At 33.4% G+C, this 139043-nt stretch overlaps 11 protein-coding genes across 18 annotated transcripts; 4 read left to right on the top strand and 7 right to left on the bottom strand.

Moving 5' to 3' along the window:
- Positions 1 to 39504: 39504 nt before the first annotated feature.
- On the bottom strand, positions 39505 to 47450 carry LOC114717916 (putative clathrin assembly protein At2g01600). Of its 2 annotated transcripts, none has more exons than XM_028903140.1 (15): positions 47101 to 47450; positions 46904 to 46973; positions 46709 to 46806; positions 44341 to 44479; positions 44093 to 44220; positions 43096 to 43191; positions 42841 to 42891; positions 42102 to 42167; positions 41946 to 42011; positions 41746 to 41826; positions 41568 to 41648; positions 41240 to 41413; positions 41082 to 41163; positions 40867 to 40988; positions 39505 to 40096 (listed from the first exon to the last, which is right to left on the bottom strand). In XM_028903140.1, exons 1-15 carry the CDS (start codon positions 47188 to 47190, stop codon positions 39749 to 39751), a joined length of 1692 nt encoding a protein of 563 aa, XP_028758973.1. In that variant the 5' UTR covers positions 47191 to 47450; the 3' UTR covers positions 39505 to 39748. The 2 variants fall into 2 exon arrangements, with proteins under 2 accessions (XP_028758973.1, XP_028758974.1); XM_028903141.1 differs by having other exon boundaries at positions 43096 to 43188.
- A 1959-nt stretch (positions 47451 to 49409) lies between these two features.
- On the bottom strand, positions 49410 to 51109 carry LOC114717915 (sugar transport protein 10-like). Its single transcript, XM_028903139.1, has 3 exons — positions 50654 to 51109; positions 49944 to 50567; positions 49410 to 49847 (listed from the first exon to the last, which is right to left on the bottom strand). The coding sequence occupies exons 1-3, from the start codon at positions 51107 to 51109 to the stop codon at positions 49410 to 49412; spliced, it is 1518 nt and encodes a 505-aa protein (XP_028758972.1).
- A 1648-nt stretch (positions 51110 to 52757) lies between these two features.
- On the top strand, positions 52758 to 55339 carry LOC114717919 (uncharacterized). 4 transcript variants are annotated; one of them, XM_028903145.1, is made up of 3 exons: positions 52758 to 52852; positions 54206 to 54460; positions 55111 to 55339. In XM_028903145.1, exons 2-3 carry the CDS (start codon positions 54208 to 54210, stop codon positions 55143 to 55145), a joined length of 288 nt encoding a protein of 95 aa, XP_028758978.1. In that variant the 5' UTR covers positions 52758 to 52852; positions 54206 to 54207; the 3' UTR covers positions 55146 to 55339. The 4 variants fall into 4 exon arrangements, with proteins under 4 accessions (XP_028758978.1, XP_028758980.1, XP_028758977.1 ...); XM_028903147.1 differs by having other exon boundaries at positions 54195 to 54460; XM_028903144.1 differs by having other exon boundaries at positions 52758 to 52857.
- Positions 55340 to 55906: 567 nt separating this feature from the next.
- On the bottom strand, positions 55907 to 76036 carry LOC114717872 (uncharacterized). Of its 3 annotated transcripts, XM_028903095.1 has the most exons (11): positions 76031 to 76036; positions 59795 to 60347; positions 59535 to 59672; positions 58929 to 59117; positions 57870 to 58007; positions 57612 to 57730; positions 57376 to 57508; positions 57151 to 57280; positions 56963 to 57054; positions 56735 to 56869; positions 55907 to 56579 (listed from the first exon to the last, which is right to left on the bottom strand). In XM_028903095.1, the coding sequence occupies exons 2-11, from the start codon at positions 60305 to 60307 to the stop codon at positions 56346 to 56348; spliced, it is 1821 nt and encodes a 606-aa protein (XP_028758928.1). In that variant the 5' UTR covers positions 60308 to 60347; positions 76031 to 76036; the 3' UTR covers positions 55907 to 56345. The 3 variants fall into 3 exon arrangements, with proteins under 3 accessions (XP_028758928.1, XP_028758927.1, XP_028758929.1); XM_028903094.1 differs by lacking the exon at positions 76031 to 76036 and having other exon boundaries at positions 59795 to 60400; XM_028903096.1 differs by lacking the exon at positions 76031 to 76036 and having other exon boundaries at positions 56963 to 57042; positions 59795 to 60400.
- Positions 62617 to 67004, bottom strand: LOC114717874 (uncharacterized). 2 transcript variants are annotated; one of them, XM_028903098.1, is made up of 4 exons: positions 66780 to 67004; positions 66544 to 66689; positions 66022 to 66092; positions 62617 to 62933 (listed from the first exon to the last, which is right to left on the bottom strand). In XM_028903098.1, the coding sequence occupies exons 2-4, from the start codon at positions 66626 to 66628 to the stop codon at positions 62919 to 62921; spliced, it is 171 nt and encodes a 56-aa protein (XP_028758931.1). In that variant the 5' UTR covers positions 66629 to 66689; positions 66780 to 67004; the 3' UTR covers positions 62617 to 62918. The 2 variants fall into 2 exon arrangements, with proteins under 2 accessions (XP_028758931.1, XP_028758932.1); XM_028903099.1 differs by lacking the exon at positions 66780 to 67004 and having other exon boundaries at positions 66544 to 66724.
- LOC114717914 (beta-galactosidase 7-like) lies at positions 71150 to 73624 on the bottom strand. The gene has a single exon (XM_028903138.1). The coding sequence runs from the start codon at positions 73622 to 73624 to the stop codon at positions 71150 to 71152; it is 2475 nt and encodes an 824-aa protein (XP_028758971.1).
- A 568-nt stretch (positions 76037 to 76604) lies between the features above and the next one.
- LOC114717873 (protein C2-DOMAIN ABA-RELATED 10-like) lies at positions 76605 to 77957 on the top strand. The gene is made up of 3 exons (XM_028903097.1): positions 76605 to 76718; positions 76881 to 76976; positions 77646 to 77957. Exons 1-3 carry the CDS (start codon positions 76605 to 76607, stop codon positions 77955 to 77957), a joined length of 522 nt encoding a protein of 173 aa, XP_028758930.1.
- A 1237-nt stretch (positions 77958 to 79194) lies between these two features.
- Positions 79195 to 82806, top strand: LOC114717876 (phosphomannomutase/phosphoglucomutase). Its single transcript, XM_028903100.1, has 7 exons — positions 79195 to 79804; positions 80480 to 80735; positions 80892 to 81416; positions 81499 to 81698; positions 81773 to 81885; positions 82138 to 82278; positions 82398 to 82806. Exons 1-7 carry the CDS (start codon positions 79244 to 79246, stop codon positions 82477 to 82479), a joined length of 1878 nt encoding a protein of 625 aa, XP_028758933.1. The 5' UTR covers positions 79195 to 79243; the 3' UTR covers positions 82480 to 82806.
- Positions 82807 to 83518: 712 nt separating this feature from the next.
- LOC114717913 (sugar transport protein 10-like) lies at positions 83519 to 85280 on the bottom strand. Its single transcript, XM_028903137.1, has 3 exons — positions 84819 to 85280; positions 84104 to 84727; positions 83519 to 83977 (listed from the first exon to the last, which is right to left on the bottom strand). The coding sequence occupies exons 1-3, from the start codon at positions 85278 to 85280 to the stop codon at positions 83519 to 83521; spliced, it is 1545 nt and encodes a 514-aa protein (XP_028758970.1).
- A 2539-nt stretch (positions 85281 to 87819) lies between these two features.
- Positions 87820 to 89584, bottom strand: LOC114717912 (sugar transport protein 4-like). Its single transcript, XM_028903136.1, has 3 exons — positions 89123 to 89584; positions 88394 to 89017; positions 87820 to 88281 (listed from the first exon to the last, which is right to left on the bottom strand). Exons 1-3 carry the CDS (start codon positions 89582 to 89584, stop codon positions 87820 to 87822), a joined length of 1548 nt encoding a protein of 515 aa, XP_028758969.1.
- Positions 89585 to 135312: 45728 nt separating this feature from the next.
- On the top strand, positions 135313 to 136203 carry LOC114717911 (uncharacterized). Its single transcript, XM_028903135.1, has 2 exons — positions 135313 to 135484; positions 135677 to 136203. The coding sequence occupies exons 1-2, from the start codon at positions 135313 to 135315 to the stop codon at positions 136201 to 136203; spliced, it is 699 nt and encodes a 232-aa protein (XP_028758968.1).
- The last annotated feature ends 2840 nt before the right edge of the window (positions 136204 to 139043 follow it).

Raw genomic sequence — 139043 nt, 5'->3', positions numbered from 1 at the left:
TTGTATTAACTCTAAATTAAATATAATATCCTAAAAATTCTGAACACCATACTGTCGTACGTAAGACGTGTATGAATATGAATAATGCTCATATTCCATAATACAAGCAAGAAACTCACAAATTCTACGTACTTGATTGAATTTTTTACAACGGAAACCAGTCATATCCTTTTTTCACAAAACACAAGCAAATTAAACTTCAATGATTAAATACTTCACAGTTACGTAATATATACACAGTCCTAAAAGGAAAAAAAGCAGCATTGCATATTAGAACAAGAATAACGGATTGTCATTTTGTGGATTCACAGGAAACGCCCTATAAGCCGCACCAGCAAAGATATTGATTGGCTGGGTTCATCAACTGCTGAGGCCGATCAAGTGTGTGAGCGCCAAATGCATTCCCCTTGAGGTTGAGCTATGGCGGCCATTTGGACGGTCCTCCGCGGTGGACGGATGTAGCTTGATGGGCAAATGGATTTGCTTGCTGTTGAACCCGTGGCGGCCGGCGATGGACGGATAATGTTTGCTTGACGGAGCAATGGATTAGCTTGCTGTTGAACCATGGTGGCCGGCGATGGAGGGATAATGTTGCTTGCTGGAGCAAATGAATTCCCTTGCTGCTGAACCCTGGTGGCCGGCAATGGGCCGATAACGTTGCTTGCTGGAGCAAATGGATTTGCTTGCTGTTGAGCCATGGCGGCCGGAGGTGGACGGATAATGTTGTTTGACAGAGCAAATGGATTCTCTTGCTGTTTGAGCCACGGCTGCCGGCGGTTGCTGGACGGATAATGTTGTTTGATGGTGCAAGTAAGTGTTGAACTTGAAATGGATTCGGCGGAACAGGTGCCCCATACAGTACCCGCTGATGATTCGCAGATCCAATGGCGTGAAGTTGTTATGAGCGAGCGTGTCCAATGATCCACCACCCTAACATTCTGCACACCAAAACATAGTCAAGCTTTTGAACCTAAAGGAATGTTTAATCCAACAAATTCTCTAATATTATCAAGTAAAAATCACAATAATGTTAGTTGAAAACTGGTGTGCTACGGATTAAACTTGATGCAAGTTATAAGAAAAATCTGAATTATTTGAGCTTATAATTGTAAACTTAAAAGTTTAGACCAACTTAAAGTTGATATAATAATGGCCTCCAAATTAAAGGACACATGCAAGCATGAAAGACTTACCAATTGCCTATCATTGACAGAAGAAATAATATTGTTCCTCGGAGTGTTGAGCAGGGCAAGTTCCCTTTGACCAGCAGTTAAGTTAAAATCTGATGAAGCAGTTTTTCCTATACGCCCAAAACACATCCGTTACTTATTATACTGCACATGCAATATAGTAAACTATGCACGAAGCAGAACTTTGAGGAGAAAACAAAACAAGGTTTATTAGTTAATTCTCTAACACTTGTCATATAATATTTCAAATTATCAAACAAGGAATACTATCTACTCTAATATAAACTGGTCGATCAAGATATAGATGTTTGCGCAAAAGATTCTTACCTCCAGTTTTGCTGCCACAGCTATTCTTACAGTTTTTGCATCGGCATAAATCAGAACAACCAGCTTTGGCCTTCATTTGAAAAGAAAAAAAATATTAATAGAAAGTAATTTTGAATTTGGTATTGGATTTTTCAATAACATTTTTTTAAGTGAAAGATTCAACAAATTTGATGTAACAAAAATTTGATCAAAAGCTGAATATGCAAAATCACCTTATGGCATGGGCAGTACCCATTTGAACATTCTGACTTTATGCAGTTACAACCTATTCTTAATTTTCCATGATCGACCCTTTTGTCCTATAAAGAGCACATTGATGAAATTATGACGAGTCCTCAAAAAGAATTGATGGAGTAATGTGTAATAATCTCCTGGTAATATATATGAAAATGAATACTCACAAATGCTGAGGGATTTTTGCATAGGATGTTGTTCTTTTTCTCCCTGAGAATTGTCATTTCATACTCCAATTTGTTAAAACAATCCTGGCAGGTACAGTCTTGGCCACACAATTTTCCAGAAGCAAAGCATTCGCAATAACTGTAAAGACAACAAAAAAATCACATAGATTATAATAGACAATAATATTCCCATAATTATAATATATAATTGAAAAAATTTCGTGAAAAAAAAAAAGCTTATAAGAAGCCTTACCGCTGTAGACATTGGCTGTTCTTACAGCTGCATGGCTCGCTTGATGTCTTCTGCCTTTAGTTTGAAAAACAAATAAACAGTTGGTCATCCAAGAAATGAGTAAAATTAATGATTTAATAAATTCTAGATTATTCCTTTTTGATCTTTCCCTAAAGAATCAAATTTAATAATTTATTCTTCAAATGTTTTTTCATTTCAAACTATCCTTCACGGTAAAAATAATATTATTAGAGCAAATCAAATAAATGTTCATTGAGTTTTTTTTTTTAAAACAGGAATCACATAAATTTCACTTAATTAAACTGAACGGAAATAAGAGAATTTACTATGCTTAGAAATAGACCAGATGGAATAGTTATTAATTAAGAGAATGAATAAAAGAAACAAACCTCTTATTTTGGGGATACGGTAATTGGATGAAATGGTAATTATCATGATGTGGCCAAAACACTGCAGAGCAGTTGTGGTACTTGGGTAATCTTCAACTGGGCCCTGAAATTGAAATAAATTGTAACATATTAGCAATAATTTCATACCAATTAAAATATATGAAAATAGTTTTATCTTAAAAATTTCGAACACAGTACGTCAATTACGTTGACGTGATGACGTTGAATTGAATCTGATGCAGGTTTTGTTGAAGGCACATCTCCGCCAGTGCGCTCATTCATTGCAAACAAAACTTCAATAAATCTTCAACTGGGTCCTGAAATATTGAAATTAATTATAAATATATTAGCATTTCATCTCTCTATATGTATATATACTGCTACTACTCAACAAGCTAAGCATATTATTATTCATAATTGATATTAGGATAAAATTTTATTTTTATCATAATAATAATTTATTTTCTGAAAATGTCATACTTATTTTTTTAAAAAAACTTGTTGTGAATTAATGTTTAAAATTAAATATAATGATATGTGGGTTCACCTAGAAATTATGGAAAATTAAATAATTTTTGAGATTGATTCCTTTTGACGGAAAGATTAACTAAAATAATAACGATTTTTTCTTAACGGTTTTGAACACAGTCAATTATCGATCCAAAAGAAAGACACACAGTTAATTATGTTGGCACTACAATAAAAACAAACTTGTGATTACCGATGGAATTATTTGAGATGATGATGTTGAATTGAATCTGACAGAGTAGGGTTTGTTGAAGGCTCATCTCTGCCAGTAGAGCCACTCACATGAACTCCAAGAGATTGCAAGTCGGTAGGGGGTAATAATGATGGGACCCCTTCATTATCCATTCCAACAAAATTTCTTCAGTAGAATCTTCAACTGCCTCCTGAAATTAAAATTAATTATTATAATTAAATATGTTAACATGTGGTTGACCAAATAATGAAGAAAAGAATATACAACAACAACAAGCCTGGTCTCATTAAGTGAAATCGGCTATACGAATCACAAGACGCTATCGTGGTTCAATAAAATAAAAAAGTGTATGGAATTATTTCGTACAAAATCACAATAAACAAAATATTATATATGCAGCAACAACAATAAACCTGGTTGATCTCATCAGGCAGAGTCAGCTATATAGATTTAATGACATTATTGATTTATTTTGACATAAAATTTTAACCAAAATAGCATGAAAATAAGTCTATCTCAAAGATGGCAAGATAAATAATAATTTAGTTACCAGTGTAGCATGTTGATGTTGAAACGAATGAGATGTGGGGTTTGTTGTGGGCTGAGCTTCAGCGCCATTAAAGACACTTAGATGAAGATCCGCAGATTGAAAAACACTAAAATCAATTAAATCAGTAAAATCATCCATTATTGGTGATGTTGATGCTGCTGGGACACCTTCATCCATAGAACGCAAAACTTCTCTCCTGGAATCTTCAACCTCCTCCTAAAATGAAAATAAATTGTTATATATTAGCACTTCATCAAGAATTTATTTGGATCTTCACTGGGTCCTGAAATAATATGTTAGCATGTGGTTGACCAGATAATGAAGAAACTAATATACAACAACAACAAGCATGATCTCATTGAGTGAAGTCGGCTATACAGATCGCAAAACACACTATTGTGGTTTAATAAAATAAAAAAGCATATGGAATTATTTCGTGCAAAAATCACAATGAACAAAATATTATATATGCAAACACAATAATAAACCTAGTTGATGTCATCACTTAGAGTCGACTATATAGATTTAAGACGTCATTGATTTATTTTGACATAAAGTTTTAACCAAAATAGTATGAAAATAAGTCTATCTCAAAGATGGCAAGATCAATAATAATTAATTACCGGAGTGGCATGTTGATGTTGAGACGAATGAGATGTAGGGTTTGTTGTGGGCTGAGCTTCATCGCCATTAAAGACACTCAGATGAAGATCCGCAGACTGAAAATCACTAAAATCAATTAAATCAATCAGATCATCCATTATTGGTGATGTTGATGCTGCTGGCACACGATCATCCATAGAAGGCAAAACTTCTCTCTTGGAATCTTCAACTTCCTCCTAAAGTGAAAATAAATTGTTATATATTAGCACTTCACCGAGAATTTATAAATATATATATGTATATACAACCCACCCCAACGGCCACGCGTTTTAGTAAAATTTTCTTAGAATAAATATGATAGATATATGACTTGCTGACAAAGAAAAAAAAATACATGACTTAATTTTTTTGGTTGAAAATCTTTTATTTCTCCTCATGATTATTCAGAATTTATATTATGTTGTTATAAAAAATAGAGAATTTATATTATCTTTATATAACTTTTTAATGCGTTGAAAATTGAAACAATCAGATTATTGTATTAAACTAGAAAACATCAATAATATATAATTAAATTAGATTAGAGATTAATTTTATAAAAGAATACAGTTTTATCGATCTTTTTAAAGATTGCAAGAATTAATTACGTTGACCGGCGGAGACTTGCGACGTTGACTTGAATCCGATGATGCAGAACTTGCCGAACAGTCACTTGGATAATCTTTGAGTCCTAGAGATTCAAAATCAAAGCTTGGCGAAGGTGGCAAATTCATCTTTCGTCATAAAGAAAGTTTCAATGTAACGTCCATTGGTTCCTGAAATATTCAAAATATATATATAATATATATATATATTAAACCCGTGTGTACACAAACATATTAACGTCAAACTGAAATTCAGAATTTTATCCAAATATGACGGATGGCATTACTACAGAAACAGCTAGCCGTTGACTTCAAAAAGATATATTAATATTTCATTTATAATATTGCCATGTAACTATATTACAAGAAGAATTACAAAATGAATATAAACTAAGAGGTATATGTACTTACGTCATCTAAAATATTGCTGGAGGGATTTTCAGAACTCATTGTGGATCGTGTGCGCATGTGATATTGCTCTCTGGTTCGTATCAGCTGGGTTTTGATCAAAACGATGGATGATAGGGTTTGGTCAAAAAAACACAAAGGATGTGTGAAGAAATATATAAATAAGTTCGATTTTGGTCAAAATGAGGGATGATATTTAGGGTTTGGGTTGGAAAAAGGAGAGAGGATAATTTAATGATAGAAGAGAGCTTTATTGTTGAGAAGACTGTTATATCAAATCTGATATACCCGGGAAAGTGAATCTGATACACTGTGTATTAAGTGGACCATAATTCAAATGAAATAATCCTTTAGTCTTTATCTAAGACTTGCTTAACTAACTTAATTAAATTAAAAAATTAAATAAGTTAGTTAATCATAAGTAATATGACATCATTTTTCTAGAATGCACTTATTATATTTTTGGGATTTACACGCAAAGTTTACATAAATTTCAATTGTTTAACATAGTAATGGGATATTGCGCATTCTTCTCATTAATAATAATAATAATAATAATAATAATATATAATAATAATAATAATAATAATAATAATAATAGTCCATCTTTTCAAAATTGAATCACGTCTCAAAATCAATTGACATTAATTATGGAATTTTATTTTAAATACTTGTTAATTTTTCTCTAATATGCAAAAAATGTAAGAGAAAACATAAAATCAATAATAAATCAGATTATTCACATGATCAAAATATTGTAATTTATTATTATTGGATGACTATTTTTTAATATACACAAGTTTCAACTTGAGAGAATATGTGATGTTCAAAACATCAAACTCCTTCGGTTCTTAATATAAGACATAATTAACTAATTTGATTAGATTAAAGAAGTTAGGGAAGTTAGTTAATTATAACATGCTTTTTCTAAAACACCATAATCATCTTCCTTAATATCCTCCCTTTCTCTTTTACTTGATTATGGTTGAAAGAGTATGGATAGGACTAATTTAGAAAAAATTGATAAATATGAGAAATATGTCTTATATTTAGGATCAAAATTAACTTAACAATTATGTTCTATATTAAGGACTGGAGAATTAATATATCATTACATTAAAAGATGCGCAAGTGATTTTGTTTCATAAGACTGAATTAAAATGAGATGTAGAATTCGTTCCTTGGTTTCAATTATGCGAATGGATTAGAATATTTTGCATTCTTTTCACTATAGAATTATTTATTAATTTTTTTTGGTGATAGATAATTATTTATTTATTTTGACAAAAAGAATAATAACCCCGATCAAGATCAGATTTTATTTAAAACAATTATTATTTTCTATATTCAATAAAATATTTTTCCAACACGTACAAATAAAATAAATATTTCATTATGGTTTGCATTCATAGTAGTATTTTTTTCTCTCTCCCTGTTTTTATCAATTATCATTTTATTTTATGTTTAGCTGAATTATCATTTCCATACTGATTTTTCTTTTGATCATTAGCTTCTAGTTAAAATGAATTTATCAACGAGGGGCCGCAGTGCGTATGTCAATTGTTGGATAGATTTTGTTTGTGGTGTGTGTGGGTGTGGTGTTTGGGTCTATAAAAGATGGATGGCAACATTTGTTGACCATTTTCTCGAACAAGATATTAATTAACACTGCGTATAACTCCCATCTGATCCAAGTGATCGATAACTCCCATCAAATTTCAAATACTCATTGTTTTTAAAAATATAAATGATTAAATAATCACATAATTTGTTCATTTTTTAAAGCCTAAATATATATAAACCCAATAATTTCTTTGTCTCAGTAATTTTAAATTTACTTCTTTGACTGTCGTCTTATCAAAACTTCCTAGCATAATATTATATAAATATATTCTTCCAATCCAGTCATTTGAAAAGGAAAATAGTGAGATTAAAATATTTATATTCACTTTGCCAAATTCTCTAATCACACCAAGTCATATGCATTATTTTTTAATGTGAGTTTTTAATTAAATATTAATATTTTAAAAATAGAATAATGACCTTATGTGATTGAAAAATTCTCATAATAGATATAAAAAACCTAATGTAAGTACTGTCCATCAGAAAATTCTCCTCTGGGATGTGGTGGAAATGATTTCCTTACTTTTTGAGTCCTTTCAACCTCCTCCTTAGACAGACCTGATGCATAAAATTACTATACGTTTGATCCCAATAACTCCTATCCAAAAATAAAAATGTTTAAACAATAACATATTCGTTCATTTTCAAAGCCTTAAACATATAATTAAAAGATTATGCATCACATAAATCCAATACTTTCTTTGCCTAACAAAAATATCAAACGCGTTTTTATCTTCATCTATTTATGACTCTATAAATAAATTGCTTTGGCCAAAAATAACCCTAAATAAATTAAATATCCTGGACAAAAAGCTTACCAGCAAATCTCCTATTTCGAAATTGTTTTGAGGCAGAGGAGGAGGAGGAGGAGGTGGTGGTGCAGGTTCAGAAACCGGACAAAAACTGGCACTGATGGCTCCTGTTCTTCAACAGGTAATTCATCGTCTTCCACAGCTGAAGCTTCTTCTGGTCTGTATGTCAACTGAAGCCGTTGATAAAGAACAAGATATCAGTTGTCCCCAAAAAAAAAAAAAGGAAGAAAAGAAGATTTATAATTTTCAAGCAATGGTTTCAGGAAACTATGCACTGATGGCAACAATCCATGCGTCCATGATAATTACATTCCTTAAAATTAATTATGCGCTAACCATTGGTTCATTTGGAACTGTAACCACTCGTGTTGCCTCCCTAATATACTCTTCCATGGTTGCAGGAAAGGATTGTGGAGGCTGCAAAAGGCCAGCGTTGGAAACACATTGGGAATGATAATAAGGTTAAGCAGAGAGAGCATGTCAAATCAAACGTGAAACCACTGCAGATACGAAGTACCTCTCTTAAGACAGGAAACTGAAAATTTCGAGCAAGTTCTAATCCTTTGCAGACTTCATAGAAATCCGAGAGACTGGAAGCCTATAACAACTTAGCACGTTTGTTAGAAAGACGTGTATGGATATGAATTATGCTCATATTCATGGATACAAGCAGAAACTCACAAATTCTATATACTATCAAACTTGAGTCAAATTTTTACACGGAAACCAGTCTATCCATTATTAACAAAAGCAAGCAAATTAAACTTCAATGATTAAATATTTCACGTTACGTAATGGATTGCATTTTGTGGATTGACATGAAACGCCCCCTAAGCCGCGCTAGCAAAGATATTGATTGGCGGGGTTCATCAACCTCTGAGGCTGATAAAGTGCGTGAGCACCAAATGCATTCCCCTCCGGTTGAGCTGTGGCGGCCATTGGGACGGTCCTCCGTGGTGTACGGATGTAGCTTGATGGAGCAAATGGATTTGCTTGCTGCTGAACCGTGGCGGCCGGCGATGGACGGATAATGTTGGTTGACGGAGCAAATGGATTCGCTTGCTGTTGAACCATGGCGGCCGGCGATGGAGGGATAATGTTGCTTGCTGGAGCAAATGAATTCCCTTGCTGCTGAACACCCGCTGGCCGGCAACGGGCCGAAAACGTTGCTTGCTGGAGCAAATGGATTTGCTTGCTGTTGAGCCATGGCGGCCGGCGGGGGCGGTGGACGGATAATGTTGTTTGACAGAGCAAATGGATTCTCTTGCTGTTGAGCCACGGCGGCGGGCGGTGCTGGACGGATAATGTTGTTTGATGGTGCAAATAGGTGTTGTACTTGAAACGGATTCGGCGGGCAGGTGCTCCATGCAGTAGCCGCTGATGATTCGCAGATCTAAACGGCATTAAGTTGTTATGAGCGAGCGTGTCCAATAATCCACCACCCTAACATTCATGCACACCAAAACATAGTCAAGCTGTTGAACCTAAAGGGAATGTATTAATCCAACAAATTCTCTAATATTATCAAGTAAAAATAGAATTATTAATTGAGCTTAATTATATGTAAACCATCAAGTAATACGCTACTTAAAGTTTAGACCTATGATGATATAATGTCAGTTGAAAGCTGGTGTGCTATGATGATGGCGGAAATTAAAACAATGTGCAGAATGATTTTCAATTAGCTAATTATCTGGCTTGGATGTGCTCTGGTTAATCATATGGAAGGAGAGGATCAATGCCAAGGTTTTTGAGCATAGAGAGAACCTAATGTAAGCTAAGGAAAGAAGTTGCAGCAGCAGGCGGTGTTAAGAGAATTGTGGAAAGCTAATATACAGCTGGTCAGTTGAGAAAGAGGATACTGATAATATTGGCATGTACAAGGGATGGAATGTTGAAGATAAACTGTGATGGATCCTATGATTAAGGAGAATGGGAATTAGCGGGAAGGGAAAAGCAGCTTTCTTTGCTGAAGGAAGCCAACATTCCAACATTCTAAATGGTGTTGGAAGAAGAAGAGAGCGGATTGTGCAGATGCAAATTTTTTGTCCTTTTACTTGATGCAAGTTATAAGAAGAATCTGAATTATTTGAGCTTATAAATGTAAACTTAAAGTTTAGGCCAAATTAAAGTTGATATAACAATATGGCCTCCAAATTGGAGGACACATGCACGAAAGACTTACCAATTGCCTGTTATTGACAGAAGAAATAATATTGTTCCTTGGAGTGTTGAGAAGGGTCAGCTCCCTTTGAGCAGCAGTACTGAAATTAAAACCTGATGATGCAGTTTTTCCTATACCCGCAAAAACACATCCATTACTTATTAGTTGACCTTGAAACTTGCCTACTGTCAATTCTCTAACACTTCTCATATAATCTATTTCAAATTATCAAACAAGGATAAGATAAACTGGTCAAGATATAGATGTTTGCTCCAAAGTTCTTACCTCCGGTTTTGCTGCCACAGCTATTCTTACAGTTTTTGCATCGGCAAAATCAGAACAACCAACTTTGGCCTTCATTTGAAAAGACAAAAAATATTAATAGAAAGTAATTGTGAATTTGGTATTGAAGTTTTCAATAACATTTTTGCAAGTTAAAGATTCAATAAATTTGATGTAACAATAGTCTGATCAAAAGCTCAATATGCTAAATTACCTTATGGCAAGGGCAGTACCCATTTGAACATTCTGACTTTATGCAGTTGCAGCCTTCCTTAATTTTCCATGATCGACCCTTTTCTCCTATAAAGAGCACATCAATGAAATTATAACGAGTCCACAAAAAGAATTGATGGAGTAATGTGTAATAATCTGATCTGTAAGTAATATATATGAAAATGAATACTCACAAATGCTGAGGGATTTTTGCATAGGATGTTGTTCTTTTTCTCTTTGAGAATTGTCATTTCATGCCAATTTGTTATAACAATCTTGGCAGTACAGTCTTGGCCACACAATTTCCAGAAGCAAAACATTCGCAATAACTGTAAAGACAAACCAAAAAAGAAAAATCACACAGATTAATAATAAACAAGTAATATATACCATACTTATAATATATAATTGAAAGTTTTGGCCAAAAAAAAACATGCTTATAAAGAAGGCTTACCGCTGTAGACATTGGCTGTTCTTACAGTTGCATGGCTCGCTTGATGTCTTCTGCTTTAGTTTGAAAACAAACAATCAGTTGTTCATCCAAGAAATGAGTAAAATTAATGATTTGATAAATTCCAGATTATTCCTTCTTTTGATCTTGCCCTAAAAGAATAAATTTAATAATTTATCCTTCAAATCTTTTTTTCATTTCAAACAAGATGAAAATAATCTTATTAGAGCAAATCAAATAAATGTTCCTTGAGGTTTTTTTTTTTTTTACAACCGGAATCACATAAATTTCGCTTAATTAAACTGGAGAATTTGCTGTGCTTAGGAATGAACCATGGAATAGTTGTTAATTAAGAGAATGAATAAAAGAAACAAACCTCTTATTTTGGGGATACGGTAATTGGATGAAATGGTAATTATCATGATGGTGGCCAAAACACTGAAGAGCAGTTGTGGTACTTGGGTGATCTTCAACTGGGCCCTGAAATTGAAATAAATTGCAACATATTAGCATTAATTTCATACTAATTAAAATAATATGAAAATAGTTTTATCTCAAAAATTTCGAACACAGTACGTCAATTACGTTGACCTGATGATGTTGAATTGAATCTGATGCAGGGTTTGATGAAGGCACATCTCCGCCAGTGAAGGTCGTTCATTGCAAACAAAACTTCTTCAATAGAATCTTCAACTGGGTCCTGAAATATTGAAATTAATTATAAATATATTAGCATTTCATCTCCCTATATGTATATATGCTACTACTACCCAACAAGCTAAGCATGTCATTATTCATAATTGATATTAGGATAAAATTTTATTTTTATCATAATAATAATTTATTTTCTGAAAATGTTATACTTTTTTTTAAAAAACTTTTTGTGAAATTAATTTTAAATATTTAAATATAATGTTCACATAGAAATTATGGAAAATTAAATAAGGTTTGAGATTGATTCATTTTGACGGAAAGATTAACTAAAATAATATGAAAACGGTTTTATCTTAATGCTTTCGAACACAGTCAATTATCGGTGCAAAAAGAAAGAACACAGTTAAATTATGGTGTCCCACCACACAAAAAAAAAAAAATCCCTGTGATTACCGATGGAATTGAGTTGAGATGATGATGTTGAATTGAATCTAATGGAGTAGGGTTTGTTGAAGGCTCATCTCTGCCAGTAGAGCCACTCACACAAAACTCCAAGAGATTGTAAGTCGGCGGCAGGGGTTAATAATGATGGGACCCCTTCATTATCCATTCCAAACAAAACTTCTTCAGTAGAATCTTCAACTGCCTCCTGAAATTAAAATTAATTATTATAAATATGCTAGCATGTGGTTGACCAGATAATGAAGAAAAGAATATACAACAACAACAAGCTTGATCTCATTAAGTAAAGTCGGCTATAAGGATTACAAGACACACTATTATGGTTCAATAAAATAAAAAAGTGTATGGAATTATTTCGTGCAAAAATCACAATGAACAAAAATTATTATATATGCAACACCAACAACAAACCTAGTTGATCTCATCAGTTGGAGTCGACTATATAGATTTAAGATGTCATTGATTTATTTTGACATAAAATTTTAACCAAAATAGTATGAAAATAAGTCTATCTCAAAGATGGCAAGATAAATAATAATTTAATTACCAGAGTGGCATGTTGATGTTGACACGAATGAGATGCGGGGTTTGTTGTGGGCTGAGCTTCATCGCCATTAAAGACACTCAGATGAAGATCCGCAGATTGAAAATCACTAAAATCAATTAAATCAGTCAGATCATCCATTATTGGTGATGTTGATGCTGCTGGCACACGATCATCCATAGAAGGCAAAACTTCTCTCTTGGAATCTTCAACCTCCTCCTAAAGTGAAAATAAATTGTTATATATTAGCACTTCATCAGGAATTTATAAATATATTATATATATGTGTGTGTGTTGTGTAAATATACAACCCACCCCACGGCCACGCGTTTTAGTAAAATTTTTCCTAGAATAAATATGATAGATATATGACTTGCTGACAAAGAAAAAAATATATGACTTAATTTTTTTGGTTGAAATCTTTTATTTCTCCTTATGATTGTTCAGAATTCATATTATATTGTTATAAAAAAATAGAGAATTTATATTATCTTTATATAACTTTTTAATGCGTTGAAAAATTGAAACAATCAGATTATTGTATTAAACTAGAAAACATCAATAATGTATAATTAAATTAGATTAGAGATTAATTTTAAAAAATATAGTTTTATTATCGATCTTTTAAAGATCGCAAGAATTAATTACGTTGACCGGCGGAGGCTTGCGGCGTTGACTTGAATCTGATGATGCAGAACTTACCGAACAGTCACTTGGATAATCTTTGAGTCCCAGAGATTCAAAATCAAAACTTGGTGAAGGTGGCAATTCATCTCTCGTCATAAAGAAAGTTTCAATGTAATGTCCGATTGGTTCCTGAAATATTCAAAAAAAATATATTACACACGTTTAATGTGTGTGTGCACAAAGATATCACAGAGATACCTAGCCGTTGACTTCAAAAAGATATAGTAATATTTCATTTATAATATTGCCATGTAACTATATTACAAAAAGAATTACAAAATGAATATAAACTAAGATGTATATGTACTTACTTCTTCTTAAAATATTGCTGGCAAGATTTTCAGAACTCATTATGGATCCTGAGCTTGTGTGATATTGCTCTCCGCTTCGTATAAGTTGGGTTTTGGTCAAAATGGTGGATGATTGGGTTTGGTCACAAAAACACGAAAGGATGTGTGATGAAGAGAAATATATAAATAAGTTCGATTTTGGTCAAAATGAGGGACGATATATAGGGTTTGGGTGGGAAAAAAGAGAGAGGATATAATTTAATGATAGAAGAGAGTTTTATTGATGAGAGGACCGTTATATCGAATCTGATACACTTGGAAAAGTGAATCTAGTATAACGTGTGTATTAAGTCAAATGAAATAATCCTTTAGTCTTTATCTAAGACTTGCTTAACTAACTTAGTTAAATTAAAAAATTAAATAAGTTAGTTAATCATAAGTAATATGACATCATGTTTCTAGAATACACTATTATATTTTTGGGATTTACACACAAAGTTTACATAAATTTCAATTGTTTAACATAGTAACGGAATATTGCGCATTCTTCTCATTAATAATAATAATAATCCATCTTTTTAAAATTGAATCACGTCTCAAAATCAATTGACATTAATTATGGAATTTTATTTTAAATACTTGTAAATTTTCTCTAATATGCAAAAAATGTAATAGAAACATAAAATCAATAATAAATCATATTATTCACATGATAAAAATATTGTAATTTATTATTATTGGATGACTATTTTTTAAGATACACAGTTTCAACTTGAGAGAATATCTGATGTTCAAAACATCAAACTCCTTCAGTCCTTAATATAAGACACATTTAACTAATTTGATTAGATTAAGGAAATTAGGGAAGTTACTTAATTATGACATGCTCTTCCTAAACACCATAATCATCTTCCTTAATATCCTCACTCCCTCTTTTACTTAATTATGGTTGAAGAGTATACATAGGACTAATTTAGAAAAATTGATAAATATAGAAATATGTCTTATATTTATGACCAAAATTAACTTAACAATTAGGTTCTATGTCAAGGACCAGAGGAGTAATATGTCATTACATTAAAAGATGCGCAAGTGATTTTGTTTCATAACACTGAATTAAAATGAGATGTAGAATTCGTTCCTTGGTTTCAACATGAATTATACGAATGGATTAGAATATTTTGCATTCCTTTCACTTCCTAGCATAATATTATACAAATATATTCTTCCAATTCAGTCATTTTGAAAAGGAAAATAGTTAGATTAAAATATTTATATTCACTTTGCCAAATTCTCTAATCACACAAAGTCATCTACATTATTTTTTAATGTGAATTTTTAATTAAATATTAATATTTTAAAAATAGAATAATGACCTTATGTGATTGAAAAATTCTCATAAAAAACCTAATGTAAGTACTGTCTATCAGAAAATTCTCCTCTGGGATGTGATGGAAATGATTTCCTTACTTTTTGTGTCCTTTCAACCTCCTCCTTAGACAGACCTGATGCATAAAATTACTATACGTTTGATCCCAATAACTCCTATCCAATTTCAGTAACTCAAATGGTTCAAAATAAAAATGTTTAAACAATAACATATTCGTTCATTTTCAAAGCCTTAAATATATAATTAAAAGATTATGCATCACATAAATCCAATACTTTCTTTGCCTAACTAAAATATCAAACGCGTTTTTATCTTCATCTATTTATGACTCTATAAATAAATTGCTTTGGCCAAAAATAACCCTAAATAAATTAAATATCCTGGAAAAAAAACTCAACATACGAGCTGATGTACAACGCGTATGAAATATGAATGATCATGCGGCAACTTGAAAGCTGAGATATGCAAGGATACAAGCAGAACCCACTATTCTATATACCATCAAACAATTATTACATTCTCAATGTTGACTGAAATTTTTACAAGGCAACCAACCAGGCATATCCATTCCAAAAATCATCAATCCAGCAACAAAGAAGTAAAACCCATGCGTCATTTTACTCACTGCTGAATTCACCAAAACCAACTTCACTGATTAAATGCTTTACACCTCCAGGGAAAAGAAAAAGAAAGCAGTGTTACGTTTTTATAACAAGCCTGTGCTTCCAAATGGATTGTTATTTTGTGGGTGTGAAACAGGATTCACAGGAAACGCCCTGTAACCCGCATCGCCGAAGGGATTGGCTGGATTCATCAACACATGTTGCTGCCGAGGCTGATAAGGCGAGTAAGGACCAAATGGATTTGCTTGTGGTTGAGCCATGGCTGCCATTTGGACCGCGGGAGGTGGAGGGATGTTGCTTGATGGGGCAAATGGATCTTGCACTTCAAATGGATTCAAATGGATTCAGGGCAGGTGTTCCGTACACTGCCTGCTGATTTGCAGATCTATATGCCACTTCGTCGTATAAGCTGTTAAGAGTGAGCGTGTCCAATCCACCAGCCTAACATTCATGGACAGCCAAAAGTAGTAAAACTTCTGAACCTAGGGAATGTATAATGATTGCCAAAAATAAGAAACGTGCACTCCTAATATATGTATGCGAGGAAAATGCAAGCCTATCAAAAATAATATGCTCCTGCAGCAAGAGAGAATACAGACCTCAAGTCTGTTCTCTTGAGAAGCAACACTTACAATCGCAATAATAACCATGTCCGAATGCATAATACATTCTGACTTCGACACATTATTTCATACTATTGAAACGACATCATTTTGACCCCTTCCTACAACCACCACAAGACCACATGCTCATACAAATTGAATAATTTCTCAAATTGTAATTTTCATTGACACAATTTTAAAATAATGACACGATGATATTATGTGAAGTTGATTATCCACGCTAATTTATTTTACCAAAAAAAAAAAAGGATAACATGGTCATAAAATTGTATACTTGAGATATTGAGAGTCATAATGTAAATTAATTTCACGAAATGGTAGAGACATACAAACTTTCTTTCCCTTTTACTTACTGCAATTTATAAGCAGAATCTGAATTTCAGCTCATATGCAAACCAATCCTACTTAAAATTTAGACCCATGTCCTACACAGGACACATGAAAGACACACCAATTGCCTCTCATTGACTTAAGAAATATTGTTACTTGGATTGGTGACAAGGGCAAGCTCCCACCCGGTTGGATCAAAATCTTTTGTTTGAGCAGCACCCGAGTCAAAAGTTGATGCAGTTCCCATACGCACAAAAGACATCCATTACCTGTTGAACAAGCTATAAACAAGACCACGAAGCAGAATTTTGAGGAGCAAACAAAAGGCCAAAATATTACCAGTTTCAATGGGAACTATAGCTAGGGCTAGCGCATTTCTTTCCTCTATTGATGAAGCATCAGGTGTTGCACCATTCAACCCCTGCACCAGGACATAAATGAAAAAAACTATACAATTCATAACCATATATAACCTCTTATTTTGGGGATACGGTAATTGGATGAACTGGTAATTATCATGATGGTGGCCAAAACACTGGAGCAGTTCTGGTACCTGGGTGATCTTCAACTGGGCCCTGAAATTGAAATAAATTGCAACATATTAGCATTAATTTCATACTAATTAAAATAATATGAAAATAGTTTTATCTCAAAAATTTCGACCACAGTACGTCAATTAAGTTGACCTGATGATGTTGAATTGAATCTGATGCAGGGTTTGTTGAAGGCACATCTCCGCCGGTGATCTCATTCATTGCAAACAAAACTTCTTCAATAGAATCTTCAACTGGCTACTGAAATATTGAAATTAATTATAAATATATTAGCATTTCATCTCCCTATATGTATTTATACTGCTACTAATCAACAAGCTAAGCATGTCATTATTCATAATTGATATTGGGATAAAATTTTATTTTTATCATAATAATAATAATTTATTTTCTGAAAATGTTGTACTTTTTTTTAAAAAACTTTTTGTGAAATTAATTTTTAAATATTGAAATATAATGATATGTGGTTCACCTAGAAATTATGGAAAATTAAATAAGGTTCGAGATTGATTCATTTTGACGGAAAGATTAACTAAAATAATATGAAAGCGGTTTTATCTTAATGCTTTCGAACACAGTCAATTATCGGTGCAAAAAGAAAGAACACAGTTAAATTATGGTGTCACCACACAAAAAAAAAAAAAATCCCTGTGATTACCAATGGAATTGAGTTGAGATGATAATGTTGAATTGAATCTAATGGAGTAGGGTTTGTTGAAGGCTCATCTCTGCCAGTAGAGCCGCTCACATAAACTCCAAGGGATTGTAAGTCGGCAGGGGGTAATAATGATGGGACCCCTTCATTATCCATTCCAAACAAAACTTCTTCAGTAGAATCTTCAACTGCCTCCCGAAATTAAAATTAATTATTATAAATATGCTAGCATGTGGTTGACCAGATAATGAAGAAAAGAATATACAACAACAACAAGCCTGATCTCATTAAGTAAAGTCGGCTATACGGATTACAAGACACACTATTGTGGTTCAATAAAATAAAAAAGTGTATGGAATTATTTCACGCAAAAATCACAATGAACAAAATATTATATATGCAAACACAACAACAAACCTAGTTGATCTTATCAGTTGGAGTCGACTATATAGATTTAAGAAGTCGTTGATTTATTTTGACATAAAATTTTACCCAAAATAGTATGAAAATAAGTCTATCTCAAAGATGGCAAGATAAATAATAATTTAATTACCAGAGTGGCATGTTGATGTTGAAACGAATGAGATGCGGGGTTTGTTGTGGGCTAAGCTTCATCGCCATTAAAGCCCACTCAGATGAAGATCCGCAGATTGAAAATCACTAAAATCAATTAAATCAGTCAGATCATCCATTATTGGTGATGTTGATGCTGCTGGCACACGATCATCAATAGAAGGCAAAACTTCTCTCTTGGAATCTTCAACCTCCTCCTAAAGTGAAAATAATTTGTTATATGTTAGCACTTCATCAAGAATTTATAAATAAATAAATATATATATATATATATATATGTAAATATACAACCCACCCCACGGCCACGCGTTTTAGTAAAATTTTTCTTAGAATAAATATGATAGATATATGACTTGCTGACAAAGGAAAAAAAATATATGATTTAATTTTTTTGGTTGAAAATCTTTTATTTCTCCTTATGATTATTCAGAATTCATATTATGTTGTTATAAAAAATAGAGAATTTATATTATCTTTATATAACTTTTTAATGCGTTGAAAAATTGAAACAATCAGATTATTGTATTAAACTAGAAAACATCAATAATATATAATTAAATTAGATTAGAGATTAATTTTATAAAAAATATAGTTTTATCGATCTGTTTAAAGACTGCAAGAATTAATTACGTTGACCAGCGGAGGCTTGCGACGTTGACTTGAATCCGATGATATTGCTCTCCGCTTCATATAAGTTGGGTTTTGGTCAAAATGGCGGATGATTGGGTTTGGTCACAAAAACACGAAAGGATGCGTGATGAAGAGAAATATATAAATAAGTTCGATTTTGGTAAAAAATGAGGGATGATATATCGGGCTTGGGTTGGAAAAAAGAGAGAGGATATAATTTAATGATAGAAGAGAGTTTTATTGATGAGAGGACCGTTATATCGAATCTGATACACTTCGAAAAGTGAATTAAAAAAATTAATTCAGTTAGTTAATCATAAGTAATATGACATCATTTTCCTATAATGACACTTATTTTATTTTGGGATTTACAGCAAAGTTTACATAATGATCTTTTATGTGTTTGATGGTAGTTTATATAATTTTCAACTCATAAATTTCAATTGTTTAACACAATATTGGAATATTGTGCATTAATAATAATAATAATAATAATAATAATAATAATAATAATAATAATAATAATCCATCTTTTTAAAATTGAAACACGTCTCAAAATCAATTGACATTAATTATGAAATTTTATTTTAAATACTTGTTAATTTTCTCTAATATACACAAAATGTAATAGAAAATATAAAACCAATAATAAATCATATTATTCACGTGATAAAAATATTGAATTAGAATATTTTGCATTTTTTCCACTGTAGATAATTATTTATTTTTTGACAAAAAGAATAACAACCCTGATCAAGATCAGATTTTATTTAAAGCAATTATTATTTTCTATATTTAATAAAATATTTTTCCAACGCGTACAAATAAAATAAATATTTCATTAATTACGGTTTGCATTCATAGTAGTATCTCTCTCTCTCTCTCTCTCTCTCTCTCTCTCTCTCTCTCTGTTTTTATCAATTATCATTTTATTTTATTTTTAGCTGAATTATCATTTCCATACTAATTTTTCTTTTGATCATTAGCTTCTAGTTAGAATGAGATACGTCCCCGTGTCTTATAGTCATGATATGCAGAAATTTTGTATTTATTATGATTTTTCAAATAAAAATACCGTGAAACTGTGCTACAAAGATAGACTTAATCCCTTGCCGAATTTGTCAACGAGGAGCCGCAGTGTGTGTCAATTGTTGGATAGATTATATAAATAAATATATATATATATATGTATATATAAAAGGATGGATGGCAGCATTTGTTGACCATTTTCTTGAACAAGATGTTAATTAACACATAATTTGATCCAAGTGATCGATAACTCCCATCAAATTTCAAATACTTATTGATTTTTTAAAGAAAAATGATTAAATAATCACATAATTTGTCCATTTTTTTAAAAACCTAAATATATATAAATCCAATAATTTCTTTGCCTCACTAATGTTAAATTTACTTCTTTATGTTTTGACTGTTGTCTTGTCAAAACTTCTTAGCATAATATTATATAAATATATTCTCCCAATTCAGTCATTTTGAAAAGGAAAATAGTTAGATTAAAATATTTATATTCACTATGCCAAATTTTCTAATCACACAAGGTCATGCGTATTATTTTTTAATGTGAATTTATAATTAAATATTAGTATTTTAAAAATAGAATAATCATCTTATGTGATTGTTATATTATAACATTTATATTCAATATGCGAAATAACTCCTATCCAATTTCAGTAAATCAAATGGTTCAAAAATAAAAATGTTTAAACAATAACATATTCGTTCTTTTTCGAAGCCTTAAATATACAATTAAAAGATTATGGTATTAAACTAGAAAACATCAATAATACTACCTCCGGTCCTTAATATAAGACCTCATTTGATTTTTATTTTGATCTTAAATATAAGACCCCAATCCATTTTATCTCTCATATTTATACTTTTTTTTTCAAGGTAATCCTTCTAATAAGAGTAATTCCAGCCAATACACTTAATTAGTAAGGATATTTTAGGAAAGACCACCTATCTATTACAAATAACTAACTTAACTTATTTTCTTAATCTCTTCAAATTAGTCAACTATATTTTATAATTAGGACCGGAGGTAGTATATAATTAAATTAGATTAGATATTAATTTTATAAAAAATATAGTTTTATCAATCTTTTTAAAGTTCACAAGAGTTAATTACGTTGACCGGCGGAGGCTTGCAACGTTGACTTGAATCTCATGATGCAGAACTTGCCGAACAGTCACTTGGATAATCTGAGTCCCAGAGATTCAAAATCAAAACTTGGTGAAGGTGGCGATTCATCTCTCGTCATAAAGAAAGTTTCAATGTAACGTCCGATTGGTTCCTGAAATATTCAATATATATATATATATATGTATATTACACGCGTGGATACACAAACATGTCAATACTGGAATTCAGAAAGCTACAGAGACAACTAGTAGTTGACTTCAAAAAGAAATATTAACATCTTATTTATAATATTGCCATGTAACTACATTACAAAAAGAACTATAAAATGAACATAAACAAAGATGTGCATGTACTTACTTCTTCTAACATATTGCTGGCAGGATTTTCAGAACTCATTTTAGATCGTGTGCGCATTTGATATTGCTCTCTGGTTCGTATGAGTTGGGTTTTGGTCAAAATGATGGATGATAGGGTTTGGCCAAAAAAACACAAAAGGATGCGTGAAGAAGTGAAATATATAAATAAGTTCGATTTTGGTAAAAAATGAGGGATGATATAACGGGCTTGGGTTGGAAAAAAGAGGGAGGATAATTCAATGATAGAAGAGAGTTTTATTGATGAGAGGACTGTTATATTGAATATGATATACCAGGGAAAGTGAATCTGATACACTGTGTATTAAGTGGACCATAAGTCAAATGAAATAATCCTTTAGTCTTTATCTAAGACTTGCTTAACTAATTGAATTAAATTAGTAAAAAAATTAATTTAGTTAATCATAAGTAATATGATGTCATTTTTCTAAAATACACTTATTACATTTTTGGGATTTACACGCACAGTTTACATAATGATCTTTTATGTGTTTGATGATGGTTTATATATTTTCAACTTATAAATTTCACATTTTGGTCTCTTAAGTTTGTATGAATTTTGCTTTTAGTCTTTTAAGTTTCAAATTATAAGTTTTGGTCACTCGGCAAAATGATCTGTGTTTTTATTAAATTATGAGACTAATGTTTTAAACGAAAAGAAACTTGAGGGATTAATACCTATAATTTGAAATCTAAAGAATCATATCCAAAAGGGTAAGAAAAATTTGAGGGACTAAAAATTGTATTAACCCTAAATTAAATATAATATTCTAAAAATTCTGAACACATGAGCTGATGTACGTAAGACGTGTATGAATATGAATAATGCTCATATTCATGGATACAAGCAGAAACTCACAAATTCTATGTACTTGATTGAAATTTTTACACGGAAACCAGTCATATCCATTTTTCACAAAAACAAGCAAATTAAACTTCAATGATTAAATACCTCACAGTTACGTAAATATATACACAGTCCTAAAAGGAAAAAGAAAGCAGCATTACATATTAGAACAAGAATTAACGGATTGTCATTTTGTGGATTCACAGGAAACGCCCTGTAAGCCGCACCAGCAAAGATATTGATTGGCTGGGTTCATCAACTGCTGAGGCTGATAAAGTGTGTGAGCGCCAAATGCATTCCCTTCCGGTTGAGCTATGGCGGCCATTTGGACAGTCCTCCGCGGTGGACGGATGTAGCTTGATGGAGCAAATGGATTTACTTGCTGTTGAACTGTGGCGGCCGGCGATGGACGGATAATGTTGCTTGCTGGAGCAAATGGATTTGCTTGCTGTTGAGCCATGGCTGCCGGCGGTGGACGGATAATGTTGTTTGATGGTGCAAATTGATTCTCTTGCTGTTGAACCACGGCGGCCGGCGATGGAGGGATAATGTTGCTTGCTGGAGCAAATGAATTCCCTTGCTGCTGAACCCTGGTAGCCGGCAATGGGCCGATAACGTTGCTTGCTGGAGCAAATGGATTTGCTTGCTGTTGAGCCATGGCGGCCGGCGGTGGACGGATAATGTTGTTTGACGGAGCAAATGGATTCTCTTACCAATTGCCTGTCATTGACAGAAGAAATAATATTGTTCCTTGCAGTGTTGCGAAGGGCAAGGTCCCTTTGAGCAGCAGTTAAGTTAAAATCTGATGATGCAGTTTTTCCTATACGCGCAAAACACATGTATAATGCACGAAGCAGAATTTTGAGGAGAAACCAAACAAGGTTTATTAGTTGAAATTGAAACTTGCCCACTGTCAATTCTCTAACACTTCTCATATAATCTATTTCAAATTATCAAACAAGGAACAATATCTACTCTTCTAAGATAAACTGATCAAGATGTAGATGTTTGCACAAAAGATTCTTACCTCCAGTTTTGCTGCCACAGCTATTCTTACAGTTTTTGCATCGGCATAAATCAGAACAACCAACTTTGGCCTTCATTTGCAAAGAGAAAAAAAATATTAATAGAAAGTAATTTCGAATTTTTCAATAATATTTTTGTAAGTAAAATATTCAATAAATTTATGTAACAAAAGTTTGATCAAAAGCTGAATATGCAAAATTACCTTATGGCATGGGCAGTACCCATTTGAACATTCTGACTTTATGCAGTTACAACCTATTCTTAATTTTCAGTGATCGACCCTTTTCTCCTATAAAGAGCACATTAATGAAATTATAACGAGTCCACAAAAAGAATTTATCGAGTAATGTGTAATAATCTGATCTGTTAGTAATATATATGAAAATGAATACTCACAAATGCTGAGGGATTTTTGCATAGGATGTTGTTCTTTTTCTCCCTGAGAATTGTCATTTCATACTCCAATTTGTTAAAACAATCTTGGCAGGCACAGTCTTGGCCACACAATTTTCCAGAAGCAAAGCATTCGCAATAACTGTAAAGACAAAAAAAAATGACATAGATTAATAATAGACAAGTAATATTCCCATAATTATAACATATAATTCGACAGTTTTGGCCAAAAAAATGCTTATAAAAAAGACTTACCGCTGTAGACATTGGCTGTTCTTACAGTTGCAGGGCTCGCTTGATGTCTTCTGCCTTTAGTTAGAAAAACAAATAAACAGTTGGTCATCGAAGAAATGAGTAAAATTAATGATTTAATAAATTCTATGTTATTCCTTCTTTTTGATCTTTCCCTGAAAGAATAAATTTAATAATTTATTCTTCAAATCTTTTTTTCATTTCAACCAATCCTCCACGGTAAAAATAATATTATTACAGCAAATCAAATAAATGTTCCTTGTTCACTTAATTAAACTGAACGGAAATAAGAGAATTTACTATGCTTAGAAATAGACCATATGATATAGTTATTAATTAAAACAATGAATAAAAGAAACAAACCTCTTATTTTGGGGATACGGTAATTGGATGAAATGGTAATTATCATGATGGTGGCCAAAACACTGAAGAGCAGTTCTGGTACTTGGGTGATCTTCGACTGGGCCCTGAAATTGAAATAAGTTGTAACATATTAGCATTAATTTCATACTAATTAAAATAATATGAAAATACTTTTATCTTAAAGATTTCGAAAACAGTACGTCAATTACGTTGACGTGATGATGTTGAATTGAATCTGATGTAGGGTTTGTTGAAGGCACATCTCCGCCAGTAAGGTCGTTCATTGCAAACAAAACTCCTTCAATAGAATCTTCAACCGGGCCCTGAAACTTTGAAATTAATTATAAATATATTTGCATTTCATCCATATATATATATTGCTACTAGTCAACAAGCTAAGCATATCATTATTCATAATTGATATTAGGATAAAATTTTATTTTTATCATAATAATAATAATTTATTTTCTGAAAATGTTATACTTATTTTTTTAAAAAAAACTTTTGGTGAAATTAATTTTTAAATATTTAAATATAATGATATGTGGTTCACCTAGAAATTATGGAAAATTAAATAAGTTTTGAGATTGATTCATTTTGACGGAAAGATTAACTAAAATAATATGAAAATGGTTTTATCTTAATGGTTTCAAACACAGTCAATTATCGGTCCAAAAGGGAAGAACACACAGTTAATTAAATAACAATCCTTGTGATTACCGATGGAATTAAGTTGAGATGATGATGTTGAATTGAATCCAATGTAGTAGGGTTTGTTGAAGGCTCATCCCTGCCAGTAGAGCCACTCGCAAAAACTTCAAGAGGTTGGAAGTCACTAGGGGGTAATAATGCTGGGACCCCTTCATTATCCATTCCAAACAAAACTTCTTCAGTAGAATCTTCAATTACCTCCTGAAATTAAAATTAATTATTATAAATGTGCTAGCATGTGGTTGACCAGATAATGAAGAAAAGAATATACAACAACAACAAGCCTGATCTCATTAAATAAAGTCGGCTATACGGATCACAAGACACGCTATTGTGGTTCAATAAAAAAAGTGTATGGAATTATTTCACGCAAAAATCACAATGAACAAAATATTATATATGCAAACACAACAACAAACCTAGTCGATCTCATCAGTTGGAGTCGACTATATAGATTGAAGACGTCATTGATTTATTTTGACATAAAATTTTAACCAAAATAGTATGAAAATAAGTCTATCTCAAAGATGGCAAGATAAATAATAATTTAATTACCAGAGTGGCATGTAGATGTGATGTGGGGTTTGTTGTGGGCCGAGCTTCATCGCCATTAAAGACACTCAGATGAAGATCCGTAGATTGAAAATCACTAAAATCAATTAAATCAGTCAGATCATCCATTATTGGTGATGTTGATGCTGCTGGCACACGATCATCCATAGAAGGCAAAACTTCTCTCTTGGAATCTTCAACCTCCTCCTAAAGTGAAAATAAATTGTTATATATTAGCACTTCATCAAGAATTTATAAATAAATAAATATACATATATATGTAAATATACAACCCACCCCAACGGCCACGCGTTTTAGTAAAATTTTTCTTAGAATAAATATGATAGATATATGACTTGCTGACAAAGAAAAAAAATACATGACTTAATTTTTTTGGTTGAAAATCTTTTATTTCTCCTCATGATTATTCAGAATTTATATTATGTTGTTATAAAAAATAGAGAATTTATATTATCTTTATATAACTTTTTAATGCGTTGAAAATTGAAACAATCAGATTATTGTATTAAACTAGAAAACATCAATAATATATAATTAAATTAGATTAGAGATTAATTTTATAAAAGAATACAGTTTTATCGATCTTTTTAAAGATTGCAAGAATTAATTACGTTGACCGGCGGAGGCTTGGGACGTTGACTTGAATCCGATGATGCAGAACTTGCCGAACAGTCACTTGGATAATCTTTGAGTCCTAGAGATTCAAAATCAAAGCTTGGCGAAGGTGGCAATTCATCTTTCGTCATAAAGAAAGTTTCAATGTAACGTCCAATTGGTTCCTGAAATATTCAAAATATATATATATATATATATATATATTAAACCCGTGTGTACACAAACATATTAACGTCAAACTGAAATTCAGAATTTTATCCAAATATGACGGATGGCATTACTACAGAAACAGCTAGCCGTTGACTTCAAAAAGATATATTAATATTTCATTTATAATATTGCCATGTAACTATATTACAAGAAGAATTACAAAATGAATATAAACTAAGAGGTATATGTACTTACGTCATCTAAAATATTGCTGGAGGGATTTTCAGAACTCATTGTGGATCGTGTGCGCATGTGATATTGCTCTCTGGTTCGTATCAGCTGGGTTTTGATCAAAACGATGGATGATAGGGTTTGGTCAAAAAAACACAAAAGGATGTGTGAAGAAATATATAAATAAGTTCGATTTTGGTCAAAATGAGGGATGATATTTAGGGTTTGGGTTGGAAAAAGGAGAGAGGATAATTTAATGATAGAAGAGAGCTTTATTGTTGAGAAGACTGTTATATCAAATCTGATATACCAGGGAAAGTGAATCTGATACACTGTGTATTAAGTGGACCATAATTCAAATGAAATAATCCTTTAGTCTTTATCTAAGACTTGCTTAACTAACTTAATTAAATTAAAAAAATTAAATAAGTTAGTTAATCATAAGTAATATGACATCATTTTTCTAGAATGCACTTATTATATTTTTGGGATTTACACGCAAAGTTTACATAAATTTCAATTGTTTAACATAGTAATGGGATATTGCGCATTCTTCTCATTAATAATAATAATAATAATAATAATAATAATAATAATAGTCCATCTTTTCAAAATTGAATCACGTCTCAAAACCAATTGACATTAATTATGGAATTTTATTTTAAATACTTGTTAATTTTTCTCTAATATGCAAAAAATGTAATAGAAAACATAAATCAATAATAAATCATATTATTCAAATGATAAAAATATTGTAATTTATTATTATTGGATGACTATTTTTTAAGATACACAAGTTTCAACTTGAGAGAATATCTGATGTTCAAAACATCAACTCCTTCGTCCTTAATATAAGACAAATTTAACTAATTTGATTAGATTAAGGAAGTTAGAAAAGTTAGTTAATTATGACATGCTCTTCCTAAAACACCATAATCGTCTTCCTTAATATCCTCACTTCCTCTTTTACTTAATTATGGTTGAGAGAGTATACATAGGACTAATTTAGAAAAAATTGATAAATATGAGAAATATGTCTTATATTTAGGACCAAAATTAACTTAACAATTAGGTTCTATGTCAAGGACTGGAGGAGTAATATATCATTACATTAAAAGATGCGCAAGTGATTTTGTTTCATAACACTGTAAATTAAAATGAAATGTAGAATTCGTTCCTTAGTTTCAACATGAATTATACGAATGAATTAGAATATTTTGCATTTTTTCCCACTATAGATAATTATTTATTTTTTGACAAAAAGAATAACAGCCCTGATCAAGATCAGAGTTTATTTAAAACAATTATTATTTTCTATATTCAATAAAATATTTTTCCAACGCGTACAAATAAAATAAATATTTCATTAATCATGGTTTGCATTCATAGTAGTATCTCTCTCTCTCTCTGTGTTTTTGTCAATTATCATTTTATTTTATTTGTAGCTGGATTATCATTTCCATACTAATTTTTCTTTTGATCATTAGCTTCTAGTTAAAATGAGATACGTCCCCGTATCTTATAGTCATGATATGCAGAAATTTTGTATTTATTATGATTTTTCAAATAAAAATACCATGAAACTGTGCTATAATGATAGACTTAATCCCTTGGCGAATTTGTCAACGAGGAGCCGCAGTGTGTGGGTCAATTGTTGGATAGATTATATAAATAAATATATATGTATATATAAAAGGATGGATGGCAACATTCGTTGACCATTTTCTTGAACAAGATATTAATTAACACAGGTCCAATATCTATCAGCTGTGGTTCCAAATAAAGATAAATGGGAGGTCCAGTTTGATCCAAGTGATCGATAATTCCCATCAAATTTCAAATACTTATTGATTTTTAAAAGAAAATGATTAAACAATCACATAATTTGTACATTTTTTTAAAAACCTAAATATATATAAATCCAATAATTTCTTTGCCTCACTAATTTTAAATTTACTTCTTTATGTTTTGACTGTTGTCTTATCAAAACTTCCTAGCATAATATTATGTAAATATATTCTCCCAATTCAGTCATTTTGGAAAGGAAAATAGTTAGATTAAAATATTTATATTCACTATGCCAAATTCTCTAATCACACAAGGTCATGCGTATTATTTTTTAATGTGAATTTATAATTAAATGTTAGTATTTTAAAAATAGAATAATCATCTTATGTGATTGTTAGATTATAACATTTATATTTAATATGCCAAATAACTCCTATCCAATTTCAGTAAATCAAATGGTTCAAAAATAAAAATGTTTAAACAATAACATATCCGTTCTTTTTCAAAGCCTTAAATATATAATTAAAAGATTATGGTATTAAAATAGAAAACATCAATAATACTATCTCCGGTCCTTAATAAAAGACCTCGTTTGATTTTTATTTTAATATTAAATATAAGACCCCAATCCATTTTATCTCTCATATTTATATATATTTTTTAAGGTAATCCTTCTAATAAGAGTAATTTCAGCCAATACACTTGATTAGCAAGGATATTTTAGGAAAGACCATATATTTGTTATAAATAACTAACTTAACTTATTTTTTTAATCTCTTCAAATTAGTCAACTAGCTTTTATAATTAGGACCGGAGGTAGTATATAATTAAATTAGATTAGATATTAATTTTATAAAAAATATAGTTTTATCAACCTTTTTAAAGTCCGCAAGAGTTAATTACGTTGACCGGCGGAGGCTTGCAACGTTGACTTGAATCTCATGATGCAGAACTTGCCGAACAGTCACTTGGATAATCTGGGTCCCAGAGATTCAAAATCAAAACTTGGTGAAGGTGGCAATTCATCTTTCGTCATAAAGAAAGTTTCAATGTAACGTCCGATTGGTTCCTGAAATATTCAAAAAATATATATATTTATATTTATATTAGACGCGTGGGTACACAAACATGTCAATGCTGGAATTCAGAAAGCTACAGAGACAACTAGTAGTTGACTTCAAAAAGAAATATTAACATCTCATTTATAATATTGCCATGTAACTACATTACAAAAGAACTATAAAATGAATATAAACAAAGATGTGCACGTCCTTACTTCTAGCATATTGCCGGCAGGATTTTCAGAACTCATTGTTGATGGGTTGGGTTTTGGTCAAAATGATGGATGATAGGGTTTGGCCAAAAAAACACAAAAGGATGCGTGAAGAAGTGAAATATATAAATAAGTTCGATTTTGGTCAAGAATGAGGGATGATATATAGGGCTTGGGTTGGAAAAAAGAGGGAGGCACTACAAAAAATTGACTTTCAGCGGCGACAAAAGCCACTGCCGAAAGTTTTTTTGCGCCGACAAGTCGCCACTGAAAAGTCGTTGCCGTAGCAGCCGTGGCTGAAAACTTTCAATGGCGACTAAAAAGGTCGCCGCTAAAAGATACTTTCAGCGGCGACTTTTAGAAGTTTCAGCGGCGACTAGTGTCGCCGCCGAAAACACTTTCAGTGGCGACATTTGTCGCCGCTGAAAGTAATGCCTAAGAAGAATTCACTTTACCAATGCCACGTCATCGCCGTTGGTGCCACGTCATCGTCTCCGGCCGCCACGTCATCACCGTCGACCTCCACGTCATCGCCATCGGCGACCACATCATCACCGCCGACTGCCACATCATCACTAGCCACCTCCACGTCATTGCCACATCACTCCTCCTCGCCACGTCATCGTCCAAATATTTTCACCTTAAATGTGTCTTCTTCCAGGTTCGAACTCGTGACCGCCTCCTTTCGTGTCCAACCTTCTTGCCGCTGAGCCAGATTGAATTTGTTTATTAATATTGTAAAATAAAATATATATTATTATATTATACTTTCAGCGGCGACAAAAAAAGTCGCCGCTGAAGGTCCACTTTCGGCTGCGACTAAAAAAGTCGCCGCTGAAAGTACACTTTTGGCGGCGACAAGAAAGGTCGCCGCTGAAAGTCTTGGTTTTAATGGCGAACTTTCAGTGGTGACTAAAAAGGTCGCCACTGAAGGTCCACTTTCGGCGGCGACAAAAAAAGTCGCCGCTGAAGGCCCACTTTCGGCGGCGACTAAAAAAGTCGCCGCTGAAAGTACACTTTCGGCGCGCGACAAAAAAGTCGCCGCTGAAGGTCCACTTTCAGCGGCGACACTTTTGTCGCCGCTGAAAGTCTTGGTTTCAATGGCGAACTTTCAGCGGCGACTTTTTTTGTCGCCGCCGAAAGTCGTCGCCTAAAGTCTGTTTTTTTGTAGTGAGGATAATTCAATGATAGAAGAGAGTTTTATTGATGAGAGGACTGTTATATTGAATATGATATACTTGGGAGTGAATATGATACGCCGTGTATAAAGTGAACATAAGTCAAATGAAATAATCCTTTGGTCTTTGTCTGAGACTTACTTAACTAATTTAATTAAATTAAAGTAGAAAAAAAATTAATTAAGTTAGTTAATCATAAGTAATATGACACCATTTTTCTAAAATACACTTATTACATTTTTGGGATTTACATGCAAAGTTTACATAATGATCTTTTATGTGTTTGATGATGGTTTATATATTTTAAACTTATAAATTTCATTTTTCGTCTCTTAAGTTTGCATGAATTTCGCTTTTAGTCTTTTAAGTTTCAAATTATAAGTTTTGATCACTTGGCAAAATGATCTATGTTTTTATTAAATTATGAGACTAATGTTTTGGACAGAAGGAAACTTGAGGGACTAATACCTATAATTTGAAACTTAAAGCATCATATCCAAAATGATAGGAAAAATTTGAGGGACTAAAAATTGTATTAACTCTAAATTAAATATAATATCCTAAAAATTCTGAACACATGAGCTGTCGTACGTAAGACGTGTATGAATATGAATAATGCTCATATTCATCGATACAAGCAGAAACTCACAAATTCTATGTACTTGATTGAAATTTTTACACGGAAACCAGTCATATCCATTTTTCACAAAAACAAGCAAATTAAACTTCAATGATTAAATACTTCACAGTTACGTAAATATATACACAGTCCTAAAAGGAAAAAGAAAGCAGCATTGCATATTAGAACAAGAATTAACGGATTGTCATTTTGTGGATTCACAGGAAACGCCCTCTAAGCCGCACCAGCAAAGATATTGATTGGCTGGGTTCATCAACTGCTGAGGCCGATCAAGTGTGTGAGCGCCAAATGCATTCCCTTGAGGTTGAGCTATGGCGGCCATTTGGACGGTCCTCCGCGGTGGACGGATGTAGCTTGATGGGGCAAATGGATTTGCTTGCTGTTGAACCGTGGCGGCCGGCGATGGACGGATAATGTTGCTTGACGGAGCAAATGGATTAGCTTGCTGTTGAACCATGGTGGCCGGCGATGGAGGGATAATGTTGCTTGCTGGAGCAAATGAATTCCCTTGCTGCTGAACCCTGGTGGCCGGCAATGGGCCGATAACGTTGCTTGCTGGAGCAAATGGATTTGCTTGCTGTTGAGCCATGGCGGCCGGAGGTGGACGGATAATGTTGTTTGACAGAGCAAATGGATTCTCTTGCTGTTGAGCCACGGCTGCCGGCGGTGCTGGACGGATAATGTTGTTTGATGGTGCAAGTAAGTGTTGAACTTGAAATGGATTCGGCGGAACAGGTGCTCCATACAGTACCCGCTGATGATTCGCTGATCCAAATGGCGTGAAGTTGTTATGAGCGAGCGTGTCCAATGATCCACCACCCTAACATTCATGCACACCAAAACATAGTCAAGCTTTTGAACCTAAAGGGAATGTATTAATCCAACAAATTCTCTAATATTATCAAGTAAAAATCACAATAATGTTAGTTGAAAACTGGTGTGCTACGGATTAAACTTGATGCAAGTTATAAGAAAAATCTGAATTATTTGAGCTTATAATTGTAAACTTAAAAGTTTAGACCAACTTAAAGTTGATATAATAATGGCCTCCAAATTAAAGGACACATGCAAGCATGAAAGACTTACCAATTGCCTATCATTGACAGAAGAAATAATATTGTTCCTCGGAGTGTTGAGCAGGGCAAGTTCCCTTTGACCAGCAGTTAAGTTAAAATCTGATGAAGCAGTTTTTCCTATACGCCCAAAACACATCCGTTACTTATTATACTGCACATGCAATATAGTAAACTATGCACGAAGCAGAACTTTGAGGAGAAACCAAAACAAGGTTTATTAGTTAATTCTCTAACACTTGTCATATAATCTATTTCAAATTATCAAACAAGGAATACTATCTACTCTAAGATAAACTGGTCGATCAAGATATAGATGTTTGCGCAAAAGATTCTTACCTCCAGTTTTGCTGCCACAGCTATTCTTACAGTTTTTGCATCGGCATAAATCAGAACAACCAGCTTTGGCCTTCATTTGAAAAGAAAAAAAATATTAATAGAAAGTAATTTTGAATTTGGTATTGGATTTTTCAATAACATTTTTTTAAGTGAAAGATTCAACAAATTTGATGTAACAAAAATTTGATCAAAAGCTGAATATGCAAAATCACCTTATGGCATGGGCAGTACCCATTTGAACATTCTGACTTTATGCAGTTACAACCTATTCTTAATTTTCCATGATCGACCCTTTTGTCCTATAAAGAGCACATTGATGAAATTATGACGAGTCCTCAAAAAGAATTGATGGAGTAATGTGTAATAATCTCCTGGTAATATATATGAAAATGAATACTCACAAATGCTGAGGGATTTTTGCATAGGATGTTGTTCTTTTTCTCCCTGAGAATTGTCATTTCATACTCCAATTTGTTAAAACAATCCTGGCAGGTACAGTCTTGGCCACACAATTTTCCAGAAGCAAAGCATTCGCAATAACTGTAAAGACAACAAAAAATCACATAGATTAATAATAGACAAGTAATATTCCCATAATTATAATATATAATTGAAAAAATTTCGTGAAAAAAAAAAAGCTTATAAAGAAGCCTTACCGCTGTAGACATTGGCTGTTCTTACAGCTGCATGGCTCGCTTGATGTCTTCTGCCTTTAGTTTGAAAAACAAATAAACAGTTGGTCATCCAAGAAATGAGTAAAATTAATGATTTAATAAATTCTAGATTATTCCTTTTTGATCTTTCCCTAAAAGAATCAAATTTAATAATTTATTCTTCAAATGTTTTTTCATTTCAAACTATCCTTCACGGTAAAAATAATATTATTAGAGCAAATCAAATAAATGTTCATTGAGTTTTTTTTTTTAAAACAGGAATCACATAAATTTCACTTAATTAAACTGAACGGAAATAAGAGAATTTACTATGCTTAGAAATAGACCAGATGGAATAGTTATTAATTAAGAGAATGAATAAAAGAAACAAACCTCTTATTTTGGGGATACGGTAATTGGATGAAATGGTAATTATCATGATTGTGGCCAAAACACTGCAGAGCAGTTGTGGTACTTGGGTAATCTTCAACTGGGCCCTGAAATTGAAATAAATTGTAACATATTAGCAATAATTTCATACCAATTAAAATAATATGAAAATAGTTTTATCTTAAAAATTTCGAACACAGTACGTCAATTACGTTGACGTGATGACGTTGAATTGAATCTGATGCAGGTTTTGTTGAAGGCACATCTCCGCCAGTGCGCTCATTCATTGCAAACAAAACTTCAATAGAATCTTCAACTGGGTCCTGAAATATTGAAATTAATTATAAATATATTAGCATTTCATCTCTCTATATGTATATATACTGCTACTACTCAACAAGCTAAGCATATTATTATTCATAATTGATATTAGGATAAAATTTTATTTTTATCATAATAATAATTTATTTTCTGAAAATGTCATACTTATTTTTTTAAAAAAAACTTGTTGTGAAATTAATGTTTAAATATTTAAATATAATGATATGTGGTTCACCTAGAAATTATGGAAAATTAAATAATTTTTGAGATTGATTCCTTTTGACGGAAAGATTAACTAAAATAATAACGATTTTTTCTTAACGGTTTTGAACACAGTCAATTATCGATCCAAAAAGAAAGAACACACAGTTAATTATGTTGGCACTACATAAAAAACAAACTTGTGATTACCGATGGAATTATGTTGAGATGATGATGTTGAATTGAATCTGACAGAGTAGGGTTTGTTGAAGGCTCATCTCTGCCAGTAGAGCCACTCACATGAACTCCAAGAGATTGTAAGTCGGTAGGGGGTAATAATGATGGGACCCCTTCATTATCCATTCCAAACAAAATTTCTTCAGTAGAATCTTCAACTGCCTCCTGAAATTAAAATTAATTATTATAAATTAAATATGTTAACATGTGGTTGACCAAATAATGAAGAAAAGAATATACAACAACAACAAGCCTGGTCTCATTAAGTGAAATCGGCTATACGAATCACAAGACGCTATCGTGGTTCAATAAAATAAAAAAGTGTATGGAATTATTTCGTGCAAAAATCACAATAAACAAAATATTATATATGCAGCAACAACAATAAACCTGGTTGATCTCATCAGGCAGAGTCAGCTATATAGATTTAATGACATTATTGATTTATTTTGACATAAAATTTTAACCAAAATAGCATGAAAATAAGTCTATCTCAAAGATGGCAAGATAAATAATAATTTAGTTACCAGTGTAGCATGTTGATGTTGAAACGAATGAGATGTGGGGTTTGTTGTGGGCTGAGCTTCAGCGCCATTAAAGACACTTAGATGAAGATCCGCAGATTGAAAAACACTAAAATCAATTAAATCAGTAAAATCATCCATTATTGGTGATGTTGATGCTGCTGGGACACCTTCATCCATAGAACGCAAAACTTCTCTCCTGGAATCTTCAACCTCCTCCTAAAATGAAAATAAATTGTTATATATTAGCACTTCATCAAGAATTTATTTGGATCTTCAACTGGGTCCTGAAATAATATGTTAGCATGTGGTTGACCAGATAATGAAGAAACTAATATACAACAACAACAAGCATGATCTCATTGAGTGAAGTCGGCTATACAGATCGCAAAACACACTATTGTGGTTTAATAAAATAAAAAAGCATATGGAATTATTTCGTGCAAAAATCACAATGAACAAAATATTATATATGCAAACACAATAATAAACCTAGTTGATGTCATCACTTAGAGTCGACTATATAGATTTAAGACGTCATTGATTTATTTTGACATAAAGTTTTAACCAAAATAGTATGAAAATAAGTCTATCTCAAAGATGGCAAGATCAATAATAATTAATTACCGGAGTGGCATGTTGATGTTGAGACGAATGAGATGTAGGGTTTGTTGTGGGCTGAGCTTCATCGCCATTAAAGACACTCAGATGAAGATCCGCAGACTGAAAATCACTAAAATCAATTAAATCAATCAGATCATCCATTATTGGTGATGTTGATGCTGCTGGCACACGATCATCCATAGAAGGCAAAACTTCTCTCTTGGAATCTTCAACTTCCTCCTAAAGTGAAAATAAATTGTTATATATTAGCACTTCACCGAGAATTTATAAATATATATATGTAAATATACAACCCACCCCAACGGCCACGCGTTTTAGTAAAATTTTTCTTAGAATAAATATGATAGATATATGACTTGCTGACAAAGAAAAAAAAATACATGACTTAATTTTTTTGGTTGAAAATCTTTTATTTCTCCTCATGATTATTCAGAATTTATATTATGTTGTTATAAAAAATAGAGAATTTATATTATCTTTATATAACTTTTTAATGCGTTGAAAATTGAAACAATCAGATTATTGTATTAAACTAGAAAACATCAATAATATATAATTAAATTAGATTAGAGATTAATTTTATAAAAGAATACAGTTTTATCGATCTTTTTAAAGATTGCAAGAATTAATTACGTTGACCGGCGGAGACTTGCGACGTTGACTTGAATCCGATGATGCAGAACTTGCCGAACAGTCACTTGGATAATCTTTGAGTCCTAGAGATTCAAAATCAAAGCTTGGCGAAGGTGGCAATTCATCTTTCGTCATAAAGAAAGTTTCAATGTAACGTCCAATTGGTTCCTGAAATATTCAAAATATATATATATATATATATATATATTAAACCCGTGTGTACACAAACATATTAACGTCAAACTGAAATTCAGAATTTTATCCAAATATGACGGATGGCATTACTACAGAAACAGCTAGCCGTTGACTTCAAAAAGATATATTAATATTTCATTTATAATATTGCCATGTAACTATATTACAAGAAGAATTACAAAATGAATATAAACTAAGAGGTATATGTACTTACGTCATCTAAAATATTGCTGGAGGGATTTTCAGAACTCATTGTGGATCGTGTGCGCATGTGATATTGCTCTCTGGTTCGTATCAGCTGGGTTTTGATCAAAACGATGGATGATAGGGTTTGGTCAAAAAAACACAAAAGGATGTGTGAAGAAATATATAAATAAGTTCGATTTTGGTCAAAATGAGGGATGATATTTAGGGTTTGGGTTGGAAAAAGGAGAGAGGATAATTTAATGATAGAAGAGAGCTTTATTGTTGAGAAGACTGTTATATCAAATCTGATATACCCGGGAAAGTGAATCTGATACACTGTGTATTAAGTGGACCATAATTCAAATGAAATAATCCTTTAGTCTTTATCTAAGACTTGCTTAACTAACTTAATTAAATTAAAAAAATTAAATAAGTTAGTTAATCATAAGTAATATGACATCATTTTTCTAGAATGCACTTATTATATTTTTGGGATTTACACGCAAAGTTTACATAAATTTCAATTGTTTAACATAGTAATGGGATATTGCGCATTCTTCTCATTAATAATAATAATAATAATAATAATAATAATAATAATAATAATAATAATAATAATAGTCCATCTTTTCAAAATTGAATCACGTCTCAAAATCAATTGACATTAATTATGGAATTTTATTTTAAATACTTGTTAATTTTTCTCTAATATGCAAAAAATGTAAGAGAAAACATAAAATCAATAATAAATCAGATTATTCACATGATCAAAATATTGTAATTTATTATTATTGGATGACTATTTTTTAATATACACAAGTTTCAACTTGAGAGAATATGTGATGTTCAAAACATCAAACTCCTTCGGTTCTTAATATAAGACATAATTAACTAATTTGATTAGATTAAAGAAGTTAGGGAAGTTAGTTAATTATAACATGCTTTTTCTAAAACACCATAATCATCTTCCTTAATATCCTCCCTTTCTCTTTTACTTGATTATGGTTGAAAGAGTATGGATAGGACTAATTTAGAAAAAATTGATAAATATGAGAAATATGTCTTATATTTAGGATCAAAATTAACTTAACAATTATGTTCTATATTAAGGACTGGAGAATTAATATATCATTACATTAAAAGATGCGCAAGTGATTTTGTTTCATAAGACTGAATTAAAATGAGATGTAGAATTCGTTCCTTGGTTTCAATTATGCGAATGGATTAGAATATTTTGCATTCTTTTCACTATAGAATATTATTTATTTAATTTTTTTGGTGATAGATAATTATTTATTTATTTGACAAAAAGAATAATAACCCCGATCAAGATCAGATTTTATTTAAAACAATTATTATTTTCTATATTCAATAAAATATTTTTCCAACACGTACAAATAAAATAAATATTTCATTATGGTTTGCATTCATAGTAGTATTTTTTTCTCTCTCCCTGTTTTTATCAATTATCATTTTATTTTATGTTTAGCTGAATTATCATTTCCATACTGATTTTTCTTTTGATCATTAGCTTCTAGTTAAAATGAATTTATCAACGAGGGGCCGCAGTGCGTATGTCAATTGTTGGATAGATTTTGTTTGTGTGTGTGTGTGGGTGTGTGTTTGGGTCTATAAAAGGATGGATGGCAACATTTGTTGACCATTTTCTCGAACAAGATATTAATTAACACTGCGATAACTCCCATCTGATCCAAGTGATCGATAACTCCCATCAAATTTCAAATACTCATTGTTTTTAAAATATAAATGATTAAATAATCACATAATTTGTTCATTTTTTAAAGCCTAAATATATATAAACCCAATAATTTCTTTGTCTCAGTAATTTTAAATTTACTTCTTTGACTGTCGTCTTATCAAAACTTCCTAGCATAATATCATAAATATATTCTTCCAATTCAGTCATTTTGAAAAGGAAAATAGTGAGATTAAAATATTTTCATTCACTTTGCCGAATCTAATCACACAAAGTCATCTACATTATTTTTTAATGTCAATTTTTAATTAAATATTAATATTTTAAAAAGAGAATAATGACCTTATGTGATTGAAAAATTCTCATGATAGATATAAAAAAACCTAATGTAAGTACTGTCCATCAGAAAATTCTCCTCTGGGATGTGATGGAAATGATTTCCTTACTTTTTGAGTCCTTTCAACCTCCTCCTTAGACAGACCTGATGCATAAAATTACTATACGTTTGATCCCAATAACTCCTATCCAATTTCAGTAACTCAAATGGTTCAAAAATAAAAATGTTTAAACAATAACATATTCGTTCATTTTCAAAGCCTTAAATATATAATTAAAAGATTATGCATCACATAAATCCAATACCTTCTTTATGACTCTATAAATAAATTGCTTTGGCCAAAAATAACCCTAAATAAATTAAATATCCTGGAAAAAAACTCAACATGCGAGCTGATGTGCAACGCCTATGAAATATGAATGATCATGCGGCAACTTGAAAGCTGAGATATGCAAGGATACAAGCAGAACCCACTATTCTATATACCATCAAACAATTATTACATTCTCAATGTTGACTGAAATTTTTACAAGGCAACCAACCAGGCATATCCATTCCAAAAATCATCAATCCAGCAACAAAGAAGTAAAACCGATGCGTCATTTTACTCACTGCTGAATTCACCAAAACCAACTTGATTGATTAAAATACTTTACACCTCCAGGAAAAAGAAAAAGAAAGCAGTGTTCCATTATTATAACAAGCCTGTGCTTCCAAATGGATTGTTATTTTGTGGGTGTGAAACAGGATTCACAGGAAACGCCCTATAACCCGCATCACCAAAGGGATTGGCTGGATTCATCAACACATGTTGCTGCTGAGGCTGATAAGGCGCGTAAGGACCAAATGGATTTGCTTGTGGCTGAGCCATGGCTGCCATTTGGACCGCGGGAGGTGGAGGGATGTTGCTTGATGGGGCAAATGGATCTTGCACTTCAAATGGATTCAGGGCAGGTGTTCCATACACTGCCTGCTGATTTGCAGATCTATATGCCATTTCGTCGTATAAGCTGTTAAGAGTGAGCGTGTCCAATCCACCAGCCTAACATTCATGGACAGCCAAAAGTAGTAAAACTTCTGAACCTAGGGAATGTATAATGGTTGCCAAAAATCCAACAAATTCTCATATTTATCAGTAAAATAGTATAATCTATTGATATAACAACCTTTCTTTACCAAAGACAAAAGACGGCAATGTGACACTGTCATATGGATCTAAATAAGTTAGGCCACACTGATGAATAATGCAAAACGTGCACTCCTAATATATGTATGCGAGGAAAATGCAAGCCTGTCAAAAATAGTATGCTCATATAGCAAGAGAGAATACAGACCTCAAGTCTGTTCTCTTAAGAAGAAACACTGACAATCACAATAATAACCATGTCCGAATGCATAATACATTCTGACTTCGACACATTATTTCATACTACTGAAACGACATCATTTTGACCCCTTCCTACAACCACCACAAGACCACATGCTCATACAAATTGAATAATTTCTCAAATTGTAATTTTCATTGATACAATTATAAAATAATGACAAGGAGCTATGATGTGAAGTTGATTATCCACGCTAATTTATTTTACCAAAAAAAGGATAACATGGTCATAAAATTGTATGCTTGAGATATTGAGAATCATAATGTAAATCAATTTCACGAAATGGTCGAGACATACAAACTTTTTTCCCCCTTTTACTTACTGCAATTTATAAGCAGAATCTGAATTATTTCAGCTTATATGTAAACCAAGTAATCCTACTTAAAATTTAGACCGATGTCCTACGCAGGACACATGAAAGACTTACCAATTGCCTCTCGTTGACTGAAGAAATATTGTTACTTGGATTGGTGACAAGGGCAAGCTCCCACCCGGTTGGATCAAAATCCTTCGTTTGAGTGGCACCCGAGTCAAAAGTTGATGCAGTTCCTATACGCACAAAAGGCATCCATTTCCTATTGAACAAGCTATAAACAAGACCACAAAGCAGAATTTTGAGAAAACAAAAGGCCAAAATATTACCAGCTTCAGTGGGAACTATAGCTAGGGCTAGTGCATTTCTTTCCTCTATTGATGAAGCATCAGGCGTTGCATCATTCAACCCCTGCCACCATGACATAAATGAGCCAAACTCTACAATTCATAACCAGATATAACCAAACTCTGGACAAAAAGCTTACCAGCAAATCTCCAGTTTCAAAATTGTTTTGAGGCGGAGGAGGAGGAGGTGGTGGTGCAGGTTCAGAAACTGGGACAACAGCATTATCAACTGGCACTGATGGCTCCTGTTCTTCAACAGGTAATTCATTGTCTTCTACAGCAGAAGCTTCTTCTGGTCTGTATGTCAACTGAAGCTGTTGATGAAGAACAAGATATCAGTTGTTACCCAAAAAAAAAAAAAAATTTACACTTTTCAAGCAATGTTTTCAGGAAAACTATGCACTGATGGCAACAATATATGCGTATATGATAATTACATTCCTTAAAATTAATAAATTATGCACTAACCAATGGTTCATTTGGAACTGTAACCACTCGTGGTGCCTCTCTAATATACTCTTCCATGGTTGCAAGAAAGGATTGTGGAGGCTGCAAAAGGCCAGTGTTGCATTGGGAATCATATTAAGGCTAAACGGAGAGACCACGTTAAATCAAACATGAAATCACTGCAGATACAAAGAAGTACCTCTCTTAAGACAGGAAACTGAAAATTTCTAGCAAGTTCTAATCCTTTGCAGACTTCATAGAAATCCGAGAGACTGGAAGCCTACAACCACTTAGGGCTTATAACATAAGGATCTTGAAGCTAAACTGCAAAAGCCTTGATGGCCACTTCAGAAAATACAGTTGCAAAGCATTTGATAGAAATTACGTGTAAACTATTACCTGCTGACCAGCACGTTTGTAGACATCAAAGGCTGTGATGGCCTCATGTCTGGGCATCTCAAAAAACTACAAAGAAATAAAGAAGTTATTACTTAAAAATATAAATCACACTTTTAGTGAAAATATGATACTCAACACATGAATAAGCCGATTTACCTTATCAATAAGATTGATAATTCCATCATTAATAGCACAATAAATCTTAAAGCTCTCTTTCAATACCTGTATTTAAGGACCAGGTCAATATGAAATAATACGACATTGTTATAAACTATATATCCAAATTTCATCTAACAAAATTATGAATTATACACCACAAATAACAACTATAAATATCACCAGAAGAAAGAAATAAGAAAAGACGTTTATGACACCTCATTAGCCAAGAAGGAAATCAATAGTGTCAATTCCTAATAAATTCCGTAAAGTAAATTTCCAATTTCTAACTAGGTCAAAACAATCTGTCCACACAAAGGATACCCCTCCCTATGACAGGGATCAGATGCAGATAAACAAAACTTTTATCACCATTGAAACTTTGGTCCAACATGAATGACATTCCCATTCCTACCCTTCATGGAAAAGACATCAGTAACTGGAAGTAATTGAGTAAAGGTTTGACCCTTGTTCCTTCCAAAGGTTGGCTTCCAAAGTTAATATTCAGATTTCATTGTTGTAATCACCAAAAGAGGGGAAAAAGTTCAAGATTTAAAAAATAAAGAATTCAGAGGATAAGCTAACAATCCCCGTACATAAATTCCCCAGTCTTGTGCTATACCAACAAATGGCTAACGCCAAAATATATTCATCAAAACATCCCAAACAATTCTAAACAAACTACCGTGTAAATTCTGAACTGAGGAGGATTTTTAGATAAACAGAGCTAAAGACATACCAGAGCCAACGCATACTGTATCACATAATTGCTAACAGCAGCTCCTTCTGGCTGAAAAGTATTAGCACACAATCAGTTGGTACTATTGACAAGATAATACAAAACAAAAGAGCAATAAGCTTCCAGAGGAAATTGAGTTGAATCAATTCTAACCAAACTGATATGTAGAAATACAGAGGTCAAAATAGAAACACAAATATAGAAAAATGAAGTTAATAATTCGACTATCAACATCCACATGTCCAGCAGCATTACCTGGCAACCAATAAGTCGATAGAGAAGCTGCTGCAGAGCAGGCAACTGTACCAATAGCTCCTCACTTTCCAAATCTCTGGTCCTACTGTAACCCTGCTAAAACTTATCAGAAAAAAATTAGTTAATACACACAAAGCTATATATTTTTTAATGAAAAATGTGCTTTGTTAATAGCAATTCCAATAAATCACACCAATCGTCATGAAGTTCATAAAAATGTCAAGCAGCAACATAAGCACATCAATAGGAACTACAGACAGTTGAAAAAGGAAAAAGAAAAAAAAATGCTGCTTATATGTTAGACCTAATCTTTTCTGGAGAAATTATTTGGTATACCTAGTGAGGTGCATGCATAAACGGCATTACCATAAATAGAAATAAACTCATCACTTATAATAACACTTGAGGCACATTTAGTAACACAATGCAAAGGCGGAGTGAATATATATCATTAAAAAGAGATGCCAACATGTGATGCAATGTTTTGTCTTTGTTATCATTGCTCAACAACGATATTACGACTACTACTACCCTCAATAGTACTTTCTTTTGAACTATACTTGTTTTCAAGATCAGAGCTATCAACCACTCAGCCATATCTCCAAAAGATGACTTCTTCTTCACATCACCTCTCTCTTTCCCTTTCAATCATCCAACCAAGTATACGCTGAACAAGGTTTCAATATTGCTTAAAAAATTTGACAGAACATTAAGTCCGGCTAGTAGGAAACAATGCAATTCTAAGTATAAAGTGTAAAGAGTATCTGATATTGAAACTCTGTCTGATACAGGTCTGACAAGCTGAAAAACAAGCAAGATAATGCACCAGGGAGAACATAATTATAGGTAAGAAGTCCATGGAAAAAAATGTTCACATTTTCTGTTAGCCTTCTTTTTTCATATATCCCTTCAGTTCTTATCAGGCATTATCCCAGGTGCTACAAACTTAAGCTTTGGTTTGTTACCAGGAAAGAATATAACTACTTCACGAGGTTACCTTTTCCTGTCCTTCGGCAGGCTTGGGTAGACGCTCTGCTTCAATATCATACTTCAGAACCCGGAAACATTCAAGCCTTTCTTCCAAAAATAATGCATAAGTACGAACCCAAGCAGAGCAATCCCAAGCTGCAAGTAATTCAAATCATACATTAAATCAAATAGCAAACTCAATACAAAAATATAGGAACAATACCATCAATTAAATAAGTAATAAATAATAGCAGATTATAAAGTCATAAAATAAACCTATTGGGCTAGAATCATCCTTGAAATTAGAAAGTTGGAGAATTCGTCCTCTTAGTGAGAAATTCAGAAGTTCTTCCCTAAAAGTAGGATCACCCTCCCTCAATAACCTATGGATGACTATCAAAGTTTTCAACGCCACCTATGAACAAGAAAAGTGAAAGTCAAAAGCATATCCAACCATTAAAACATTATCTGCAAGATAAGGACAAAATATAAGCAGTCAATTAATTCTCCAAGATGGATTATTCTATTTCCACACCTCCAAAATCAAGGTCAATTTTTCTCCAACAAGGGAGAGAATAATGGAGAGCAGGAAGTGAATATTGAGAAAAATATCATTATAAGTAAATTAGGGAATAAAGATAAATACATGAACATTCAAATATTTAATCGATTTTACTTTGAATTTAATTATCCTTTTGTTAATCTTCTCTTTATTTTTAATTAATTTATATTACTAATAGAAATATCTTGTATTCTATATAATGTCCTAATTAATCAGAATGAGGTGAGCCTTTTGATTTGTTAGTAATAAAGTTATCTTGGCTTGTTAGCCATATCCCATATCTTCCTATTCATGTTTCTCTCTCCGTCTCCCCTTTCATTCTTCATCTTCCCCATTCTTGTCTCTGCCCCCTCCCTCTTTCCAAGTTATTTTTATTAGTTGCTTCATCGTTGCTGCTAATAAATGGTCATCATCCGGATATACAACAGTGAGGCCTCATTTGACGTTAAAAATTCAAAATTTCTTTCCGCATACAATAAAAAGAAACAGCATTGGTCACTGTCATCATCTGAGAACAGATTCTATTTTAGATCTAGGATGTCCATATTTGACTTGGAAGGTGTAGGTGTTTTTTTTTTTTTTTTTTGGCTTGAAAATTCAATATTTTTCTTCAAAAAGGACAGAATATAAAGTCTCTAACTAGGAACTTCAACAAATGGTGCGGCAATTAAAAAACATATATCATATCTAAACAGTCCAAGTCTGCCGCAAAACATTAGTGCATTGCTTCTCTTTTACTGCACTATAATATTTTGCAGCAGCAATGAATTTCCATCTGCATCCTCAGTCAAAAATGCCAAGCTGGTATATGAATTGAGGGGCAAGAAGGATCATAGTAGCGACTAAGAAATACTCCTCAGATAAAATTTCTTCTTCATTCCCAGAAGAAATGGATAATTGCTGAATGACCTTAGTCACTCTTCAAAAAAGACAAGGGGGAGGATGTCTAGATGGGAAGACAGGGATAACAAGTAAATAAAGAGGGAAGAGAACGAGGAAGGGAGGGCAAGAGATAAAGAACCATATTACCTAAAGCAAACATTGCTGACCAGTTTCTCTGCATAAAAGAGAGATTTCATCAAAACATTCATGTGGAAAGCCCCAATTAAAGGACACCACCCAGGCCTATTAGGCTATGACACATTCAAGGCCACAGACACACTGTCAGAGAAATAAGCATTCATCTCCAACCAAAAAAAAAAAAAAAAGAGGACTTTAAGCGGGGGGAAAAAAAATCTTTTCAAATTATGTGGAACTAAGTCTTCTTGGCTCCATGCTGCCAAGAAAACAAATAATGTTTTAAAAGGCATATCCTGATGGACCCCAAGGGAATGAAAACCCATAATGAATTCTTTTCCCATATTTCTCTCTCTGTTAGAGAGAAAATTTTTCCCTTATAAATATTAAGAAAGGAAACCTCCTCAGAAAATAGCAAAGGGGGGGAAAGAAAATGTGGTCTGGCTCTAAATTGTATAAGCTGTCATATTTTATCCTATTCCGCTTCTGTAAAATAACATGTGGTCCCTTTACGGTGCTCAGCCAAGACTGCTTGAAGAGGGGTTACCATTAAGTTTGATAGAAATTGGAAACCCTCGTCAAACTATTTTCCTTGTATTGAAACATAGAATGCTGAAGAGAAAAACAAATAGCCAACTCTTCATTTGTAAGTCAAGAAGTATTAGATTCACATTCATTTAGCAACTCTACACTCATGCGTATAACCAGCAACATGGTTGGATTGATACTGGGTAACTACTTATTTATGTAATATCGGTGGATACATATTTGGATTGTCTGCATTTAGAAGGAAAATACCCAATTTGCAGAAAGATAGGTAGATGTAAATATAAAAAGAATGAATGAAAAGAAACGCATCTGACATACAACCCAATGCTCCTTTGCATCACATTCTCTTCTTTCACAAGGTGGAGTTTTAAAGGACCAGGACCAGTGGGGTAAAGAAGAATTCTTGTCAAGAACATGTATATAAGCAGATAATTAAATCTTCAAACTAAATCATAATTCTATGATATAGCCATAAAAATGAATAACAATAATAGATCCGGTAACACATGTTAATACCGTCCAGTTTCGTGTCTTGGCCAGTCGGCGAGAAAGCGCATGAATGCAGTAAGCAACATCGGCTCGGGGTCGAATAGCAGTTGTCGCAAAAAGAATTTCTACAAAAAGGAAAAACCACACGAATTTCTCATTCTTCACCAGTACAAGCAAAAATCCCAGAATTTCAAGTTGGATCTACGAATATAAATCACTCACTTCTAAGATGTCTCTCTTTTGGGGGACACTCGACGTGGTTCGTAGCTTTGACTATGGCCACATCCAAATCCTAACAATAGGAACCAATTAAACCATAGCCGAAAACAAAGAAAGACTGAAGATATGGAATCAAATCAATGGAAACTTTCTTGGGACACAATCTATATTTGCAACATGACAAAGACCAAATTTAGTACCGCGTAGTCGCTGTTGACATGGGCAAGACCGACTTTGGTGGTGTCTTTCAGGGCACCATAAGCCTTTCTCCAAGTCTGAAGCGTACCCATTTCCACACTCTCAGCGCTTGATCTCTCTCACACGCACAGCACAAGTGGTATTCACCCGTTGATTTAGGCTCCCTTTCCCTCGTTTTCTCCCTCTCTCTACCCCCAGGGTGACGAGGGATCCAGAATTGGAAGGACTCCAATTTGGGTTTCGTTAGATTTTCCGGGAAGATAGAGAACAGGATGAACTGCTTGGTCGACCGAACAAGCAACCTCCAAAGAGCGCTTGGGGATTGAAGGGATGGTACCGTATGCTGTTTCGTGAGCGTAAATTTCTTTTTCTTGGAAGGAGGAGTTCGAAGTTCCAACTGTCTTGTTGCCTTTTGGCGGTACCAACTACGCTGTGCGTCAGCATTTTTATTTTTAAATTACATTTTTAATGCCAACTCCGATTCTTAATACTACCTCCATCGTAATTATAAAAATTAGTTAATTAATTTAAAGAGATTGAGAAAATAATTTAAATTAGTTATTTGTCATAAATAAGTATTGTTTTTTTTAAAATATCCTTACTAATCAAGTGTATCAGCTAGAACTACCATTACTAAAAGGATTACCTTGGGAATAAATATATAAATATGAGAAAAAAAGTGGATCGGGAGTCTTATATTTAGGACCAAAATAAAATTCAAATAAAATATTATATTAAGGACCAGAGGTAGTATAATTTTTTAATATAACAGCTAACTTATTTAAATAATTAAAAAAATTAGTTAAATTAATTATTTATATTAAATAGATATTATCTTTTTTAAAATATCTTTATTAATCAAATATATTGACTAGAATTACCATTATTACAAGCACTATCTTAAAATAAATAAATAAATATGAGAGATAAAGTAGACTGGATTCTTATATTTAAAATCAAAATAAAAATCAAATAAGTTTTTATAGAAGGGGAGGTAATACGTATTTAATTATAAAAACGATTCATTTTCTTATAACTAAAGTATTCTTAAATTTATTATTTATATAAATAAACTAAACAATTCAGTCCAAAGAAAAAAAAAAACTAAACAAATTGTTGCTTGATCTTTTGGATAAAAAAGTTATGAAATGAATTTTGGTTAGAATTTTCATTTATTTTAATAATAACGGCATACCTTCCATGGTGTGGTTAGAGAACGCCGAGGATTGAAAATTTGTAAATAATTGATTGATAGTACTTCTCCGGTCCTAATTATAAGACTCAATTGACTTATTTGAGGAGATTAAGGAAGTAAGTTAAGTTGGTTATTTATAATAAATAAGTATTGTTATTCTTAAAATATCCTTGCTAATTAAGTATATTGGCTAAAACTATCATTATTAGAAGGATTATCTTGGAAAAAAATACATAAATATAAGAGAGAAAATGGATTGGGTCTTATAATTAGGACTAAATAAAAAGTCAAATTAGGTCTTATAATAAGGACCGGAGGAGTATTATACTTTAGTTCATGAGGTGGGACCTACGAATGAAAGGAATGACCTGGCCGACAGTTGGCAGCCCCTTTTTTCCTTAGATTCTCTTTTTTTTCCCCTTTTTACTTTTTTGGAGGGAAAAATTGGGTGATAACGGCAACAAAAACACAGGGTAAATCTCATCCACCTTTGGATGTTCTTCAAATTAAGGATTCATTGAACCCTTGTAGGTTTAAGTTAGGAGAACATTAGATATGAAGACCACCAATATGAAACCGAATTATAATACAACCTCCAAGATAATTAATTTATAAATATTAAAAAAAATTAGTTAAATTAATTATTCATGATAAATAAATGTTATCTTTTCTAAAATATTCTTATTAATAATATGTATTAGAATAAAAACCTCTTAACATGTACAATTATCATGAATACAAGAAATAAATAAATATAAAAGACAAAATGAATTAATGTCTTATGTTTGAAACCAAATTAAATATCTAACTAACTCTTATATTTATAACCGAAGGTAGTATAACTATTTAAGAATAATTTAGCAGATCAATGCTGATATGAACAGGCAGAATTTTGATGAGCATCTATGACCAAAGCTTCATGTTCAAAGTTTCTGAAGACTGATGAAAATATAATTACGAGTATGAAGACAGAATTCTGAGCAATTCATTGTTAAACTCTTACATTCCTTGTGATACAAATGCAACACTTGAAGAGTTATAATTCTGTTACATGCTGATTGCTTTTAACATTCAGAAACTTTTCTACTTCTTCACTGTACTCTTCATTCCTCAACTTCAAGGACTGGCATCCTGATCTTCATTAGGAACAAACTTCCTCCAAAACCAGTGAGACTTCCACACGTTGTTCATCTCTTCAATGGGCACATTCTTTGTCTCTGGGAAGAGCAAAGCAATGAAAATGGTCATTATGACCACGAAGCAGGCGAAGAAGAAGAAGAGGCCAAACTTCAGGTGGCAAAGCATAGTGAGGAAAACTTGGGCAACAGCAAAAGTGAACAACATGTTCACTGCAACATTAATAGCTTGCCCTGCAGATCGAACCTCAAGAGAGCATATTTCACTTGGCACCAACCAACCTAATGGTCCCCAAGACCAAGCAAATGCTGCAACATACGCACATATCAAAAACAATATGAAGTTTGCATCGCCTTTGCTCAGTGATCCTTCACCATTGATCCCAAACTTCACTGCTATCATCACCCCTACCAAAATCTGCAGATAATATGTTCCTTCTCAGTAATTATTAACACATATGAGTTGTTTAATCATTATTGAAGAGTTCATGAACATGAACTGTGTATATGATACCTGGCAGATGAGCATTTGGACGCCGCCTTCAAGGAACAGAATCCTTCTTCCAAACTTATCAACAGAGAATATAGAAACCAGTGTGGCTACGACATTGACACATCCAGTAATAACAGCAGACATGAGAGAAGCATCATTGCCGAAGCCTATGGTTTTAAAAAGGACTGGTGCGTAGAACATGATGACGTTGATTCCTGTGAGTTGTTGGAAGAAGGGAATGAAAGAGCAGAAGATGAGCTGAGGCCTATATCTAGGTTGTAAGATGTTCTTCCATGGATGTTCCACAAGTCTAGCTGCTTCACTAGCTTCAATGAGATCTTGCAACTCTTCATCAACGTTCTGGGTGCCACGAATCTTCTGCAACATCGCCTTGGCTTCATCACGCTTCCCTCTTTCGATCATTGAGTTTGGTGTGTCACTCAGAAAAAGAGATCCTACACACAACAATAATGCAGGCACTGCTCCTACACCTAGAGAGATTCTCCATCCATTTTCAAGCTTAGCAGTTCGGTAATTGATGAGGTTTGCAATCAGAATGCCAATTGTTATCATCATTTGAAATCCCATGTTGAGAGCTCCTCTGATCTTTGTTGGAGCCATTTCAGATAAATACACCGGCACAGACTATATATCAGGAAAAGGGGAAAAACAAGTCAGCTTTAAGATACTTTATAAAAGATCTCTCAATGCTTGAAAATGACGTTACTTACTTGATTACAATATCCCACTCCAAAACCCAACAAGAGACGGCCAATGATGAGCATGGCAATGTTGACTGCAAAGCCATTCAATAATGCGCCTACAAGGAAGAACAATCCACCAAGAAACATGGAGGGTTTACGACCAAGGATTCTTGTGGTATTGGAGGCAAAAAAAGAAGCCACCAAGGCTGCAAGATACAGAGAAGAAGTGAACAAGGTGAGAAGTTCATTATCAAATTTGCAGTATGTGCTCTCATGGTTTATGCCCTTCATTTTCCTATACACAGATGGGAAGAACTTGACCAGAAATGATTCCATTGAAGTCACTCCTCCAGTAATACCCAGATCATACCCAAACAGAAGACCTCCCATGGCGGCCACAAAGCAGGTTAGTAACACAAAGACTGTGACTTTTCCCTCATAATGTCTCACTTTGCTTTGATCAACAAATGCTCCTCCTGCCATCTTTCAAGTGAAGTATAGAATCACTTTTTAATTTGTCTTTTGCTTGCTCTTTAATTGATTAGCGCTGTATGGTATATATAGGACATGAAACGAAGACAGAATTTAAAATCCAGAGGGAGTGTTCTAACAATAAACAAGATTTTGCTTTTTTAAACGTATCAGATAATCATAATATCTAAATATGCGCACTTTTTACTTGAATTTGTTATTGAAATTGTGGTCATATATTTGTATGTCCTAAAAAAAGACCACGTTGTTGAGGATTGTTATTTCTTGTGATTATCCAATAAAAATGATACTAGTATTATTGAAATTTCTACTATATTATTATATGAAATTTTGACTTGTAAATATAAATTTTGTTAGGATCTTTTTGTGTTCACCTAAGAACTATAAAATCAGATTAAAATAAATATTCAATATTGAAATGAAAATGTTGGACGTGGCCAAAAAAAAATTGAAAATGCACACGTGAAAATATTGAAAATAGATGGTACAAAAAAAGTTTTTGTCTAAGGTCCGAATATTCTGAAAAATATATATACACACACGTTAATTTGTTTACTTCAAGTTCCTATCTAATTTTTAAATTATTTTAATGTTTATTTTGAGTAAATATTTTAAGGGTATAAAGTATAGACTTAACTGATTAATTTTTCTTTTACTTATTAGCAAAAACATATATTTTTCTTTCCATTAGTTCTTGTCTAGAGTCCAAACATTCTGAAAAATATATATACACACGTTAAGTTTTTTACCTCAAGTTTCTATCTAATTTTTAAATTATTTTAATGTCTATTTTGAGTAAATATTTTAAGGGTATCAAGTATAGACTTAACAGATTAATTTTTCTTTGGCCAAAAAAAAAAAACAGATTAATTTTTCTTTTACTTATTAACTAAAGCATGTAGTTTTTCTTTCCATTAGTTTTTGTCTAGACTCCGAATATCCTGAAAAATATATATACACGCGCTCCTTAATTTTTTTTACTTCAAGTTCCTATCTAATTTTTAAATTATTTTAATGTTATTGAGTAAATATTTTAAGGGTATAAATATAGACTTTACAGATTAATTTTTCTTTTACTTATTTACGAAAGCATACATTTTTTCTTTCTATTATTATTATTATTATTATTATTATTATTATTATTATTATTTCACTTTTGATTGGAGCCCCTGTGAGATTTAGGGTCTTTTTGTTTTTTTCTAAGTTTTCTTATTCTCAGAATAACTTTATAAAATTTTTTTAGAACAAGTTTTAGAAACAAAAAATGAAAAAACTTTATTTGAAAAATAATTTTTAAAAAATCAAATTTAAAAAAAAAAAAAATAAAAAATAACAATTTGATAAGTGGTAATAAAACAAAAATTTGTTTGGTTATTATGAATAGAATTATTTTATTTAAAAGAAAATATATAAAAAATAGAAAATTTCTCCAATTTTTCAAAAAAAAAAAATAAAAACATTAAAAAAATATGTAAAAATTATTTTAGTTTTTTAATTTTTAAAAATATGTTATTGTTTTTTTAAATAATCGACTAAATTTTTTTTTTTTTGTTTTTCCTGTTTTTGAAAACAAAATTTTTTTTTCAAAGCAAATAACCCAACAGGCTCTTACTTTTCCTCCGAGTGATTTTAATTAAGGAGTAAGGACGGCCAAATAGCGGGCGCGGGAAGGAGGACGACGACGGCGCTGCAACTCCATCAAGCTCTGTTCTCTTCTATCTGAACTTCAAATCGGTAAGGTAAATATTTAATTACCCTTTCTTTTGGTTTGAAATTCACTGGGGTGGTTTCGAAAGATTCTTAGAGTTCAAGGGTCATCAGCTCATATTTCGTTTTGCTCTGGCTTTCGGCATTTGTTTGGTTATTATGAATAGAATTATTCAAGTGCTGGATGCTTCTTGGAAATATGGGTATTTAATTGTCGGTCTCCTCTGATGGGTGGTACTATTTTGGATTGATTGAAGAAAATGGGGATCGTGGAGGTTGAGTTCAGTTGATATGGTCTATTTACGATTAAGCTCTTGCCTTGTTCTTAAACTTGATAAAATGGCCTTAAAATGCATGTTATTCCTGTTCTGTTTCTGAATGCCATTTTGTTTTTTGTTTTTGCCCCCTCTCCTTCTTGGGCATGAATGCTTTGATAATGCTACTTAGTATCTATAATGTGGGACAAAATGAGCATCTTTGATATGTATTCGGGTGTGATATATGATGGTATGATTGAATGAATGGACAATACGACCAAAATGTCAGGCATTGGTTTCCAATTGGTTTTCTTTATGGGCATCAGGCAGGTGCTTTCTTAATGCCCCTCAACTAAGACTAAGGCCATTCAAGGCTTAATACCTCAAAAAAGCAGCTTTCGCCTTGGCTTCAATTACCTTGATCATATGTATGTGTGTATATTCTATTGTAGCTGATGTCATATGCTGTTTCATTTGTATTTGGCTGTGGCATGGTTTTTATAATATGCAGCATGAAAATGATCAAGCTGCTGAATGCTTCTATGTATTATATGCATTGCATGTTAATGTTGATGGTGGATTTTAGGTATTGTGTGCATTTTTGGATCTTTTTTTATAATATTTGTAAATATTACTTTTCATAGTCCCTTGAGCAGTCCTGGGTAAAAAATTTACTTTTGACATCCTGATATGCGTTCTCTCAGGAAAGGTCCTCAAATATTGTTATTAACGTTTTCTATGAAGGCTTCTACATCTGAACTTTGGATATTTACGTATGAAATGGTTATTGGACCATACAGATCCTTGTTTCCCAGCTGAACAGGCTTTTGTGTTGGATTTGGTTCATGGCCATCTACAAATAGACAAGTCTAACTGAATATAAACCATACGTCACAAAATCAATCAACCTTTCAAGTTTTTCAGTTGTATTAGCCAGTATAATTGATTGGAATGGTAATATTTATGTTGAATGGTAGCAGATGCTGTTTCATATGTGTTTTTAGTCTTCTTTTTTTTTTTTCACTGTTATGATTATTCATGGATTTGTTCCCAGTAAATATCGGACTAATTATATTTACTTTGAGTTACTAATTGAAAGCTTTAAAACGGAGCTTGTATGTAGTAATGGGAACTCAAGATACAAAAGACCCCTTCAAAGGGGTGGATTGGAAAGCCGTTGGTGGTGAAATGCAACAGAATCCTAGTGCTCAGCCAGTTTTGAAGAAACGTCTCCCAAAAAAGGTTAGGGAAATCCCTGACTACTATTTCCTTCCTCGACGGTCTCTGCCTTCAGCTATCGCTTTCTATGGTTCCTGCATTGCTGGTGGTATTGCTGCCGGAATGCTTTTAGAGGTCTGGATTAACAAGAAAGTTAAAGGTATATTTCATCTCCTCTTACAACTAAATTGATTGCATTGTGGCCATAATAGGTTAACTCTTGCCTAGTAAAAGCTTTACTTGCTACATGCCATAATAATCTGATGTCCGAAGTTCCTTATTTGGATTTAAGAAATTATGAGAGTCAAAAAACGGCGAGAGGCTCTGTAGCTTATTAATATCTAACATTAAAGTTCTAGAAAGGCGGAAATTCGAACGATCAGAATAGTTCTACTTGTTTCAACTTATTCTACCAGAAAAAGGGAAGCATATTATCTCATGGCTCTGAGCAGAATGAACCCAATATGCGAGATGGGATGTAATTCTACTAGATGTTAGCTCTTTAGGTGGTTTGCATTGTAAAGGTTGTATCATGATCAACTGTTCTATCTTACCATAATCCCAAAGAAATATTGTAAAAAAGCCCTAAATAGAATACAAAACTCAGTGTGGATAGGTTATTTCGGGGCTCAAGCCTCGAGGAATGGATTCTTGCTCACCTAAATCTCCATTTAAAATCTCATATGAAAGCCATCACTTGACCCCAGTTCATACATTACCAATGGCGAAGTTTTACTTGTGATTTTGTTCTTGTTTTTTTGAAATTGAAATTAGGGATTATTGTTAAGATTTTGGTTTTTGGCATTGCAGAAGATGGAGGCGTTATATGGGAGTTTGACAAGTAGACACTTGTAATGGTACCAACCACTGTGATGCATTGTTTAATTACCAAACTTCTCGAGATTTCATGGTCTAGAGGATTAATGCAGGTGTTTTCTTCAATAGCCGGTTGTATTCACAGGTAGATCACATGTTCAAATATTTGCATAATAAATTTTGATCCGATTATTAGAATGAGCATCTATATCTTTTGAAAGTATTCTGATTTGTTTCCTTTCCGAGATCGAGCCACCCTGCCAAGCACTGAACATTACTGCCATGTGTCTGGCCTAAAGAGAAGAAAAACTACTGCCGCGCATATTTTCACTTTTTTATTCATTTTGATAAACATCACGTACTTGAGTTTTAAATCGTAATGGAATTATATCATAAACTACTCGGGATGGTACAGTTCAGATCCACCAACCTTTTTACCATACTTCCTAACTGCAGCTTTTTTAACACCTTTGAATCATCTCGGTACTGTGCAGACAATATGGAACGACTATCTCGAGCATGTGAATTAGACCACTATCATTGGCATTTTCTCTCTCTTTTCCTTTTTTGGAGTAACGTCAGTGGCATTTTCGAATGCGTCCTTCCAAGGAGGAGTTTTTTTTTTTTTTTTTGGGGGGGGTGTAGGGGGGATGACGAGTACAATGAGTCGAGCAGAAAAGAGTAGAAGGATAATTCGCGCCTAAACAGTAATATCAATCTTGAAAATAGGGGGGGGGGGAACACAGATAACACGAATAGAGGAAGGCAAACAGGATGGCAGAGACTAAGCTGATAACAGTGCAAAATTAGCAGAACACTCTTCCGTATTGGGTCGTAAAAATTCACATGATTCAACTAAAACTCACTTCAGAATACAAAATTTACTTGTGTATCGTGTCAGCTAAAAGCTTAACTTAGGAGACTCAAAATGCTACAACAAAATTAAATGAAACGCTAAACGGTCAAACTATGAAAGTAAACCCTGCCACCTGAGGCTACGCGGGTGATTGGGTAAGAAGAAATTTAAATTAAAAACTAAAAAGTCGGAAGTGCGATCATCCTCCTATATTCGAGAGGAAAGTAAGCGCCGAAGCTGTGCTGGCCTCATTCTCAATCAAGTGTACAACATCCCATCATGCGCTTCTCTTGAAGCAATTGCACTACTTTACCCATTAAGATAGGGATATGCTGGGAAGAAAATCCCCGTCTGCTGTATCACAGGATATTTATCAAAAGCCGCTGTGAGAGCTGAAAGCTTCTGATAGTTTCTTCAAATCCCAAGTCTCCACATTGGGGGACAGAAAAAAAGCACCCACGGCCACAGCAATGACTGTGAAGGCCAAGCATGTCTTGCACCCATGGCTTCGAGATACTCTTCCTAACATTACCCTGCAGTACTTATCTGCATCCTTGAAGAGTGCTTGTTGAGAAGCTTCTGTCCCAGAAGCCAAAGCTTTCTCATTCTGTCGCCAGAGAAGTTTTATATATGAGTTTCAGTTATGCTGCTACTAATCAAAATCATAAAAACAGGATAGTCTGTCCATCAGAGTTATTGATATGTGATTCCAGATGCACCAAATTGGAAGTATATCATGCCGTTAGAGGAATGAGATCTTACCTTTTCCTTGAAACTCTTTAGAGTCTCCCTTAGTGGTTCGTGAGGAGACAATTTTGCAGACTGCTCCTTCCAATCGTCAGAGAGCTTTTTCAGAACAGAAATGCTCGCTTCCAGGTTCTCCTCATAAGCTTTTTCCTGCTCATAATCAATTAACAAAAAGACTAAATTAGTAAAATCTGGGGTGGGGGTTGGGGGAAGGAAAGCATATATGCCCAGAGTAGCTCTCACCCATTGCTTGTAGCATTCAGAGGTTTGGCTCAAGCACCAGATGACAATACTAGCTGCCTCCTTTGATAACTCAGGATTTCCTGAAACACAGCCTTGTTCAAGACCACCTCTACATATTTATTTCCCTAATATTTCATCAAAACAACAAAAGAGAACACGATAAAACCAAAAAGATCAGGTATACATACTTTCCCCTGCTGCTCTGAGGGCAAAATTGAATATCTGTTGGGAAGCTTGCTTCATTGCTTTACTTCCATGGGAACCAGCAAGAGCCACCTCTTTCAAAGTGGGATATACAGCTTCAAATCTTTCAGTAGCCTGCATAAAACCAATCATATAGACATTGGGTCTTAATGGTTTTAAGCAATGATACATATAACTGTTGACATTACCAAAACTAACTGAAAACCTACCTTTACCCTAGCTGAAGATGCAGGGAAAGTAACTCGCATCAATATTTCAAATGAAGAAGGAGGAATTAATCGTTCCCCTTTCCTTACAGCACCATTTACTAAAATAGACCGAGCTTTTGGGGCAGACAAAAACCTGCCATCAAATCAAGTTAAAGAAAAATTACAGTGATGATGTAACAAAGGATTGAAAAGTAACATTTATGCTGGCAAAAAGGGAGACATTTATGTTTACATACTTTTCCACTAGCTGCAAAATCAAATCTCTGGATAGTGGGTTACCACTTTTGCTTGTCACTATGGGTAGGAGATTGCGAGCCCAAGCGTATAAACCTACTGAGAGATCCCCAACTGAAGCCTACACAGAATGCCTCATTAATCAGCATCAGCAATGGAAAGGGAAATAAACAAACAACAGTTTTATTGAAGAGAATAGATTATTCAACTTATTTATTCCATGCGTTTCATAAGAACCCACTTTGACATCTATCATTTACCTGAGCTATCATCCAAACAATCACATGAAGTTTATCTTGCCCTTGATACTTCGCATTTTCCCTCAATGTGGGTAATAGAGTAACTAGGACATCAGGCTTCCTTCGTAATACCATTGCTAAAACAACAAATATGGCAACCTGCAGGTCATGTCAATTCAATGTGAATTGACAGAACGAGGATGCGGTGAAAAAAGAAGATCATATTTACATTTAGAATTCTCGAACAAATCAGACGAAGATTGAATTTGAATATAACTTAAGTAACAGAAGGGAACCATCTTCAAAGAAACAAAAATTCACAGAACCAATATGGTCTAAGGAAAAGGCACGCAAACTGATAAGGACAAACAATCATCAAAATCAGATTCAACTTACTGCTTTTATTGGTTTTCACTACTCAGCAGAAATAATTGTGATCAAATTAGAAAATCAGAAGAAAATACAAATTTCAATTTTTGCCAGCCCAATGAACTACTATGTTGACTTTCCAAGGTAAACACCAGAACTACGTGCTCCAACCATGGTTATTCATAAACTCAAGTGATTTTCAAACTTTAGAACAAGAAAACCTCACAGACTAGCAGATAAACTTAATTTTTGCTAAACACAAAAACTTGATTAAAATCACAAGTTTACAACTTTATGAAACAAGCAATATCCAATATTTAATAAGCCCACTCGTCTTTCATCATTCGATCACAGTCAGTAATGAAGAAAAATGCAGTCTAAAATGCTCCTCTCAGAAGAAACCAGTAATAATTTAGAGTCCATCATCAATTCCCACACTGCCAACGTCACCCAGCCAGTTACACCTTCACACTACGGCCCTACAACAATTCCTTCAACCCAGTCACATCTTCGAATAGCTTTGTTGAATTTTCACATTTAAGTTGTAAGCTTATAGCTAAATTACATATGAATTATATTTTTATAGTGCAAAAAATAATCTTGTTCTTTGTTTCTTGACAGTTTATTTGTACATTTGATGTTGCCTATTACATCTTTTATTTATCTTTTCTCCATTTTAAGATGCATATTGACAAGCCAATATAAAGTTACCTGAGATTTTGAGGTGGCTTGTTGCGAACCCTTTTTGGAGCCCTTGGCCACAGTTTGCTGGCTAGCTATATCAGCAAGAATGCTATCTATAGACCATAGCACAAAGGAGCTCAGTGCCTCAGGAGAACGTTGGTTGATCCAGTCAACCGATGTCTTACACACCGCATCAGAAATATGAGAGAGAGGAATCTGGCAAAAGATGCATTTACTGATTAACTTGCGAGGAGGAAAATCAAATAACAGAAACCAAATTCTGAAAACACATATAACTGAGCACCTAAATGTGGAATGACAATGATCAGATATTCTTGGAACATCATCTCTTGCCATAACACCAAAAGAAGTTAAGCCTGATGATCTAAATATGAGGCAAAACAGTTTCTTTGAAAGCCAGTCGATGGTTCATACTTCTCATTCTAGATGAAGAATTACATTTGAAATGGCATGCATGAATATGTCCCATCAAATTTTTTCTTTTGGGGCCTTCTAACGCTAGTTTTCACTCCATTGGATCTAGATATTGAAACTTCCCCGGATTCTGTATCACAACTATTACAACAGATATGCCTATGGTATAACGAGGAAAAAGAAGAATGCGTAACTCACATCGACTATCTTAGCCACCGTCGACTCCCTGAACAACTTCATCCAGGGAAATTGAGAGGAGCTCACTGAAGAAAATGCACGTCCAAAATAATCTGCAAATCGCATCATCTGTATGTCCTGCTGCTTGTCGTAGGATGTCTATTGATAAAAACAAACATAAAATCAGATAACATGCGTTTCCTCCCTAAGCCAACAGATCAAACCCAAAGAAAATCATAAGCACGCGAAATTCAAATCCAGTAGCCAATTAAGAAGCCCACCGATATATCAACCAGAAAAGCCGCCAGATCAGCAGCGTCGATCTTCGCTGCCGCTTCTGCCACGGTCACCTTCGGCTTCTTCTCCTTCTTCGGTTTCACCTTCTTCACATCCTCCGCTTTACCATTCTCGGCCGAAGCCCCCGCACCATCATTATCGTCGTCATCATCCTCGTAATCGTAATCAGACCGTTGCTTCGATCTGATCGGAACATCAGTGAAGCCAGCATTGGCCGCTCTCTGTGCTTCGACAATTCGCCGACGGCGGTCCTCCGATTGCTTCTCGATCGACCGGAAAACGTTGTCGGCAACACCGGTCAAAGTACCATTGGAATTCGCCAGGGGATGAGAGCTGTTGTTGTTGTTGTTGTTGTTGGGCTTCGTCTTCTTGTGTCGCTTGGCGTAGGTGACCTTCTGCCATCCATGGTCGCTGTTGTTGTTGACGCTGTGACTAGCAGAATGGCCGCCGTTTGCTTCATTAGGGCTTGATTCGAAAGATGAATGCTTGTCTTCCATTGTCACGAGCAGAGAAAATTCAAGCTTTGTCTCTTTCCCTCTCTTTCAAGCAGGAAATGCTTTGGAAAAAACGAGAAAACCAGAAAGCAAGAGAAGGAGAAAACGAAGGAAGTTGAAAAGGAAATTTTATTGCGTTGACTTCATGTAATTGACCTTCCTTTTGTCATTGAATTACGTTAATGCCATGGTGGCTGACGGATGGGGGGAGCACGTGTTTCAGCTAATAGGGCCTCAACGCGTGTCAATTAAACAGTCCAGTCAAAACATGAAGATTGATTTATAATATTGTTTGGACCGTATTAAGTATTAAATTTATATTTTTTTTGGTAGGACATTTTTTTTTTTCATTTTATAGAAAAATGCAAAAAGTGTTTAAAATAATATTTATATTCTATATCAGGTTAATATAATCTTTGGTTCTTTAAATTTGTTATCATTTTGGTTTCAATCTCTCAAGTTTTAAACTATAAATTTTAGTCTTTGAAGGGGCACAATAGTCTAAATTTTTATTAAATTATAAGGACCAATATTATAAATAAAAAAAAGGACCAAAGTTTGAATTAAGGCGTTATATATCATATATCATATATATATGTTTTCTCAATCTTTTCAATCACGTATTTTCTTTTTATTTTTAATTATTTAAATCTCTTCAGAAAATAGAGAATAAATCATGGGGGCTACTTTTGACATTTTAGATCAAAATAAGCATAAAACGAATATAAACCTTATAACATTTCCCCGCGTTCATGCATAATGTATATACGTATAGAGCCTCTCTAGTTATTAGGCAAAAAGAAAAAAGAGCCTCACTAGTTCCACTTCCATAAACATCTTTCCTACTTTTAACGATTTGACCAAATTAAAAAAAAAAAAAAAAAGATCTGCATGATTTTAGTAAGTTATATAAGAAAGTAATCTTGGGCTCAATTCGATGTAAAAACTATGGAGTCACATTCGAAAATTATTATGCCATGTCCTACTCCTCTCAAAAATAATTTAAACTTGCAATATCGTATTTAAACCTATGTTTGGTATGATGGAAATGGAAGGGGGAGGGGGGGGAGAGGAAATTTTAATAAGCTTAATTTAAAAAATTAAGAAAATGGGGTAGTAAAATTTTAATAAAGAGAAAGTGTAAGATAAAAGAATGATAAAAATCAATTGAAAGCTTTTAACCCAACTTCTTTAATTTTTGAAATTAAGCCCATTAAAATTTTTTTCTTCTCCTCACCTCCCCCTCATTTTCTTCGTACCAAACCAAAACCGCTATACTTTATGCGGATTAAAGTCAGACTAACGTGTACTGGTGTGCCCTATAGTTTTTAACTTTATATGTTAAGTGAAGTTGTGTCTTTTTTTTTTTGTTCTAATTAGTGAAGTTGTTGTTTAATTTTCGTAAGGTTGTTGTTTTGGGTGACTGTAAATCGGAAGCAGTGTAGCTATAATTTTTTGCCCATGTGTTGGCAGGATGGCGAATGTATCTTGACTAAAAATGTATTTGAATAGAAACTAAATTATAGTTTTAAAAGTGATTTTGCGATATACAAAATAAATATGTTGAAAAGTTTGTTTCAATTTAAGAAAAAATACTTTTAAAAAGTACTTTTAAGAAGATCCAAACACCCTCTAAATGGCAAAAGGAGAAAATAGTGATTAAGAAATCATCCCCAAAACTAAAAAAGGACGATTGAGAAAAGATGGTTAGAAATCAGAACTCAAGAATGGATGAAGTTACCCATGTTCTTTCTTAAATCCATCAATGGAGTTTTGTGGTTTATTAGCAGGTGCTCTCTCTCTCTCTCTCATGCATCCTTGTTGGGTACAGGTTCTCCCATCTTGTGATGAGAAAATATCGTGATTTTAAGTAAAAGCTGATCTTTTGGCCAAAAAAAGAGTAAAACCTCACTCAGTTAATTTAGGTAGTCAACTAAGCATAGCCACAGGTGGGTTGATCTTCATTTCTCCTTTTCTTCTCTAAACATCTTGACAGAGAATTGAGAGGTTCTGATACAGAGGCATTACTCATTTGATAAGGACAGCAGGGAAGTTCAACGGCTGACAAGAACTTGTTCCCAGAAATCCCACTGGATCAAGTCATATGCCTTTTTTAGATCAACCTTCACAGCACAATGGAGGGTATTGGACTTCCCATGATATTTCCTCAATTACTTATACGCTAAGACAAAACTCCAGGCACAAAACTATTATGTTAGGAATGAAGCATAAGGGGTCTGTCTGTCTATTTTTCTGTGGAGGAATCTTGATGTCCCGTACCAGAATTCGTCTTTCCTGTTAATAACATCAAGTTAACAGAAATTGAAGTGCTACTTCAGATTCATTAATCAAGTCTTGTGAGTGGCAATTCACATTCCCATAGACGGCCAAAAGCAAATCAGTGTATATTACAACAAAAATTCATGAAAAACAGCATGAGTGAGATGCAGTCTTTTCTGCGGCCCTAGGAAATTCCTTATTCAGTTCATTCAAATTTTTGCTACAAACAAGTTATTCCCAAATAATATATGCTACAGTTATGCAGGCCGCAACTCTCATATCTCCAAGCCACCTTAGTGGCAATTTCCATGAGAAGGATTTAGGTTCTCGGTTCTCACCATGCATGCCTGAAATAATACAAAAATACACGTTAGAATTGCCAAACATATTGCCATTTCTAATCGATATTATCAGAGTAAACAAGATTGTAGATGTGATCTCTTCTGATTGTTGCATAACTCTCATGAAACCTGAAAAAGAGAAAATGGGGGTGGGGAGAGCCCAAAGGTACAAAGTGTGCGAAACAGTGTTCACATGATACTCTCCCTTTCTGATGTGTGTTCATGCTTCATAGATAGTAGCAAATCAATTGGTTATATTATTGAATCTTGTATGATTTCAAGACAAGCGCAACGCAAACACCAGGAATGCATACGTATTAAGTCAAAATTTCCCATCATTTATGTGGGCAAACTTGTACACATTACTGGATCCTACTATCTTTTACTACCTCTGGTCCGTATTACAAGGATCTCCTATGTTTCTTATTATAACATTCTGAGTTTAAAACATCTAACTTTTTCCATCTAACTATAACACTTCCTAATTAATTAAACAAATCTTCTGGCTAATGACTTTTATGGATGGTAATTTTGAAATTTTACAAGTAATAACTAATTTCAACTAACTTACCTAAAATTATTAATAGGTGTTTATAAGAAAGACCAGTGAGTAACTGTTTTTCGAGTTTTAATTAGATAAAATCAAAACGAGTTGAAAATCATGCTGAAAGTTATGCATTTGAAAAGTACAGAATCCCCATAACTTGTCCGGGGGCTATCCCATATTTAATAAATAGCATATTTTATAGGAATCTCTTGGGGGGTGTTTGGATGAAACCAAATCATAGTTTGGAGAATAGCTTTTGGAGAAAATAGATTTTGTGAAAAAGTGATTTTGAGAAGTGAGAGTGTTTGGATAGTTATTATTAGAAGCACTTTTTATATATACAAATTACTAAAAAAAACATAAGTTAATATGATAATTACATAAAAGATAAATTTTATGATATATTTTAATTTGAAAGAATAAAATTGTTAATAATATATTTTTTACCAACATAATTAATAATACATAAGATAATATAATTAATAAATAATTAATATGTGTATATATATTTATACGATATAAGATTAAATATGTTTATAAAACAAATAATTAAATGATGTTAAAGTCATATTGTTGAGATCTACTCTGACAGGTACAATCATACTCTCCAATTTGAGTTAGAAGTAGAATGGATTCACTTCTCCGGACACCATGGTTCGGGGCTCCAAAACCATGGTTTCGGCCCAAACCATGGTTTCAAATTATTTCTCCAAAATTGATGCTGTTTAGGTGACATCCCACCCAAACCATGGTTTTGCCTCCCAAACCATGGTTTTGGGGGGCACCCAAACAGACCCCATGGTAGAAGTTCAAAACCCCTCTGGCACCACTAGAAGGTTCGGAAAACCATCAAGTCTGTTTGTCAGATATCTAATCCTAACAAGGGGCAGTTTGAAAAACAACACATGATTTGCAGCATCTCTGTCAGGACACACTATTAAAGGGACACAATTTGATTTCAAGAAATGAAGGGCTGAAGGCGGAAGGTTGCTGATTTGCTATATCTCATGATAATATTTGAAAAGTTTTAAACATCCACATCTCTCGTAGCATGCATTTAAAAGAAGCACAACAGAGTACAGAGAGCATGCAGGAATTTTATGGGCTTTAAGCTCAAAGGATTAGATGAAAACTGCACAGCGCTTCTCAATAAACACTGAAAAGCAAGTTCTGTTGAACAACTAGGGTCTTGGGCTCCAAGTCCTGGCCCTAGCCTTAGTGTAGAAAATAACAGTATGACCAAACAGCCAAAAGGAGAAGACACTAGATTGTGACAATTTAGAAGAATCAGTACTTATTCCTTTTATTTTGAAACAACAGTCACTCAACTGATTTAGGTAATCCTTCCAACTTGAAGCAAAATCTCAAGACACTTCTCAGTTCATTTACAAAGTTAAATAGTTAGCTTTAGGGCTCATTGTCAAACTATTGACCATTCACCAGTTCATCTGCATCAACTGAAACAAAACTAAACTTGAAAACAATTCCTTCTATGCCAATATGTAATTTTCTAACTCACTCACTTGTTAAACAAACAACGCAGCTTACAAGTGAAGAACCTTGATAACTTAATTGTTTAATGCCAATGGTAAGAGAGGGCATTAGGAACCAGTAAACACACAACTCGCTCAAATTGCTGAGATTCATAGATTGAGTCTTAGACTTTGAAAATAATATTGGTGATGACCAAATCTGCACTAGACATCAATCGTTTTAGAAACTCCTCCTATTCATCCCAGTCACCAAGTGTTGTGATCTCATTGTGCATTTGTTATACATCAATGACAAGGATTTCAAAATAAATATATCTATCGGCAGGATCCATCTTAAGAAGTATAACAGGAAGGATGAAAAAGGCAAGGGGGATGACTTCTTACTTCCTAGTTGCATAGTGAAGGAGATAAACAAAAGGTGACACACAAAGAATCCACCCATAACACTGAAAGGGGAAGCCTAAGTCATAGTCAAGTACATGAAAGAAGATTTATTCACATGAAGGAATGTAAAGTAAGATATCTGAGTAGCAGGTATCTTATCTGCGTAAGAAGCAGAAGTGGACAGACTCAAATGATTTACTCTTCGCTTTAAGAGATGAAAATAAAGAGAACAGGTAAAAGCGAACTCAGGTCGACTATTCAGTGGAATGATTAAAAAGACATTTCAGAAATAAAGCTAACACCTTAGTCAATACAAAGGATGGCAACAAATTCACTTGCATAAAACAGATTACGAAAAGAATGAAGTCATTAAAATAGGTTGAAACAGATTTCAAATAACAGTTTATGCTTTTATCCTGTAACGATACAAACATAAAGCAGACATAGAGAGACACACCCAAGAAATTCCCAATATTCTTAATTAAAAAAAAAAAAAGACAAAAACGTATTACTGTTTAAGAAACATAATTCATACATCAAGATTAGCATGGGCTTTACTAAACATATGTCAAACAGTGATGCATAAAAGTAAATAACAAGCATGTCAAGAAATGAAAGCCGCAGGCACCCAAATTAAAAAGTGCAGAAGCCAGAAGCAAAGTGCACACTACCTTTGAAGAATTCAGTTACAGATCGTGACCCATTGTAGAGTACGAACCACAGTAATACAATCATCAAGGTATCTGGCAACGGTAAGGAACTTACAAATGCAATACTATGATTGTGATAAAACTAAGAATGGCCCCAACTTTTTTAGTAAAGGGCATTCAACATTTTCAGCTTTCTTTGCCCCGAAAAGATGTCCAGACCACTAATTTAAGATAACAGAAGCATGAGAAACCCACTTTCCAGCACGGTCGAAATAAACGTAACGACATGTAGATTTATAAGTGCAATTTCACAAAGTGATCATCCTGTATTTTTTTTAGCTATCGGAGCAACTTTGAGATTCTGACTTTATTAATCAAATGTTTCAAGAGAAAATAGAGATTAAGAAATACCCATTCATGAAAGTTAAAACCTCCACTCCCCAGTCTAACACAGAAGCTCTACTTTCGGGTTTTGGGGGAATCTCAAAGAAAGCAAATAAAGCAGCGAAAACGCATATCAAAATGAAGGGGGAATGAAGGATACTGAAAAGATAGCGTTCCCACCAATCCAGCATATAAAGCCCAAAGGTGACATTGTAGAGGTAGATCTTGCGCTGAACCCAATTCATTATCTTTCGAAGCAGCAAATTTCAATCAACCAGACTTCTTTGAAACAAGTCGACAAAGCAAGCTGAATGAGAAAAAATAAATTAGAAAAAAAGTGCTGATACCCAGAATCGGGCTAAGACAGCAGTGAGAGAGGTAGATCGAACGCAGACGAGCTTGGCCCGGGAAAGATCACGAATGAAGACCAAGAATCTCACGAATTTAAACAATTATTCAACAACTAATGTCTTGTTCTGGCGAAAGAGAGAAACAAAGATTGACCGACGAAGAGTAGGTGAGCAAATCCAAAAAGCAAAAAACGTGGGCACAGAATGAGTAGGTGAACAAAATAATCGAAGTATCGAACAGAGGATAAGAATTCACTAATTACTAGAGGCACTGACTGGCCTTCGCTTCTCCTTTCTCTTATATCCCCTTGCTTTATTTTTGATGCCGTTCTAGCGTTCCTTGATTGTTTTTACAGTTATAGGAGTACGACAGTCGTCTGGATTTGCTTTTGGAGAACGCTAAGTTAAATTAGTTGATCGGCAAATCTCAATCAATATTGAATTGATCTTTCTGGGTGTTTCGTTAAATTTCGAGGGAAAGGTTATTTTTTTATTCCGGGCATAAATATATTATTGATATAATCTATTTTATCCTCTGTCCCAGATAAAAATAATGGACAATTAGAATTTTGTTGGAAAGTGCGAAGCCTAATTCTTTTTTTTTTTGATAGACTGAGATTGATAAAATATTGGACACCTGAAATTCTACTTCCACCAATCAACATGCTCATATGAAGCTGCCTATAATATATTGCGCATATGTTAATAAATACACTTATACACATATCTTAATCAATGCCAAATTAATATATTATTTATTTTAACATTAAATATAAGAGTTAAATAATTGATTTATCTATATTAAAAAAATTAAGTTTTTTATTTATTTAATGTATTGATTTTTCTAAAAATACTACATACAGACGCAAATCCTTTTTTTTTTTCTTGCCAATGATGGAAACCCTTAATTATTAGAGATAATTTGAAAAAAAAATTTATAAATTTAAAAAACAAAATAGATTGGTATCTTATATTTAATGTGAAAATAAACTAAAACTACATAACTAATTCCTATATTTAGTATACTGTATCCACAATTCACACACACACATATAGATATATATATATATATATATATATATTAATTAGAGCAAACCATTTTCTAGGTTATGGTGGACTGGGGACTCAGCCAACAACCTCCATACCTCAGCTATGAGTCAAACCTGTAAAGTCCATATTGGGTGGGGCTTTCTACTAATATTCTATCAACAATTAAAAAAAAAAATTAATATAATCTTTAGTCCTTTAAGTTTATTGTCATTTTGGTTTTGATTTCTCAAATTTCAAACTATAAGTTTTGGTCCCTTAAAGAACAAAATGGTCTAAGTTTTTATTGGGTTATGAGGACCAATGTTATAAATGAAAAGAAACTTGAGGGACCAAAATCTATAGTTTGAAATTTGAAGGACCAAAATCTATAGTTTGAAATTTGAGAGACTAAAACCAAAATAAAGATAAACTTGAGGGATCAAAGTTTATATTAATCCTAAAAAAATTACATTCCTTCTTAACAAGTATAAGATTTAACTTGTAAGTTGAATTGTACTGTGACCTAGATCTAAATCGAAAGTAATATTACAAAAATATTACATGGTGATAATTATTTATTATTGATCAAATTGCTGTATAAAATCTTTCAAAGAGGCAACTTGCTTTTCATCTAATGTGACACTAATATTTTTTTTAATTAAAACATGAAACAATTCATGCATTCAATGTCTTTTAATGAAAAAGAAAAATTGATCAGAGTTGCGTCACCTTCAATTCCTTTTCTTTTCACCCAGATCCCTCTCCTCCATTTCTTTCATCTTTTCTTTATTACGACTATTAAAAACCCTTTTTTTATCCCAAAAAATAAATGAAAATGGATGTTTCTTCCCCCACCGGATGGATCACATGGATCATTAAATTTTCTCAACCACCACCGCAATTCCCATCATCATAACATGGATAAGGAGAAGAGGAAGGTGACGCAAAACTGATCAATTTTAACTTTTCATTAAAAAAGACATTAAGGTCCTGTTTGGCATAGCAGTAGAAATCCCTGTAAGCTTGCTTTACGTAAGTTGAGATTAAATTTTTTTCACATACTTATCTCGTATTCTGTAAATTACGATTAAAAAACAGCTTATAAGCTACTTATAAACTGTTCTAAATGAGCCCTAAGTGTATATGGGGAACTGAAGTCGCTCTTCCTTTGACGATTTCATGTCTTAATTAAAGAATTATAAATGTCATCTCAGACGAATAAAGCAAGGTGGTGTTTTGCTGCATGAACAATTTTTCTGTAAATTGTAACCCGTTCATTTCTTGAATGATTTCTCATGAACATTTTGGTAATATCTTTTACGTACTGTTTGTAAAATTCATGTATATGTAGTATATCTAGTCTTTAATATAAGAGTCAATTTGTCATTCAATTTGGTTGTAAATATAAAATCAATCCACTTTATCTCCCATATGTATCTTTTTCTTTTTTTTAATAAGGTAGTCGTTCTAGTAGTTGCATAAGTTGAAAGTTTCATCAAATGGTAGTTCTAGCTAATACATATAATTAGTAAGGATATTTTAGGGAAGATAACCCATATATCTTATCAATAACTAATTCAACTAATTTTCTTGATATACTCAAATTAGACGCCGGATAAGAGGTGGTACAAAATAATACTGTGGGGTTAAGAAATTAAACAAGTCATCACGTAAAGAAGGCGGATATAAAGAGTAGGTGCCTTTTGAAGAAATGAATAACATATGGGGATCCACTACTGTAGAGGACAAGCCACAATAGCCCAATCACCAAGACATCTGTCACAACTTAACTAAGAACTCACAACATTCTCTGCTCTTAATTAGCTCGTTAATTAATTTCTTTTCCACTTCCATATATAGAGATTACCACTTACCAATTAAAGGGGTGACGTAGAAAAAGGATACATAAAACATAACACTCCCACAAATCCAGCATATAAAACCCAAAAGTGACATTGTACAGGAACACCTTGCTCTGAATCCAATTCATTATTGTCGTCACAACTTGTTTCTAACACCTCAGAACTGAATCAATTACAAGGACCCATCAGGCCATAAGATGAGGTTGTGGGATGGATATATAATTAGATGATAGTTATTAAATTGCATGTATAATGTTTTATTTACAGAAGCATTGAAATTTGAACGTTCAGATTAATTATAGGCAACAGTTATATTAATGATTAATGATACGTCTAGCAAGGAGGGTTTGGGGGCTAGTCCAGTTGATTTGAAGTTAACACTGCAACAGCTCATCTCATGACGTTATATAGTAATGATAATTGTGAATTGTGTGATATGTACAAGAAATTAATAGAAAGCACACGTTTTAATGTTGTTCAAGCAGTATAGTTATGGGTAATTAATTGCTAGGAATTCCTACTAATATGTTAGACGTCAAGATAATCACTTGGCTGGGAGATCAGATACAAATAAACCAACTTTATAGATGTGTTTCCACGTTTTAGTGAGCGCAAGTTTTATTTGCGCTTCAAATATCTTGTTAAATTATATGATTCTGAAGCAGTTCTTTATCTTCGTATAAATGTCCGAAATTGAGGCTAATTGGTGATGAAATTTTGGAAGCTTCTTTACTTCTTCGTTGGCTTCTGAAAGGTGAGCACAAATCTCTTTGGTGCACATCATTACTTGTCAAAGGGGCATTTCGGAGAATCTGAAGAAGACGGAAGAATGTTTTGGGGCAAAAAAAGAAGAAATTATTGCTGGCGATCTTAATCTTGCTGGTTGTTCTTTACGTGAATGACTTAATTCATATCAGAATGGTATCAGTGCGGCTCCAAGGTCTCAACAATCTGAATCTTGGGAGGTCTTTTGATAACTATGCACAAGCTGATCAGAAAGAATCCACTAACACAAATCAATCTCACTGGGGAAATGCTGATCAGAGTTCCTGTTAGAGGAAGAAATGTGCCATGTCTGTGACAAGCCAACATGGCATGTCTGTAACAAGGCAAAAGTCACAGTTGCACTTAAATTATTACTACCAGTTTGACAGATCATATTTTTGTTCACTTTCACCTCAGAATTACAAATAAGATGCCGATTCTGCGTAACATATTATAATCAGACAACTTTTGCAGTTTCCGAATTTTTCCAACGAAGTCAAAGCTTTAGTTACTGACAATGGCTCTTTTTTTTTTTTTTTTGCGAGATACTGAAATCAGCTTTTGTTCAATGACTTCCATATAGCTGCTCTTGATAACAAAAAAGTACTGCCGCTTTTATTATTGGACTTCCTAAGTCATAAATAACGAGGGTACAAATACAGGAAAAAAATGAAGCTTCACATGCTCCCGTTGCAAAACACAAAAAGTCCAAAAAACTCATCCAATACTTCGATAGCCACAAAGGATATATTGAACATAATCAGCAAGCGATTTGCACGGCTAGTCTATTTATGGCAGTAGTATTGCCGCTTCCGCTACTTGCACCTTGTGCACCAAATGTTTCCTTCGTCACTGCCAAACTACAAGTCGGCTTTCCAACGCAGGCTTTTTCCACAACAGACATGCTATTACTTGCATCAGATGAGCCTTTTTTGAAAGACCCACATTCACCTGCTGGGTTTCCAAAGCTAGCAAATTCAACTTTTGACATTTTGCCACCGTCACATGACAGGGTTAAATTGGCACCTTCATATGCATGAGCACAAACAGTTCCCATTGAGACAGTTTGGAATGATATGTTCTGAGGATTCCCACCTATTTCTTCAAACAAAACAATTATGTTGTCTTTATTTTTCAAGTATTGCCTTGGCACATGGTACCATCTCTGTGTTGGCTTACCACAATTGTATGTGCATTTGGTTGATTCGTAGTTTCCTCTATAATCACATGTTTGATTGCATCCATCAGAATCAGCAACATTCAATGGCCAATATCGACCAATTCCTTGACCGTTCACCCAAGCTGCTCCTTTGCCCATGCCTTGTAAGTCCACTACCACAGGGTTGGTTCCAGCAGGAGCATTGAACTTGGCCTTATACCAAGTCATTCCTTTGCCAACAGGAAGACTAGTACTAGAACTAGATTGCCATGACCCTTTATGGAGATGTTGAGCCTCGCCATTCAAGCCGGTTTTGTAAGACCAAGAATTGTTTGTCAAGTCCATAGAGAGGTTGTTCTTGCCAATTAACTTAACTGAACCGCCTGCTAGTCCTGTCGGGACCAAGTCAAACTTGGCACCATAATTTGCAAGCCCCACAGTGACACTGAGTAGAGTTATAATGTTTGGTCCTTGTGTCAAAGTAACAGATTGCTCAAATGTGAAGTTTCCTCCGAATTGACCGAATTGTGATCCAACAAGATTTTTGTTAACATAGGCATGAAGTCCATGGCCCATTGTTAACACTTGAAGTGTTGCGTTTTGCCAAGAGGAAGTGTCGTTGATGTTAACCGCTGTCATGTACCACAAATAGTCACTTGCATCTAGAGTGAAATCTTTCTGCTCAAAAAGTTGGTTTGCTTTAGAAGTTCCCTTGCCACCTAGAGTGTCTTCCATGCTCTCTGCCATCCATTCCCAAGTAAGACGAGAAGATGAAGCATCAGCTTTCTTCACCATCATTGAGGTTTGAGTATTTATCTTTGCCGTATTGTACATCTCTTTACTGCAATTTTCAAGAATGGATACAGACCAAGCAGGAACAAAGTACTGGCCATTGCCATTTTTTAAGTCTACATGTGCATCTTGGCTTTGATCAGTGTTACTCAAGTAGCAAAATTTCCCACCATTAGCGCTGGTGTATGTGGTCAAGTTGACTGAATTGCCAACGTTTGTTTCGGTTCTTGTGGCGTTTGTAATAATCTTCTCTCCTGATTTTATTGCTTCATGAAGTTGCTTCAGATGCCCATATTTTGGTTGATTGAGATTTCCATACTCATCAAGTAGTGCATCATAATCATAACTGGTTGTGATATATGGGCCTCCGGACATTCGTCCAAAGTTTGTTCCTCCATGGAACATGTAGTAATTGTTGAGAACTCCGCCATTTTGGAAAAAGCGAGCCACTCCAAAAGCTGAATCTTCAGTAGTCCTGTGGGGTAATTTTTCACCCCATCTTTGATACCACCCAATCCAATTTTCTGTGAACGCCTTTGGGTTTTTTGGGTTATTGCCATTGGGTTGGAAACTGTCACAATAAAACCCATTACAAGTTTGGATAACAATAGCAGGAGCATCATTCTGCTGGCACATAATCCAAGGAACACCGATGTTCTGTGCTACAGCCATTTGAGCACACCATTTCACATACTCCTTCGCTGGTTCTCCGTAACCTGACATGATGTTCCCATACTCATTCTCAATTTGTGCAAGAATGATGGGTCCTCCTTGTGATGCAAAAAGCTTGGCTTCTTTACACATGTTGACAATTTTGGTGACAAAAGTTTGCATTTCATTCTTCCAAGGTCCATTGTCAGTTCTGATCTGAATCCCAGGAATTTTGTGTAGCCATATTGGGAGGCCACCAAAATTCCATTCAGCACAAACGTAAGGACCAATTCTTAAAATGCCATAGAGCCCATGTTGTTGGACGAGCTGGAAGAATTTGACGAAATTCAAGTTCTTTGTGAAGTCATACTTCCCTTTCATAGGTTCATGATGATCCCAAAACACATAAGTTTCTATGGCATCAAGACCTCCATCTTTGGCCTTTTGAAGAATTTGAGGCCACATTTTCTCCGTGCTTCGTGGGAAGTGAACCGCACCAGAAAAAATGACACGTCTCTCTCCATTGATGATGAAAGCAGTTGGATCATAATCAACCTGTACAGCAGAACACAAGCCAAGCAAGGATAAGCTAAAGAGGACAACCTTACTCCAAGAATCAAAAGAGGAAGCCATATCGTGGGTGATCCTTCAAATTTGTTACACTCTTTGAAGAAAATAATGGAGTATATATATACACTACTGCAACAAAGAAACTTGGACACTAAAATTGGTAAGTTCTTGATACGCGTGTGAATGTGTCAACTTACTTTTTGTAGCAGAAAAAGGTGGACCAACACTTTCGAGTATCCTTCGAATGAATTCAAAATTAGTAGTATTGCTATTTCAAGAGTAGAGTCTTTTCCCCCCCACATCTATGCTATATATGTGCAGTGTTCGCCGCTTTCCTATTATCATGGATCAATGTTTTGTAGACTAAGTCATTAAGAAATGTATGAATTAATTTAATATGACATGATATTTCAAATGATACACACACATCATAGTTTTATTACATCAGGCTTTTTATTACATGAATGAGGATTATTCAGGGTCTGTAAGCATTATTCAGGCTTTTTATAGGTTATATATGTAATTTTATTTTTGTTGTTGTTGCATCATTATCCCTCATGGAACACACACACACACACACACACATATAGCTCAAGAGAGAAGTTCATTAATACACATCCTACACAGACGTACGCAGCACTAGTAATATGAGAAGACAGACCCAAAAAATCAAAATGTAAAGTAACCTTTTCATGTGTATTTTTTTTTGCCAAGCTTTCCATGTATATTCATAGAATATGAGACCTATATTCTGATAAAAATTAATTTATATATATATGGACAAAATATAATAGTGATCCATTAGAAAATGATACTCCTCCAGTCCTTAATATAGGATCTCATTGTTAAGTTGATTTTAATCCTAAATATAAGACCTATTTCTCATATTTATCTTTTTTCCTAACTTACTGCTATGGATACTTCTTCAGCTATAATTAAGTAAAAGAGGAGGAGGATATTGAGAAAGATGATTATGGTGTTTTAGAAAAAATATGTCATATTTCTTATAATTAACTAATTTACCTAAGTTTCTTAATCTAATTAAATTAGTTAAATAGAGCTTATATTAAAGACTAAAAGAGTAATATAACTAACAACAACCAAAAACCCTTTTCCATTGGATGGGGTTAGCTACTTATATAGGTCATCCTACAGCAGTGTGTTTTATAAACAAGATACTACTTTCAATCTTTAATATAAAATTTAGTTGACTTTGGAAAGATTAATGAAGTTAATTGAGTTAGTTATTTATTGTAAATAGACGTTGTTTTTCCTAAAATACTCTTATTAATTATGTGTTTGCATTACCTAGTGATAGTAAATCCTTGATATATATGTGTGTGCGCTTGCGCGTGTGCAACTATTATAAAGATTACTTGAGGGCTAAATAGATAAATAATAGAGACAAAATAGATTGAGATCTTATATTTAGGACCAAATTAAATATCAAATTAACTCTTATAATAATAAGGATAAGAGGTAGTATTATTTAGGTATACTACACACTAGAACGCCCCATTTGATAATTTTTTGGGTATTCTTCTTGATCTTACTCTGCATCTCTTCACCTGACTCAAAATTACTTATTTAACTCTCCTTACCAGCATCTCCATCGGTCTCATTTTATTTTTTTTTTTTTTTTCTGGGTACATGCATTTTCAAATTACTCCCTCCGGTCCTATATATGGAGAGGCATTTGACCCAAAATATAAGCTTTATTTTTGAGTTTGTCTAAACATTTATTACTTTTTTTTTTCCTTATTTTGCCCTTAGTTGACTGTATTTAATACCCCCTCTCTCATTAATATTACCGCATATATTCTCTTTCACCATTTTTTTAATTTATTGTCTCTCTCATTTACTCTCTTAATAAATAAGGACAAATTTGGAAAAAAATACATTTCTATCCTATTTATTATTTTTAACTAATTTTTACTGTTAGTTTGTTAAATGTAATTCGGTTATTTAAAACTTATATACAAGACTGGAGGAAGTACCTTAAACAATTCTTTTAAGAACTTCTCTTCAATTGATACCATATTAATACCTATATATTGTCATCACGAATCTTATCTTTTTTATATGACCAAACGTCTATTTCAATTATCAACATCATCATCTCCACTACTTCAATTTTTTTTTTCTTGTCATACCTTCGGTGCCTAACATTTAATATTGTATATGATTCACATCTAATAGCAATGCAATAAAACTTTTTTTTAAACTTTGTTACGTACTTTTGGATAACAAATAATTATACTGAAAAAGTATGCAGTTGAACTGCAGTGAAATATTTATTGTAGTGAGTTTTAAATTTGATTTAATGCTCCTATACTTTATTACATTTGAATGAAATGCTCTTTATGTAAATCTATGAAATTAATTCAAGTTTAAGAAGAAAGAAAGGAAAAGAGAAAGAGTACGAGATATATATTCGTACTGTTACCGTTCTTGGGCGTTTGTGGACACTTTTTTCCTAAAAGAACAATTTTTTTCCCAAAAAATGGAAAAATTATTTGTAGGAAAAAAAATTACTTCATCGAATTAAAAAAAGAGTACAAATATTCAACTGGATTGACGCACTTTTTTTGCTCTTAAATAAAGTTTTGAACTTTTGCTAAGAGAAACTTGTCATCAAGAAAGTCTTACACTCATGTAGTCCAACATGACTTGATCTAAATTGATTAAGAAATCTGTTGGTATACTTAACAAAAATTCTAAGAAATAGTGATTTTTTTTGTAAAAAAATTTAATCTGAAACAAGCGTGCAGTCCAGCAACTTTATAGGGATGAAGGAGAAAATGTCGCTGATCCACGAGGGTTCTGCTCAAACAAACAATTAGGATACCTTGTTTGTTCATTTTGAGGGTGTCAAAATTCTGTAATTAATAACGTCTTTCATTTTCTTCTTCATCAATCATTTTGTGTATGCATACACAGAGTTTCGGAGACATTTATCTTTCTTCTTTGTCATCCTCATCTTCATCTCCATCATCATCTTGTTATCTAGGAAGATTTTAGGTATAGGCCATCGAATAGTAATATGGATCAGGGCTTTCTGGGCATCCTCAAACTTCGTATTAAAAAAGGAATCAACCTTGCAGTACGTGACAGTCGTGCAAGTGATCCTTACGTTGTTATTACCATGCACGAACAGGTTACAAATCATCACTGTTCAATTATTCCCAATTTTCCATTTGCTTCATGAATTGCCCCTTGTTTGCATTCAAGCACATTTCAATTTGTTTCTGGGCTGAAACAGAACGAAAGAACATGATGAAACTTTGGGTTTTATGAATGTTTCACACTGATGACACAGAAACTGAGGACTAGGGTTGTTGAAGATGACTGCAATCCTGAGTGGAATGATGAACTGACGTTGTATGTGAAAAGAATTGATGCTCCAATCATTATAGTAAGTACGCAAGCAAACAATCTCCGCCAACATGTGCGTGTATGTAAGATCAAGAATCAAAGCATATGTTATTTCTGACGGTTCTTAGTATAAAAAGTAGTTTGATAGCTGAATTTAATACTAAATATAAGATTTCAATTCATTTTATTTCTCTCAAATTTATAATTTTTTTCCTGAAGTATTGGTATTGATTATAAGGGTTCCTATAAGAGCTAGTTTCAACGTAGATACATGTGATCAAAGAAGGTAAATTAGGGAAGTTAATATATATTGCTTCTGGTCCTTAATATAAAAGCTCGTTTGATTTTTATTTTAATTCAAAATATAGTACTCTAATCTACTTTGTCTCTCATATTTATCTTTTTTTTTTCAAAATAGTCCTTATAATAATAGTAGTTCTAGTTAATTCATTTTATTAGCAAGAATATTTTAGGAAAAATAACACTTATTTGTTACAAATAACTAATTTAACTAATTTTTTTAATCTATTCAAATTAGTCATCTAGTTCTTATATTTAGGACCGGAAGTAGTATTTGTTACAAATAACTAATTTAATCAATTACTTTTTCCAAATTAATTATCTCGCTCTTATATTAAGGACTGAAACTAGTATATTGTTCATGGATTATCGCGAGATCATTAATAATTGGTTGTCGTGTGCGTTGCAGACAGTGTTGGACAAAGACACGTTCACGGAGGACGACCCAATGGGGGAGGTAGAGTTAGACATAAAGCCATTGTTGGAGAGTGTGAAGATGACCATGAACACGACCGAAGATCTTGAAGAAGGCTGTGTGGTCAAGGCAGTTCAACCCAGCAGAAATAACTGCCTGTCTGAAGAGAGCTTGTGCAAATGGATCGACGGAAGATTCCGCCAAGAAATGCTTCTCAGATTGAACAAGGTTGAGCGAGGTGAATTACTCGTAGAAATTGAGTGGAATGATCAAGGTTGCCTGGGATTATCAAACGTTGACCTTTAATACACATGCACATAGAGGGTTTCTGTAAATTAGGATTTACAGAAATAGGGAAATCCATCCATCGTCTCCGCTATTTCCTGTCAGAAATCTGAATTTCTACGTTAGTTTGATTCAAAGATTGGAAGAGCAGGTCCATCTATTTTATGATGGTGTTATATATATATACGCTACTTTTTTAAATCACGTTTTCATAGAAATAATAAATTTTTTATTTTCTTCAAACTTTCTTATTTGTAAAATTTTAGTTAACTATCATTCTAATTATATCGCAGCTTATTTTAAAAAAGCAAACTTTACAGGCGATGAGTATATATTAGATGACCATTGCATGTAAATCGAGATTTTGTAGCTAGTAGATATTTTGGTCAGAAGTTTTAAAATGAATTAAAAATATAGGGCTTGTTTGGTTTTTTTTTTTGAAAAATTTTTTTTGTTTTTAAAAACAGAAAAACAAAAAAACTTGTTTAGTAATTTGTTTTTAGTTGATTGTTTTAAAAAACAAAAACGGTACCATGTTTTTAAAACCAAAAAAGCCAAAACAACTTTTAAATGTTTTCTTGTTTTTGTTTTGGTGTTTTTTTATTTTTTATTTTGAAAAATTTTGAGAAATCCTCTTCTCTTTTCACCTACTATCCATCACTTATCATTAGTAATGACAACTATCACCTACCAAATATGATTTTTTTTTAAAACATGATTTTTTTTAAAATTATTATCCAAACAAATTCTTTTTTTTTTTTCAAAACTTGTTCTAAAAAATAATTTTATAAAATTGTTTTAAGAACAAGAAAACAAAGAACAAAAACCAACAGGCCCTATATTTTTTTTTATTTTTTGAAAATTGGTATATATTTTGAAAAACAGAAAAAATATAACTCAATTTCAGCCCCAAAAAGAAGAAAGAAAAATATCCACCAGTGTATATATCAATCCCATTCTAACAAGAAGTAAGGTCAAAATAAAACTCAAAATTCAGTTCCCCTCTCTCACTCTCCCACTTCCCTCTAATGACTAATAATTAATAAATGACAAAACGACCAGAAACACACAAACCTGCAAGAACGTGACCTGAAACAATACGCCTGGTTCATATTTCACTGAAAATATCATACACACCAGCATGGAGACAAAACAGTAACAAAAATCTTGGACCCTAATTTGGAAGCTTCTTTCCAGATATTTTATTCACAAATTTATATATAAGAAAACAGATTTGTATTGTAAGGTTACGGTTTAACGCTTCTGGGTTTGCCTTATCTCCCAAACTATTATTCTTTTCAACGGACATGGCAGCTTCTTCCACAACAGCATCATCAAACTTCTCAACATCTCTGAGAAACTTACACATTCATCCACTGCGCTCCAGACACAGTTTCTCACGACTGTCACTACCTGCGAGAAAACATCATGATCATCAATGCCGATATGATGTAAGAGTGAAGTGTGTGGGGACAGCGAAGTACGATGGGGTGGTGGTCGACGAAGAGATGGACAAGATAAGGAGGCTTCAGAATGGGTCGGACGTGAGAGGGGTGGCGTTGGAGGGAGAGAAAGGGAGGAAGGTTGATCTCACTCCAGCGGCGGCTGAAGCCATAGCAGAGAGCTTTGGAGAGTGGGTCATCAATGGCGTCGTCAAGAAGGAGGAGGAGGAGGGTGATGACGTGAAAAGTGTTGTGAGGGTGTCTCTCGGGCGTGACCCGAGGATTTCCGGGTCGAATTTGAGCGTGGCGGTTTTCTCAGGACTTGCTCGAGCTGGTTGCATGGTGTTTGATATGGGACTGGCTTCCACACCAGCTTGTTTCATGAGCACTGTGTTGCCACCATTTGCTTATGATGCTTCTATTATGGTAAGTTACTGCGCTTATCGTCATTTAAATTTAAATATATATGAAGGCCACACTCATCTTTTCCACTATTTTCTTTGCCAATAAGATCAATTCAAAAAAGACAATGGAGATGATAAACCATTGCCTTCATCATCTAACTTGAGTTGAAATGATATGAAATTTATTGTACATTTTTTTGTCCGATCAATTGTGTGTATGTGTTTTTTTACCACTCTACTGTAATGAAGAAATTAGCTAAACATGTTTATGATTTTAGCTAATTTGGATACTCTTTTACCACAAGACAAGATCAGTGAGTGAGGTGAGAGATATTGAAGGAAAAGGATAGATGTAGAGGACCACACAAGTAAAAATTTATTGAATATTTGATTTTTATTAAATTACAAAAGAAATATATTCAAACTTGAGTATTAAAATGATGTTAAAAAATTGAGAAGACATCTCTTAATACCATAACACTATTTTCAGAGGATCAATCTTAATGTAAAAATATAAAAAAGTATGACTCTGAAAATAATAAAGTTTGGCTTTATTTAAGTGATTTTATATTATATGAGGTAAATATGTGGCAATAATTTTATTCGGGGAAATACAAAAATCTTAAAACAAGTGTTCACTGGGGAAAATGTTTGATATGGAAATTAGTGTGACACGGAACGAGCATTTTTGGTGCAGATGACGGCATCTCACTTACCGTACACTCGGAATGGTCTGAAGTTTTTCACAAAGAAAGGAGGGCTAACGTCTGTTGAGGTAGAGGAAATATGTGATAAAGCAGCTCGAAAATATGCAAACAGGCTTGCAAAAGTCTCTACTTTGCTCAATACTCCTCCTGTAAGAGTAGATTTCATGAGTGCTTATGCTCAGCATCTCAGAGAAATCATCAAGCACAGAGTCAACCATCCTCTTCATTATGATCTTCCCTCCAAGGATTCCAGGTCTTCACTACTTTTCTGCAATAATTGAGTTCTGTATTTTGATTATATTTAGATATATCCATTAGGTTCTTTGTCATGGATCTGCCGTTAAGTTCTGATAATCCTGTGTTCAATTTCGAGTGATCATCATGTCTGATGTTTCTATAAACCTGCACAGATAATAGTAAACGCAGGAAATGGGTCTGGTGGATTCTTCACCTGGGATGTGCTCGACAAGCTCGGTGCTGACACTTTTGGGTCTCTTCATCTCAACCCAGACGGCATGTTCCCCAACCACATTCCTAACCCTGAGGATAAAACCGCCATGGCCGTGACCAGAGCAGCCGTCCTTGAGAACTCTGCCGATCTCGGCGTTGTTTTTGACACTGACGTTGACCGGAGCGGCGTGGTGGACAAGAAAGGAAACCCCATAAATGGTGACAAGCTGATCGCCCTAATGTCCGCCATTGTACTGAGAGAGAATCCAGGATCTACCATAGTCACTGATGCTCGAACCAGCATGGGTCTCACAAGATTTATAACTGATAGAGGTGGACACCATTGTTTGTACCGAGTTGGCTACAGAAATGTGATAGACAAAGGAGTTCATCTTAACAGGGATGGAATTGAAACTCATCTTATGATGGAAACTTCTGGACATGGTGCTTTGAAGGAGAATTATTTTCTGGATGATGGTTAGTTTGAAATATTTATAAATGGTTTTAAAGTTATGGATCATTGTCAGGTGCTGATGTTTCTGTGGTTTTCGTGATGAAGGGGCGTACATGGTTGTGAAGATTATAATTGAAATGGTACGAATGAAACTTGAAGGATCTGACAAAGGGATTGGTAGTCTCATTGAAGATCTTGAAGAACCAAAAGAATCCGTAGAACTAAGGATGAACATCATCTCAGAACCCAGACATGCTAAGACAAAAGGATCTGAAGCCATCGAAACATTTAGAAACTACATTCAGGTACATAAGCACAGACACACTGGAACAGAAAATTCCATGTTTGAAGTGAAATATGATGGAGTTTTCTAGTGCAGGAAGGGAGACTGAAAGGGTGGGAGTTGGATTCTTGTGGGGATTGTTGGGTGAGTGATGGATGCCTCGTAGATACAGACGACACACCTACAGCCATTGATGCTCACATGTACAGGTGATGAGAAAAAACCTCAAAGAAACCTTAATTATGCAACATGTCCTGATTTTGTTTTATATCTTGATCCTCTAAACATAACTTCTATATTAATTATTACCCTCGTATTGGTATTTTAAATTTAAATTCTGCTCAATACTGTAAGGATTGTTTTGTGCCTTGGTAATAGATGAGTTATGTTAAGAAGACTAAAAGATGGTTCTGAGTTTATAACATTTATCCATGAAAACTGATATGTTGGTGGAAACTCAGGGCAAAAGTCTGGGATGCAGAGAGAGGAGAACGTGGCTGGGTTCACATAAGGCAAAGCATACACAACCCAAACATTGCTGTGAATATGCAATCAACTGTAAATGGTGGCTGCTTGTTAATGGCAAGGGACTTCAGAGACAGGTATGCTATTTACTCTTGAATACGTATTTCATCCCTCTAAAAATTTTTACTTTTTGTAGGCTTTTTTTTTTTCAGAGAGATGACTGAGTTAGCTGATTTATGTGATTGAATCATTGCAGATTTCTCAAAGAAAGTGGAGTGGATGCATTTCTTGACATCACCCAAGTTGAAAAGTTTGCTGCAAGTGGGAGTACAGCCTAAGCTTCAATTATCTGTTCTGTTCTACACACAGTGAGAGACTAAGGTTGGACTTAGTGCCAACAAACTCTGGCTATTTAGTGTATTGAAGCAGTTTTCGGGAGTACATAATTTGTGTTTGAATCCAAGTCAATGTCAAACAAAAGAAAGTTGTGCTATCTCGGTTTGATCATAATGTACAGTGAGAAAAATGGAAAGAAAGTATATAAATATAAAGGAGTACATATCATATATAGATCAGCAATTTCTATTGAGTCAGTGTATTTTTGTATTTTAAAGGTTCTATATCACAGTTGCAGCAGGTAAGTCCTCTGTTTCTCCCCTTTTAAATAATATTCATTATTAACACTTGGTTTTCCATGAGAGAAGGAAATTTCTGCAAAATACTAATAGAAGCCTTAAAGGGAAGGAACAGAATACATTGGCATCTATGCAGGAAAGAGAGAAAAAACTTGACCATGGAGATTCTCGTGCTCTTAAATTGTTAATACACTACAATACAATACTGATACTGAAAGTTGAAACACCGTCAGACTTTTTAGAAGTCTCTCTGTTTTCTCTATGATATTTGTAATTGTGATAAATCTGCTAGAAAAATTGTTATGGATTTTGATAACAGCAAAGTGTTGAATGTTTTGATGTGCCTACATAAGTAAACACCCAACGTATTCTTTTAATTAGATAATCAAACCTTCTCCCCACAAATATTGCATCAGATATGTTTTAATTATCAACAATCTCATCAATCAGACGAAGAAAATTTAATTGATCAACCATCTCATTCCAAATATATGAGTTCCCAAAGTGAGCTCAAGACTAAGATTTGCCATTACAAATGTTGCAACATTCACTCCTCTTGGAACCCTTTCGATCTAATTGTTTGCGTCTAATCGCATGAAAGAACACACACGTGATACCGTCTCTTGCAAAGAAATGAGGTTTAAAATCTACAAAGGTCAAAATATGCAGGCTGCGAAAGAATTGAGTCAAATCTAATTCTTGACTTCTGATAACAATTGTTGTCACTTTCAATTCACATGGTTTAAGGACTAGGCTTGTAATTGGAGCTGTTATCACTGACAGCCTCTTCAGGAACAAACTTTGCCCAAAACCAATGTGAGCTCCAAACTCTGTTCATTTCTTCAATAGGCACATTCTTTGTCTCTGGGAGGAGCAGAGCAACAAAAATGGTCATCATGGCCAGAAAGCCAGCAAAGAAGAAGAAGAGACCGAACTTCAAGTAGCAAAGCATCGGAAGAAACACTTGAGCTACGCCAAAAGTGAATAACATGTTCACTGCAACGTTAATAGATTGTCCCGCAGATCGAACCTCCAGAGGACATATCTCACTCGGCACCAACCAACTTAATGGTCCCCAAGACCAAGCAAACGCCGCAACGAACAAACATATGAACAGCAGAAGCAGGTCAGCTTCACTTTTGCTGAATGAACCTTCACCCTTAACTCCAAACTTCAAAGCTATCAGGGTCCCCACAGCAACCTAAAAGAGAATAAATAACATCAGTAACATGTAAGTATATAACTAATTAATTCATGAGATATTGTACGTAAGAGAGACTTGGGGGTGGGTGGGTTGTGTATGTCTGTGTGTATATATATATGATACCTGACAAAGAAGCATTTGAGTGCCACCTTCAAGGAACAAAATCCTTCTTCCAAACTTGTCCACAGATAAGATAGAGACCATGGTGGCCATGACATTGACGGCACCGGTAATGACGGAGGACATGAGAGAAGCATCGTCGCCGAAACCGAGAGTCTCAAAAAGGACAGGAGCGTAAAACATGATGACGTTGATGCCCGTGAGTTGTTGGAAGAAGGGAATGAAAGAACATAGAGTTAGCTGAGGCCTATATTTAGGTTGCGTGATGTTTCTCCAAGGGTGTGCCACCTGCCTGGCTACTTCGATCACGTCGATGAGATCTTGAAACTCGTCGTCCACATCTTGCGTTCCGCGAATCTTCTGCAATATTATCTTCGCTCGACCATATTCTCCTCTTTCAATCATGGAGTTTGGCGTGTCACCCAAGAAAAGAGATGCTATGCACAGCAAAAGAGCTGGAACTGCTCCTATGCCTAAAGAATATCTCCATCCATTTTCATGCACAGCAGTTAAATAGTTGATCAGGTTTGCAAACAAAATACCGATGGTTATCATCATCTGGAATCCCATATTTAACGCCCCTCTGATATTTGGTGGAGCCATTTCAGATAGGTACACCGGAACAGACTGTTGACACAGAGAAAAAATCTTAAGGCAACTATATATATTTATGAACTCGATCCTTCAGAGAAATAATATCCCAAAGGGTTATACTTACTTGATTACAATAGCCCACACCAAAACCAAGTAAGAGACGACCAGTGATGAGCATGGCAACATTTATGGCAAAACCATTCAACAAGGCACCCACAAGGAAGAACAAGCCTCCAAGAAACATGGAGGTTTTACGACCCAGAATTCTTGTGGTGTTAGAGGCAAAGAGAGAGGCAACCAAAGCTGCGAGGTATAGAGATGAGGTGAACAACGTTAGGAGCTCATTATTGAATTTGCAGTAGGCTCCGTTTTTATGGCCTTTTTCAAGCTTCATTTGTTTGTACACGGAAGGAAAGAACTTGATCAAAAATGGGTCCATAGAAGTTACGCCTCCTGTGATCCCAAGGTCGTAACCAAAGAGAAGACCTCCCATGGCAGCCACGAAACAAGAGAACAGTACGTAGGTTGTCACTTTGACCTCATGTTCCCTTGATCTGCCTTGATGAACAAGACCTCCTCCGGCCATCTTTCCAATATTTAAGGTAGGATGTTGTTTTTCACCTCTTTAGATCTTCTCGCCTTTGTATCTACACACCATATGCTTCCCGTCGTAACTTTGTGATGGGTTATATAGATTTTGAGACGATGACAACTATGAACAGTTTGAGTAAGTTTTCACATCAAACATTGTGCTTTTTGAGGTCTGTCATACAAACACAAATATTCCCAATGTCCTAAATTTGGAAACTATTTTGTCCCATTTTGTTGTCAAAGTACTGTCACATGGATTTATCTTATAAAAGATCTTGTCCTTTGACTAGTTGTTTCCTATTTATTTTTGGGAATGTATGACTTTTCCTAATTATTTAAATAACAAATTTTTTCAACCATATTCCAACAAACTAATAGTAATGAGGTGTAAGTGCTGGCTCTTCAACAGAGGACAACAACCTTAATTCCCTATTAGACTTAATAATTTGATTCCCGCCCCAACAACCACAAGAATCTCCAACTAAAAACCATCTTAATTTCTACAATACAACTTCCGTCTTTTTTTCCCCCTAATTTTTTTCTAAAAATTTTGGCTTCACATTCCCTACTTCTTTTCAGATACAAAAATCAAAAATAAAATAAAAATATAAAATTGAAACTGTTTGAAGAGGCTCCACTATCGCTCCTTCGCACGTATTTATGCTCTCAAAGGGGGGGGGGCTAAGAAAGTCATCGTTTCCTATTGCCATTTACATTATTTTCTACTACCATTTAGAAACAGAAGATAAACAAATGAAAAATTCAAATGATTTTAAAAAGCCACGCAGAATATTTCATTAACGTACTTGTGTTAAGAACCAAAAAAAATTGAAGAAATTTGACAAAAATGAAAAATAAAATTTGAACTTCCTTAAAATATTGAAAGATTTCTTGTCTGGGACAAAAAAAATTATAATTATTTTTTTAAATATGAAAAGCACGATTGAACCAACATAAATTAAATTAACTTAAATAAAAATTAATTGATATTAGATATAATATTACCATAATATGAGTATTGGATACATTAATTATTTATTCAATAAAAACTGAAAATAAAGTAAAATTACGAATAATTTTTTTATATATAAAATGCATAACAATTTTTTTGAATTATGGAAATTAACAATGCTCTCAATTTTTAATCATTAATATTATTAAAACAAAGAATCTCTACTTGTTTGGGAAATTATAAGAAGGTTTTTTTTACGCAATTAAAACTAATTAAATTAATACATTTATAACCAATAAAATTACGTTAGTACACTACTAATTTTTGGAGTAATAAAATTAATATTATTTTAAGTTTTGCTTGATTAAGATAATCACAGCAAACAGGGCATGTGTTTCAGACCAAAAAATTCAGGCTGCACGAAGCTAAACGGGCACGAAAATTTAGAACTTCGGTGCAAAAATTACTAACAATAGATATTTGCATGTGCCGCATTTTTTTGGGTCAAAAGATACGCCGCATTTATTGTTTTGTAAATGATAAGTATCAATTCAAATCCAAGCCATTTCCTTTTGTTTCCAATCCTTTCCTTCTTTTCTGTTTGATGTACACACACGTACGTAGCGTTCAATTTTAATTAAAGGAACTTAAAAAGCATATATGGTGCTTTCTTTCCTTGAAGGAAAGAAGAGAATAGGGGACTAAGAAATGGATCGTGATTCTCTTTGGGAGCACATTCCATACTCATCACAATGATAAGTATAGAGTGCTCAGTACAATTTGGACCATCTAGATTGATTTTGAATGGATTAGATTCGATTTAAATCTTTTATATATTTTAATTAATTTTTTTGTTTTAATAGATACACAATTTAAAATAAAAATAATTTTATAAGTAACACTTCTTTAAAAAAATAAAGTTATTATTAAAAAAATTTCACATTAAAAATTTTAAATCTAAACTACTCATATCAGATTTTGGATGATCTAGATTGTATTAGAGTGATGAGCAGTCAACGAGTACCTTGTACATACAATGTGCGAAGAGATAATGAAGGGTAAGCGAACTGCAAAAGAAGTAACAAGCCATTGCCCCCGCATAGGTTCACATGGATCGAGCAAAGCAACAACTGATAAGCGCAATTACCCTGTTTCTTTCGATGAATGTGTATTTTAATTTCTCAAACGGCAAGAATTGGCAATTACAGTGATAACGAGAGAGAGGTACAAGATTTAGATGAGTATTTGTGTACAAGGCTATATCTGCGGAAACAACTGGTCTGCTGCAAAATTACGAATTAATGACTCTTCAACAGACGAAACACCTCTTCATGTGGCTGCAAGGTTTTGGAACGTGCTCATAATAGATGATTTGGTGAGATTAGTTCCACCAAGCGTACAATATCTGCTTATGGCCATATACAGCCCAAGTGGGATCATCCAATTCAAATTGCAAAATGTTTGGTGGATAAAAATGTTTGCTAATCTTCGAACAAGCTAATGGCTATGCGGCTCCTTCGTTCCTCAAAACCTGTTTGTTCACTACCGATATTGTCGCCACTCTCAATTCATCTCCCATGGCCTAAGGGCTGGGCTTGCAATTGGAGCTGCTATGATCACTGACAGCCTCTTGAGGAACAAACTTTGTCCAGAACCAGTGTGAGTTCCACACACTGTTCATTTCTTCAATGGGCACATTCTTTGTCTCTGGGAGGAGCAGAGCAACAAAAATGGTCATCATGACCAGAAAGCCAGCAAAGAAGAAGAAGAGACCGAACTTTAAGTAGCAAAGCATAGGAAGAAACACTTGAGCTATGCCAAAAGTGAATAACATGTTCACTGCAACGTTAATAGATTGTCCCGCAGATCGAACCTCCAGAGGACATATTTCACTTGGCACCAACCAACTTAATGGTCCCCAAGACCAGGCAAACGCTGCAACGAACAAACATATAAACAGCAGAAGCAGGTCAGCTTCACTTTTGCTGAATGAGCCTTCACCCTTAACTCCAAATTTCAAAGCTATCAGGGTCCCCACAGCAACCTAAAAGAGAATAAATAACAGTAACGCGTAAGTAATTAACTTACTCATCATAAGATATTGTACGTAAGAGAAGAAAGACTTGGATGTATATGCATATATATGCATATGATACCTGGCAAAGAAGCATTTGAGTGCCGCCTTCAAGGAACAAAATCCTTCTTCCAAACTTGTCCACTGATAAAATAGAGACCATTGTGGCCATGACATTGACGGCTACGGCGATGACGGCGGACATGAGAGAAGCATCGTCGCCGAAGCCAAGAGTCTGGAAAAGGACAGGAGCGTAAAACATGATGACGTTGATGCCCGTGAGTTGTTGGAAGAAGGGAATGAAAGAACATAGAGTTAGCTGAGGCCTATATTTAGGTTGCGTGATGTTTGTCCAAGGGTGTGCCACCTGCCTGGCTACTTCGATCACGTCGATGAGATCTTGAAACTCGTCGTCCACATCTTGGGTTCCGCGAATCTTCTGCAATATTATCTTAGCTCGACCATATTCTCCTCTTTCAATCATGGAGTTTGGCGTATCACCCAAGAAAAGAGATGCTATACACAGCAAAAGAGCTGGAACTGCTCCCATACCTAAAGAATATCTCCATCCATTTTCATGCACAGCAGTTAAATAGTTGATCAGGTTCGCAAATAAAATACCGATGGTTATCATCATCTGGAATCCCATATTTAACGCCCCTCTGATATTTGGTGGAGCCATTTCTGATAGGTATACCGGAACAGACTATTGACAGAAAGAGAGAAAACTTGAGTTGGCTCGGGCAATTTTATGCATATTTGTGAAATCAATCTTTTAGGAAAAATAATAATCTCACTGTGAGTTGCTTACTTGATTACAGTAACCCACACCAAAGCCAAGTAAGAGGCGGCCAATGATGAGCATGGCTACATTTACTGCAAAACCATTGAACAAGGCACCCACAAGGAAGAACAAGCCTCCAAGAAACATGGAGGTTTTACGACCAAGAATTCTTGTGGTGTTAGAGGCAGAGAGAGAGGCTACCAAAGCTGCGAGGTATAGAGATGAGGTGAACAACGTTAGGAGCTCATTATTGAATCTGCAGTAGGGTCCGTTTTCATGGCCCTTTTCAAGCTTCATTTGTTTGTATACAGAAGGGAAGAACTTGATCAAGAACGGGTCCATAGAAGCTACGCCTCCTGTAATCCCAAGGTCGTAACCAAAGAGAAGACCTCCCATGGCGGCCACGAAACAAGAGAACAACACGTAGGTTGTCACTTTGACCTCATATTGCCTTATTCTACCTTGATGAACCAAACCTCCTCCAGCCATGGCTCGAATATTTTAACGTAGGATGTTGTTTTTCACCTCTTTAGATCCTTTTGCCTTTGTATCTGCACATCATACTGCACGTAATGGGTTATATAGGTTTTGATCATGAAAAGTTTGAGTAGGTTTTGACAGCAACATTGTGCTTTTTGAAGTCTGTCATACAATCACAAGTATTCACAATGTCCTAGATTTGGAATCCTTTTTGCCCGATTTTGTAATTAAAATACTGTCACCTTGATATATTTTATAAAAAATCTTGTCCTTTGACTAGTTCTTTTCTATTTTTTTCCGAATGTATGACTTTTCCAAATTATTTAAGCCAAATTCCAACAAAAGTAGTGACGTTCAAGTGCTGGCTGCTCAACAGATTAGACTTTAATTTGATTCCCAACAACAACCCCGGTAATTTCTTTCTTATTTATTTTTGATACAATCCAACTTCCATCTGTTTTTTTTTTAATTTTTTTTTAGTTTTGGCTGCGAATTTCCTAGTACTATTAGAATATAATAATAAAACACGATTAAAAATAAGAAATAATTGAAATAATGTGAAAAAGATCCATTATCTATCATCGTACTCGTCTAAAAAAAATCATCGCTGGTTTTCTATTTCCATTTACAGGATTTTCTACCACCATCCGGAAACAAAAATAAAAAAATTAAATAAGAAATTCCAAATAATATGAAAAGGAAGAAGGATCTTTCATTCACGTACTTGTGTTAAGAAACAAAAATTCTTTATGACAAAATTTGAAGCAATTTGACAAAACCGGCAAATATTGATTAGATCCAGTTTCACCTAACTATTTCACGTTGTTACTTGTTAAAGGGAGAAAAGAAATTTTGAACTTGCTTAAACATTGAAAGATTTCTTTTATATGGGGCTAAAAACAACTATAAATATTGATTTTTAAACATCAAAAGCACGATTTGAACCAACGTATAAATTAAATAAACTAAAATAAAAATTGATTTATATTAAATATAATATCACTGGAATATGATCATTTGATGCATTAATCGTTTACCGTAAAAACTGAAAATAAAATGAAGTTACCAATTTTTCTTGAAAATATAAAAATGCGTAAAAAAAATTTCTTAAAATATAGAAATTAACAGTTCTCTTAATTTTTAATCATTTATAGTTTTATTTTAAAAAATTATTCGAAAATAAAAGTGATTATATAGAATTTTTAATACCCTTTCATCTAAAATATGCGTTAACACGTAGATTGGTCCACATCAAGCATTCCCCATTTCATAAACACGTTTGCCTTTTGTTTCCATTTCTTGCTTCTTGTCTGCTTCAGATCTATTCCGTTCAATTTAATTAAAGGAACTTAAAAAGCATATGGTGTAAAATTAAAGTAACTTAGAGCATCTGATTTGAGTTGGGGTAGAAACTAATTAAAGTTTGATTTGAATCCTAAATAACATATATGATTTCAATCGATTTGTCATATTTATTAGTATTCTTCTGAATAAATTATTATTTTTTTAAAACTACCTTTATTGATTGTACACTCACCCATCAACAGTATTATTAATAATTAAATTCTAATAGATACAGGACATTTGCTATACATGAGTATTTTAGGAAAATTATGTCAATTTGTAATCATTAATTAATCTATCTAATTTTCTTAGTATATTCAAATTAGTAGTTATACAAGTAACTTTTACATAAAAAACTTAATGAAATATTCTCCTTAGTTTTCAATGTAAGACTCATTTTGTAGTATAAATTGCACTATAAGGTAGGTCTTATATTAAACACTGAAAGATTATTATATATTTTAAACCATATTAACATGAGTGTAAGAAATAATACGACAACGGCTATAAATATACAATGCGTCTAAAGTAAGCGAACTGTGAGCCAACCGCAAAAGAAGATGCCCTATGATATTTACGACAATTGAGTTGTTCCCCTGCAGGACGAGGTTTTTTCTTTTCCGAATGTGTTTTTTTAAAAGAAAAGGTCAAGTTTGTTTTCTTTTTCTTTTTCTTTTTGTTTTTTTCTTTTCGGTAACATATCACGATCCTTTTCTTGGTACCTATTAATATCTGAAACCATACGAACACGTAAGGAATAAACGAAAAGTTAGCCTATAAATATAGAATGTGTGAAGAGCTAGTGAAGTGTGAGAGCGAGCTGAAAACCAAGAAGTAACAAGCCACTGCTGCCCAGGTAAGCGCAAGCAGTCTTTGTTTCTTTAGCTGAAATGCATATTTTAAATTTCTCAAACTGCAAGAGTTGGAGATTACAGTGATGAGAAGAGAAAGGTGCAAGATTTAGATATGAGTGTTGTGTTACTTTAAGTGATGCCTAATTAAAAATAATTGTGTTGGACAAGGGCACATATTCAGTCTGATTTGCACAAATCCAAACAGACACAAACAATCAAACGTGATGTATAAGTTTAGAACTTTGGCGCAAAAATTACTAAAAACAAGATTTGCATAACAAGATGGGGAAAATTCTGTAAAAGAAAATTCCTATAAAAAGCATATGGTGCTTTCATTCCTCCAGGGAAAGAATAGACTCGATTCCCCAATTATATAATACTCTCTTGCGTAAAAACGAGTTAAAGCGGCTGGTTTTAGTTTTAAATGCTCTCATCTAAGGTGTAGAAGCTAATTAAGTAAAGATTGATTTTAATCCTAAATATATGATTTTAAACTTTATTTCTCATTTTTTCTCAAACTACTTTAATTGATTAATATTCGGTCATCGCCATTATTACCAATCAAATTCAAATAGATACAAGACATTTGCTATACATGTATATTTTAAAAAGAATCATGTCAATTTGTAATCATTAATTAATTTATCTAATTTTCTTAGTATATTCAAATTATTAGTTAAGTAGCTTTTACATTGAAAATTTAATGGATAGTATTAAATAATTTAAACCATAAGAAATGATACGACAATGGCTATAAATATACAATGCGTCAGGAGTAAGTGAACTATGAAACAACTGCAAAAGAAGATACCATATGATACCTAAGGCAATCAAGTTGTTCCCTTACAGCACTATCTTTTTTTAATGTGTACGTGCTTTTTTAGTTTTTTAAAGGAAAAGTCAAGTTTGCTTCTTTTTCTTTTTTCTTTCTTTTTCTTTTTGTAACATATCTTAAACCAAACGAACACGTAAGGAATAAACGAAAAGGCTATAAATATATAGAATGTGCGAAGATTCCGTGAAGTGAGAGAGCGAGCTGGAAAAGAAGAAGTAACAAGCCATTGCCATCACAAATTCACATCGAGGAAGAAACAATTAAGCGCAATTAATCTCTGTTTATTTCGCTGAAAAGTGTATTTTAATCTCACATCACAAACTGAAAGAATTGATGATTACATACAGGATTATACACTATACTGTATTAATTCGGTTAATTTTTAAAATGAAACTAAAGCAACTAACAGTTTGTTCTTCAATATCAAACGCATGATTGAACCAACGTATAAATTAAATAAACTGAAATAAAAATTAATTTATATTAAATGCATATAATATTACCAGAATACGAATATTTGATACATTAATCTCGTTTACTGAATAAAAATTGAAAATAAAATGAAGTTACCAATACTTTTTTGATAATATAAAAAATGCAACAGTCCTCTTAATTTTTTAATCATTTATAGTATTATTCAAAAGTAAAAGTGATTATAAGTAATTTTTAATACCCTTTCAGCTAAACAAAATACGAATACCTATTAACGGTTGAAATAATTACAGCAAACAAGGGAATATATATATTCAGTTTGAGCAAATCTAAACAGTCAAACATTGGCATATGATTTTTTAGAATTTTGGTGCAAAAATTGCTAAAACATAAGATTGTTTCACGTCAAGCATTCCCCATTTCATAAACACGTTTGCCTTTTGTTTCCATTCCTTGCTTCTTGTCTGCTTCAGATATATCTATTCCATTCAATTTGAAGGATCCTAAAAAGCTAATGGCGCTTTTGTTCCTTCAGGTAATAGTTAAGTAGCTTTTACATTAAGAACTTAATAAAATAGTATTAAATATTTTAAATTAAACCATATGAACATGCATGTAAGAAATAATACAACAGTGGCTATAAATATACAATGCGTCAGGAGTAAGTGAACTGTGAGCACCAACAAAAGAAGATATTATATGGTACTTGTGACAATTGAGTCGTTCCCCTTCAGCACTATTTTTTTTTTTTTTTAATGTGTGTTTTTAGAAAGAAAAGGTCAAGTTTGCTTTCTTTTTCTTTTTCTTTTTTTCTTTTTGGTAACATATCACAATCCTTTTCTTGGTCCCCTGTGATATATATTAACACGTAAGGAATAAAAAGGAAGGCCTATAAATATAGAATGTGTGAAGAGTTAGTGAAGTGTTAGAGCGAGCTGAAAAACAAGAAGCAACAAGCCGTTGCCACCTTTGGTAAGCTCAATCAATCTCTTAAACCGCAAGAATTAGTGAGATTACAGTGATGAGGAGCAAGAGGTATTACAATATTTAGATATGGGCATTGTGTTCAAGGCTATATATTAGTATTTGTTTAGACGTAGCGCACTTAATGATTATTCAATATCGTACGTTCAGATATAAAATGGTGACGTTAAAGAAGATAACAAAATAAAACTATTTGCATTTAAAAATAAATTTATCAATATAATTCCACTTTGATTATGAGTACTTACTTCACAGCCTGGATTATCCCAAATAGACGGATTATTATGTGGTCGAGTATTATTATTCTGAATGTCAGATTAATGTTTGCTTCTTCCTTTTTTGGCCACAGATTAGTGCTTACTACTTCACAGGAGGGAAGGTGTATATAGCCAAGTTCAACTGGTATGTAGTGTGTATGATTGATCTCTGTTCCTTTCAACTGAAAATAGTTGTAGTCATGAAGAAATATTGGCCATTAATTGGTAGAAATATTATTACATTAGAGTATCATCACCATGGATCTGCAGAAACAGCTTTAATTGAGTTATGGAAGCGAGGCGCAATTTTAACGACATAGTTGCAGAGCCACTCACGGAAGACAGCAGTGAAGATTGGTTCGAATGGGTTAAGAACTATCTAATATCTCGAGATCTTTGGGAAGTGACGAATAGTAGCGCAACACCAGACGAAAATCAGGTGGAAGATTTTGCCAAATGGAGAAGAAAGAATGCCGCAGCATTACATGTCATTCGTATCTCTTGTGGGCCTCACAATCACTCTCTTATAAGAGGGCTCTCTGAAGCCAAACGTGCATGGGACATTCTCTATGATACCTACAATAATAATGAACCGGCCTCTCCACCGGCATCCGCAACGGCCTCTACACCGGACTCTGCAACGGCCTCTGCACCGGACTCTGCAACGGCCTCTGCACCGGACTCTGCAACGGCCTCTGCATCGGATTCTGCATCGGACTATGCAACGGCCTCTGCACCGGCCTCTCCTCCAGGTCAGTCCCTTATATATTTCATTAGCGGTATATGTGGAAAAATCCTTTAGTAATTAGGGCAGCAGCTCTCTCACAAGAGTCATCTCCACAAAATTAATTTACTCAAAATATATGGTCCTTCTTTGTTTGTAAGGCTACTAACAATTCTCTCATTGCCCTCCTACTCAAAATATAATTGAGTGGTGATTACAGAGTTAACGGAGGCAGAAGGATTAGAGATGAGTAATATGCGCAAGGCCATAGCTGAAAACAACTGGTCGACTGCGAAAGCATCCATTGATCGCTATCCTCAGGTATTGGACGTAGATTTTGCGAAGTCAATGGGCGAAACACCTCTTCACGTGGCTGCAAAGTTTGGGCATCTGGGCATAGTAGAGGAGTTGGTGAAATTAGTTCCAGAAGAATATCTGGAGATACGCGATGTTCGCTATGGCAATACTCCACTTGCAATAGCTGCTTCACTTAGTGAACTCATCCCTGTTGCAGCATGCTTGATCAACGCAAATAAAAAGGCACTTGCGATTCCAAAGGAAGGCGATTGGACAATTCCTGTTATCTTAGCTTTTCATTATGGCCACAAAAAAATGGGACGTTATCTTTATTCTGTCACTCCTTTGGAAGTCTTCAAACCAGAAAAAGGCACTCCGGGGCCTGAGTTCCTCCACGCCTGTTTGTTTACTGGAGAATTAGGTAGCATAACTACTTTTAGATAAATAATTTTATACACAGCGTAATAATATATGCGTTTCATTTTCATTTGGGTTTAGGTATATTTTAGTCCTGAAAGTTTTCACGAAGGAATTGTAGGTATCCAGAAATATTTTTTGAAGCAATATGGCTTCAGAAGTGGCAAACTCGTAGCAATGTCGTCATATTTCAATGGAGTTCAACGGTCAACTGTTAGTTGACCAATTTGTGTTGAGGTGATCTGCCATATAGGATAGTACGCCACATAATAAAAATGAAATACCAAACATGTCCCTTTCTGCTCCGCCATACGTTATTTGGGAAGAAACCAAAAACAAATGCAGATCTGAATATTTTTGGGCTTACCTTCCGCCCTCACTGTTCAAGCTCTTGTTCTGTTTTTATTTTTTTAATATTTCTGGCTCTATAATCATGTTTGCTGTGTGGTTATGATTTGGATTTCAAAATCTATTGTTTTTTTTTTGGTTGATTTTAATTAATGAAGTTGGTAATAGTGAGGCTTGTGTATTTGAAGAGCTACTGTGAAGAGCTGAAGATACCCATAAATATCATAATCAATCCAAACTGCCATTGCTGTGTGAAATTTTGGCCGACGCTGATGCTATGCCAGTGTCTCTTTGATGATCTTAAATTTTCTCTATGACATGCTTGAGTCTCCCGTATGAATGGCATTTTGAAATACTCCAATTAGTTGAGACTGGAGTCCCCTGAAGCAATTAAGAGCAAAGATACGAAGGTCGCTGTAGGTTGTCGAGGAGGATAGTGAGAATAACTAAGAGCAGGGGCGCTAATATCTAGAAAGAAGATGAAGAAGCCATGGAATGCTGTAAACTAAAATTCTCCATGGATGCGGATGATGATGAAGAAGGGTACAGATTTGCATTTTTCTAGATTCGTTTTTCTTCTCATATTGGTTAATTGTTGATCTGGGTTTAAAGTTTTTTTATGGGACTGATGATGATGATGCAGGGGAAAGGTTTCTTTTTATTTTTTTTCCAGTAAGGATTGTGATGATGTGGCATGTTATGTGACGTAATATTTAATATGACAGATCCACCTCAGTACAAAATGGTCAACGAAAACTTTCAGTACAAAAATGTCATTTTACCCTTTTCATTTTCCCTCGTCAGTTTATACATGCGGCTTTTTTCCATTTCTCATACTATATGATGTTGGTGCATAAATAGACATTGCCTTGCATTTGCTCCAAGAATACCCGGAGCTGCTTTTTGCTACCGACAGACGCGAGAATCAAACAATTGAGAATATTGCACTCGGTCTTCCTAATTCTCTGGACATAAGTCAACTTCCGTTCTGGAAGCGATGGCCGTATCACTGTTAGTGCATATTATTACTTTCTACTACTCTCTGTTTTTCCCTACAATTTTCTTTATGTTGTTTGCTCATTTTAATTATACACTAGCCAAAATGGTGAATTATGATGATGAGGATAAAGATGGTGAAGATGAAGTTATTTTAACTGCCACCGGTATTCATCCACCAAGGCTCTTTGAAAATTTGGTGAAACGTTTATGAAGTATTTCCAAAAATAATGTTGGCAAAATTCCAAAAATACAATTTATGCAATTAACCCTCAATTTATTGGAAAATATTATCTCTGACTTTATTATTATTTTTTTTGCAACTATTATTTCTGACTTTATGTTTCATACAAATCGATCCCTCAATTTAGTAGGAGGTGGTGGCAATTAATTGATACTATTTATGTAACTTACTTGTACTTTCTAGTTATTTATTGCAATATTATTCGAAGAAGCTTATGTGTTCCATTTCTTTGATCACATTTGGGTGGAAGATATCAAAATACCATCAATCACAACCACTGGGCATTTCTGCATAGATATTCAGCAAGAAGGCGAAAGCAACCAAGCTGGTCAAGGTACAAAATTCTCTCTCACTTTAGAAGATGAAATTAAGTAATATTATATAACTATTATTATAGAACATAGATTATACAATGTAAAGTTACGTTTTTCAATTTATTCATTATACATACCAAAATCCATGTCAACAGGCCTCGGTTTCCATTGGCCCATCTCCAGCATCTATAATTTGTTAGGTATGTATGTAAGTATACCAAAAAAGTTTCCCCAGAACTTAAATTGGATGCCTTTAATATTTTAATTCTATTTGATTTACCAATGGTGCAGGAATCAAGAAAATATACACGATGAAGCTGCAGCATGCACAAGCAGCTCAAATTCTAAACTTAGTTTGTGACAATCTGATATATTTGAATGAAGTAAAGGAGAATATGGTTGGAAAAGCAATGATTGCTGCAGCTCAAGCAGAGAATGTTGAGTTTTGTTTGCGAGTAACAAAGGCAAACCCGGAATTAATCACGTCAGTCACTTATACCCTTCGAGCCTTGGGCATTTTCTTCGATGCTGTTAAATATCGTAGAGTTGAGATTTTCAACCTCCTCCGTGGTTTTCGCTTTAAACATGCGGTGGCGTCATTAGTTGACAACAGGAACTCAGATGGCTTGCTGCATGTGGCAGCCATGTTGGCTCCTTCTTTCTACCTTGACTGCATCTCTGGTGCTGCATTGCAGATGCAAAGAGAGATGCAATGGTTCAAGGTTAGTTAGAAGTGAAATTTAATGCTCTTTCCTTCGATATTGTGTCTTTTATTAATTACTTATTATGTATTTATTTTCTGTAAAAATAGGCCGTTGAGAGTGTGGTGGATCCTGAAGATAGGCTACTTCTAAACAAGGACGGGTTGAGGCCTCTAGAGTATTTCAAAATAAACCACAAAGTGCTGAGGGCTGATGGAGAAAAATGGATGAAGGGAACAGCATCTTCTTGTTCAGTTGTTGGGGCTCTAATTGTTACCATCATGTTTGCGGTAGCTATAACAGTTCCCGGAGGGAACAATCAGAGTTCAGGGTATCCAATATTTATGAAGGAGAAGTTATTTAAAGTCTTTTTAATTTCAGATGCACTTTCCTTGTTTTCTTCCACTACTTCTGTGCTCACATTTTTAGGAATCCTCACGTCACGCTATGCAGATGAAGACTTCCTTTACTCACTACCCACAAAATTGATAATAGGTCTTTCTACACTGTTTCTATCTATTGCATCTATGATGATTGCCTTTTCAGCAACCATAATGATCATGTTGCAATATCAATCATCACGTTTATGGGTTATTCTTCCTGTTCCTATCCTTGCTGCTGTTCCAGTAACCCTCTTTGTAGTATTACAATTCCCTCTTCTTGTTGAAGTATTTTGGTCTACTTATGGTCCAGGCCTCCTCAAGAAGGAGGTGGTGAGGTGGCCATGAACTATGTGTGTAATTTATTCGCATCTTGCTATATATGTATTATTTTCTGTTGAATAAAAATTTTCCTCTTGAAGCTTAATCGGATAACAATGCAATTACTTATATTCAGAACATAAATATATATTGATGTAATTATCCCAAATTAATTAGATTAATTAATTGACAAGACTTGGCTATATATGTGCGGATGAATTATTTACTTTTCACAGAAACGAGTCAGACGATGAAATGGGTCCAGCCCAAACCAAACCAAAGGCGTCACATAGGCCTAATACACTGATGAGCCCATGGTACTTTTTTACTAGGAAAAAAAATTAATAAGGAAAAAAAATGAAAGAATGATGGAAGTCCTTCCAAAAGTTGCTGACGGATCTAGGGTCTGACTTTTTTCCAATGTTAGGCTCTGTTTTACTAGGATCTATGTAAGTTCGTGCTTCACATCTTATTACTTGTATTTTCTGTTAAATAGGAAATTTCTGATCCCTTTGAATCTTATCATGAAAAGCACCATGCATAAACATGATAATGTGGTGACTATAGCAGCAACACATATGGGCCTATTATAGTTTGAATCCGAATAAGGTTGAACAATTTAAATTTAAATTGATAAAAAGTTTAATTGTACGCCTCAGCATTTTTTTCATCAATAATAAGAAATAAAGTTATGGTGGAGATTTTTTAAATTCAAATTTAAGAGATCAAAATCATCAATGCAATAAAACAGAAAACTTTATATTCTTTTTTAAAATATTCAATGAATTAATATAACAAAAAATTACGGTCATTCCTTGGCTCTCTCTGTATGTGAGAGAGAGTACCCCGTCAAATTAAAGCCTCAAAAGTCAAGCTGCCAATGATCATTCCTTTCAAGGTATCATCGATGACTGTTTTCATAAGTTTCGCATATATGGAGAATGTAAAAAGTACCGCTAATTATCTAACTGGATAGGGTCTTGAAATTATAGGCTTGTTAATAACAGATTTTTAAAAAAATTAAAAAGAACAATGTGATCATTTTAATAAACTTTAAAATCCCTATTTATACCTATATGATTAAAAAAGAATTTTCATTATTCAGATAACTATTTGGATGCTGTATGGCAGATCAGAAGAGCCCCACAGTCACTGTTGTGCGGTCACTATCTCCGTACATGAAGTGGTTCGAGCTCTTTATGGCCATTGCACATGCATGATTGCCGAGCGCAGGTGTACGTACAAGGGTAGTGAAATTATTAAGAGAATTACGGGTCAAGTCCCAAAAAAAATAATTAATAAAAAATTTCAGTGATAACCTAAAAAATCTATAATAACAAATTTCAGAATAAAAAATAATAATTTTTTAAACTTATTTTGTAATTATTTTTTTAATCTCATTGTAATTCTCTCGAAATTATTTTTTTGGAGAGCAGCACCTTTTATATGAGAACGACATATTCTCATCCTCTCGTTCACATTGCCATTGCACATGTGCCTTAACTATTGAAGTCTGGTCCTATGATCACAAAGAAATAAAGAAGAATATAATCACATTAACAATAAGAAACATTCTCGAATCATTTATTGCAGAGGTTACATGTTTAGAACATTTAAGATAAATAATCCTAAGAGTTAAGGGTGATGGACATTTACACATGCAATGTTTATAATTCTTCCGGTTCATAATGCAACACATTAGTCAAGCTTTCTGGCAAACGAAGTAATGTTGATTAAATCATTAAATATGTTTTAAATTAATAAAGGTTACCTATTTTATTCTTATTAAAGATTGAGATTGGGAAACTCTTTAATCTCTCTTCTTCATTTAAAACTGTCTTCCTTTTTGCGATAAAAGCTAAAAGTGAAAAACTATTATTAATTACTCTATCAATATATTATATTTTGAACCAAAATTTTCTTCTAAAATACTTCTTATAATATGGAGAAGGAGTAATAAATAGACTTGATAATATTTTATTAAAATCCTCATACTTCCTCCGTTTTAAAATATAAATCTTTTAAAATTGAAGTTATGCTTACAAAATTTTTGTAACCAAACAACAGGAGTGTATATTATTAATCACACCAAAAAAAAAATCATAGTACGCGCGCAAATAGCCAAAACCAATAAACGTAAAAAAGACCAAAAGAAAACTCACAGTGCAACTTATCAGGAAAAAAATTGACAAAAACTATAGAAACTATTGACTACATTACCAAATTTATCCTTAGTTAACGTGATGAATAAATTATAAGTCATTGAAGCAAACAAGGATATATCAAAATAGTATTAGTAAATACTTCTTCTTTTTTTGCCACCGAGTAAATACTTCTTTTAACTTCTAGAAAGACACATAAAATGGAACGAAAATGTTTCTAAAAAAGACTTATCATAATTTGAAAAAGAGGGATATTATTATGATGATTAAAATAAACACTCCTAATTTATTGGAGGACGAAATTAAATTATATTGTGAAAAAAAAATTATATTTTCTTGAAAGCCTAAAGCAACAATCATCCTGAAACAGAACTCAACCCGAGTGAATGTATATCCTCCTGCTAGCTGAGATGCTAGGAGTTGCAAACGGTCTGGAATTCTGTTGGAATCCGGGAATTAGGAAAGTGGAAGTATGTTGCGATTGGGCAGGAGCCATCAACCTTTTTCTCTAGAATCAAGCCAATAATCATTCCTTTCAAGATACCATTGATGATACCATCAAAATTTTAGGTTGTTTTCACAGATTTTGCATATAGAGAATGTAAAATCTAACTAATTAAACAGAGCCATGAAATTACTGATTTTTTCCCTCTGATCTCTGCATTGTTTACCTTCGATCGTGAATGAAGTTTCCGTTTTATTATTCATAAAAAGGAAAAAAAAATCAACCAACTCCTAAAAATGACGTTAATAATTCTGGAACAGTAGGCTAGTACGGTATGGTCATTGTGAATTATAGTACATCAAGTGGTTGAATTGCCTTAGTACTCGCGGCTGGGAGTTAAAAAGGGATGCGGCTTCTCTCCTTTATCCCTTCCCATCCATTGCCCTCCTTTGCCTGAAGCTACAACGCTTTGGTGTAGTTTAGCTGAGGTGGTACTTTTTGTAAATGAATATCTAATATTCTAAAATATTATTTTAATATCAATTAGTCTCTTAAAATATTTTTTTTCAGTGTCACCTAGTATTCTAAAATAATTTGTGGGTCCCATTAGAGCCTTGAAATATTTTTTCTGTGACACCTAGTGTATGACTTTCAGCTAGAAGTGTTCACGGGACAGGACAGGACTTTTGTCCTGTGTCCCGTTCCATCCCACTCCCGTCCCGGTCCCGACAGGACCGGGACAAAACCAGGACGGGACAGGGATGTCCCGTCCGTCTTCTCCCCTCTTGGACCTTATTTATTTTTTATTGGGCCTACTTTGTTTCTTTTTTGTTTTTGGGCCTTAAAAGTTTCTAATAATTAAATTATTGGGCCTGTGAACGATCACGTTTTAAATGTAACAAAAACGCCTCTTTGTATTTAAAAAATGCCTCTTTACATTAGACGCTGGATGTGCTTGGACAGAGGGGGAGAGAGACCGAAGCACGACTAGCGGGGGCCAAGGCTTTCACGGCGATGCAATGTCTAGAGTAGCAATAGAGTGCTGGCCTAAGAAGGATTATCAGTTTGACCAGCTACAACGATCTCAGCACCGGTAGGGAGAGTCTCGTGAAGCTCTAAGCTGGCGAGAATAGGACGACAATGATGAGTATGGCAGGAGAGCGAAAGGCCGAGAAGGAGATGGACTCAGGAGACAGTTTGCTTTGAAAATAAAAACTATTTAGACTGTAAGCATCTGCGTCCCTGCATGAAGCAGAGCTGGTGCATGGAGAGACACGACAAGAATTGTTGAGAATGCCACACGCGAGAGGCCGATCTAGAGGGAGATTTGCAGGAGACAGTTTCAGGAGCGCACTTGTGGGCTCACCTCGCAGGGAAGGAATGACCTGAGGAAGTGATCTGAAGCTAGCTGTCAAGGTAAAGCAAGGGAGGCGCCGAATTTGGTATTGCAGAGGTCGTGTCACGGGGAAGGAAAGAACCAGGAAGTCTGAAGGCAAGCAGGGGAGGCGCCAAATTGGTATTAGAAATAATGGGCAACTCAGGAAGGGAGGTCTTTGAGCCAAAGTATTTGCCAATTTTTTTTTCAATTATATAGTATATACCCGAGGACGGGATGACCCCGTCTTGTATCCTGTCCCATCCGGGATATATTTTATCCCGTCCCGAAATTGTCTCATCCCGTAAATTTTTTTGTCTCGTCTCGTCCCGTCCCGTCCCAAAGTTACTGGAATTAGGACGGACCGACCAGGACGGGACAATTTAAATACCCCTACTTTCAGCACACTGAAATTTTTTTTTTGTACTATGTAGTATCCATAGACATTTTTTAATTGGCGCTTAGTGTCTTGAAATATTTGTTGTATTGAATGCACTAAAAATTAATTTGAGATACTAGGTGTTACTAAAAAATACTTTAACATGCCGGAAGCTAGACACTGGGTGTTACAGAAAAAAATTTTAGGGCTTTGACTGGATCAAACATTATTTTAGAATATTGGGTGGTACTGAAAAAAAGAAATGAGAATACTACATGGTACTAAAAAAAAAAATATTTCAATGTGCTAGAAGCCAAATACCAGGTGTTATAGGAAAAATATTTTAGGGCTTTGATTGAACTAAAAATTATTTTAGAACATTGGGTATGTGGTACTGAAAACAATACTTTAGTATGCTAGAAGCCAAATACTGGATTTCATAGAAAAAATATTTTAGGACTATGACTAAGCCAAAAATTATTTTAGAATAATGGGTGATATTAAAAAAATATTTCAAGATACTAAGTGATACTAAAAAGATATTTCAGAATATTATATGCAGATTTGACGCCAAAAAAAAGGTACCTCCTCAACTAACCCAACCAAAATGATGTAGTTTCAAGTAAAGGATGGTAGCAAATGAGAAGGGGTAAAAGAGAGAAGATGGATCAGCAGCTAACTTCAGGCATTGCAAAGACAATACTTACTAGTTACTGCAAACCATCAACCTCAGAATTTTGTCAATGATAAGTGAGCAGATGAAATTTTGTCAATAAAAAAAAATTATTAAAAGATCCCAATAATAAGTGAGCAGATGAAATTTATTGTCATTTTTCACTCTAACACTTGTCATTATAAGTACTCGGTTGTTATGAGATTTTTTGGGAATATGTTTCTTCTTTGGAACCTTATTGCAATTCTCTCCTTTTTGTTTGCTAATTAGCAAGCAGACAGAACATTATAGGACTTCAACCTTTAGTATAAGTTACTTTTAACACGTTTTCTCGTAACAAGAAATATATTAAATTGATTTTTTTCTCAATCTCTAGATTTACAAATAATCATTTTCATATTTCTCCATTCTTTCTCTCTTTATAATGAGAATTAAATAAGGATAAAATTAGAACAAGCACTAGATATACTATAAGTAACTTATATTGAGAAACAAAACTTCTCCTTACAAGTAATTTATTTTTAGGACTGAGGTGGTACTAGTATTATTCACGTTGAAGATAAACACAGCCTGAATGACTAGGGGTAAACAATTAAAGAATACAACTAGGGTGAAATCTATTCATGTGCTTTTAACAGTAAATTTTGAAGTGATTATAAAGAAAGAAGCATCATTTCCTTTTGTTAACCTCTAAATTTTTCAATACATTTTTCTCAAGCTTTTGATTTTTTTTTTATGCATTTGTGCCTATATTGAATACTCAAAGATAGGAAAATGTGCATGATGTTTTTTGGGTTGCACATCATTGCCCCTTACTTGAAGAACTCCAACCAAAACTTCATCGTATGATTGCTTCACTTCAAAGAGAAGTGTCTCAAATTACTCTTGAAGGAATTTAACCCTTGTTATTTTTGAGCTTATGGAGTTACTCTATTGCAAAGTATATTTTGATATAAGGATTAAGTGTCAAGTCACTTTGAAAGCCTTTCAAAGCATTTGAGGATCAAGGTTGCTTCATGAATACATCATGGAGATCAAAGAAGAATTATCAGAGACCAAAACATGGATCGAAATCCCTATTTAATTTGAATTAGAAGAACTTAATTTTCTAGAAGCAAAGTGTGTTGTAGCTTGCCTATAACCCAACTCAAATAGAGGTAAATTCGTCTGCAATGTAAAACTTGTCATGGTGCATTCACTGACAGCGAAATGCACAGCTCAACTAATATCGATGAAAATTTTAGATTTCAAGGCCACATTTCAACCTTGGACATCATTTTGCACTTACTGGGCATTCTTGGGAGCTTTGTGTGCTTGAAAAGTTTGGAGCAAGGGATTAAGATTTGGAAGAGATTTGAAACTTCATCTTCTTGGTTTCTCTATTTCTCCTCCCTTTCCTCTTTTCTAATTTGTTGTGGCTATAATTTCCCCTTGTAGTTATGGCTTATGGCTGAGTATGAGTAGCTAAATACTTTGCTCTAGATTTATTTTGAATCTTTGTATAGATTAACTCTTGATTACTCCTCTCTTTTTGTAATTAATGATATAGATTTTACTCTTTGCTTAATTTCTAAGTGTTTGAACACTATTTGGATATTTTGTTCATTTGATTGATACTTGAGAGAGTTAGATTGAGTGTATAACTTGGATCAAATTGTGTAAGAATTTAAAGTTTGCATATTGAATGGCAGTTTTGTTGGTATAGAGATATATTTGCCAGCTTTGCATGGTCACATTAAGATTGGAGTTTAAAATTAGGTTTTATTAATTGTAACAAAAAATTGAGCAATTAATAGAATTAAACACTTTTTCTTGACTTGATAGAGCATTTACAAGTACTTTTTAAATGTTAGAGTAACACTTATTTTCATTAAAATAAAACATCCATGAGAGGAAATAAATTGAAGGTTATGATATACAAAACGGGTGAACAATCCTAGGTCGCTTTTAATCTTTGAAGTCAAAGAATACATTGTTGTTATCAATTTCTAGTTTTGAAAATAGTTTTCAAAATTCCTACTACTGATCAAAAATTTTTCTTGCTTCACCTTAGTTGAATTCACTTAGTCTGTTGTTTCATTGTTTGGCTTTTATTTTTACATAAATTTCTGTGAGAATGATTTTTTCTTCTTCTTATCACTGTGTTACTTATCACGATCCATGCATTTATGGTGCCAACACCTTCTACCATTCAAAAGGCAAAAATTAAAGTGAGATTATAAAGAATGTTTGATACAGTTTGGGAAATAATAAGAAAATTTTTTACGACATAATTAATTACATACAGCTAATTACGTTAATTTTTTGCCAGACAGTTAATTACGTTAATACCCTATTACTAATTTTTACAATAATAAAAAGTTTACATTATTATGCTAAGTTGTGGGTGTTTAAAATAATTACATATATGTGATGTGTTCAAATAATTATATATTAATCCATGCATCTTTTAGTTCTTTTATTGCGCTTAATGGTTATAAATTGCATTATTGATGAATAGATATTTATTAAGAATTAATGCATGAATTAATAAGAAAATGGGTAAAAATATCACTATTTTGATGATTATTTAGATATATGGTATTACAATATGTTTATACGGCATTGCAGGGTATTTTGGTCAATTTAGAGGGATTGGAAAAATCACAGAAGAGGACTTCAGATTTATTTTTTAAAAAAAGTACAACCATGCGTTTTAATTGAGGGCTTGGGAGTATCATCATCATCGTCATCTTCTCACGCAAGGGAACTGGGGAACAGGAGGGAGAACGGCGGCGAGGATTGATTTTCCTCATCAGCATCCCTTATATATATGACCACACGCAGACACCAAAGGAGGACCGTAGACACACCCACACGCGAGCCAAAGGAGGACCGTAGACACACCCACACGCGAGCCACCCTCACCAACCATCATCGGCGCAGCATCATCATCTCCGGCCTTCATTGTCAGCGACGCGGCATGGAGAGACAGAGAGACGCGAGGAAGACAGTAAGCAGCGACCTTCAACCATCAACGCCGGCGAGCTCTATCTCTACTTCCGTTATTGCCTTCGGCCTGACAGCATCGTGTTTCTGATTCCTTCCCATGGCTACAGTGCAATTCAAATCTGTGTCAGCAAAATTTGAAACCATGCGCAGCTAATTTTATCAATCTTCTTGAAGATGAGGATATGGAGGATTGGGTTTGAGTTTAGAGTTAAGCCGGGGAGTTTTTCTATTTTAATTTCTTTAATTTAATTAAATAATAGATTTTTTGAGTTAAAATTTATATTATTTAATTAATTTTTTTGACATTATTGGTTGTATTTCTTAGTTTAGGATTGAATTTTTGTGGTTGTAATTGGATTATGTAGTTTGAGATATATATATATATATTGTATTTGAAGTCTACGTTGTTATGTTATTCTTTTATAATTTGGATATTTGTTAAATATTTCAAGTTAAGTGTTTTTTATAAGGAACCAAATCGCATTAATCTGGCATACTAATTAATGTTTAATGATATTTTTAATTGGCGGTTGTAGCTAGAGTTTTAGGATATCCATTCAAAAATAGCCCAATTTTTCATTTTACAAGAAGCATTCCCTTATATTTCCCTAACATCCAAATTTTTATCATTTGCTATGTTCTTTAATTAATTTTCTTCCATTTTAAATTTTAAATCACCTTTTCATTTTCTTTCTATATAAAAGAAAATTTAAAAAAAAAGCATTTATAATTGTTTTTGATTTATTTGCAGAATAGATTTTAATTTTTTTTATTTTAAAATAAAAAACGAAAAAAACCTCTTTTAATAGAAGTCTTGATTTTTAGTTAATTTAGGACCTAGTTAAATTTTAGATTCTAATAAGAGAACGATTTTGGTTTGCACCACTATATTACATTCTAAATTAAATTTAATTTGACTCCTAAGATGACATGAGGATCAATATGGTGAGATTGTTCAAGTCCAAGCAGGAGAATAGAATCACTGTCCGTTTCTTCTTTCTCAATTATATCCTTCTTTCCATTTTTAATATAAAAGCTATTTAATTAATTTCAATAAATTAAAAAGTAAAATAAAATAGTTAATTATAATAAATGTAATTTGATGTCCCTAACATACTCATATATAACATTAGATTATTTATTGATTTATACATATTAAGCAAATTAGTTTGAAAAAAATAAATAAAAATGAGAGATAAATAGATTGTAATAATATTTTTAGAACCAAATTTAATTTCTAATTAACTTTAATATTAGCAATTGGACAGAGTATTAAATGCCGTAAACCATACTGCTGGCCCCAAAAAAAAAAAAGTCTTAAACCATACAAACACGTAGGGAACACGGCTATGGATATACAATGTGCGAAGAGTTTGTGAAATGTGAGAGCGAGCTGCAAAAGAAGTAAACAAGCCATTGCCACCCCTAGTAAGCGGAATTATTGTTTTTTTTTTTCTTTGGATGCAATGTGTGTTTTAATTTCTCAAACTACGAGAATTAGTGATTACAGTGAAGAGGAGAGAGGTAGAAGATTTAGATACGGTTAAAAGTGTGACCAAAAAGATCACCGAGTCATATGACAGAATAATAAAATAACAATAATGTTATGTAGATGTATAATCATATAAATATAACAAATATACGAGGAACAATAAAAATAAAACATTAAAAAATGTAATATAATTACATCTTCAAATTACATCACAGTTTTAAACCGTGATAAGCACTCTTTTAGAGAACATCTATTTTGACCTGACCATTGGGCTAAATCCTCTGATCGGATGCAAGTAAATTTTTGGATTTTTAATCAACCTCCAGCTATTAGCGAAAAAGAGGAGGTTGATGAGGGATAAGGGCCTTGGCTTTCTTTGTTAGCTGCTTTGTCTTATTTGTATTCAGTTTTCTATTAAAAAAAAAAATATCTGCCAGTTCCCAATCACCACTCAATGCTTATCAAAAATAAGTCTTTAAATTAAAATGTTACTGCGCGTCCAGCCTATCCCTGGCCCTGCCCCAAACACGTGTTGTTTGACAAATAATCTGACCAACATTAAATTCGTCTCACACTACTTCAATTCACAATTTCACATGCTCTCAGCCTCACTCAACTTTTTGGTTTCTTCTTCTTCTTCTTCTTTTTTTTAAATAACATCAGCCTTTTGGTTTCTCACTGTGTGTATATTTTCCTTCGGCCTCGTCATCTTCATCTTCTTTGTTTCTTTAATTTCTTTCGGTTGCCGTTAGCTTCCTCGTCTTCTTTGTATTTGATCACACTTAGATTTTCCAAAGAAACACACACAAGACGACTGACAGACAAGTAGATACCGGAGAAGCTGGAGCAAGACGAGACGACAAACCCTCATCGATCTCCAAGCTTCTAGATTTTTTAATGGTAGAATGGTGTATTAATTATTTGTTTAGATGTGTGGCATTCTGGGATTATTTAATTCTCTGCGTTCAGATATAAAATGGTGGCCTAAAAGATATAGAAAAACTACTAGCGTTTAAAAAATTATTAATTAAAGATAATTTATCAAAATAATTCCACCGTGATAACGGATAAGTGTTTTCGTTACTTCACATGCGTCCTGGATTATCCCAAATAGATGGATTATCCAATTCGAACGAGATATATGATTAATGCTTACTTTTTCTTATTTTAGTCAAAGATTAGCGCTTAGTTCACAAAAGCCCAGGATACTCAAAGGAAAAAGATGTCAAGGTGCAAAAGAAGGCTGAGCCATTGACATATCAGAGTTTCTGTCAGAGGAGGGGAAGGTGCATATATACATAGCCAAGTTAAACTGCTAAGTTGTGCATATGATTGATCTCTTTTCCTTCCGTCGGAAAATATTTGTAGTTATCGAGTGGCCATTAATTGGTAGCTTCAATTTCAAATTTATTACATAGAGCATCATCACCATCGATCTCCAACAACAGCTTTAATTGAGTTATGCAAGGGAGTGGGAATCTGAGCAACATAGTTGCAGAGCCACTTACGGAGCACAGCAAAAAAGACTGGCTTGGATGGGTTAAGAACTATCTAAGAGCTCGACAGTGGTTAAGAACTATCATAGGTAGTTAGGTCATGATAATAATTGTAACAGTGGTTAAATCAACCGTAGTTCACTGGCGCAACGTTTGGGCTCTTGTCGCTGGTCAAAAAAAAAAAAAAGCGTTTGGGCTCTTGTCTGTTTTTCGTTTTGTGGCGTCCCTTGGAAGTTCGAACGGCCTTTTTTAGTTTATTATTCTTAATCTAGTATGTGTGCCAAATAGTTCCCCAAAACTTAAATTGGATGCCTTTAATAATTTAGTCCTCATGATTAATTAAACTTGACTAACATAAAGTTCTATTTGAGTTACCAATGATCCAGGAACGAAGGAAATATGTAAGATGACACTGCAGCGTGCAAAGGCAGCTGAATTTCTAAACCTAGTTTGTCAGAATCTGATATTTCTGAATCAAGTAAAGAAGGGTGTGATTGCAGAAGCACTGATTGCAAGTGACGAAGGCAGAGCCGGAATTAATCAGTGTAGTCACTTTGGTCACCCAGACTTGGGCATTTTCTTTGAGACTGTTGAATATCGTAAAGCTGAGATTTTCAACCTCCTCCGTGGTTTTCACTTTAAGAATGTAGTATCAACACTAGTTGATGAGAAAGAAAATGCCTTGCTGCATGTGGCAGCCTTCTTGGCTACTGCTTCCTACCTTAACGGCATCCCCGGTACCACACTGTAGATGCAAATAGAATGGCAATGGTTCAAGGTTAGAACTCAAGTTTAGTGATTTTCTGAGCATCTTGGAGAGATTAATAAATGAAAATTAATCATATTAACATGTACACACATGTTCTGTAAACATGTCAAATGAATCACAAGTGTATATAAAATTTTTTTTTTTTTTTTTTTGTAAATATAGGCTGTAGAGAGTGTGGTGGATCTTGGAGATAGTCTAGTTAAAACGAGAAAGAGCTGAAGCCTCTAGATTTTTTTTCCAAAGAAAACCACAAAGAAATATAGCTGAGAGTTGAAGGAAAGAAATGGATGAAAAAAAGAGTGTCTTCTTGCTTAGTTGTTGGAGTTCTAATTGCTACCATCATGTTTGCCGCAGCCATTACGGTTCCTAGAGGAAACAATCAGACTTCAAGGTATGTAATGTTTATGGAGAAAATGTTATTTTAAAGTTTTCTTGATTTCAGATGCACTTTTCTTATTTGCTTTCACTACTTCTATACTCACAGGATTTTTAGGAATCCTCACATCATGCTACGTAGACGAAAATTTCTTTTACTCCTTACCTACAAAATTGATGATAGGTCTTTCTACACTGTTTATGTCTATTGCAACTACGATGATTGCCCTTTTAGCAACCATAATGATCATGTTGCAATATAACTCATCATGTTTACGGGTTATTCTTCTTGTTACTGTCCTTGCTGGTGTTCTAGTAACCCTCTTTATATCATTACCGTTCCCTTTTCTTGTTGAAGTGTTTTCTTCCACTTATGGTCCATGCATCTTCAAGAAGAAGGTGAAAGAGTAGCCATGAACTATGCAGGTAATTAATTCACATCTTACCCTGTATGTATGATTTCCTATTGAATAAAAATTTTCCTCCTTTTGAATCTTAATCGTGTAATAAGCCAACTGCTTATACTTTTAGCCTATGCTGGAGGTGTGTATATCATTTTAATAACATTTACGGCAGTTCAACTTATTTTAACACCGTTACACTTTAGGAATTAACATTTTAAGATTAAATTTCACAGACTAAAACCATGTGTTTGAAATCGGAAGAAACTAAACTAAAATGACCAAAAATTATATTAACCATAAATTTAAATTAGATGAATAGTCCAGTTTATTCACAAGCTTTTTTTCTTCGGTCGAGGGATTGCCATCGCGTTTTTTTTTCCTTGGGGCCAAAATTGCTATCGCATTTAATAGCTTATTTTTTCTTCGGTCGAGGGATTGCCATCGCGTTTTTTTTTTTCTTGGGGCCAAAATTGCTATCGCATTTAATAGCTTATAATAAGGATCATATTATTCTTTTAGAGAGTAACTTTTGGTATCATGGCTGAGGGATTTAAATTAAAGGTCAACAATAAATTTTGGTTATTTTAATTACTACCTCTGACTCTTAATATAAAAACTAGTTGACTATTTGAATATATTAAAAAAACTAGTTAAGTTAGTTATTTGTAATAAATGGGTGTTGTTTTTTTTTAAAAATATCTTGCTAATCAGTGTATTGACTATAACTATTATTGTTATAAGGATTACCTTGAAAAAAATAGATAAATATGAGAAACAAAGTAGATTAAAGTCTTATATTTAGGATCAAAATAAAATTTAAATAAATTTTTATATTAAGTATGAGGTAGTACAATACAAGTGTAGAGAAATTATTCCAGGGGAAGCCGGGACCTTTTCTATGAGAAGGTATTTTCATCCTCATCTTCACACGAGATATAATGTGTCAATTTGATTTCAAAATAATTGTCACTTTAATTTGGTGTTATGTGTAGGGTGTTCATTGGTAAGCCTGGGTAAGGTGGGACTCCTGTTCGATACTCAGCATGAAGGATGAGCAGGTTACAACTACCCATGCTATATGTAGAAGCGTTAACCATTTCGAGCTGAACAAATGTGAGTTTTCTCGGGTAACACCTACCCATACTATATGTGAAAAAAAAAATTCTCCAATTATATCTAAAAATAGATTTCATAATTTAAAACACTACTCTCTCTCTTGACAAATATCCATATTTCAAGAATTAAATAACATAAATAATTTATTAATATACCAGAAAGTAAACAGTTATAACAAATATAGGGAGTTAAGTCATGATATTAATTGTAACAGTAGTTCACTGGCGCAACATTTGGGCTTTCGACCTCTTGTCTTTTTTAAGTTTTGTGGCGTCTGTTAGCTTTTGTTGTATTATTGTTTTGTATCTGCATTTTGATTTTCATATAATGAAGTTCTCCCTTCCGGTCAAACTAAAAATAAATAAATAATAACGATGGTTCGCTGTGATATCTTGATTTTTTTCTCCAAAAAAAAAAACACAATGCCTCACTTCTATTCATCTTTTCATATCATATACTTCTCCGTAGATCTTTTTAACTAAATTGCGTGGTTTAAGAAAACAATTAAAATTAGTTAAAAGCAATTAATATGCAGCAAATACAATTTTTTCAAATATACCCTTATATATAAATGAGTAGATATGAGAGAGTAATAGTGAAATAAATAAAAAAGAGAATGTATTAAATGTATTAAACTAGGGGTAAAATAAGTAATAATGCATTAACTGTTCAGACAAACTCAAAAAAATGTTATGAAAAGGGACAAACCTATTTAAAAAATTAGATCTTATAATAAAGGACAAAGGGAGTAAATAATTAGAATTGCCGACGGGCTTCTATACTTTCTGTTTCCGTGTGGTGAATTATTGGATTCTGTCACATACTAATTTTAAGCGACAGGAACATCATCTTGTTTTGCACAAAGACAAAGTTCGTCAATTTGCACTCTTTCTATGCAGGATTTTCCTCCACTATTTCACAAGAAATTTTGATGATGCTCAACTCCTTTTCAAATTATGATATTTGTTCTTCTGATAGTGATTTAATTAGGAACTTTTTTCTATTTCTCATTTCTAGTTATTCTGATGTAAACTTTGATTTTTATTATTTATATACATTGTCTATTTTTTATTATTTATATATTGTCTATTTATAAATTAAAAAAAATAGAATTGCGGGCGGGTCAGTTCGAACGGCCTTTTTTAGTTTATTATTCTTATTCTAGTGTCTCCAACAATTAAATATAGGTCAAAAACAAATGAATAAAGAAAATGAACATTTTTCAATTAACTTCGCATAAAATTTTGGTTTTTTTAATTTTATAAACTATATTAGAAATATTTTGTGATATATCATTGTGGTAATTGTTACTACCTCCGATAGTTAATGAAGTAATGGGATTCTATCCTTAAAATCCAAATAAATTTTTCAACTGGCTCTTATAATGCAATGATATTTTTTTAGCATGCAGGTCAATAATATTTTTTATTTATTATCCTTGAAGAGGTTAGTTTTTTTTTTGGGGGGGGTGGTAACCCTACATATGTTTGTCAGATTGTAGTTGCCCTGTTGGAACCACAGGAAACAATTTAATTGTTTGATACGCGGACTTCGTCTGCACAATTCAAACTTTGGCCCAACGACATTGGAAAAACCAATAGATTCAAAGTGGTGAGATATATAAGTGGAACTCAGTAGCTTGAACAATCGGGAATTGCAAGCCCACCATTTTTATGAGTTACAGGAGAAGGTAATTAAAGGAAAGACCAAAGTGGAATTATGAAGGGTAACTAGTATGGCTAAAAGCTCGCGAAAAGTAAAGCTGATTTGGGTTAAGAAACAGTGCCATACCAGACCAATAATTTTAACTAAAATAACATAATTGTTTTTTGGCACGGGGAAGTTTAAGTGAGTTTGATTTCAAAGGCTTATCAGGGTCAAGATATACTTCCAAGCTCATAGAACACTTATAGAGGTATTTATAAATCATCTACCAACAATATCTTCTCATCAGTAGTAGGATTCAAGCTCATAACTTTTTGAATTATGAGCTGATTTTTTACCAACTCGACCAACTCTTCTTGATAAATTAATGTAGTTTTGTTAATTGACCTTACGGAAAGTTAAAGACAGACAAAAGATGGGCCCGCCAAGCAAAGTGGATCCATTTATGGGGGTTTTGGATAGAACTAAACCATGGTTTGGAGAATAACTTCTGAAAAATAGATTTTGGAGAATGAATTTTGAGAATAGATTTTGAAAAAAGTGATTTTGATAAAATGAGAATATTTGGATGGTTGTTATCAGAATCTCTTTTCTTTCTTTCATGTGCAAATTACTAAATATGACCTCCAGTCCTTGGTATGAGAGCTAATTGAATATTCAATTTGATTTTGAATATAAGATACTAATCAACTTTGTCTCACATGTTTATCTATTTTTTAAAGTAGTTCTCATTATAATTTGCACATATTAAAGGTTCTATCAAATAGTAGTCTCAATGCATATCATTAACAAGTATTTAAGAGAATCCAACACCTATTTATTATAAATAAATAATTTAACCAATTTTCTTAATATTGACAAATTAGTTATTTAACTCTTATATTAAGGATCAAAGTAGCAATGATATGTGTACATATTTTTATATCCAAAAACATGATTTTATACCTTCAAAAACAAAACAAAAAAAAATCACTTCATGGAAAACCATGGTTTTTAAATCAAAAGTGATTTTACAAAAATTAAGGTGTCTAGTTACTCTTTATTCAATCCATGGTTTCAAATTTAAAAATAATTTTGAGAAAAAAAATGGTGTTTGGATAATTTTATCTCAAAACCATGGTTTTCTCTTCAAACTATGGTTTGAAGAAATATCCAAACACTCTTAAATTAAACTAGTTAAATAATCTAGTTTATTCACGAACATTTTTTTCATCACTGATAGGAAGAAATTTCAATTGTGTAAAAAGTTACGGTTCAGATTTAAAATAAAAAATCATGCTCATCATTTTGATAAGCACGTAAGCTCATCAGATCTGAATCATTCATATTTCATTAGATAGTTTAAATTTGATTTCTTTTTTATTTTTATTTATTCAAAATAATATTTATAGAATCTAAAATAATAATGATCTTTTAACTATTTTTTTGAAAAATAATTTTTATTTAAAATAAATAATTAAATATTTTAAATCCGGATTGTTTAAATAAGATATAGAAAATTCAGATTTGATAAATTTAAAATGCTCTTGGCGAGACTCGAAACTGATTCTCATATACCTTGTAGTCATTAGTGATCATGATGAACGGTGATAGTCACATGGCCGTGTACTGACAATTGTGCGGTCACTGTCACCGGCCGTTTTATTATGAGGCCACCTGACACATGAGGGCCAGAGTTAGGTGTACAACTGTAGTGAAATTATTCCATGGGGGAACAAGATATTCTGGTAATCTCATCCTGCCGTTCTCGCGAGCATAACGTGTCCCTTTCATTTCGAGATAATTGTCACCTTATGCGTACTGATTTAAGTCAATAAATACCCTAAATTTTAATAATATTAGCAAATGAGAAAGCAAGAGAGAAAACAGTTGAGCATTTATCATTCATCCCGGGGTGTTGATTTTTCGGAGAAGCAGTTTGAAAAAATATTTTTTATATAAATCAAAATAAAATTTTTTACATATCTATTTTATATACCATAAAAATTATTTCTAAAATTATGATTTGATTTATATCAAAACATCCTTTTTTTCCATTATTAAAAATCTAATTCGAGAGCTACAAGGACATAAAAAAATACTACTTATCAATGTTTATAATAAATAAAATATAATATTGTATATTAAAATCCTTATGCTTCCCCATTTTTAAAATATAAATCTTCTAAAAGTTAAGTTATGCCCAAAAGAATCATAGTACGCAAGCTAATAGCTTATAGCCAAAACCAAAGAAACATAAAAAAGACCAAAAAAAAAAAAATCTTACGATACAACTTATCAGGAAAAAAATTGACAAAACTATAGAAATTATTGACTACATTACCAAGTGTAACCCTTAGTTAAGGAATAAATTAAAGTTGTTCAAGTAAATAAGGATATATTAAAATAGTATTAGTAAATACTTGTTTGTAGAAAGACAAATAAAATGAAACGAAAATGCTTCTAAAAAGACTTACTATAGTTTGAAAAAGAGAGAGTATTATTATGACGATTAAGATAGACAGTCCTCGTTTATTGAAGGATGAAATATATTGTCAAAAAAGGCTTATCAAGATATTCGCTCTATGCTTTCTTACATTATTTTGTCTAATATTTTAGTTGGTTCTGAGGTGGATTGTAATTTACTTTTTAAGCTAAACTCATGTCCAATTAGCTTTGTTGCAACAACCATCTTGAAACAAAACTCAAAACCCGAGTGAGTCTACATATATCCTCCTGCGTGCTAGCTGAGATGCTAGGAGTTGCAATTAAGCTGATGTTTTGGTATCTTTAGTTAACTTCCGCCTCTCATTTAAAAGGTTGAAGAACAATGGTTAGATTCTCTCTTTTTCTTCCTTTCATTTTTCTACTCTTTCTTTTTTTTTATATAAATTTTAAATAATTAATTTGTGCATAATAAAAATTAGTTAAAATTAGTTAAAAGTAATAAATAAATCACTTTGTTTTCAAATACACCTATATAATAATGAGAAAAAAAAGAAAAATATATATTGAGAGAATATATGGGAAATGAGAGAGAATAAATAATTAATGATAAAAAGATTAAGATACAATTTTAATAACAAAGTTTATCTAAGGGGTATTGGGTACCATAAAATATATTTGGGGTACAAAAATATACATTAAGTTACCACACTGTTAACGTCCATTAGTTTGTTATTTGGGGGTCCACGAAGTCAGTTTTTGGATGCATTTTAACAACAAAATTTACTTTATTTAAGTGCTAAAATATATATGAACTTTCTAAAAAAAATGATAACAAAATTCATCAACTCTCATAAACATTTCACCAAATATCACATTTTCTCTCTACTCATTCTTACTTCCTCCTCTCCTTAGTATAATGGACTAATTTTTAAAAAAAATAAAAAAGTAAAATAATTACTTAATTATAACATATATTATATGGCATCTCTAAAATATTTATATGTATCATTAGATTATATATTAGTTTATAAGCCAAGTAAATAAATTTGAAAAAAATGATAAATATAATATTTTAAATTAACTTATTTAATTTTTTTTATTCTTCTTAAATTAGTCAATTATGCCTATATTAAAAACCAAAGGTAGTATTTGGTGCAAGCAATGAACCTTGTATCATAGAAGGAAAAAACAACATCTTAGGTAAATACATATAAAAGGCTTGGAAGCTGAGAACATGACATGACAAAGAAAGTGTGTGTTGCTGTTGACTATAATGAAAAAAAGATAAATCGACTTGAAAGCAAAAATTGATGAAAAGAAAATGTCATATTTAGTGAGAGTCAAAATAATAAAGTTAATGGATATTCGTGGACTTGATGAATTTTATTTTTTCCCCCTCATTTAGAAAATTTATATATATATTTTTGCATCCAAATAAATTTTATTGTAACCAATAACCTTTAATATAAAACTTTGTTGTTAAAAATATAATTTAAAACTGATTTCATGAGTCCTACTAATGATAAACTAACAGACGTTAATTGTGTGATGTCAGATGTCATCTTTTAAACAATTTCATGTGTATTTTTATACTTAAATAAATTATAATGTCCAGTACCCTTTAAAATAAATTTTATTGTTAAAATTGCAATCTTAACTCATGATGAAACTGAAAAAAATACATTAATTGTTAAATTAAGACTTATAAAATTTGACACATCCTTTGGAATACAAAGCTCATAAATAGAATCAATATTCTTCGCCTTCGTTTGCGAACCAAGTTTCCGTTTTACTATTCATAGAAAGGGGAAAAAAAATCAACAACTCGAAAACAACGTTAATTTTGGAGCAGTAGGAGAGTGGGGTATAGTAATTAAAGAGGCAGCTACCTTCTGACATTGCGGAGACAAGATTTATTGCAAGCTGCGCACCTCTTAAGCCTATTCACGTGCTCTAAGAGGGTATTTGGATAGAAACCAAACTATGGTTTTAGAAATGCTTTTACGGATTACGAAGTAAATATGTGGATAAGATTACTTCGTTTTGCGGAAAAATGCTTCTGAAACTATAGTTTTGGGTTTCCCAAACACCCCCTGAATCTCCGACCCAACAATCACAACATCTTAAGTCAGCTAGCATCATTTCCGGGCTTCCGGCTACCATTCAAAAGGCCAAAAGTAAAGTGAATATAAAAAATGTTCCAGAAATAATTAGAAAATTTTTGGAAAGGTTGCGACAAAAACTGTGAAAACTGTGAAAATACAAATCAGAACTTGTTACAAGATTTGTATAGATCTTAACAACAATTAAATGACAAATAATAACAAATTTTTAACAAAATATCTGATTTGTCATTTCCCAATTTTTACTGTGTTTTTTGTGATTTTTCAAAAAACCTTTGTCACATTCTCCTCTCAACCTATATATTTATAAGATAGAAAGAAAATTTTTTTTCTTAATTCTATTTATAAATAATCTTATTAAATTTTTAGCATAAATATACTAGTTTGTCTAGTATTTATTATAGTGTAGATAATTTGTTTTTAAATATAGTATTTATATTAAATCGGGATAATATTAAAAACTTGCTATATTTTAAAGGATGAGTTAATACAGTTTAAGTTTTTTTTTTTAGTTTGCTTTTGTTTTTGGATGAATTGTGTATTTTAATTTCTCAATATGCAAGAATTGGTGATTATAGTGATGAGGAGAAAGAGGCACGAGATTTAGATATGGGTATTGTGTTTAAGTTTAAATCATGGGAGGGCACTTTGTGATTATGTAATAATCATGGTAGGTCTTTCTACGTTATTTTTGTCCATTACAACCATGATGATTGCCTTTTCCGCAACCATAATGATCATATTGCAGAGTAAACCATCACACTTATGACCTCTTCTTTCTGTTGCTATGCTTGCTGGTATTCCAGTAACCCTTTTTATATTATGACAATTTCCTCTTCTTGTTGAAGTACTTCTGCTCATGTTTAAAGCATCTTTAAGAAGGCAGATAAGTGGCCATGAACTGTGTGTGTAATTCAAATGTCTTGCTACTAATAGCAATATGTATTTTCTATTGAATAAAAATTTTCCTTATGAATCTCAATGTGTAATAAACCAACTGCTTTTATTTTTAGCCAAGTCAGATAGGCATATATCAGCCCATATTTAGAACATGCAGCACGGGTGTATCCATCAGAGCCTTTCTAATTAGACACAGTATATCCACTGGCAGAACACAACCAGATTCTATCATATCCCACAAAGTTTTTTCTTAACACGAGTAAAATTGATCAGGTTAAAAAAATTATTCACTCACTTTATCAGCTTCATATATATATATATATATATATATTACTTCTGATTCTAAATATAAGATTTAATTTGTAACGTAAATTAAAAATACAAATTAAAATTATAGTAAAAATTAATTCTTATATTTAAAATGCGGAAATTTTGAACTTTCTTAAAACACTGAAAGATTTCTTTTATGGGGGATAAAAACGATTATAAGTATTTAATTTTAAACATCAAAAGCATGATCGAACCAACATTAATTCAATACACTAAAATAATTATTTTAATATATATAAAATTTAAAATAAAGATAGTTCTTAATTATTATTTTTTAAAAAATAAATTTTTTTATTTAAAATAATTAAATAAAAATTTTAAATATTAACTGTTTAAATTAGACATAAACTGCTCAAATCTAATAAATTTGATGTCCTGACTTGAGGGGTCATGGTTGTGTCACACAAATAATTTTTTTCCTCTTTCCCTCATTGTCTCTCGTTCTCTCAGTTTCGAAAGCCTCTCACACTCATTCTCCTCTCCTCCGGTTGAAAGCAGAGCGTTGCAGCCTCCCCACTATGACGGTCCGTCGGATCTTCACTATCACATCCGTCGTGTCTTCACCCTGGGCGCCGTCCAGTGCTGGGACCCTATATCGTTTGTAATGTAGTAGCAGTCAGTCCAGTGATGCGCACAATGACGGAGAAGCCGATGGTTTCTTAGTTCCCTTTTGCTGTTCCCAACCCACTGGTTTGGGGTCCTCCACTTACCCATCAATCTAAGCCTTCTGACCAGTCCCATCGTCGCGTGTTCGATTTCGCGTCTGCATATCTAAGCATCTTGTATTATTGGTCGATTCCCCTCCATGACCCTCACCGGTAAGGATTCGGGTTCTCTTATTCGATTGCCAAAATTGATTGTGCGTTTTGTTCTTCCTAGTTTCCATCCCGAGATTCTTAACATTTCTTTCCTGTTTAATATTACTTTGGATCCTAATTATAAAAACTAGTTAATTAATTTGAGGGAAATAAAAAAAAAAGTTTAGTTAGTTATAATTGTCTTAAAAAAATACATAAATATAAACAAAGTAGATTGAGATCTTATATTTAGGATCAAAATAAAAATCAAATAAGGTTTTATATTAAGAATCAGAGACAGTATTAATTAAGGTTTTAAAATATATTTCGGTATTTAAATTTCACTTTTTCATATTAAAATAATTCAAATTTATTGTATTATTTAAATTTATTCTTTTATCATTTTTTATTGTTTAATAAAATTTATATCTATTTTGATAATTGAACAAATTAAACTTATTTTTTTAATTGTAATCTGAACAGTTTTTTGCTCAATCTAATTTTTACAAAGAAAAATTGATAAAAAATTTCTATTTGAAATTTTAATTGACCAAAATAATCTGAATTTATATAAGTATAAGTATGATCCGTGAATATAACATACTATGCGTTGTGTGTAAGTTGATAAAAAAGGCCTGAATTTTGCTACCTAAGGCTTCGAAAATTAATTTGAAAATTTGAATTTTGAAAGTCCGTTTGGAAATTAGAGGCATGATTAATGCTTCCATTTTCTTTGTTGGTCAACAATTAGCCCTTACTTTGCAACCTGCATTATTCCACCATAATCATATCGTGTGAAAATATTCCAAGAAACAATCCCTTTTATCTATTATTAGTATTATTTTGTGTTGATTAGGAGGCTCAAATTTTCGCCGTCTGCAACATGACAGCTTTAGTTAGTTAAGCTATGGAAGGGAGGCGCAATTTTAACGACATAGTTGCAGAGCCACTCACGGAAGACAGCAGTGAAGATTGGTTCGAATGGGTTAAGAGCTATCTAATATCTCGAGATCTTTGGAAAGTGACAAGCAGTGGTAGTGCCAGACCAGAGAGGCATCGTGTCAAAGATTTTGCCAAATGAAGAAGAAAGAATGCCACCGCAGTACATGTCATTCGTATCTCTTGTGGACCTCAAAATCATGCTCTTATAAGACGGGTCTCTAAAGCCAAACGTGCATGGGACATTCTCTATGATACCTACAATAATAATGCACCGGCCTCTCCTCCAGGTCAGTGCCTTATATATTTCATTAGCGGTATATGTGGAAAAATCCTTTAGTAATTAGGGCACCACCTCTCTCAGAAGAGTCATCTCCACAAAATTAATTTACTCAAAAAAATACGGCCCTTCTTTGTTTGTAAGGCTACTAACAATTCTCTTATTGCCCTCCTACTCAAAATATAATTGAGTGGTGATTACGTACAGTGTTAACGGGGGCAGAAGAATTAGAGATGAGTATTCTGCACAAGGCCATAGCTGAAAACAACTGGTCGACTGTGAAAGCAATCATTGATCGCCATCCTAAGGTATTGAACGTAGATTTTGCAACTTCAATGGGCGAAACACCTCTTCATGTGGCTGCAAAGTTTGGGCATCTGGGCATAGTAGAGGAGTTGGTGAGATCAGTTCCGGAAGAATATCTGGAGATACGCGATGCTTACTATGGCAATACTCCACTTGCAATGGCTGCTTCTCATAGTGAACTCAACCCGATTGCAGCATGCTTGATCAACAAAAATAAAAAGGCACTTGAAATTCCAACTCAAAAAGATTGGGAGATTCCTGTTAACTCGGCTTTTTTATCTGGCCACAAAAAAATGGGACGTTATCTTTATTCTGTCACTCCTTTGCAAGTCTTCAAACCAGAAAACCGCACTGTGGGGCCTCAGTTCCTCCGCTGCTGTTTGAGCCTTGGAGAATTAGGTAACATAACTACTTTTAGATAAATAATTTTATACGCAAGCATAATAATATATGTGTTTCATTTTCGGGCTAAGGTATATTTTAGTCCCGAAAGTTTTCACGAAGGAACTGTGGGTATCCAAAAATATTTTTTGAGGTAATGTGGTTCCAGAAGTGACAAAATCGTAGAATGTCGTCATATTTCAACGGAGTTAAACGGTCAACTGTTAGTTTACCAATTTGTTTTGGGGCGGTCCTACCATATGGGATAGTACGCCACATAATAAAAATGAAATACCAAACCTGTCCCTTTCTTCTTGCTCCTCCACCACACGTTCTTTGGGAAGAAACCAAAAACAAATGTAGACCTGAATATTTCTGGGCTTACCTTCATACCTCACTGTTCAACCTCTTGTTCTGTGTTTATATTTTCTTTATTATTTCTGGGTTTATATTCATGTTTGCTATTGGTTTTGAATTTGGATTTCAAAATCTGTTGTGATCTTTTTGTTGATTTTAATTAATGAAGTTGGTCATAGAGGGGCTTGAGTATTTGGAGAGCTACTGTGAAGAGCTGAAGATACCCATAAATATCATAATCAATCAAAACTGCCATTGCTATGTGAAATGTTGCCCGACACTAATGCTATGCCAGAGTCTATTTGATGATCTTAAATTTTCTCTATGACATGCTTGAGTCTCCGTATGAATGGCATTTTGAAGTACTCCAATTAGTTGAGACTTGAGTCTCCTGAAGCAATTAAGAGCAAAGATACGAAGGTTGGTGTAAGTTGTCGAGGAGGATAGTGAGAATAACTAAGAGCAGTGGCGCGAATATCTATAAAGAAGATGAAGAAGCCATGGAATGCTCTAAACTAAAATTCTCCATGGATGCGGATGATGATGATGAAGGGTAGAGATTTGCATTTTTCTAGATTCGTTTTTCTTCTCATATTGGTTAATTGTTGATCTGGGTTTGAAGTTTTTTTATGGGACTGATGATAGTGATGTAGGGGAAAGGTCTTTTATTTTTTTTTCAGTAAGGATTGTGATGATGTGGCATGTTATGTTACATAATATTTAGTATGACAGATCCACCTCAGTACAAATTGGTCAACGAAAACTTTCAGTACAAAAATGTCATTTTACCCTTTTCATTTTCCCCCGTCAGTTTATACATGTGGCTTTTTTCCATTTCTCATACTATATGATGTTGGTGCATAAATAGGTATTGCCTTGGATTTGCTCCAAAAATGCAAGGTGCTGCTTTTTTGCTACTGATAGATACAAGAATCCAACAATTCAGAATATTGCACGCTATCTTCCTAATTCTCTGGACATAAGTCAACTTCCGTATATTATTACTTTCTACTACTCTCTGTTTTTCCTAATGGCCGTATCACTGTTAGTGCATAACTGTATATTATTACTTTCTACTACTCTCTGTTTTTCCCCACAATTTTTTTTATGTTGTTTGCTTATTTTAATTATGACGATGAGGATAAAGATGGTGAAGATGAAGTTATTTTAACTGGCACTGGTATTCATCTACTAAGGCTCTTTGAAAATTTGGTGAAACGTTTATGAAGTATTTCCAAAAATAATGTTGGCAAAATTCCAAAAATACAATTTATGCAATTGACCCTTAATTTATTGGAAAATATTATCTCTGACTTTATTATTATTCTTTTGCAACTGTTATTTCTGACTTTATGTTTCATACAAAGCAATCCCTCAATTTATTAGGTGGCGGCGGCAATTAATTGATACTATTTATGTAATTTATTTGTACTTTCTAGTTATTTATTGCAATATTATTCGAAGAAGCTTATGTGTTCCATTTCTTTGATCACATTTGGGTGGAAGATGTCAAAATACCATCAACCACAACCACTGGGCATTTCTACGTAGATATTCGGCAAGAAGGCGAGAGCAACCAAGCTGGTCAAGGTACAAAATTCTTTCTCACTTTAGAAGATGAAATTAAGTAATATTATATGACTATTATTATAGAACATAGTTTATACAATGTAAAGTTACGTTTTTCAATTTATTCATTAAAATCCATGTCAACAGGCCTAGGTCTATTCCATTGGCCCATCTCCAGCATCTATAATTTGTTAGGTATGTATGTAAGTATACCAAAAAGTTGCCCCAGAACTTAAATTGGATGCCCTCAATATTTTAATTCTATTTGATTTACCAATGGTGCAGGAATCAAGAAAATATATAAGATGAAGCTGCAACATGTGCAAGCAGCTGAAATTCTAAACTTAGTTTGTGAGAATCTGATATATTTGAATTAATAAAGTAAAGAAGAATATGGTTGGAAAAGCACTGATGTCTGCATGTCGAAATGAGAATGTTGAGTTTTTGTTGCGAGTAAGGGATGCAAACACAGAATTAATAACGCTAGTTACTTTTGGTGGGCCAGACTTGCCCATTGTCCTCCATGCTGTTAAATATCGTAGAGCTGAGATTTTCAACCTCCTCTGTGGTTTTCACTTTAACAATGTGGTGGCGACATTACTTGATTCCAAGAACTCAAATACCTTGCTGCATGTGGCAGCCATGTTAGCTCCTTCTTCCTACCTTAAAGGCATCCCTGGTGCCGCATTACAGATGCAGAGAGGACTGCAATGGTTCAAGGTTATTAAGAAGTGAAATTTAATGCTTTTTTCCTTCAATACTTTGTGTCTTTCATCAATTGCTTATTATGTATTTATTTTCTGTAAGCATAGGCTGTTGAGAGGATGGTGGATCCTGGACATAGGCTGGCTGTAAACGAGATGGGGCTAAACCCCATAATATTTTTCAGAGAAAACCACATAGAGCTGAGGACTGAAGGAGAAAAATGGATGAAGGAAACAACGTCGTCTTGCTCAGTTGTTGGGGTTTGAATTGTTGGCATCATGTTTGCTGCAGCTTTAACAGTTCCCAGAGGAAACAATCAGGATTCAGGGTACCTAATATTTATGAAGGAGAAGTTATTTAAAGTTTTCTTAATTTCAGATGCACTTTCTTTGTGTTCGTCCACTATTTCTCTTCTCACATGTTTAGGAATCGTCACATCACGCTATGTAGAAAAAGACTTCCTTTACTCCCTTCCTACAAAATTGATAATAGGTCTTTCTATGTTGTTTCTTTCTATTGCAACCATGATGATTTCCTTTTTAGCAACCATAATGATCATGGTGCAATATAATTTTTCACGTTTATGGGTTACTGTTCATGTTATTGTGCTTGCTGGTGTTCCAGTAACCCTCTTTGTATTATAACAATTCCCTCTTGTTGGAATATTCTTTTCTACTTATGGTCCAGGTCTCTTCAAGAAGGTGGAGAAGTGGCCATGAACTGTGCATGTAATTATTTCACATCTTAGCATAATATGTATTATTTCCTTGAGGATGATATATGTACTTTATATATTTTCTGTTGAATAAGAAATTTCTGATCCCCTTGAATCTTATCATGTAAATAAAGCATCTGGTTTTATTTTTAGCCTAATCGTATCATCATGCTTTGCACATCTAGATGAGGTGAACAACGTTAGGAGCTCGTTATTGAATCTGCAGCAGGGTCCGCTTTCATGGCCCTCTACAAGCTTCATGTGTCTGTACGCACAGTAGGTTTTCACCGTAGGGTCCAATTTTGTTGTTAAAATACTGTCACATGAATATATTTTATAGATCTTGTGGTCCTTTGACCATTTTTCTCCTATTATTTTCGGAATGTCCGACTTTTCTTAATTATTTAATAATGAATTATTCCAGCAAATTCCAACAAAAGTAATGAGGTGCATGTGCTGACTGCTCAACAGTTGGACTTCAGTTTGATTCCCACCCGTAAACCGCTGTAACTTGTCAACAAATTGATCTGGTGGGGCCGCCAGCCACTACCCCAAAAGTATTAAGGCTGGAGTCTAGCCTTAACATATTTATGCCCATATATTTTAATTATATAAAATTAAAATTAAAATTAAAATAATTTGAAAAAGATCCACCGTCTCTGATCATAATTTTTTCCTATTTCCTTTTACACAATTTTCTACCAACATTTAGAAAAAAAATAAAAAATTAGATAAAAATTCAAATAATATGGAAATGCAGCACAATCTTTCATTCACGTACTTGTGTTAATAAAGAAGCATTATTTATGTTCACCCAAAAAAAAGGAGCATTATTTATGAAAAACCTTTGTAGCAATGACAAATTAAAACCGGCAAAAACTGTTTCGCTTTAATTTTACCCAACTGTTTCAGGTTGTTGGAGGGGAAAAACAAATTTTGAACTTTCTTAAAACACTGAAAGATTTGTTTTATATATAAAGCAAAACAACAGTTATATGTAGTTGTTTTTAAATATCAGAAGCATGATTGAATCAACACAGATAAAATTAAAAAAATTAATTTGTTTGAAATATAATATTAGTATAATATGAATATCTGATACATTAACTTTTTATTGAACAAAAACTGAAAACAAAATGAAATTACCAATAATTTTTTTTATTATTATGGAAAACGCATAACAAAAATTTCTTAGAATATAGAGATTATTACTATCCTCAGTTTTTAGTTATTTATAGTATTATTCAAAAATAAAAGTGATTATGAAGAATGTTTAATATAATTTGAGGAATAACAAGATTTTTTTTTAACGTAATTAAGTACATCGATACCTTTGGGCTAAAAAAATTACGTTAAAACCTATTAATTAATGGTTGAAATAATAAAAAGTTTTGTTATTTTAAGTTATGCCTAATTAAAAATAATTGTATTGAACAAGGGCATATATTCTGTTTAATTTGCACAAATTCAAACAGGCATAAACAGTCAAATGTGATGCATAACTTTAGAACTTTGGTGCAAAAATTACTAAAAACAAGATTTGCATAACAAGATGGGGAAATTTCTATAAAAGGAACTTCCAAATTACTAAATCTCAAATAAAAAATTCTTACAAAAATGTGTTATTATTTAGTAGTAAAAAAACTGAGTTAAGATGTATTCAACACTCCGATGTATTTTCCCGGATGTATCTAGCTCTCTAAAATATTTTGTAATACATTCAGCACCTTGAAGTGTTTTCTTGGATATGTCCAGCATCGTGAATTTTTTTTCTGCATCTAGCATCTCAAAATATTTTTTTAAAGTATTTTCTTAGATGCATCTAGTATCCAAAAATATTTTTTGGTGCATCCAGCATCAAAGCAAAAAAAATTATTTCAGAATATTAGATCCACCTAAAAAATACTTTAAGGTGTTGGATGCATATAAGAAAATACTCCAGGATATTAAATACACCTTGACCCAAAAACTATTAAAGTATAGGAAACAATTCTGATTTGAGATTAGTAATGTTTATGTTCCTTGTGTAAGATTTTCTCTAGAAGATATGCCGCATTTTAGTGAATTGATAATCTTCAATTCAAGTCCAAGTCGGTTGCTTCACCAATGCTTCAGATTATGCCACGTCAGCGTTCCCCCGTCTCCTAGACACGTTTGCCTTTTGTTTCCATTCCCTTCTCTCCGCCCCCCCCAAAAAAAAACCATTTTCCTTGCTTCCTGTCTGCTTGGGATCTACTGGATTCAATTTAAAGGAAATTAAAAAGCATATGGTGCTTTCATTCCTCCAGGGAAAGAATAGACTCAATTCCACAGTTATATAATACTTTCTTGTGCAAACGTTGGTTAGACCGGCTGGTTTTAGTTTTAAATGCTCTCATCTAAGGTGTAGAAGCTAATTAAAGATTGATTTTAATTCTAAATATAGAATTTTAATACACTTTATCTCTCATATTTATTATTTCTTTTTAAACTACCTGAATTGATTGATACTCACTCGATTAGCAGTATTACAAATCAAATTCAAATAGATACAAGACATTTGCTATACATGTGTATTTTAGAAAAAATCATGTCAATAATTTTTAATCATTAATTAATTTATCTAATTTTCTTAATATATTCAAATTAGTAGTTAAGTAGCTTTTGCATTAAAAACTCAATGAAGAGTATTAAATATTTTAAACCATAAGAAATAATACGACAATGACTATAAATTTACAATGCGTCTGGAGTAAGTGTACTATGAGGCAACTGCAAAAGAAGATACAATATGGTAGTTAAGAAAGTTGAGTTGTTCCCCAACATCACTATCTTTTTTAATGCGTACATGCTTTTTCAAAGGAAAAGTCAAGTTTGTTTTCTTTTTCTTTTTCTTGGTGGTAACATATCACGATCTTTTTCTTGATCCTCTATCATATATTGAATATCTTAAACCATACGAACACGTAAGGAATAGATAAACGAAAAGTCAGTGAAGAGTCAGTGAAGTGCGAGGGCAAGCTGAAAAAGAAGTAACAAGCCACTGCCATCACAAATTCACGTGGAGGAAGAAAGAAGTAAGCGCAATTAATCTTTGTTTATTTTGCTGAAATGTGTATTTTATTTTCACAAACTGAAAGAATTGATGATTAAATACAGTGATGAGGGGAAAGAAGTACAAGATTTAGATTTGAGTATTGTGTTGGGGCCATGTTATTAAAAACTTCCAGCGTATCTTCTTTATGTCTAGAACAAAATTAAAGCATGTTTCAGTATTATTATTAGGCAACACCTGAGCCAATTCCTAGCTGAACCTCGATACCAGTACTGGGTGCCAACTCATTGGATTCACTCATTCTCATTTGATTTATCTATATCCTTCCTCTTAATTATGCATATGAATATATATTTTAAATTTTTAATGCATATGTGCTGGTTGTTGATTCCAGTGATGCAGGCAGACGAATTAGAGATGGCTAATTTGAACAAGGCCATATTTGAGAACAACTGGTTCGAAGCAAAAGCAGTCATTGATCGCCATCCTAAGGTATTGGACGTAGAGTTTGGAGTTTCAAGAGGCGAAACACCTCTTCATGTAGCTGCAAAGTTCGGGCATGTGGGCATAGTAGAAGAATTGACGCAACTAGTAGAACCAGAATATCTTGAAATATGGGATTATTATGGCTATACTCCACTTGCAACAACTGCCAAATATACGGGATCCATTCCAATTGCAAAATGCATGATAAACAAAAATAGCAATGCACTTATAGTTGAAGCTCAGCGGCCTTGGCTGATCCCTGTTACCTTGGCTTTTTTCTGTGGCCGCAACAAATTGGGACGTCATCTCTATTCTGTCACTCCTTTGCAAGTCCTCAAAGCAGAAGACGGCTCTGCTGTGGGTCCTGGGTTTCTCCGAACCTGTTTGAGAATTGGAGAATTTCGTAACATAATTTTTAGATATATAATTTCATTCGCAAAGCACAATATATGTTTTGGGGAAAAATTGCACACAATAACCCTTGGATTTTCCTTCAACTATATGGGCTTTCCTTTTATTTTTATATTCTCCTATCCTAAATACAAGACTCATTTTTATTTAGAACCAGAGGAATACCGTGTTTCTATTCATCCTGAAAATAGGGATGTCTGTATAACTTAACAACACCGTATCCAGCAGATACGTGTGCTTTATTCTTTGTTTTTTTTTTTTCCGAGTGTCCCTCCAATTTAGATTAAATAATATAGACAGAGAAACACAAGGTTCAAGAGCTTATTAGTACTATACCTTAAACAATAACATGGGTGAAATTGGAAAGTAGCCATTAATGAGTTATATGGTTGAAGACTTATATTGAGAATAAAAAATTGCCTCTAGAAAATGCCCTGTACTAAAAACCAAAGGGAGTTAGGAAAATCCACTATGTATAGAACACGTTGGAAAGTGTAAACAACAAGTTTGCCAAGAGTTTTAGGTATAGTTTTGCGGGAACTCTAAATCCATAATTATATGCATTTAGGAATGTGTAAGTTCTTTGACTAAAAATTAAAAGACTCCTCCTTTGCTTCTCTCTTCCAAGCTTATCCTTTAATTTAGTTAATTTTGTCATTTTGCAAGATGATTGCTTCAAGATTTTCCAAAATCTATCTTCTTAATCACTTGCAGCGGACAATAACTCTAGCCTACATATATTTACAAGTAGTGTCGTCTTCTGATCGATAGTTCATTGTTATAGTCATTGTGAGCATAATAACAATACTCCCTCCATCCCATATTATAAGCAACTTTGTACTAGATTACGTAAATCAAAGTAGTAATTAAAATTAGTTAAAAATAATAAATATGTAAAAATTAAAAATTTTCTCTCCAAAATACCCTCATTTATGATTGGAGAATAATGAAAGAGAAAGAATGGTAGTTGTTGCTTATATTATGAAAGAGAGAGAATGGGAGGATTATTTATTAAGGATAAAATAAAAAATTTGTTATAAAAATTTAAGACAACTATTAAAAATTACTTATATTCTAGGAAAAGATGAAGATGGTAATTGTTGCTTATAATATGGGACGAAGGGAGTATTACTTATTATAACTACCCTCCATCCAACAATAACATAAGATATCTTCTAAAATTTTTCATGGTCCATTATTAGGCTCTTTGAAAATTTGGTGAAACGTTTATGACGTATATTTCCAAAAATAATGTCGGCAAAAAAATTCTAAATATATTATTTATGTAATTAACCTCAATCAATTGGAAGATATTATCTTTGACTTTTGCATAGAAAACAATCCCGCAATCCATTAGGAGGTGGCGGTAATTAATTAATACTATTTATATAATTTACCTGTGCTTCTAGTTTTTCTTAATTCTATTTATAAATAACCTTATTAAATTTTTAACATAAATATAATAGTTTGTCCAGTATTTATTATAGTGTAGATAGTTTATTTTTAGATATAGTATTTCTACTAAATAGGGATAATATTGAAAAATTACTATATTTCAAAGGATGAGTTCATACAATTTAATTTTTTTCAGTTTGTTTTTGTTGTTGGATGAATTGTGTATTTTAACTTCTCAGTACGCAAGAATTGGTGATTATAGTGATGAGTTGAAAGAGGTACAAGACTTAGATATGGGTATTTTGTGTTTAAGTTTAAATCATGGTGGGGCACTATATGATTATATAACAATCATGGTCGGTCTTCCTACATTATTTCCGTCCATTATAACCATCTATTGAATAAAAATTCTCCTCGTGAATCTTAATGTGTAATAAACCAACTGCTTTTATTTTTAGCCAAAGTCTGATTTGCGGATATCAGCCCATATTTAGAACATGCACGGCTGTGTCCATCAGAGCCTTTCTAATTAAACAGAGTATACCCGCTGACAGAACACAACGAGATTCCATCATATCCCACGAAGTTCTTTCTTAACAGGAGTAAAATTGATCAGATTAAAAAAATTCTTCACTCGCTTTATCAGCTTCATATATATACACCCATTACTTCTGATCCTAAATATAAGATCTAGTTTATAACGTAAATTAAAAAATACAAATTAAAATTATAGAATAAACTAATTTTTATTTAAAATCAGAAGTTGTGTCCGTGTATATATATTTAAAGAAGTATGTAAATATTTTATAAAATATCCATGTCAACAGGGCCAGGTCTACTCCGCTCATCTCCAGCCAGCATCTATAATTTGTGTTCTTAAGACATTGAAAGATTTCTTTTATGGGGGATAAAAACGGTCATAAGTATTTAATTTTAAACATCAAAAGCGTGACCGAACGAACATAAATTCAATGCACTAAAATAAGAAATTCATTTATACTGAATATAATATTGCTAGAATATGAATATTGGATACATTAATTACTTATTGAATAAAAACTTCAAATAAAATGAAATGACCAACATTGATTATTAAAAAAATGCATAACAAAATTTTTTAAAATATTGAAATTAACAATACTCTCAACGTTTAATTATTTACAGTATCATTTATAAATAATGTTTAATAGTTTAACTTGTGAGTAATTAAAATAATTACAGACTTACAGCCAATAAGTGCATATGTTCAAATCTGAGCCGTTATCCTTTCCCCCCGCCAACGCTCCAAAGCATGCCACGTCATCCACTGTGAAAACGTTTTCCACGTTAATAGTGTGCTCATCCCTTTGATCAGCATTATAAACTTATCAATTTGGTTAATCACATCTTATTTTGATGGTCTACGTTTAATTTTTTATTTATTCAAAATACTTATTTAAATATATATAAAATAAAATAGAGATAACCTCCTAATTATATTTTTTTAAAAATAATTTTTATTTAAAAATAATTAATTAATTATTTTAAATATTTATTGTTTAAATTAGATATAAACTGCAGAAATCGGATAAGTTTAAGAAGTTATGTTTCCTGATTGGACTCATTTAGAACAGCTTACAAATAGTTTTTTAATAATGATTTAAAGAATACAAGACAAATATTTGAGAGGAGTTTTACCCTGAAACGTACTATAAGAAATTTTTTAAACCCCAAACAGGCCCTTAAGTTTATCGTGCTCATGGTTGTATAGATAAATAACTTTTCTCTCCCTTTCCCTCATTATCTCTCGTCCTCAGTTTCGAAAGCCTCTCACACTCATTCTCCTCTCCGCCGGTCGAAAGCAGAGCGTTGCAGCCTCTCACTTGACATCCGTCAGATCTTCACTATCACATCCGTCGCATCTCCACCGTGAACGCCGTCCAGTGCTGGGACCCTAAATGTATCGTTTGTAATGTAGTAGCAGTCAGTCCAGTGATGCGCACAATGAAGGAGAAGCCGATGGTTTGTTAGTTCCCTTTTGCTGTTCCCAACCTACTGGTTTGGGCTCCTCCACTTACCCATCAGTCTAAGGCTTCTCACCAGTCGCATCGTCGCGTGTTCGATTTCGCGTCTGCATATCCAAGGTTTCGGGGTTCTCTTATTCGATTGCCAAAATTGATTGTGCGTTTTATTCTCCCTTGATCCCATCTTGATTATTTACTGCTGAGATTCTTAATATTTCTTTTTTGTATGATACTCAAGACCTATTTAACTATTTAATTAATTTGATTAAATTAAAAAAGTTAGATAAGATAGTTGATTATAAAAAATATAACATGTTTTTTTTAAAATATCATAATTATTTTTTTAATATCCTTTTTTTTTTTTGCTTGATTATGGTTCTGTGAAATTCATAAGAATAATTTAAAAAATTAATAAATATGAAAAATATGTCTTATATTTAGGACCAAAATCAACTTAACAATTAAATTGGAGGAGTATGAATTAAGGTTTTAAAATATATTTCAGTATTTAAATTCCGTTTTTTCATATTAAAATAATTCAAATTAATTGTATTGTTTAAATTTATTTTTATCATTTTTTATTGTTTAAAAAAATTTATATCTATTTTGATAATTTTATAAATTAAACTTATTTTTTAATCATAATCCAAACAATCTTCTACTCCGTTTAATTTTTATAAATTAACTTTTATAGAATCTAATCCAAACATAATTTATATCACTTAATTTAATTTTTACCCAATCTAATTTTTCTAAAAAAAATAAATTAAAAATAAGTTATTTTTTTCATCCTAATCCCAACAAACCCAAATTATTGGATTCTGATTGTCATGGCCACAGATATCAAATAAAGATGTAAGCTCGCGTCGTGGCAAGAGAGAAGATAAGATAGCACGTTGGATTACCGGCTCCTTTCCACTTCACCCACTTTGAAAAGGTTTTCCGCTATACTTATTTTTTGCCTTTAGAAAAAGTTAAGCGCTCCTTTTCTTTTCCTTTTGGCAACACATCAATTCAATTATGCTTTCTTCTTACTTAGTGCTCTTTTCTTTTTTCTTTTACCTTTCATGCATTAGTACATTTCAATTTGCAGAATATTAAAAGGATAGTGATTAATTGAAGTTCATAGCTATAATGGTGGTTTAATAAATTTTAAAGTTTTAAGTTCATAATTTGTGCTTATTTAATATTTATAAAACTTATTATTTTATAGTTTTTTAAGTTATTTTATAAAACTTAAATTAATATTTCAATGGTTATAGATCTGTCATCATGATATAAGCGGCCTGAATTTTGCTACCTAGGGCTTCGAAAATTAATATTTTATAGTTTGGATGACTCGTGTGTTCTGTTCCGAAAAGTGGCACCTGGTGGGGGCAACACTTTTGAAAATTTGAATTTTGAAAGTCCATTTGGAAATTAGAGGTATGATTAATGCTTACATTTTCTTTGTTGGTCAATAATTAGCGCTTACTTTGCGACCTGCATCATTCCACCATAATCATATCATGTGAAAATATTCCAAAAAACTATCCATTTTATTTATTATTAGTATTATTTTGTGCTGATTAGGAGGCTCAAATTTTCACCGTCTGCAACATAGCAGCTTTAGTTAATTGAGCTATGGAAGGAAGCCGCAATTTTAACGACATAGTTGCAGAGCCACTCACGAGAAACAGCAGTGTGATTGGTTCGAATGGGTTAAGAACTATCTGATATCTCGAGATCTTTGGGAAGTGACGAATAGTAGCGCAAGACCAGACGAAGATGATTTGGAAGGGTTTCCTAAATGGAGAAGAAACAATGCTGCACAGCTGCAGCATTGCACGTCATCCGTATCTCTTGTGGACGTCCCAATCACTCCCATATAAAAGGGGTCTCTAAAGCCAAAGATGCATGGGACATTCTCTATGAGACCTACAATAACAATGCGCCGGCCTCTGCACCGGCTTCTCCCCCAGGTCAGTGCCTTATATATTTCATTAGTGGTATATGTGGAAAAATCCTTTAGTAATTAGGGCACCAGCTCTCTCACAAGAGTCATCTCCACAAAATTAATTTACTCAAAATATACGGTCCTTCTTTATTTGTAAGGCTACTAACAATTCTCTTATTGCCCTCCTACTCAAAATATAATTGAGTGGTGATTACAGAGTTAACGGAGGTAGAAGAATTAGAGATGAGTAATATGCTCAAGGCCATAGCTGAAAACAACTGGTTGGCTGCGAAAGCATTCATTGATCGCTATCCTCAGGTATTGGACGTAGATTTTGCGAAGTCAATGGGCGAAACACCTCTTCACGTGGCTGCAAAATTTGGGCATCTGGGCATAGTAGAGGAGCTGGTGAGATTAGCTCCAGAAGAATATCTGGAGATACGCGATGCTTACTGGGGCAATACTCCGCTTGCAATGGCTGCTTCACACAGTGAACTTATCCCAGTTGCAGCATGCTTGATCAGCAAAAATAAAAAGCCACTTGAAATTCCAACTGATAATAACGCTTGGGAGATTCCGGCTAACTCGGCTTTTTATTCTGGCCGAAAGAAAATGGGACGTTATCTTTATTCTGTCACTCCTTGGGAAGTCTTCAGACCAGACAACGGCAGTACTGTGGGGCCCCTTTTTCTCCAAATCTGTTTGAAACTTGGAGAATTAGGTAGCATAACTACTTTTAGATAAATAATTTTATACACAGCATAATAATATATGTGTTTCATTTTCGTTTGGGTTAAGGTATATTTTAGTCCCGAAAGTTTTCACGAAGGAACTGTGGGTATCCAAAAATATTTTTTGAGGTAAAGTGGTTCCGGAAGTGACAAAATCGTAGCAATGTCGTCATATTTCAACGGAGTTAAACGGTCAATGTTAGTTGACCAATTTGTGTTGGGGTGGTTCTACCATATAGGATAGCACGCCACATAATAAAAATGAAATACCAAACATGTCCCTTTCTTCTTCCTCCTCCACCACACGTTCTTTGGGAACAAACCAAAAACAAATGCAGAGCTGAATATTTCTGGGCTTACCTTCATCCCTCACTGTTCAACCTCTTGCTCTGTTTTTATTTTTCTAATATTTCTCGCTTTATAATCATGTTTGTTGTTTGGTTTTGAATTTGGATTTCAAAATCTATTGTGATTTTTTTTGGTTGATTTTAATTAATGAAGTTGGTCATAGTGAGGCTTGTGTATTTGGAGAGCTACTGTGAAGAGCTGAAGATACCCACAAATATCATAATCAATCCAAACTGCCATTGCCGTGTGAAATTTTGGCCGACACTGATGCTATGCCAGAGTCTCTTTATGATCTTAAATATTCTCTATGACATGCCTGAGTCTCCCGTATGAATGGCATTTTGAAGTACTCCAATTAGTTGAGACTTGAGTCTCCTGAAGCAATTAAGAGCAAAGATACGAAGGTTGCTGTAGGTTGTTAAGGAGGATAGTAAGAATTACTAAGAGCAGGGGCGCGAATATCTAGAAAGAAGATGAAGAAGCCATGGAATGATCTAAACTAAAATTCTCCATGGATGCGGATGATGATGATGATGATGAAGGGTAGAGATTTGCATTTTTCTAGATTCGTTTTTCTTCTCATATTGGTTAATTGTTGATCTGGGTTTAAAGTTTTTTTATGGGACTGATGATAATGATGCAGGGGAAAGGTTTCTTTTTTTTTTTTTCCATTAAGGATTGTGATGATGTGGCATGTTACGTGACATAATATTTAATATGACAGAGCCACCTCAGTACAAATTGGTCAACGAAAACTTTCAATACAAAAATATCATTTTACCCTTTTCATTTCCCCCGTCAGTTTATACATGTGGCCTCTTTCCATTTCTAATACTATATGATGTCGGTGCATAAATAGGTATTGCCTTGGCTTTGCTCCACCGATACAAGGAGCTGCTTTTTGCTACTGGCATAAGCAAGATACCAACAATTAAGTCTGTTGCACGCTATCTTCCTGAATATTTGGACACAAGTCAACTTTCGTTCTGGAAGCGATGGCTGTATCACTGTTAGTGCATATTATTACTTTCTACTACCCTCTGTTTTTCCCTACAATTTTCTTTATGTTGTTTCCTCATTTTAATTATACACTAGCCAAAATGGTGAATTATGATGATGAGGATAAAGATGGTGAATATGAAGTTATTTTAACTGCCATTGGTATTCATCTACTAAGGCTCTTTGAAAATTTGGTGAAACATTTATGAAGTATTTCCACAAATAATGTTGGCAAAATTCCAAAAATACAATTTATGCAATTAACCCTCAATTTATTGGAAAATATTATCTCTGACTTTATTATTATTTTTTTTGCAACTATTATTTTTGACTTCATGTTTCATACAAAACAATCCCTCAATTTATTAGGAGGCGGCGGCAATTAATTGATGCTATTTATGTAATTTACTTGTACTTTCTAGTTATTTCTTGCAATATTATTCGAAGAAGCTTATGCGTTCCATTTCTCTGATCACATTCGGGTGGAAGATATCAAAAGACCATCAACCACAACCACTGGGCATTTCTGCGTAGATATTCAGCAAGAAGGCGAGAGCATCCAAGCTGGTCAAGGTACAAAATTCTCTCTCACTTTAGAAGATGAAATCAAGTAATATTATATAACTATTATCATAGAACATAGATTATACAATGTAAAGTTACGTTTTTCAATTTATTCATTATACATGCCAAAATCCATGTCAACAGGCCTAGGTCTATTCCATTGGCTTATCTCCGGCACCTACAATTTGTTTGGTACGTAAGTGTACCAAAAGTTTCCCCAGAACTTAAATTGGATGCCTTTAATATTTTAATTCTATTTGATTTACCAATGGTGCAGGAATCAAGAAAATAGATGAGATGAAGGAGCAGCATGCAAAAGCAGATAAAATTCTAAACTTAGTTTGTGAGAATCTGAGACATTTGAATGAAGTAAAGAAGAAAATGTTTGAAAAAGCACTGATATCTGTATCTGAAAAAGAGAGTGTTGAGTTTTTGTTGCGAGTAACGAAGGCAAACACAGAATTAATAACGCTAGTCATTTATGGTAGGTCAGACTTGCCCATTTTCTTTCATGCTGTTAAATATCGTAGAGCTGAGATTTTCAACCTCCTCCGTGGTTCTTGCTTTAAGAATGTGGTGGCGTCAATAGTTGATGACAAGACCTCAAATACCTTGCTGCATGTGGCAGCCCTGTTGGCTCCTTCTTCCTACCTTGACAGCATCTCTGGCGCTGCATTGCAGATGCAAAGAGAGATGCAATGGTTCAAGGTTAGTTAGAAGTGAAATGTAATGCTCTTTCCTTCAATATTGTGTCTTTTATTAATTACTTATTATGTATTTATTTTCCGTCGAGAGTGTGGTGGATCGTGGAGATAGGCTAGTTCTAAACAACGATAGGTTGACGCCTCTAGAGTATTTCAAAATAAACCACAAAAAGCTGAGGGCTGGTGGAGAAAAATGGATGAAAGAAACAGCGTCTTCTTGCTCAGTTGTTGGGGCTCT

The sequence above is a fragment of the Neltuma alba genome, unplaced genomic scaffold (assembly GCF_004799145.2).
Source record: "Neltuma alba isolate B1F8T4 unplaced genomic scaffold, ASM479914v2 tig00011781_pilon, whole genome shotgun sequence".
Taxonomy (NCBI): Eukaryota; Viridiplantae; Streptophyta; class Magnoliopsida; order Fabales; family Fabaceae; genus Neltuma; species Neltuma alba.
Note: the sequence above shows the minus strand (reverse complement) of the source record. Positions and strands in the feature narration are given on the sequence as shown.

What these genes read in the sequence shown, in the direction of transcription:
- LOC114717912 (XM_028903136.1), bottom strand. Translation starts at nt 89,584, where the DNA reads ATGGCTGGAGGAGGTTTGGTTCATCAAGGTAGAATAAGGCAATATGAG. An exon ending in GTGTGGGTTACTGTAATCAA is followed by an intron (nt 89,018 to 89,122) that starts GTAAGCAACTCA and finishes TTCTGTCAATAG; the next exon opens with TCTGTTCCGGTATACCTATC. An exon ending in CTCAAATGCTTCTTTGCCAG is followed by an intron (nt 88,282 to 88,393) that starts GTATCATATGCA and finishes ATTCTCTTTTAG; the next exon opens with GTTGCTGTGGGGACCCTGAT.
- LOC114717916 (XM_028903140.1), bottom strand. Translation starts at nt 47,190, where the DNA reads ATGGGTACGCTTCAGACTTGGAGAAAGGCTTATGGTGCCCTGAAAGAC. An exon ending in ATGTCAACAGCGACTACGCG is followed by an intron (nt 46,974 to 47,100) that starts GTACTAAATTTG and finishes TCCTATTGTTAG; the next exon opens with GATTTGGATGTGGCCATAGT. An exon ending in CTGCCGAAGGACAGGAAAAG is followed by an intron (nt 43,192 to 44,092) that starts GTAACCTCGTGA and finishes GATAAGTTTTAG; the next exon opens with CAGGGTTACAGTAGGACCAG.
- LOC114717872 (XM_028903095.1), bottom strand. Translation starts at nt 60,307, where the DNA reads ATGGAAGACAAGCATTCATCTTTCGAATCAAGCCCTAATGAAGCAAAC. An exon ending in CTTTTCTGGTTGATATATCG is followed by an intron (nt 59,673 to 59,794) that starts GTGGGCTTCTTA and finishes TTTTATCAATAG; the next exon opens with ACATCCTACGACAAGCAGCA. An exon ending in TAAAGAGTTTCAAGGAAAAG is followed by an intron (nt 56,580 to 56,734) that starts GTAAGATCTCAT and finishes CTCTGGCGACAG; the next exon opens with AATGAGAAAGCTTTGGCTTC.
- LOC114717874 (XM_028903098.1), bottom strand. Translation starts at nt 66,628, where the DNA reads ATGAATTGGGTTCAGCGCAAGATCTACCTCTACAATGTCACCTTTGGG. An exon ending in GTGGGAACGCTATCTTTTCA is followed by an intron (nt 66,093 to 66,543) that starts GTATCCTTCATT and finishes TACCGTTGCCAG; the next exon opens with ATACCTTGATGATTGTATTA.
- LOC114717876 (XM_028903100.1), top strand. Translation starts at nt 79,244, where the DNA reads ATGGCAGCTTCTTCCACAACAGCATCATCAAACTTCTCAACATCTCTG. An exon ending in CTTATGATGCTTCTATTATG is followed by an intron (nt 79,805 to 80,479) that starts GTAAGTTACTGC and finishes TTTTTGGTGCAG; the next exon opens with ATGACGGCATCTCACTTACC. An exon ending in GCAAGGGACTTCAGAGACAG is followed by an intron (nt 82,279 to 82,397) that starts GTATGCTATTTA and finishes GAATCATTGCAG; the next exon opens with ATTTCTCAAAGAAAGTGGAG.
- LOC114717919 (XM_028903145.1), top strand. Translation starts at nt 54,208, where the DNA reads ATGGGAACTCAAGATACAAAAGACCCCTTCAAAGGGGTGGATTGGAAA. An exon ending in GATTAACAAGAAAGTTAAAG is followed by an intron (nt 54,461 to 55,110) that starts GTATATTTCATC and finishes TTGGCATTGCAG; the next exon opens with AAGATGGAGGCGTTATATGG.
- LOC114717911 (XM_028903135.1), top strand. Translation starts at nt 135,313, where the DNA reads ATGGAGAAGAAACAATGCTGCACAGCTGCAGCATTGCACGTCATCCGT. An exon ending in TGCACCGGCTTCTCCCCCAG is followed by an intron (nt 135,485 to 135,676) that starts GTCAGTGCCTTA and finishes TGGTGATTACAG; the next exon opens with AGTTAACGGAGGTAGAAGAA.
- LOC114717915 (XM_028903139.1), bottom strand. Translation starts at nt 51,109, where the DNA reads ATGGCAGGAGGAGCATTTGTTGATCAAAGCAAAGTGAGACATTATGAG. An exon ending in GAGTGGGATATTGTAATCAA is followed by an intron (nt 50,568 to 50,653) that starts GTAAGTAACGTC and finishes CCTGATATATAG; the next exon opens with TCTGTGCCGGTGTATTTATC. An exon ending in TCCAAATGCTCATCTGCCAG is followed by an intron (nt 49,848 to 49,943) that starts GTATCATATACA and finishes TATTATCTGCAG; the next exon opens with ATTTTGGTAGGGGTGATGAT.
- LOC114717913 (XM_028903137.1), bottom strand. Translation starts at nt 85,280, where the DNA reads ATGGCCGGAGGAGGTCTTGTTCATCAAGGCAGATCAAGGGAACATGAG. An exon ending in GTGTGGGCTATTGTAATCAA is followed by an intron (nt 84,728 to 84,818) that starts GTAAGTATAACC and finishes CTGTGTCAACAG; the next exon opens with TCTGTTCCGGTGTACCTATC. An exon ending in CTCAAATGCTTCTTTGTCAG is followed by an intron (nt 83,978 to 84,103) that starts GTATCATATATA and finishes ATTCTCTTTTAG; the next exon opens with GTTGCTGTGGGGACCCTGAT.
- LOC114717873 (XM_028903097.1), top strand. Translation starts at nt 76,605, where the DNA reads ATGGATCAGGGCTTTCTGGGCATCCTCAAACTTCGTATTAAAAAAGGA. An exon ending in TTATTACCATGCACGAACAG is followed by an intron (nt 76,719 to 76,880) that starts GTTACAAATCAT and finishes CTGATGACACAG; the next exon opens with AAACTGAGGACTAGGGTTGT. An exon ending in TTGATGCTCCAATCATTATA is followed by an intron (nt 76,977 to 77,645) that starts GTAAGTACGCAA and finishes TGTGCGTTGCAG; the next exon opens with ACAGTGTTGGACAAAGACAC.
- LOC114717914 (XM_028903138.1), bottom strand. Translation starts at nt 73,624, where the DNA reads ATGGCTTCCTCTTTTGATTCTTGGAGTAAGGTTGTCCTCTTTAGCTTA.